Below are 144,179 nucleotides of genomic sequence, written 5' to 3'. Positions count from 1 at the left end.
GGACGATCATTTTTGCCTTGCTTTATATCAAAGTCGGAATAAAATCCAGAAGGCGGAATGTTTTCAGGTTCCTTGGCATTTGCAGAGACCAATGATTCGGAGGTGCCGGAATTTTCGATGTTTACTGTAATAGGGAGGTCGGAATAGAATATACGCTCTGTCATTGAACTGGTAATTTGGTCAATTCTCTTTTCAGGATCTAAATTCTGAAATTTTATGTATAACGCATGGTTTAGTAGATTTTCCGTTTTAGCAATTATCAAACTTGTTTTTGAACTTACTTTAAATTTGCTGAGTCCTGAAGTACTCGGGAGTGCAAATTGCGCAGAGTCGGTTGAGCATATCGGTAACTCGATTGGCAGATCGGTATTTTCCATTGCATTGTTTTCTATAAATGAATAAAATAATTCTTACCGAATATAACTTTTCAATGTAATATTCAACGTATGTCAAACACTTGAAACCTATTCAGCTTTGAACACACGGTAGATACAACAAGGTAGGCTAATCCCACGTGTCAACAACGTTTTTCCATCAAAACGTGTGGTCATTCCTATCGTCGAGCGTGAGGCCTTGAGGATAGTAAAGGAGAGCAGGCCTTGCTTTCTTTTGCACTCGTTCGAGTTTGCGATAGGAATGACGTCACTGCCAAATGTCATTTTTCGGAGTATAATACCTTGCTTCTTTTTACCGTGCTTTGAACACTAAACAAACACAAAACATAAACTCTAAAATAACAAGAAATCGAACTAGCAACCATACATTTATGATAATTTTCTACCTCGGTCGTAGTGCGTCTGAAATGTGGCTACGCTGACGTTGTGAGCAGGCTTGAGAACTGTGATCACAATTTGCCACAGTTCATCGATTCTGCCAGTCAACCAAAACACAAAGCAGAAGCAGCATCAATACCATCAGGTGTTGCGCTGCCAACGGTTCACACACTGCTTGACTGTTTTTGTCTCTCCACTATGACCGTTTTCGGGCAGCCATCTCGAGGTGAATGATTGAGAAAAGTGTAAAATAATTCAATCGCTAATATTTCGCTTGTGTTTTCAACTAATTGATATCTATTAGCGTTAACAGCAAGAGCACAATCATTCCGTTGCGATACATATAAACAAGTTCAATTTCATGCTGCCTTTATCGAGCAAAAATGCAAAACCCCGAAAACCGGAAAAATCGTGTCACCACTGTGCTCGAGTCATTTCGCATTCAGGTTTGAAAAAACGTTGCGAAGAAGAAGATTACAGTTTTGAAGAGCCGTGACATTTTTTTGTTTTGAACGGTCATGGTTTGCTTCGGATTTTGATGGTCGTGTAGAAAAATGTGAATGTCGAGGTGGTAAATGTTTGCTACAGTACATTTCTCATCCCTGGTTGTGAGTGTACTGTCTGAAACCCGGCTCATATTGTGATAGTAGTACGCAATCAAAATGATCGAACATTTTTAGGTGTGCCTGCATGGTGTGCAGTTGTGAAGTTGTTAATTTATAAGTTGCGCTGTTCTTTTGATTTATAATACAGCGAGCTAGATAGTTTAGCGTTTCTCAAATTTCCATTCCAGTTGGGGAAGCAAGAAATGAGTGTTGTGATGAAGGAAGGGGCCTTCCTTAGTCGAGTGGTTAGAGTCCGCGGCTACAAAGCAAAGCCATGCTGAAGGTGTCTGGGTTCGATTCCCGGTCGGTCCAAGATCTTTTCGTAATGGGAATATTCTTGACTCCCCTGGGCAAAGAGTATCATCGTATCTGCCACACGAAATACCAATGCGAAAATGGCAACTTTGGCAAAGCAAGCTCTCAGGTAATAACTGTGGAAGTGCTCATAAGAACACTAAGCTGAGAAGCAGGCTTTGTCCCTGTGAGGACGTAATGCCAAGAAGAAGAATAAGATCAAGGAATATTTCAAATTAGCGCTTTGAACGTTTTTTGAACGGTGAAAAAATAGCATAAAAATTATCATGTTCCGGGTTGAGGGGGTGGTACAAAAGAGTGTGTGTCGTAGAAGCAATCGGCAAGCTATAGTGGGGGTGTGAATGTGTAATCATCGTCATTGACTCAATTCATGACAAACTTTTCAACCTTAATGTGGTCCCGAAGGAGGCGAAGCCGCCAAATACACCAGAACTTCGTCCAATAGAAAAGTTTTGGGCGATAATGAAGAAAAAGTTGAAGAAAAGCGGAAAAACATTCAAAACCGATGAAGCTTTGAAGAAAAACTGGGAGTAATTGTATAAGAAAGATGAAAGCTTCGCCTAAGATCTCATGAGCAGTGTTAAGAGAAATACAGGTATGTTCCGTTTTTATCAACACGATCGGCAATTTTCAGTTGACAAAAACGGAACCGTGACAGAAACGGAATAATTATTTTAGACTAGACTAGCTATCAATTACTGAGAATATCATGGAGTGAAATGTTTAATTTTTTGAATTTGGCAATGATATAAACACATTATTTTTTGCTTGCGAACTCGTGGTTCGAAAAATCGCCCCAAAATATATGTTGAAATGCAATAGATGTCTACAGTTGACAACCGCTCTTCGTGCGCGACAGACGTACAGTTTAACGCTCTCGATTATATAGCTTCCCGTATTTCTTGTTGCGAAAGAATCCTGCATCGATGCAAGATGGCTTCGCACAGGAAAAACACACTAGTTGTTGATTTTAGTGTTTTGCCCAAACGACCTATCTTGGAACAAGTGGAGGAGTTCCTTAGAGATATTATTAAACTCGATTTAGCTGATGTGAAGAACATTCAGCTGCATAACATCAAAAACTGCGTCTTCATCGAAATGAACGACGCAGGTGTAGCACCCCGACTGCAGCAGCAACACCACCTACGGCACTTTTTTGAGTATCAAGGAGTAAGATACTTCATACCAGTGTACGTCGATGGTCCTACAACCACCGTAAGAATCCACGATCTACCACCTCAAATGTGCAACAATGTCATCTCCAATCATCTGCAGCAGTACGGGAAGGTTATTTCGATACAAAATGAGGTTTGGAAGAATTACTACTCGGGCATACCGAACGGGGTAAGAGTTGTTCGAATGAAAGTGGAGAAACAAATACCTTCGTACATCGTTGTGAACAACCATGGTACATATGTTAGCTGTCCCAACAAAAGCGATCAGTCGACAGCAATCGACGCCGAAAAGCTGAAACAAAAAGCCCCATCCAACTCGATCAAACAGAAAAGGAATTGCGATAAGCAACGTGATACAGTGGACACACCAGCGCAAGCGACTCCAGCCGAGACTGACAACGACGACGACGAAGACGACAATCATAACGAAAGTAACAACAATAACGACAAGGCATGTGAGAACGAAACAGCGACGGACTATGATTCTACGAAGCGGCGGTTGTCAACCGAATCGAACGGAACGAGAGAAGAAAATATAGCGAAGCGATCATGCAATCAGGAAACCATAAAAACCGATCAAGAATGGAAAGTGATAACCAGATCAAAGAAGAAAACGAATTATTAGTTTTGAATATTGTACATTACATTGAAATAAAAGTCAGTTTACATGACACGACACGAATGCACCTCTGGTGTAAAGTGTCGCTAAACTAAAAAAAAAAAAAAAAAAAAATAGATGTCTAAATACTCACAGGCCTAACCATGCCTCAATGCAGTGTCATTTTTGCTGTTAGGAGATTCATATTTTTCATTGGCATATACTCTCATTTTCATTTCAAGTCATATATTAGTTTGGGAAACACCTCACTAAACTATGTAAAGCCTTCATTGGCAGCGCAGCGACGTGTTTTTAGTCTGGGTAAGTCAATCGAAGCCGAAAGCCTATTGTTTCGAGATTTGAATAAATATTGAAAAGCCCTCCGGATACGCCGTCGTCGTCTTCGACTGGCAAGCGGAAATCCTTCACACTCCCGGCCATCTTCATCAAGGCATAGTTTTTTTTGTCCCCCCATTCTTCCCACCATCCAATCTCGTCTCACTTTGCGCCCCTTCTCACCGGAACCGACAAGTCTTATCCCTTAATCAAAGGCGACAATATCCCACGCGTTCGGGAAACTGAGCCCGTCCAAATCTCCCCAAGATCGATTTCGATTTAAGTGCGAGATTTGGCCAACCTCCACCCCGAAGGCGACCACCGAAGAAAAAAAAATGTGTCGGATGGGAGCACAGGGGGAGGAGGGACGACTCGCTGAGCTGTTGATTGGTCTTTTCTCAAACGCGAAACTGTAAGGCGCCAGCCAAACCAAAGACGATGATGACGCAACGAGGCGTTATTAGAGCAAATTTATGGTAATTATTATCTTAAGAACAAGTTTTTGATTATCAAACAAGTTTTCAGGACAGCTGTGTTGTATGCTGTAAAAATATGGACTAGCTGTTGTAATACCAGGAAGAAAGCTCAGCAGAGGATTCAAAATAAAATTTTAAAAATGATTCTGTCGCTTCCTTCCTGGTATAGTAATAATGAGTTACATAGAAAATCCAATGTTGACATATTGGAACAAATGTCGAGTAAAATGATAATTAATTTTGGACAAAATAATATAGGATATATAAAAAAACTTAATAATCTGTTACCGTATTCTAGTCAATATTAGGGCACGAGAAGATCATTGAGGACAGACTTATTTTGGCAATGATTGACCGAAATCACTCCTGTGTGGCGACGGAGGAAGATTGGGTTCGATTCGTTCGTTCATTATCCGGCGCTCGGTGCTGGGAAATTTTATCGGACGAATTTACTGTGACACGCCTTGCGTACGTTCGATGGCGACGATGACGCGCCTAAAGGGTGGGGTGGTCTTCTCCAGTGGGTTCTTGACTGAGTTGAGAAGTAAAACAATGGCATGACGGCGAAAAGACGCGCACAGGTTCTCAGAGCCAGGGATGAGAAAAGTACTGGAGCAAACATTTACCGCCTCTACATTTACATCTTTCTACACCATCATCAAAATCCAAAGCAAACCATGACCGTTCAAAACAAAAAAATGTCACGGCTCTTCAAAACTGTAATCTTCTTCTTCCTAACGTTTTTCAATCCCGAATGCGAAATGACTCGAGCACAGTGGTGACACAATTTTTGCGGTTTTCGGGGTTTTGCATTTTTGCTCGATAAAGGCAGCATGAAATTGAACTTGTTTATATGTATCGCAACGGAATGAGTGTGCTCTTTCTGTTAGAGCTAATAGATTTTAATTAATTGAAAACACAAGCGAAATATTAGCGATTGAATGATTTAACACTTTTTTCAATCATCCACCTTGGAATGGCTGCCCGAAAACGGTCATAGTGGAGAGACAAAAACAGTCAAGCAGTGTGTGAACCGTTGGCAGCGCAATGCCTGATGGTATTGATGCTGCTGCTGCTTCGTATTTTGGTTGACTGGCAGAATCGAAGAACTGTGGTAAATAGTGGTCACAGTTCTCAAGCCTGCTCAGAGCCGAAGCCGAAGTCGCGAGTTCAATCAAATTTAGTTTTGCATTAAGCATTTCCCGGATTTGGGGTTGAATTATTCAATTTTGGCTTTGGTGGATTGGTTAATTTAAAAATTTGATTCTGAGGCGGCTTTGAGGTTCAACGAGTTTATGGAAAGCCAGATTAATCCTTTGATGTGGGGATGCAAATAATGAGATTGAAAAGCTAGATGGGGTAAGAGGGAGCACATTTGTTTTAAAACGGTCCTAATCCCGATAAAGAGGAGGTCTTGCCTCAGTTATCACAATACATACAGTGCTGTTCTGAATAATAGCAGCGCATGTCGATTTTCATATAAAATGTTCAACTTTGACATGCTGTAGTTTTGTTCCCTTTCAAGCAATCGAGTTGAAATTTTCTCCACAGAACTACAAATATGCCCAATTTTGTAAACACAAAATTTCAAAATTTTCTAAGCCCCTGCCGGAAAGTGAGATACTAGGTGAAATTGTTCGAAAAAATAGCAGTTTTAAAAATTTGAATTTCGGCTTGTCATTATAGTTTTAAATTGTATATCACTTACCATTGGAACAATCTCCTCCTACTTATCATACCTACACCTAAACCGAAAATGTTTAAAATATTTGTAGAAGAAAAATTTTAAAATGAAAAACTGCTATTTTTTCGAAAAATTTCACCTAGTGTCTCACTTTTCGGCAGGGACTCAGAAAAAATTGAAATTTTGTAGTTACAAAATTGATCATATTTGTAGTTCTGTGGAGAAAATTTTAGCTCGATTGCTTGAAAGGGAACAAATCCATACAATTTTTATCCGAATGTTTCAATTTTATTTAAAATTTGTCTATTCGTTAATGAAAACTAATTATTTTATATTGAATTTTAAAACTTTTCTCAGTTTAATATATAGAAAACTGCCGAACTTTCTAGCAAAACACTGTCAAAATTATCAAACGATCAAAAAGATACTCGGTAGTTCATACATTTTCTTGATTTTACTAGCAGAGTTCAGGAAACAATATTCTATCAAACATATCTGAAATTCTACCGGATATTCAATGTTTCCATATTTTGCTGTACAGTTTTCCATTATTTTTAATAGATATTTATAATTTTGTATTAATATTCTTTTTTTTTTGTTCCAATATTACAATATATAATAAGAAATTAGCGTGTTGACTCAAATCTACAGAATTTTAAATATTTCAATTTTTACTAAGACCTTTGAATTTACCATATTTTTTAAATATTATCATAAATATTTCATAAATTTATCATAAATGCAATTATATTTTCCTCGATCCATAAATTAATCGCCCAGATGAATAGATTATCAAGGTTGTTGGGGAGAACTTGCAGCTCGGACGGAAATGAACAATCCTGATAGCGAGTCCGTTAGAAACAGCTTCAAGCTAGAATTTTTATTTTGCATGTTAGTTTTAGACAAATTCATAGTTAGTTTCTCCGTACTAGATTCAATCTGTGATAGTAGTTCATAGGTTTAGAGCAATGAATTTCTAATTTAAGATAGAGATATATATATATACTACTACCTAAAATATAAAATAGTTTCATATCATAATATCCCTGTTGGAAATCTCATCGGATTTGGTTTTTAAATTTAGAATGATTAATGTAAAAATCTTAGAGAGAGGAGACAGCTCACTGACAACTGGCTTGTTTTCTTGGCTTCTTTGATTTCTTCTCATGTTTGGGTTGTGCGGTTCAGAGACCACAAACTGGGTCAAAACCATTTTCACATTACATTTGTTATCAAGAAGATCATAAAATCACAAAATTTCAATAGCTTTTCATATTGCCTTTGAAATGTTGTGATTTTATGATTTTAATATCTCGGCGTCCCAAACACAGACCATCTTGCTTTCCGGCTTTCCGAAGCACTGGCTGTGAAATCATTATTTTTTTTGTAACAAAATAAAAAAAAAACTCGAAAATGTTCCGGACGGGAAATGAACTCTCGCGTTATCGATAAGGCTTGTTACCAATTAGAAAGCTTTCACTGCATGTTAGCGATGTGCTAAAACTGAAACACTCGTGTCTGCCTGAGCGGCTGAGAGATGATTGCACAGAAGTTCAGTAAATACATCGCTGTCACCGAGCTATAATGAACAAAACCTGAAGCTCCTTAACACAAAAGTAAATTTGGACAAGTTGAGATGTAAAATTATGAAAAATACTGGAATCGTTCTGGTGGGCTTCGATCCCACGACTCCCAATACGCTAGAATGGGCACGTAAACCAACAACGCCGCAGATCGGGTAACGATTCTGCAGCGCCGTCGGCCAACCTGAAAACAAAGTCCGTCACGACCCCACATTCTACTACACAACTATACATCTTCTTCGATTCTCTTAGATACCCAATTCGGTTCTTCTAAGCAAGCCTATGAACAGGGGATTTTTTTTTATTTCCGTGCAAAGTGGGCCGAAGGGTCTCAGATATTCATGAAACTTTTTCCACAGGCAGGGCTCATCAATATATGAATAAAAAAATAGAGAAAAAATCAGGGTCGTTTTTTTCCCGAAAAACTCAGTTGGAATTTTTTTGTTTTCTTCTGACACTACTTACTTTGAAAAATCATAACTCAAGAACGAATCATCGTAGAAACAAAGTTTTTTTTTATGAAAATGAAAGCAAATTTTCTCAGGAATACAAAAAAAATATTAAAGAAAAGCCGTAAAAACTATGCTTCACTCGTGGAAAATTTTCAAAAAAATATTTTTGAGAAGATAATATCATAAACTTTAATTGCTGAAATTTTTGAAATGGTTTTTTTTTCGTTTCTGAGTTATGGCCAATTTTGTAAAAAATGTGCAAATGTGCCATTTTGAGCCTTTTCTTTGAAAAATCATAACTCAAGAAAGAAACATCGTAGAAACAAAGTTTTTTTTTATGAAAATGAAAGCAAATTTTCTCAGGAATACAAAAATAAATATTAACTGGAAACAGTTTTCCACAAAATTTTCCACCGTTGAGAAAATTCGTAAAGAAAAGCCGGAAAAACTTTGTTCCAATTGGTGGAAAACTTTCAAGAATATATTTTTGAGAAGGTAATTTCATAAGCTTTTATTCCATTTCAAAAAATCTCAAAGTTTTGAGAAAATTTGATTTTGATATGTCAAAAAAAATGTTTCTGTGATGCTTTTATCTTCAGTTATGATTTTCGAACGAAAAGACTTGTACGAGAAATCTGGGAATTTTTCACAAAACTATGACCAAATTTGAAATTTATAAAATTCTGTTCTCAAAATATTTCTTTGAAAATCTTACACGAGTTGGAACATAGTTTTCCCGGTTTTTCTTTTCGAATTTTCTCAACTGTGGAAAATGTTGTGGAAAACTTTTTACAGTTAATATTTTCTTCTATTGCTTAGAAAATTTGCTTTCATTTTCATAAAAAAAAACTTTTTTTTCTACGATGCTTCTTTCTTGAGCTATGATTTTTCAAAGAAAATGCTCAAAATGGCACATTTGCACATTTTTTACAAAATTGGCCATAACTCAAAAACGAAAAAAAAAATACTGTTTCAAAAATTTCTGCGATTAAAGCTTATAAAACAACCTTCTCAAAAATATTTTATTGAAAATTTTCCACGAGTGGAGCATAGTTTTTCCGGCTTTTCTTTACGAATTTTCTCAACGGTGAAAAATTTTGTGGAAAACTGTTTCCAGTTAATTTTTTTTTATTCCTGAGAAAATTTGCTTTTATTTTCATAAAAAAAAACTTTGTTTCTATGATGCTTCTTTCATGAGTTATGATTTTTCAAAGTAAGTAGTGTCAGGGGAAAACAAAAAATTTCCAACTGAGTTTTCAGGGAAAATAGGCGACCCTGAATTCTTCTCAATTTTTTTTTATTCATATATTGATGATCATCAATCGAGCCCTGCCTGTGGAAAAAGTTTAATGAAAATCTGAGACCTTTCGGCCCAAACCCGTACGGAAATAAAAAAAAATCCCCAACAACAATGAGAGATTTTATTTTTAGCGTCGCACTGTTGCCTTGTTTCCACCATACTACTCATAAGTCAACGTTGGTTCAATAAGATGGTTAGTTACTACGGGTCAGGTTTAAATAAAGTCTAGCGATTTTTAAGAATTTTACCATTTTGTCAAATGATTGTGGCACTTATTAAACACAATGTACTTGCCCTTACAACATCGTAATATTTTGATAAAGATATTCATAACTAGTTAAGATCAAACAAAACACAAAAGTAGGGTCAGTGCTGGCTAGATAAGAATTGATTTTCTCAAATCAAAAACTTCAATCTAGAAGGTTATTTTATCGGACAAAATTTTTACATACAACAGATTGTTTATCAATGTATCAAGAATGCTAATACCTCATCAAAATAATAATATTTGATAATAAAGCTGAAATATACACGATTGCAACGAACATCTTCTCGGTGAGAATCCAACTCACGGAAGGGCCTGCTACGTTAATTGATCCTCCCTTTTTTTTTATTTTCTCATATCATCATGATGCAAGTTTAAATTTACGAAACTTGTTTCTTTAGCCTAAACGAAAAAGGTACTGAAGAAAAAAAAAACATTCTGAACTATTTTTGTTTAAGGTGTTTTGAGACGTTTACTGGACTTTAGTAAATCCCACATAGATCTAAAAAAGAGCAATCAAACGATGGATCTTTTCCCCTACTGTCCAATTTAGATCAGAGACTTCGTTTATCTTGGTTGGATGAATGAATTTTCATTTTGAAATGATGAATTTAAGTAGACAGTGAGTGAAAACTGCATTACAATACAATGTTTTGTACATTTCCCATTTTACGGTTAAACATACACCCAGACACAATTATTTTGGTACAAAACACTGCGTCTGCGCCACTTTTTATATTCTATTTGGCTTATTCCATCCTCTAAATCATAGTTTCCCAAACTGTGGGTCGTGACCCCCAGGGGGGGCGTGAGCCAATCTTTGGTGAGTCGCAAGAAAAAATCTGGTTTGACGTTGTTCGTCACACAGCCATTTATTCATTTAAAAAATCAGGCCTAAGATCAGTTGAAACTAAACCAAAATTCTTGAAATATACTTTTTCAACATGCTGGAGATGATGACTACTTTACCAAATTTATTGAGAAAATTTGACGGTTTTTCTTATCGTATTCGAATAGTTTTGCAAAAAATAATGATGTTTTTAACAATAACGTTGCTGTACATGGAATTGCGATAGATTTTTAGAAATGCACACCATTTATTTTCTATTGATATTACAGCGAAGGTTTGCTTAATGCTGCAAAACTCAAATATTGAAGATTCATTCGATAAATTCAACCAAAAATGGGTAAATGCTCAATGAATTTTAGCCACCACTCCTGATAAATAATAAAAAAAAAAATCTTGGTCCGTCAGTTCTATGGAGTAACATTTGCATAAAGAATCCAAATATGACCGATTTCTCAAGCATTTTTAAGGGTAATAGTCTCTCCATCCTAAAGAAGCCGCCCGTTCCTTGTTTCATCTTGAGGTGAAACATCTCGGAATCCAAAGATGGCCGGCACAATGGCCGACTTGTGCCCCTACTCACGTTTTCAAAGGCACTAAACTGGAGAAATAGTAGGCAATCGTTTCTGATCTTCTTATTTTAAGCTTTCTGCTAGTTCACAAAGTCAATATAAAAAGAACACTGCAGTTGGATGTTTTCTTCGCAAGATTTGTGCCTTTGAAGTTTCAGTGCTATCTTAGAAGTTGATTCCAAACTGTTTCACCTTAAGAATGGTTGATATTATTATTACTATGGTATTTGAATACTTTTCTCTGAAGTACATGAATGTTTTGATTCTCAAAATTTGATACGGATAATGATGAAAAATTATATATGTTGCAATTATAATATTTGAATTTATATATTGGTTGATGTATAAGAGTAGAAATGCAAAAAACAAAACTTCCTAAACTTTCAATGTTGGAAACATTAAGAGTTATGTAACGTTTAACCCCCTGCGATTGAATCCCATTGTCAAGGTCAAGCAAACGTTACAAAAAAGTTTGTACGGATAAACTTATTTCTTTAAGATCCCTGCTGGGTCGTGAAGAATACGAATGATGATCAGGTGGGTCGTGCCCCTGAAAAGTTTGGGAACCTGTGCTCTAAATGTTGAATAAAGTTTCAGAGTCAGGTCTCCGGTAAATTAAGTGCTAATCAGAGTAGGCACTTTGCGTTGCGAGTTCACTCTGGTCATCTTTGACGATTGGCAATCCCGAGATGACGGGTTCGGGTCCTAGTCCGCTTAATGATCTTCCAATAGAAGATTTTGTTTTCGGCGTCCTCCAAAATGTGCAATAGATTGATGCAAATTTTGAAGGTTTTGCTCCTCTATACTTAAACGGTGTCAATTATGATGAAAATCATCCTCCTAAAATTTGAAATGATTTGGAAGAAATGTGCAAGCAAACAAACTCTTGTCATGCGAAATTTTCCCACAACCAGCCACAACCTTGCCGAAGACCATATTTTGAAGGGAAGTAAGGATAATTTCTTATGATTGATAACAAAGTCTAAATCATACTGAGATGATCATTCAATTGTTTTCTGAGCAACGCTGTTGAAAATATCTTGACCAAATGGGTGAGTTTATAATCTACAGAGACTTTTGCTCGAAATGCGATTGAAGGAAAAAAATTTCCAGTTTCAGAAAAAAATTCGTTACAAAATCGGCGATTGTTTTTGTTTTCAAGTACATAGTCTGCATGCATAAGCAGTAGACCTGTTCATATTTGAAAAAATGTCTGGAAATCTACCGGTCAAGCAGAATTCCGAATTATCATGCTTAGAACAATGTGTGGTCAAATTTTCAGCTCATTTGATAAAGTATTCAATATGCTTCAAGTTGAAAATGTGTTTTTGAGCTTATATCAAGGTTTGAAAAATCATAACTAGCATTTGGAAAATCAAAACCACTTGCTTTTACCACTACTTGAAAGCTAATTCTATTCTGTTAAGGTTTGTCGAACACGCTAATATGATCAAATCGAGTTTTAACATTGTTTGATCGAGATTTGTTTTCCGCAGTACCCTGAAATCACAGTTTTTTGAATATATATGGTACAAAAAACACACATTGACATTATTTTTTCAGACCATAGTCAACAGGAATAGAACATTGTAAAGCTATGACTTCATTAACCATTAACAGCTTACATGTTACCTAAGGCAATAAATTACAAAAAATGCCCAAAGATCGAGCACTGCATCGCAACCTGATGATTGTTAAATCACGCATGACACATGTACTGACGAATGAATGAATTGAACAAGTTACCATTGCTTTTTCTTTCCGATTGATGATTGTTTTGATCGCATTTCATTAACGATTCAGAACGATTTGAAAACAATCATCATCAACGACTGAGAAAAAACAGTGCTAACGTGTTCATTTTTTACATTCCACAAAGCTTACGATGGTGCTCTTTGCTCCCCCACAGCGGATTCACATATGTGCTTCCTAAGTTACTATTTTTTACAATTTATTTTCGTAAGATAACTTGTAACTTTCAACGGGATTGAGTTATAGATATGTGTAGTCATCATGTTCTGGAAGATAAAAATCCTAAATTTTCATACAGGTATGTTTTTTTAGAGAGAACACTTCCTAAAAATAGTGATTTTCAAGAACCTCGAAGTACAAACCTCAACCAAACTATGTTAAAACTTGCTCCAATCTTAAAATCATGTTCGACAAAAGTTCGTAGAATTGAATCAACTACTGTGTAGAGGTATTTCCAATAATTTTTGGTGTTCCGTTCGGTAGTTATGATTTTTTATAGCTTGGAATTATCCTAAAAATACATAATTGATTTGAAGCACACCTAATTTTTCTCCAAATTGATTGAAATTTTGACCAGAAGTTCATTTTAACATGAAAAATCTAAATATTGCTTGACTGGTTGATATCCCGACATTCTTGAAAATATGAATAGGTCTAATAAGCAGTCTCAGGTCCTCGGCGTGAGAGGCGAGAGATTCTAGCCAGGTCCACCCCAACGGTATTTTAGAAATACACATATTATTTTCGTTGTTGGTTCAGTTCAATTCAAATTGACCCTGTTTTAAAAGTGCTTGTTTGTTAAATAATATCTCGTATTTGAACATGTTTGTAAACTTACGTAGAACAAACTACAAAATTTCTTAAATGAGCAAAAATAAGTTCTCTCTGGTACTACATGAATCGTTATCAGTGATAAACCATATATATGAATCTCTCGTTTGACATAAATTTGAATATGTAATAAAAAACTATAAACTAACAATTTTTACCCCTCCTTCCGGCTTATTTTTTTTAACACAAAAGAATAGTCAAATCGTGATAAATTTTTTATTTTTTGATATTTTTGCATTATTTTTCCACAAGCTCTCAAAAACCCCTTCTATTTCTGGAATCTGTTTCAATATTGAGCATTGGTCATGAGTTTTGAAAATATTCCAATGTTCCTTGGGGGACCGACTCTCTCCATATAAAATTTCTTTGGCAGCCATTTTTTCTCTCTAGTCAGTGAATCAAAAAAATTTAATGTCAGCTCTACATTGTCAGGTACCAAGGAGCTTTCCTGTTAAAAAAAAATATCATACAAATTGTTTGCGTGTTCTTTGAGAAACCTTAAAATTATGATATGATGTTTTTTTGAAGATTTCTTTTATACGAACAGGGCGGTGCAAGAAACATAAATGTTCAGAACTCAGAAACGGTTGCAAAAACTTGAGGTTTATTTAGGTGGGTTATTGCTACGCGTCGGTACCCCAATTAATTTCGGAATATTTCCAAATCCAGTTCAAGGAGTCAATGATCAAAATCGTCACAAATTCTAAATCAATCAAAATCAACACACGTTCAAAGGAAGGATTTTTTGAGCACTTGGTACCGCCATTGGTTTGACCACATTTAATCTGAACACTCTTTGATTTGTACCCCGCTAATTTGCACGTCGTTCAGCTTTAAAATGGTACAAACGTCATTTAGCTCATAGTACGGAGTAAAGTGAAATGGAACGTTATGAAACGGAACGCAGAATCAAAACAAAACAGTGAAAAGGGTAACCAGAAACACAGTTCTAGGGTGACTAGATGTTTAATTTAAATTAAAATGAACCCCGATGGTTTGCATGAGGTACCGTTCACATAAGCGGGGGTGCACGGTACAAAAATATTGAAAAACAAAACAAAATTGCTTCCTAAGTATGTGTGATTAAAAATCATGCTGCTAGTAAAGAGGTCAAATCAAATTATCAAATTTTAAATTATTATTCTTATATTATAAAATTTTCAGAAGAATTACAGCTCCCCCCCCCTGAATGATTTTCTGGGTACGCCACTGTTACTGACACTTAAGACCTCAGTGAAGTACAACTCATCGAAAAGCATGTAAAATAAATTATTCTGTATTACTCCTACACGTCATCGACCCTTCAAAATACTTGACTTTCGAGTGGTGAGTGAAGATTTTGATTCTGTAACATAATTAGTTTTAAATAAATAAAAAAGTGTGGGCTTTTCATGATTCTCATTCTGGATTGTTGGTCCTCTTGATGCTCTTGTAAATCGGAGTAAAAATCATGAGATTTCTACCATCATACCAAACATGCGTTTGAACTTCTGAATATGCATATCCCCCATATGTCCAAAAATAACCCCAATGAATAACGAAGGTTAAACCACCCCTGACAAGGCTGAAAATTGCACAGAACACTATTTCTATCGTGAGTTTTGTCAGGAAGAAATGGGAGATTGAACTTTCTGGAAATTGATCCGCCCTAATATCCCACAGTGCAGCCATTTACAATGTCTTTCACACATTCAGCTCTGGGCAGTATGTTATTAATGCACTTCTTTAGCTATGACCAGCAGCGAATAACTTTTTGATTAAAAATTTACTTCTCTTAATCTAACTTTAGTGGCAAACTGCGCCTGAGGGGGGCTTTTCGGGTTGGCTCGCACTAGAGGGCCAATTTGAAGAGCCTTTGCCTTAGCGAAGCAAACTTTTCAGACTCGGGAGATTTATTTCAAAGTTGGACCTCGCTAGTTGCAACTTTTAGGGCGCCATTTCTTTTTTTTCGTAGGTACAATTTTCAAGAGTGTGAGTTTGGTGCGCTTCAGCGAGCTGGGGCGTCTTTGTTTCAACGTCGAGTGCCGCCACGTGATGCAGCAGAGGCCACATTTTAATGGAACCTTTTTAGTGCGGTTCGGCTCTATTCCGGGGTGACGGGCTCGCCAGGATGGATGTATGAAACTGTATGTGGTTTTCAAATAAAACTTTTGCCTACGAGCCATTCGGAACGCATGAAGAGGGTGCTTTTCTTTTTTAATTAAAAAGAAAAGAGTTGTGCAAGCCGACCGAAAGTTATTGGGCTTTGGACAAAAGTTTTCCCTCGTTTTCCGATTCTAAGTATTGCATTTACTATTCGCAAGGCTTTCGCATGATTCCTCCGATTTTTTCTTGCCCGAAAAAATTAATTTCACACGCCATTAATCCTGCCGGAAATTCGCCAAAGCCCACCAAACCAATTCCGGTCCGTGTCAGTGTCTGGTCAGATCTGAGCTCTCGTTGCAGGCGCCAGTACCGGGAAAACTAGTTTAAGAGCCAAACCCAGTTTGCCCACACTCGAACTCGGGTAACACCATTTGAATCTGTTACATTCATCTAGACACACAAAAGCCATCCCTAATCTTACCCTTCCGGAGGGGAGCGAGGTTTATTACCACCCAGTGCGTCTCCGAAGAATCGTTTTTCTCTCGCAATGCGGCACTAACCGGTGTCGTAGCTGGGGGTTTCGGGGACCGGTTCGGAGTCAATTTTGGAGTCTTCCCGAAATGTACATTTCAATAAATGTTGGTCAGTTTTCAAACATTATAAGTACAAAGTGAGGTTATAGTCGAATATTAAAAATTTATAACGCTTTAGCATGTTTGACATTCTTACAAACAATCTGTTATACGATCGTTATTCGATTAATTTTTAAAGAGTTCGTCACTTATCAGTCGTTTCAAATCAAATCAATATAGGCCTTTTCATGTGACAGGCCCGTCCATGCATTTGTTTACATCGGTGGAGGACTGGTGCAAACACGATACTGTCATTTCCATAGAAGAACTGACAAAGAGCTTCCCGATCAGCTGATTTTGAACGTCTTGTGAATAGGCCTATTGAAGCACAATGACCACAATGACAGTTCTATTATGAAGATGACAGTTTCGACAGTTTTACTCGTCAGCGTCATTCGTATCCGTCCGTTCGATCGCCGTAGAAGCGACCAAGCGTGGGCAAAAAACTAAGTCAAGCCTCAAATCAAGCACGAAATATACCTATATTAGTGCTTGATGGTGAGTGGGAGCGAAAACCTCCTGTCTGACACAATAAACAAAAAATTTTCTAACAATTAAACGACGACGGAACAACCAGTAGATTATGCCTAGTGCGCTTGAGCCTTCCAACCAGTAGATTAGCTAGCCAGCATCACGTTTTACGCCACATGACGATTTGCCATTCGGAATCGCAGGGAAGACGCCATTTCTCTGGACTGTGACATAAGGATTTGTTCAGAGCAAGAGGCCTTCCGAAGGAAGTATATAGAAAATCCTCTCTAAGTAGAGCACTGACTAATTCTGCCTCAGGGCTATTTATTTGCAGATTTTCATCTTCTTTTGCGGGCTTTCCAGATCTTCCTTTTCTGGGCGGAAGCGTCAACCCTCTCAGCTCGTCGTTCTGATGATCCTGGCAACGGTGAGCGGAATCGATTGGTAAGACGAGGGCATGGTGGCCATAAGTAAGGCTCTCAAGCCGGATCGGCAAAGTAAACCTCGTGGGCTAAAAGGTGTTCCGATCGATAAGGCTGGTTTCGCTTGAAGGTCAAAGATGTGGAAGAACGACGAAGAGTCCCATAAGCAGTCGGAAAGTCCAGTTCCTGGTTGGAAGCAGCCACGATGATCGAGGATTGGTCAGCTGATGAACAGTGCGTTGGCAAGGAGCAGCATGGGCGACGTCCTAAGAAAAAACGTGCTAGATTTTAAGGAGAACCTTGGCAATAGTCACCATGATTATTAGCCCCTAAGGAAAGTCGAAGACGCCATCTATCTGAATGGTCAGACTACTGAGATATCTGCCAAACAAAAAATTCATGTTCACTAGCGCTGCCTGGCGACAAAATATCGATTCTCATGGCTCAAATAATGTTAGCTCTTAAGCTACTAAACAACTTTCGGCAAAGCCATCTCTCTAAGTGGTCTGGCTCATGAGATGTTCGCAAAACAAAAGTTTCATGATGACTAGCGCTGTCAGGTGGCAAAATTTTGAATCAACTGGCTCAAACTAGTGTTATTTGCGATAGAACAAATGTAAGAAATAAAAATGTCAACTGGATGCAGCTGACCACGGAGATTCATCATTGTTTCAGACGACATTCATTTTACAGTTTTTGTGTTTCTCGATGTTGGTTCTACCACTCGTGCTGTTATGAGAGGTTACCGCAGCGAATGAGAGCACAAAAATCATTTGACTGCTAACTATGGAAGGTGGTAGGTCATTTGGCATAAAGTCGTTTGATGTAAAGCTGTTTGGCAAAGTCGTTTGGCATAATTGTCATTTGGCATTAAGTCGTTTGGCATAATGGTCGTTTGGCATAATAGTCGTTTGGCATAATGAGTCTGGAACCAAGGATTTTTAAAGATGACATTCGTGTTTATGTTTCTATTGAAGCTTTCTGAAGACATCAGGCTTGTTTTGGAGTCAATTGATACAAAACGACACTTTCAAAAATCATATGCTCTTGAATAAACTAAAGCATATTAGAAAAGTTATACTTTATCCAGAAATTACCCTTCTTTTAGATAATAATTCCTCGTTTGAGTTTCGCTATTGGAATAAATTTTTGCATTGAAGATTTTGATATATTTATCACAAATTTACCCTTTATTCAAACGTTCTATTATTTTCCAATTATGATGTTACCATAATTATAGGTATAAAAATTGTTGATTTGATATTTAAATAAATTTTACCTTCTTTTATTCAAAGGCTGTTCTTTGGAGCTATATTTTATATATTTTTTTGTTTCCAACTGACAAAAGGGCGTCAAACGATAACATTGATCTGATCAGCGAAAAAAGAAATCTATTACTGCAGTTACTTCGATGGGTTGTGCTATTTTTCCCCGGAAGTCATTTCTCTGAAAGCCATTTCCCCGAATGCCAGTTCTTCGAATATTCCGTTTCCTCAATTAATCCACTTCCCCGAAAAGTTTTAAGCACTCATAATTGTCGTAACTTCATACATGTCAGGGTGCTAAACGAACTGTCCTTTAGCCTGGGACACGGTTATATGAAAAATTTAGATTCTCGCTCCAGTCCACTTTTTGGATTGCATTTAGGTCCCATAACAACTGTGCAAAATTTCAGCTCGATCGGAAAAACTATATTTTAGCGCCAGCCGTTCAAAGTTTGTATGGGATTTACTATGGAAAAACTTACTTTTGCAAAGAAAAATCGCCAGAGGTCGCCCATTGATCTTTATAAAAATTCTGAACGCAGATCTCGATAGGTATTTCTACGATGAACAACATTGTCGAAGACTGCAAAGCAATCCGATGCTTGTGAAAAAAGTTATTAAGCATATACTATTCGGAAATTTTGCCCGATTTTGTTATTATTGTTATTCGTTTACGTGTTAATCAACGTCCCGTTGCAAATAGGATTTCATTGAATAACTTTTTTTACAAGTGTCGGATTGTTTCGCGGTCTTCGGCAATATTCTTCATCGTAAAAATACCTATCGAGGTCTGTGTTCAGAATTTTTATAGAGATCAATGGGCGACCTCTGGCGATTTTTCTTGGCAAAAGTAAGTTTTCCCATAGTAAATCCCATACAAACTTTGATCGGCTGGCGCTAAAATATAGTGTCTCCGATCGAGCTGAAATTTTGCACAGTTGTTATGACTGGAGCGAGAATCTAAATTTTGTCCCACACTACTGTCCATCTAATATGCACCCTTCTTTATTTAATTGGTGGTTCTTTTGAGTTTACCGACCTCAGCATTTTTGCTAACATGTGTATAGCCGAGAATAACAGAAAACCTCCTTCTTTTGATTGCTTATCGTTCTTTCCCCTTCACTATCCAGCCACTTAAGACTGTTACAGCACCTATTTAAACTGTACCACTTTTCGGGGAAACTGGGTTTAACGCAACTTCTGATGTATTTTCGTTTTATTATCCCGCAATAATTTTTGGCGTCCAATCTTCTATTGGTTCAATCATAACTTTTTCCTTCTTTTAAAAATAGGCTGTTCTTTATATATATACTGTTTTAAATATTATTATTTAATAAAGCTAAATGTTAACCATATTTATATTTTGCTGTTTTATAAATTCTTGCAAGACGTGCTGTTATAATGATAATTTCTTTAGAACCTGCCAATATTCAACATATTGTTTATTGCAAATGCTTGATCTCCTTTCGAGATATGCTGGAAAAAATATCATTTCAATCACAAATTTTCCCTTCTATCGATAACAGACACTTCCAAAATTAAGTTTAAATCAAATATTTTCTTTTAAAAATGTGTTGTTCATTTGAACTATGCTGTGAGAAGATTTTTTTTTTTTGCGTTAGAGCCTTAAGCATTTTAAACGAGAAACAATCTTTTTTGCATTATGCTGCATTAATAGATCTTTCAATTAGAGCCTTCAGTATTTTGCATATAAATTATCCCTTCTTTTATCAAGTAATTTTCATCAAGTGTTACGTCCAATCTGGGACAGAGCATGATCTGCAGCGAAATATTCTATGAGGGTTCCCTTTATTAATAATTGCGAACTTTCTCTGCCAATTAGCTATTTTCAAATATGTATATCGCAACAAGCTCAAAGATACTCTGTGTTATGGGATGTAGAGAAAATTATTATTCTAAAAAGAAATTCCACCAGACACGTCACGAGTTATATTTAGTAATGCTCTCTAATGTCACAAAATTTTTTGACATTCATAGATTGGAAAATCTCTGAACGAACACCACGCTTATTGAGAACCTACCAAATTTTGCTATTGCCTCGGTGGTGTTGATCTCAGTAAAAGCTTCAAAAATGCTGATATTCATTCCAAGCCAATCATTATGCCAAACGACCATTATGCCAAACGGGGTACAATCCTATGGAAGCAAAACGAAAGTCGAGAGAAATGTCGAATGTTTACAACACTGGCTCAATCAATGATAGCCTTTGGCTTTGACAAATTTTTTCCCAAGACCCCACCTTTCTATGTGGTCAGGATCGTAAGATATCTGCAAAGCAAAAGCTTCATGCGCACCAACGCCGTCTGGTGGTGTACTTCCATATCTGAATGATTACTGAATGAACAACTCTAACCAACCTTACAAATCATCAGATTCCAGAGGTATCATATGTTACATTCTTATCTCTCAAAGTTCAAACAGTGAAAGTTGTAAAAAGCGCCACTACCGGCCAAGTGCTCAACTAAAGGAATGATTCTCAATGCCTAATGCTTAATCTGTACATAACAGGTAGAAACTTCGCTTAAGACTGTTCTATACCATCTTGAGGCAACAACACCCCGAATTTGACGAAGTCCCATAAGCTCTAGGTTTGCTATGATGCTCAACTGTGTCTTATAGGAGTGTGCGTTATAGGAATGGGTTCAAAAGGAGAACCGACTGTAACTGAATGTTCAGCGATAAATAACATTAGCTGTTTCATCGCACTCCAAAATTCAAGCCATCTTGAGTGTAACTGAAATATTTCATGGGCTTGTGTCCAACATTCGCCAATAGGCTTTTTCATATGACAGTTCCGTCTATGCATTTGTCGGTGGAGGACAGGTGCTAACACGGGACTGTCATCTCCATAGAAGAACTGTCAAAGAACTTCCCGATCAGCTGATTTGAAACGTCTTGTAAATATGCCAATATTGCATGCTTTCTTGCATCTTGAATGTCAAATTACAAACTAGAATGCTCTGTTTACACACAACAAAACCATGTAAACGGAGCCGTTTTGCTTCCAATAAACAGGAGAAGTTTTGCGTTCAATTATTAGAAATTTTTTGGCAATATGGGATATAATAGCCGTGTTTATTGGATTTATTGTTGAAAAATCCATTAGAAATGGCTTTACATATATGATTGACACTAGTGTTACGCGACGTGGAAATTTAAAAGTATGAACATTCTTATATGTTTTGCTCATTTTCAACTTGAATGATGTCAAACCGTTTGAATGTGAATTTTCATGTGTTTACACACCCATTTTCACAGTTATTCCAAATCCGAAAATCGACCTTCGATTTTATGACAAACTAGTCGTCCCGGCAAACTTTGTCACGTGTAAGTTTGATAGAAAATAATTTAATTGTAAAATTATGAATGATTTCAAGCCAAATGTTACCAATATATAAAATGTCTTAAATAAAATCGAAAATTTGTCTTAAGAATAAGCTTTTGATCTTCAAACAAATTTTCAGGCTAGCAATGCTGTATGCTGTACCAATATGGACTAGCTGTTAATACAAGGAACCCAGTGAACCACGTATCGTATAAGAATGTGCATCCAAAATCACATATTCATGCGTCCAAAATCAGAATCGCGCAAGATGCCAAATAAGGCGTTATCAATGTTAATACAAGTTGTATATAAATACCCAATACGATTCATAAACGACAATCTGTATTGACAACAAAACATGTCGTAAATAGTGCAACATAGAATCGCGTTATGTTATATAAACTGACAGATCATATATCAATCCAGAGAGCATCGTATGAAATCGCAATAACTTCGCAAAAATTGCCACCCAAACTTTGTATCTGCTGACGATGGGCCTCAAAGAACAACAAAGTATATGTCGCTCTACATGAAACATGTATTAATATTGGCAAATAATCACCCGTCTAATGTGTAACCCTTAGTGGTACAGTGGTAAGGTGTCCGATTCCTGATCCAGAAGTCCCGCGTTCGAGACTCGTTGGAAACTTTTTTTTTTATTTTCATCCAAATTTTGTGGCATCGTATATCTGATCACAGAAAGTCTGAAAAAGTCGTGCCAAGTACGCATATAGCCTCCACTTTGGTAGGTATATAGCCTTTTCATGCATTCTATACGATTGAATTGGTTCATATAGAATGATGTATAACAAAAGTTATACCAACCACGATGTTGATTGGGATGAAAGATCTGCAGAGCATTCAAAATAAAAATTTGAAAATGTCAGCTCCCCTCTTCTATTACCACGATTAATGCGTTTTATATTTAAATTATGTTAATTATCACCTGTAAAAACTTTGAACAGCTACGTCAAATGAAATGTAATATGTTGTTGACAAAATGTTAATGAAAGCTTAATTTATTTTTACCAAATTAGGATGATAGTGTTACCTAATACATAACTCCTAGATATCAATAAAAAATGTAATGTTTGGAATGATACTAAGAAAGCAAAAAAAAAATAATGAGTAACTTTAGGATCCCCAGAAACTTGGGGCCCGGTGCGTACCGAATCTCCCCTTGCTACACTACTGACACAAACGGCCGGACTGCGGAAGACGACGAAGGCAAACGGTTTTCTGCTCGAATGAAGAAGTTCAATAAAACATTCACTTAATAGAAACGGCATCGAAAAGCAAATCTGCGCGAGATTCGTTTCGGCCTTCCGGTCGTGTCCTGGTCCTGGGTGGCATCAGCATCCGGTCGGCTTGGAAGTTTGGCGGAGGAAAAGTTTCTCTGTGCGCAAACCATTGGCAAAGTCATAAAGTCGTGTCATCCATACAAAACAGTAGCTTTGGACAAGCTTTTCACTGTCCAATCGCAGCATTGACAACTGGAGCAAGTTGTTGCTGAAAGTGGATCAGATGATGGATTGGTGTTGAGGATCAATCAGTAGAAGGGTTCGGCAATAGGTTATTATCTAAATTTTGTCAACACAAACTATTTTTTTGCGTAGCAGTTAAGAATTGTCACAGGTAAGCAACTACAGTATGCTGCAAGTATCAGGATAATTCGACGCAAAGCTTTTCGTGGAGGCTTGTCTGTATATCTACATTATAACAACAGTAGATATTGATTTCTTAATATGTTACATTTATGATATAATTTTGATATGCTTTGCCAATCGGGTAGCTACTTAGGTAAGAGTTCATATATCATGTTGCATCAATGGAAAACATCAGTATTATGTACGGCATCCATCACCCAAAGTGACTTATCATACAAACATCATTAGCTGCGACCGATCCGGCTTTCATCGAGTCACTTTACGTAACAAATGGATTCGAATTAACACAACGGAAACGCATTAATCAAAAACACCTCAATTCACGGACAGTCATTGCTCCGGGATCCATTCCAAACAAGTCGTCCATTTCGCACAACAACCCAAATCCAGAGAAAAAAAAAACCGGCCGGAGATAACCCGCGAACCAAACCAAATGAACCGGAATCGACAGTGCCAATGGCCGGGCAACAATAGAATCTCCCTCAACCCTCGGCTTCTACCCGGGATAAGTGTATATTAATCATGACTGGACCTCAGTGTCATTGTTTGAATCCCTCTTTTCAGAATCCACCAACGAAGTGGTCGCTCACTCACTCACGTCGAATCAGATCATCCATTTGCGCCACGGTGCTCCCCAGACCGTTATTATCAGATATAATTCTAATGAAATTAACCTTTGGTAGAGTATTCGAAACTACCCTATATATGATATGCATATCTTAACATGTAAACATGTATAACTGGGTTTGATATATTTTGATAGAATTGAAACGGTTGTAAGTCATTTGGTATGAAGTCGTTTGGCATAATGAGTCTGAAACCAAGAATTTCTTAAGATGGCATTCGTTTCTACGTTTCTATTGAATCTTTCTGATGATACCAGGCTGGTTTTGGAGTCAATTGATATAAAATGACACTTTATTCAACAATTATTTGCTCTTGAATAAACTGTAGCAAATTAGGAAAGTTATTGCCAATAGTATCTTATTATTTATCCAGATATTATCTCCTTCTTTCAAATATTACTTCTTTTGAGTTGCACTTTTGGAATAAATTTTTGCACTGAAGATTTTGCTATTGTATATGAAGATATGATGTACAGGTATGTTCCGTTTTTATCACGTTCCGATTTCGTCAACAAATTATTCCGTTTTTATCAATACACAAAAAATATTTTTTCTTCATTTTCAAAATGTTTAGAATATAAACTTAATACTTATTTTGAAGCAAACTAAGTGCTTTTCAGATATGAATTTTCGACATTATGTCAATATTGAGCACTTACGATACACGGTAGGTGTCAAGTTATATACGTTTCAACAATCCTTCTTATACACTAATTGGAGTTTTCAAACTAAGCATGGTCTGTAGGACAAGATTTATCAATGCTACAACAATCGATAGTTTTTCTGGCCACGTCCTTGCAACAACTGGAATTAGTGATTAGTTGAATACGTACCTAAGAGAGTTGCAGAGACCTCTCCTTTTTCTTATATAACAAGGCATCAAAGAATTTCTATGTAAATTTGATTGGCATAGGGGCTGTCAATTAGTTACGTAAGACAATTTTGGCGGTTTTTCGACCCTCCTTCCCCTATGGTATGACTTTTTCTATGAAAATAAAAAATAATTGGTATGACACGTCAGTTATCTCAAACCCCCCTTCCCTCATAGTCCTTTACGTGATCCCATATACGTTCAGTTCTTTTTATAAGAGATGCACTTGGGAAAGAACTCAAGAGTGTGTGGGCAACGGCAAGAGGCATGATCGAGTTTATTCTATTTTTGATAAGACTGTCGACCCCGTCATATTTTGGAAATTATCTTCTATTTCTCAAACTCAAACTAGATAGCATTGCACATATTAAAGCAAACAGCTATTGATTAGATCCTGTTCCCAGGGGTAGGGGGAGAGGTCCGGCAAAACTAAGCAACTATAGAAAATTTTGCTATCTCAATATAATAAGTTTGCATCGAGAATGAGGATAAACGACTGAAATGGCTGACAATTTGTGAAACTGTTGATAATGGACGTTCCCACGTCATGTTCGTTGCTATCCCAAATTTGCTGGGATCTTGATCTTTGAGTAGACATTAACCCGTTCCCCACATGGATACTAAAAGGTTTATTAGTAGTTTTATACCATCAGCCATACGCTTATTTATAAAACTTTACAAAAGAATTTCTTATCAAAAAGTTCAAATTTGATGATGCTTGTTCCAGAGTTTGTACACTTTTGTGTTTTTGATTAACTTTTATATAAATATAAAATGGGGACAGCATAAGCAGAAGGTCATGGGTTCAATCCCAGGCTTGTCCCTTTCTTCGTACTTTGTAGTTGTATCTTTCACTTGCCTCTATCTACCACTCTTAATATATCATATGTAACCGTTTGGTTACAAATTGTTGATTTTTGTTTTTGTTATATATGTTGAATATCGGACCCTTCACGTTTCTTGTGCAAATACAGCAGAAATACCACAGTAGTGAAAGGGTCCTGTACCGCTGTGAATGTTTTCCGTTGCTACTAATGCTGCAGAATGGCAGAAGAAATGGCTAAAGGTAGAAAATATGTAGAATGACGGAATATGGGAATTCTTGAAGAGAACGGCCATTGCCAAGAATTGGCCTCTTTTACTATCAGGCGTCCGTGTGCTGTAGATGTGTTTTATATAGTTAAAAAGTGCAGTGGTTCAATACCGATAATCCCCCCCCCCAGCCCTTAGCAGGAGCTAAGTGGGCGTAAGGGAACAAACCGAGCTCAGGTAACAAAATACCCTGCACTATTACGAGCAAACAGATTGCAATTGTTCCTGTCCAATAGGACCTCTTGTGTCTTTGTTTCGGACCTTGAATAGGTTCCGTCGTCCAGCACACGGCTCGGCTTGAGAAGCCATTAGGCTTCCGGGCCTAAACGCTAAGGACCTTGTCCTCTAGGAGGACCAAAATCACGGGCCGTAGGCCCTAAACGTCAAGGAGATTCCCCTTCTCGGCCGTCCAAGGTGGCCATGCCACGGCCGGCCGATTACGTCCATGAGGGAAGACGCCTGTGAACCCCACCGTCCAGCAACGCCCGCTGGCCCGTCAACGGATTGAAGAACCATCTGTACAACCACCCGCTTCGCCATTCCGGCGAGAGTTCCGGCCGCACAGCAGGATTGAGTCGCTGTGTCGGCCATTCGTTATCAACATCAGAAGGCAGCGGTATGTACCGATAAGAATAGGTCACATTTAACCAATTTACACTAATTTGCAAAATACAGAACAACACGCACACACCACAATTAGGAATATTATAATAAATTCATAAGAAAAGTGAAAGTTCCGTTTTGTTAGTTTTTGTATTCGCGAAAAGCCCTTGCTTACCCAGTAGCTAGCCGACCCTGGGATTGCCGGAGAGTCTCTTGTGTCCTGAGCCGGCCTGGCACTGTAGCATTTCCCGCTTAGTTTCACTTAAGAGTGGTAGATAGAACGGTTACACATAGTTGATCTATCACAGTTCATAGCATTTGCTAGAACCCGAGACGGACAAAAAAACGTTTCCCTACGCTTCCATTCTTCTATCACTATAGCTCCTTTCCTTACGCCTGATACATAGGCAGTCTGGTAACCAAACAGCAACCCCCTCTGCCATAAAAGTGAGGTATTCACCCTTCACCCTTTCCGCATGAACTGGTGTAGATGCAGTGGTATATACGGTCTAAAGTAGGAGCCGGTGAATGCATCATCAACTCCTTCCCCTTCCCCTCATTGGTCTGCATTTTGACGTGGCAGGCACCATTGTTGCCTAAAAATAGGAGATCACCAGCACTTATACACTGAGGGTGTCTGTTATTTCCAAGCAGTCATCTGGTTGGTTCCTTGTGTAAATGCAGCTGATCTGGCGATACTGGAGTTGCAACCACGGGCGGCCAATCAAGCTCAAGCTCAAGCTCAAGCTATATAAATGTAAAATGGGATGGTGTTTGTCTGTCACGAAATGCCTTCAGAACGGACTAATAGACTTACAGGATTATTTCATTGTTGCTTTGGTCAAGTGTTCCGACGGAGGAAACGATTTGGAAAATTATCTGGAATAACTACAAAAACAAATGAAAACTAATCTGCGTTTTGTATGGGAGATTGCAGGCCATTTCCAACAGCCTGCATGGGACCACTAGTATTTACTATTATTTTAACTTAACAAAAACGCGAACTTTAGGTTAGTTTATTGCCAGCCTATTCGTGATCTAACATGAAGATAAAAGGCGCTGGAGTTGTACTACATTAGCGATAAGTGCATTTCTGTCGAAGTTGATAGTAACAACTTTAGAAGTAAGATCACCACAATCATTTTACTGATAAGATTTTGGCAATTCAAAGTACAGAAAACAGTAAATATGCATTTCAGTTTGAAAAACTTTCGCAACATAACTCCACATTTAATCGCCGATCGGGTGTGGCCAAAAATGCAAAAAATGTACCTTGGCAAAAAATCTCGCAGTTGATAACTGTGAAGTGGAATAAGAGCACTAAGATGAGAAGAAGACTTTTTCTCAGTTGAGATGTAATGCCATAAAGAAAAAGCAGAAGGATGAGGATGACCAGGAGTTGTTTCTCTTTTAATCTTTCATGAAAGAAAAACAATAATCAGCTTGACCCACATCCTTGTAGTTTTTTTTACAAATATGACGCACCTTTTGATGCAAAGGACATTTATGTGATTATCGTATTAATATTCTTTGTTACAATAATTGAAATTTTAACCAAGAAAACTAAAACTTTGAATGATTTATTACAAAATCATATTGATTGATAGGAGCTTTCATTACCAACCTATAAGCAACCTATATGCTCCTAACAGCTGCTAATCATCAATACTGTGCATTTATATGATGAAAATGTGTATTATCCTGACAAAATTGCAATTTTCTTTTCAGGATTGTAAACTATTTTGCTAAAGAAAATTATTCCGTTTTTATCACGGTTCCGTTTTTGTCAACTGAAAATTGCCGATCATGTTGATAAAAACGGAACATACCTGTATATATATTTGATATTTGATATATGATTGATCTGCTCAAGTTATGAGCGAAAATGGAAATCGATTACTGCAGTTACTGCGATGGGTTATTATTATAGCACTTATTTAATCTGCACCACTTTCCGGGGAAACTGGTCATTCAGGGAAATGGCATTCAGGAAACCGACATTCGGGGAAAAGTAGCACAATCACTTCGACGAGTCGCAATTTTTTATGTCTTTTCGTTTTATTTTGCCGTAATTATTAATAATGTCCTATTGGTTTAATCATTAACTTTTCCTTCTTTTAAAAATAGGCAGTTCTTTATATTTATACTGTTTCAAATTGTAATATTTAGTAAAACTAAATGTTTACCATTTTTATATTTTGCTGTTTTATTTATTCTTGCAAGACGTGCTGTTTGAATGATAATTACTTTGGAACCTGCAAATTTTCAACATCACTTTTTTTCAAGCACATTTTCTTCTTTCGAGATATGCAAGCAAAAATATTATTTTGATTACAAATTTTCCCTTTTTTCGATGATAGACGGTGTTTTTGATGTACACTTCCAAAACAAAAAAATATATATATATATATATATGGAATCGTTCAAAAGTTTTGCCACAAATATTCTCTTTTTAAAATGTGTTGTTTATTTGAGTTATGCTGTGAGAATTTTTTTTTTGGTTAGAGCCTTAAACATTTTAAACGAAAAATAATCTGCGCGCGTATAAAGGTTATTTTTGCATTATGCAGCAATAACTGATCTTTGGATTAGAGCTTTCAATATTTCGCAAATAAATTTTTCCTTCTTTTACCAAGTAACTTTCATCAAGTGTTACGTTCAAACTGGGACAGAGCTTGAGCTGCAGCGAAATATTCTATGAGCTTTGTTTTATTAATAACTGCTTACTTTCTTTGCCAATTTGCTATTTTCAAATATGTATATCGCAACAAGCTCAAAGATACTCTATATTCTGGGATGTAAGGAAAATTTTTATTCCGAAAAGATCTTCCACCAGACCCGTCACGAGTTTTATTTAGTTATGCTCTTTAATGTCACAACAATTTTTGACATTCATAGCTTCTCTGAACGGACTCCACGCTTGTTAAGAAACTACTAAAAATGTTTGCTGTGGGTTCGGTGGTGTTGATCTCGGTAAAATCCTAAAAAATGCCAATATTCATTCTAATTCATTCTCTTTTGATTTCTACTTTTTGAGAATTGAAACGGTTTAGTTTCCTTCAAATCTATAGTCGGTTCTTGCGGACATTAAGTCCGAGTGGTCACATCCGGTATATTTTAAACGGTACAAAACTCTTCACTTATAATGTTGAATATCCGATCTAAATGATTTATGCGTGAATGAGTGATTGCATTTCAAATAAATGAAGCTAACTTGACGTGTCCCAAAAAATAGCCCTTTTTACCCGACTTGACCCAGTGACCCACCGGAATAACTCCAGGCACAGGAATATTTCCGACTTCCTCTGGCCACTTCTAGAAACTAGACATGGCACACGTGTATACTGACAAAAAATCATTTGAATCCGTTAAGTATTCACTGCGTGGTGAGGGTTTTACTATTTTTGCTTTCACGCAGGCCTATACGGGTTAATTTAACAACATCCTGCATCAAGTTTGCAGCAATCTATGTTCGATACAATTTTCTTATCATAGCAATATAAGCAGATATAATTTTGATATTTACCTATGCTGAATATTTTGTCAAAAATAATGCACACGAATGGATTTAAGGCTGGATCATTTCATGTGCATTGTTAATGATTAAATTTGCAGAGCAAAATCATGTGAATACCTACAAAAATAACAATAATTTTTTGATATAATATACAATTTTATTTTGTCTTTTCAATGCCGTCAAAAGATATTTTTTATGTTTACCCCAATCAGAGATATTCTCAATCAAAGTAGTGTTTTTGAGAGTAAAACAACAATAACTCCCAAACGGAAGGAGATAGAGAGTTGCTTCATTCACCAAATTACGCATTTTTCAAAGCTCTAAAAGTGTTTCGTAGATTACTTTGATGAGAAATTTAAATTGAAAACTCTAGAGCTAGAAAACCAGTTTTGTTCGGACCACCCTATGTCGCCGTAGGAGAAAAGCTCTAAATCGGTCAATTTAAGAGATACAAAAAACTTTGTTTGGCAAAGTTGCTTGAAATTGAATGGTCTACAACTTTGCTGAAGCATGTATAATATATTTTCTACAAATAAAAAAGTTAGTTACACAATTTCTATGAAAATGTAGTCCACCCTAATTTTCAATAACACCAAACAAAGGACCTTACTAGTACAAACAACTTTGTAGAAGACCGTTTTTGTCTAATGTTTTATTCTAAAGCTCAAAATGCATCTTTCCGCGTAAAACTGATTCCTGGACTTCACTCAAATGCACTCAGCTCGAATATTTATTTGCAGAGTCGTGAAGAACAACATTTAAATTGATCTCTGGTTTTGTAATTAAAAAGTAATCACAATGAAGTGTTAAGTGGAAAATACAACTCCACATACGACAAACAGCATGTACTGAAAAACTTGAGTTTTTTTTAGGATTCCGCTCAACGAGCAACAGAAAAACCGGGGAATTTATTTTTTTCGTTCGCCGCCCGACTGAGAATTGACCGAATTTCCACCGATGGAGGGAGATTACACTCCCATTACATTACATGTAACAAGAAAGGGGTTAATTCACAAATTACAAGTCCTAAAGAGCTATTATTTCGTTATTGTAGCACCGCCACCAAACCGGATCGCGCCAGTGAGAATCGCGACGCGCCTCAACTCGCATCATTTTGAAATCAGATTTTTAGTGAGGCGCTGCTTTCTTACGATTTTTATGAACACAGCGCACTATGCTGCGATGCTCGGGGCAAGAGAAAACATTAATTTTTAATAAATGTTGGTCTTGATTTCTACCGGATACATAATACATTATCGTATTATACCGCAACTTAAATCGTATCATTAAAAAAAATCCTCACGATAACAACACTCCTCTCGCACCGAAACGTGTTTGTCAATTTTGCTCGATAGGTAGACGATTTGGCAGTTCAATAGGTTGACTTGGTTTCAGTTTTCGCGCAACTCTCCATTCATAGACTCTGACGCACCGTATTGTTTTTTGCTGGCTTTTTTGTGCCCGTTTCAAAACGCACTTTTAATGGTAGTTCTACTAACCGTAGCAACTAAAAAATCTGATCCAATGATTGAATCACTATAGTTATTCTCACGCCGTGCTTCTGGAAGCAAAAAACCACTTGTATTCATCGATTTGTGCTCGAAAAACAACACCGGAACGCGAATTCACTGAGCCAACATTAATTATGAATGGGATGCGCAGCTCTCGTTGATTGGAAGTGATGTCAGATTTAATGAATGGAATTGCAATTTTTGGATATTCATACGCTTGTTGATACTTGTTTTGAAATTGTAGAATACGTGGTTGAGTATTCTACAATTTCAAAACACTCACTCATTGTGCACACCTTTGTCACAAGTGTTGCAAAACATTTTTATGCCTGAGAAAAACAATATGGGACGCAACTTAACAGCAAAAATGAATATAAGATCATGCACTACAATTGACCGTACATTTGAATACTGATGGCAACTTTTTCCATTCGTGAGAAGCGAGAGAAGAGAGGAGAAAGCTGCCAAAAATTGTCAACAGAGCACGCATGGTGTGAAAAATGCTTATAATTTTAGCCAAAAAATATGTTTCCACTACAAAATAAAACAAATTGCGATTTGATCTTTTATGAAAGTGTTGATGAATTCATAATATAATACCTTTGTATGGAACGTGTTCAAGTTATAACGCATACAACCTTTTGTGGATAGATCATGATGATTTATTTTTGACCGGCGTACATAACATTGTGCTCGGTCTTGTTGAGTGGCACGAGAATTGCTTTTGTGGGTGGTTCGAGTGGGTGGCAACATTATGTTTATGTACTCAATGGTCTTTCACCTTAATGGACATTTTTACTGATAACAACAGCCTGAGGGGCACCGTGGCACACCATGTTCTTTGTGGGTGCTTCTCAATAAGAGACAACCCAACAAAACACTTCTCACACATCGCCGGATGATGATAGCAGCAAACAAGAAATCCACCGGCAGCCGCCAGTTGAAAGGGATGTGAAAAATTGAATCCTCTTCATTATCACACACTGACCAAGAAATTACCATTCCTTGGGCAGCTTGTTTTCTTTCCAAGAAGGGGAAATTCTACCTGACACAACTTCTTTTCATTTTCCGGATGAGCAATGGTTTTATGCATAGAGCTATCTGGAAAACTCAAAACAGAGTCCATTGACGGAAGAAAAAGGCCGGATTCAGTTCAGAAATAGAAATAGCTTCATATTCGTGCATTTGATCTTGGGAGAATAAGTCATTTTTTACCATTCGTTATCCGTTTTTTTTTCGAAACATGCCTTGAACGGGGAGAGGATATCTTTTTACGTAAAGGGAAGAAAAAGAAACGGATACAAGCAATACGTAGATGTTCTGTATAGCACCAACTTTTGGATTTGTGCTTTATGCGATTCGACCCCAGAACAACAAACAGGTAATCCCTCTAATGCAAAATGGTATATTACCTACCTGCCTGAATATGAGTTTATTTATATTCCTTTTTCAGGAGATTGAGCCGTCATTTATTGAAGGCTGAATTCTGTTCTATTGATATGTACATTAGAAGTAGTGCTCTATTTCATGACTGAAGGCTTGTTGAAAATTCACATCAATCATATTCTTATGTTTGAAGAAAGAATGTTAGCAATAATTCATTCAGTTTAAGAGAGCTTTACATATATATTACATATATTTTTAACAACAAGAATTTATGTTTGCACAAAAAAATAGCTCAATAGCTATTTTAAAATTTGTTTTTATTTAAGCCCACTGAAGCCTTCTGAAAGAATAATTGAAATAGCTGCAGTTCTAATTATAGACGGAATTCATGAATAGATATTTTGATATTTTTTCCTTGGAAAGTTGAACTCACTTCAGGGGAATTTTCCAAAAAATCAGTGGAGAATTTTCTGGAGAACTCTACTAGTTGCATCATTGTTTTCTTTTTTTGATGTTCTATTCTCGCCTTCATAGAATAGTGTTGAATTTGTGTACTGGTAATTTGTTAATGCGAATGCTAATTTCGTAAATATTCATTTAATGAATTCTTGAGTATTTCTTGTAGCAAGGATACTGGAGTGAAACCACAGGAATTTTTGCGAAAACTTTCAGAGTATCGTGTGGAGAAACTCTTAAAGAAATCCATACACAATTCGTTCCTAATAAGATCGCTAGAGCAATAAATGACTGCATTTCCTAAGGATTTAGAGGAATGAACATATAACAAAACACGGTTGAGGACAAAATAAATCTTTATATTCTAAAATTTTACAACTCGTTCATTAGATTATTTAGTTGCTAAATTAAACTTCGGAAAGCAGCATGATATGTATAAATGCACGCAAAAATTGAGAGCTACTGGTGATTTCACTTATATGTATGGCACTAACCGTTGCAAACCAATTCGTGTTTTTGTGTTATATATTGGTCGTTAATTCATAGACTGATAACTTTCGGACTGTGTTTTGCACTATTCGACCCATATTAGTGGAGTTTTGTGATATTCTGCCCTGAAAGTGCTGTGTTATTGAAAAGTGTTAATCGCGAATCAGTAAAGATCTCTTCCATCAACCCACGCCCATTTTTCTGCGAACAGCGACATCTTGTGGTGATTACTACAAATTAATTTTTGCACGCAAGTTTGCACGGCATTCCGCAGCCGTTGTGGATATTCAACAGAGCGTTTATGATTATTCATAAATTGAATCATGATTACTGATTAATGAATATGATTAATCAAAAATGTTAATCATTAATCATACGCCTATGAAAGACCCTTAAGTGTTTCTTGCATGTAATTCGGTGCCTTTCCTCAGTTGTAGCATCAAATTTTTACCTAGCACTTTTTTTTATTCATTCATAAGATTTTTGCATACTGTGTATGAAAATCCGAAAATTAGCATCAAATTTTCGAGATCGAAAAATAGCTCTTTTCCCCTAGTAAGTAATTCTCTCAACAGCTCTCTCGCTGGTTTTGTTCATGTTCGATGTTAGCAATCTAACATCGCCTGCAGATATCCATTGATTGTAACAAAGCGGTTTAGTTAATCTTGATTAAACTTCGATGATTATTAACGATAAACCATGCTGAAAGTTTTTCAATATGATTTTTTTTCTTCAATAATGAGTAAAGCCAATCATTTTAATGTTTATGGTCTTTCGTTGCATACGTCAAGGCGTGTAAGCAGCATCCATTCATTACGTAGCGTTAAAATTTTAAAATGTTTGTTCAAGTCGTGCCGTATGAGCTTAGCACCTTAAACAATATTTACCTACAATATGCCCTTTAAGCCAAACTTCGAATTTTCAAGTTCAAGTTTTAAGATCTAGAGAACCTGACAACCGTTCGCGTTGAAAATTTGATGGATTTGTTGCATTCTGGTGACGATAAAACGATCAAAATTTCAGCACAGTGCTCTGTTTGGTTTTCTAGACACGTGCTCTTTAATTTTCGAGTTGTGGCTTTGGTTTATAATCATCTTATGTACATCTTAATGCTGAATTTCAGATAACTTGGCCGGCAAAAGCCGCAAGTGCCTAGGTAAATCATCAAGATGCCCAAGTAGTAGAGTTCTCTAAAGCAACAAGTTTAACCCTCTAATACCCAACCCCGCCTTTAGACGGGGTACACTTTGGAATTTTGTGTATTTTTTCGTAGCTCGGAAATCAAAATGATTTTATTTTTGGCTTATACCTTGACTCATAATACGCATATAAGAAAAGTTTTTTATGACTTTTGAAACTTTTTTGTATTTTTATAAATTGTTTGAAAAATTGCATTCTTATGTAACCTACAAATGCCTGGGCTTCATTTAACGTGAATATAAAAAATTGTACCTTTTATATTTTTCTACGATTAACCTATCACAAAAGAAGAGCCTGGTGGTATTAAAATCATTTCAAACCTGTTTTCCGTTAGTTACACGGAAAATAAAATACGCTCCGAAAAAAAATTAAAAATTTCATATTTTTAAAAATACCGTAACAATTTAAATTTTTATTATTGCCAAAAATCATCAACTAGAAAAGGTTTCAAGAAAAAATGGAAAAAGCTAGGGATGTTCAAAAATAAAAATTATAAAAATCAAAAACCAAAATTTAAAAATTTGCGAATAAAAATAAATAAATGCCCAAAACGTGTTTAGAACGATTTTAGATAACGAAAAATAATACTTAAATCGAAAATAAAAATTTGGGTATTAGAGGGTTAAGGTATGGAACAAGGCCACACATGTAGAAGCACATACATAGAGCTCACTCACAATTTTAATAATACCGAAAATTATCATTTTTAACATCCACCCACCCTCTCGTAATGCTTTTTGTATGGATATTCTACACATTTTATAAGGCTGTAACAGCTTGCTCGGCCTTCCTTAGCCGAATGGTTAGAGTCAGCGGCTACAAAGCAAAGCCATGCTGAAGGTGTCTGGGTTCGATTCCCGGTCGGTCCAGGATCTTTTCGTAATGGAAATTTCCTCAACTTCCCTGGGCATAGAGTATAATCGTACCTGCCACACGATATACGAATGCGAAAATGGCAACTTTGGCAAAGAAAGCTCTCAGTCAATAACTGTGGAAGTGCTCATAAGAACACTACGCTGAGAAGCAGGCTCTCTCCCAGTGAGGACGTTAATGCCAAGAAGAAGAAGCTTGCTCGTTATTAAAATCGTAAATGAGTCCTTATTCAAAAATTTGTCGATTATATAACTACAGTCGACTCTCCACATCTCGATGTTCTACATCTCGATATCTCTCCCTATGTCGATGAATGCTTCGTTCCCTTCATTCTGCATACGATTTCTCTCTCCATATCTCGATATCGTCCTTATCTCGATATCTCCTTATCTCGATGTGTTCCTGTTGATTTGTTGTTCCCAATTTTCTCTCCATATGTCGATATGAACATTATCTAAGGTTACTAGATCAGATTTAAGCAATTCAGAACAATTTGGAAACTCGAAATGAAGTTTGTTTGTTTATTATTTTCCTAGTTACGAAGTGATTTTCAATCTAGTGTTCATTAAATTAGTGTTCTTTGTCTCGATCTCTCCCTATCTCGATGGTCCCTTCGATATCGAGATGTGAAGAGGCGACTGTAGTGACATATTAAAAGCTTTTATAAATAAAGGCTTGTTTTCAAGATTAGTTGTGGTATTCAACAATTACAGAAGAGTGCTAAACCGGCTAAACCAATCTGTAATTACTTATCTCAGAGTAGAAAGATGATCTTAGAAGACTACCAATAAGTAATTAAACTCTGATTCAAAACGTCGAGTAAAAAAAGTTAAAGAAAAGTCCAAAAAATATTAGCCCTGACAGTGTGAGCACGAAAATTCAAAAAAATTATTTCGAAATCTTGCTAAGAAAAGAGTGAAACATTGTTAAGAAATATGGTGTAGCATAGTAGAAATTAAATCATTCATGTTTAAAAGATATTTGTTCGAAATTGCGATGCCTCATGACAATATCATTAACATAACTACTTTCTATGACTATGCCTCATGACAATATCATTAACATAACTACTTTCTATGACTTATTTTGGAGGTTGGTTTGTAGATTACAACTTGAAGATGTTCGTCGTAAACGATTTTCCCGGCGATCTTCTCAAATTCCCGGGTTTTCCCGTCTTTCTCCCGATGGATTCAAATTCCCGTCTTTTTCCCATTTTTTCCGTTTTTCCCGGTTCCGTGGCCACCCTGGATTAAATGCCTTAAAGTATGCAACAAACGGGTTATTTTACATAATGGTGAATTTTATTCTTGACTAGTGGTCCCGGCAAACTTCGTCTTGCCATCAAGTAGGCTGTTGGAAAACGATTTGAATCACCCCATACAAAATGACAGTTCCGTTGATTCTCGTTTTTTCGACTTTTCTGGTGAATATCCTTGGATTTTGATACACACAAACACGTCGGAACACTTGTTGAACGAAGCGGAGGAAGAATCATTCAAATCCGTTGACCCATTCGTAAGCCATTTCGTGACATACAGACATCATTCCATTTTTATTTATATAGATTACAAATAACTCTGATATCAAAATCTTTTGAACTTAGTTAAAGCAAATGATTCACATTTTCTAAACACAAACCGTTTTTATTGAAATCGAGAAGGACAAAAATACCTTGAAAACATTGTTTGAACAACATATGTTTAAATTTTTTTTCATAAAGATTCCATTAGGAAGTTCCTACCAAATGTTCAAACTGATTTCGCCCAAAATTTTTCCAAGAATTCTTTCGAAAAATTTAGTATATAATCCTTCAATGATACCATTGAGAATTAATTTAATTATTGGTTTGCAAAATGTATGTAGCTCAATATGAACACAATAAAGACAATTTACACCGTATTCAGTCTAAGACCGCACAGACTGAACGATCACTAACATTAGGCAACGGACATCACGAAACACCCAGTAGTCCAGTGATGGACTTTCCGTTTGACGGAAAGTTTCCAGCAACTAGTTTTGTTTACCAATATGTTGGCTAATTTCTGGAAACTGAAAAGCCTCAACAACACAGCATGCTATTCAATAAGTTATTCAATAACGCTTGAAACATCCGTTTATAATTATAAAGGAATTCATGATTTTGACGTGTCACAAGTACGTTTCACAAAACCATATTGGCCACTGATTCCTGGAAACTGGTTCTTGAACCAGAGCAATTATTCTCGATTAGTGTTTAAAGCAGTGATTAATTTGTCATAACGAAGTTCAAAAGATTTTTATATACATAGGATTGTATGGTGAAAATGAGTATTATTAAAATTATCTTGTCTTTGTGTATAATCTATTGGTTGTATACTTCAAGCCGTTTAGTGCATATTGTTGGCATTAAATCATTAGTTAATGAATGATCAATCATTAAACAAAGATTGATCATAAAAAAAATAATCAAAAGACTTGAGATGCCCTAAACGCTTTTAGGTATCAAACTCTTGAAAATTTATTGGTTTCAAATAGCTCTCAGCATGATTTTTCGTTTAGTCATCAATTTTTTTATCAATTAACTTAACGCTAAGTTGCAAAACAATAAAACTTGATAAATGGTTATGTAATACCTTTTAAGACTTGATATGAAAGTAGCTAACAAATCTTAGGGGGGCTACTCCAGCACTCCTCGCAATTAAATATGGAAATATCGTTGTTTTGGAATCGATAACCGCAATACTAAAATCAAGCAGCAATTCTGAATTTGCGGAATTTCGTTAAAAAACGACTGGAATACATTATTTTGAAATTGAAAATTTTGATAAAATTTGACATCAGGCACGTAAGGATAATCATAATCATTATCACAAATCATTCTGAGTTTAATCATTAATCATAATCATTTATTATCTCAAATAAAAATTTAATCAATAATCATAATCATTGATCATACTTAGGCTGAATCATCACTCACAATCATTAATCATGACTTCAAAAAAAAAGTCATTGATCATAATCATAAATCACGATAAAATTGAATGAAATCATTAATCACTTAATCAATCATTGTGATCTGTTAATCATTAACGCTCTGATGTTCAACAACCATCACACGCAATACGATAGTCTGCTTCTCCAACACCGAACGTACGTAACTAATGGCGTTTGCTCACATCCCATACGCGTGGACGCAGAAATGGCACAAATATACGGAAAATGTGCTGAAACAATTACTGGACTTGATCTGGTTATCTGTCGTGGTTACTGCTGATCTGCATTCCACATGAATTGCACAACTGTGATTCGCGCTTTGCGGTCGTATTTCACGTCGCACAAAAATAATTTATTCTGGATGTGTGATAAATGTGCGAAATTGTTCGAAAACTCACATTTTCGAGCAATCTAAAGGCTAATTTTCATCACTATAGAATTCGGAGCTGCGAAGTCATCCTTGCTACTTTTCCCAAACATTCCACAAAATTTAAACAATTTCTAATTCTGTACTTTCCTTTCGGCTCAATCCGATGCACGGTAGCGCTTTCCTTTACAGTGCAAAAAAAAAAAGAGCGAAATCCCAATTCTGAGAAAATCCCACGCATTACGCATTTGTTATCCGCAATATCCGTCCAACCCAGCAGGCAGCCCAATTCCAGTGAAGGACCGTCATTTCGTACAGCTCACCATCGACGGCACCACCGGGATTCAACAGTAGTGGCTAGCAGCGTAGCAGACAACAGAAGCAGCAGGAGCAGCTTTACGTTTGATGAGTGTTAAGTAGCCGTCTCTTCCCCCCCAGCCGAGGCGAAGCATTATTCTTCCTTCATTCAATCTCGCTGTTGCTTTTTGTTTGCATTTCAGCTCATAACACCAACATCGGACCTGCTTGGGAAAAAGCGGAGGCGTGCACGCCACGCAATGACTCTGCTTCGTCCTCTCGCTGGGCAAACATCTCAAGAAGACGGACAACCGACGGTTAGATGCTGGATGGGGTGTTAGAGTAAAGTGGGGCTAAAGTTTCTGTATGAGATTTCAACCTCAATTCAAAACAGATGTTTTAGGTAAATGCAGGTAGGGTAAATGATGGCTTCGGCACCCTGAGGGTATTTTCGGCAGCACTAACTTACCGTCCTTGTTTAAATTTATCTACGGAACAAGAGTTAACTTCAATGTACTCAACATATTCCTTGAACTAAAATCTTCCATGTGAATCACATCTTTCACAAAAATATTATATAACATGGGTTTTATCATTAAATGAAATAAATGCTTACGAAATTATCGTCATTCGTGAGCTGCCGAACAAAACAACACAAGAATAGCTTACAAAAACTCACCACTTTAAAAGGTGCAATTCTCCGCTCCAAAGCCAATTTTTTCACAAATGCTACGCACCCATCACTTCTGCACTATTGAACTTTTGATTTGTATATAAAGCACTCGAAAATACTTATGCTTTAAATCACAAATTGAAATTAATGCACTTTGATTTCCTCGGCAATCACTTTTTATTACTGGACTAGGTTGCCAGAACACCATATTCAATTGCGGTGTATTTATTATTCACGATTTAAATTCACCGAAAAAATCGAACACAACTAATTAATTTATTGGAATTAGGCAACAAAGCATGCATTGGTAACAATTGAGCCTTTTAATGCTTTCTTATTAGAAGATTGTAGTGCATAATCTTCAATATACTGAGATACCTATAAAATATACGTCTTTTAATAGTTGAACTATTTTGGCAACACTCTTGTTGTTCTACAGGCAATCAGAGGATGATGTTTTTGTGTCAAGTCATAAGTGAATTGATTTGCAAAAGGCCTATTCTGATTTTCTCATACACTGAGAATAATAGGAATGCAAATACATTTTACTGGCAAAGTTTGAATTTTGATCCGAATGAGCCGATCGAACAATATTCATAAACCAAAAAAAAAATCGGAATCGGATTTTTCCTTTAAATTGGAGACGTAAAATTTGCCCAAATTAAATATAGGAAACCCCTATGAAAATTCGCCACAAGAAAAAGGATTGAAATTCATAAATTTACATTATAAAACCAAATTTGAAAACAAACATATTTCACGGCAACCTCAGGCAGGCATCAAAATTATCAGATAGACGATGATACTATCATCTATCAGATAGACAACTGATACTACCAGTTCAGCCAGATGATACTATCACTTCTTGTCTATCCTGATAGTATCACTGAGAGAATGGTTTCTATCAGAGATAGAGGATGGAGTGATAGTATCCCTAACCCAAAAAATTCTAATGATGATACTATCAGTACATCTCTCAAATAACAATGATAGAGGTTCTATCTTTATCAATTGATAATATTATAGAATAAAAATTGTTGGACGATGGTTATAGAAAATTATTTAAATTCCATATTTAGCAATCCAAGGTGGCGGCTTCAGGAGTGTAAGAATTGTTGGAAACCCATGCAATATGGGTATTTTCGAAACAGGCACGATGAGGATATGACGAAAATTGATGAACGACGCCATTTTGAAATCCAAGATGGTGGCCTCTGGTTTGGTAAAATCATTTAAAACTCATGCAATACAGGTATGTTCCGTTTTTGTCACGTTCCGATTTCTTTCACAATTTATTCTTTTTTATCAACACAAATATATTGAAAATTTTTATTTTTTGGAATGTTCAGAAAGTAAACTACAGACTTATTTTGAAGCAAGCCATGTGTTTTTCAAATACCTCAGGGTTGAATTTTCGACATTATGGTAGTATTTATCACTTGTAACCTTGGGTTATAATTCCTATACAGGTCGGACTCCATTATCCGGAGTATCAATTTTTTTTTCACTCCGGATAATCGAATCACTAAACTGCCCATAACTGCATGTTTGTCACATACGAAATTTTTGACAATTTCGAGTTAATACCGGGGAGAGTCATCAAATGACGAATACTTCCGATCAACTTACTGAAATCTGTGAGATTGTTCTAGATAAATCGATAAAAATACCAAGTTGTTTTGTCACATTGGCAATCGTAACCGCATAATAGTCACATTGAGATTATATATGAGCGTTAAAACTCTCAAACCATTCATATTGTATATTGCGATAATAATTTATCTCAAAATTATGCATAAAAAATTAAAAATAAGAATATCAAAAAACTAATTCCGGACAAGTCTAAAATTCCGGATAATCGAATCCCGGATAATCGAGTCTCCGGATAATCGAGTCCGACCTGTACCATTCAATGAGGGGTGCTTCTTCTCGTCTGCTATCCAAACAGTCCCAGAATGTTCAAGCTTGACTGAGGCTGCTAGACAAGATCGATACATCTTTCTACAGTCGAGACTAATTGTTCTGGCCAGGTCCTAGCAGGGATTGTAATTAAAGTCATACCTCGATATAACGTAACCTCTTTATAACGTAACTCAATATAACATGAACAAAAACATGATTTATGATTTCCGTCATCCCCTCATCGTGCCCGTTCCGGAAATACCCATATTACATGGGTTTTCAATGATTTTACCAAACCGGAGCCCGCCATCTTGGATTTCCAAATGGCGTCGGACATCGATTGCCGTCATCCCCTCGTCGTGCCCGTTCCGATAATATCCATGAGAACATACCTTGAGTTATTTTTATTGACTTTTTCCCATTATGCGCAAGATTTTGGTTTCAGTATTTGTATCAATGATATGTAAGATAGGGATAGCTATAGAATTTTGCAAATAGTATATTTTTCCCCAAAGATAGATGATAAAGATATGCTTGATCCATCAGTGATGAAAAAATGCTGATAGTATCTCCATCCGTCTAGCAATTGGTAGATATAATATAGTTTATCTTCTATTCATCATTTTTCAAGAAGTGATAGTATCCCTATCACTACCCATAGTGATAGTATCATTTGATAGTATCAAAAGATAGTCGTGATAATGGTAAATGAGAGGGATAAATTTGAAGCCTGTTACCTGGAATCGAACCAAGAACCTTGTGATCGATAGGCTCGTGCGCACTCCCCTCGTCTATCGATGCCTTGATGTGGGGTGATGCTAAAACGATACATAAAGCTTTCGTATTGCAATAATCGTTCCATCTTTCTTAAAGCAAAATGTATGAATTTCTATAGTTCAGATCGCCGCGTATAAAATTGATACGCAATAAGAACAAATCAAGAGAGTCGTGCTCAACCATTCCCCCCTCCGCAACGGTCTTAGTATGAAAAAAATAAATTTTGTGTATAGCCACAACGTTTGAGCCTACTCCCATCCCCCTAGAGCGTTACGTAATTTATGGACGGCGCCTTAGGCTGCACAAATTTAGTGGCGATGTGTATTCAATATGACTCTCAGCTATTCTATTAATAACTGCAATGCTGTTCTCAGTGTAGTCTGTATTTTTCTGCATTGGCCCTTTCAACAAGTAGCACATAATGAGTGACGTTCAATTTCAGGCATTGTCAACAAATACGAAAAGTTACCAATACATAACCTAGTTTTTGTACAATTTTGGATTGCCGAAGAGAACAATTTTGTTGCCGACAATAGTAATTGCATTGCCGATAAAAGAATAAGTGTCTCGTGAGTTTGGTGAGGAAAAATAGATGATTTAGAGAACAAAATAGTGTTTTGTGCATTATAAATAATAAATGAAGTGTGCTCAAGTGTAGTTCAGGTGTCTCCTGATAATTTTTGTGTTTTGTTGTTGTGTATGATTGCCTTCTTGAAAGCTCAGCTGCTTAGGCTGCCGACAATACGTAAGTTCCCCTACTTTGACTACACCAAAAAATCTTTGATTTACATTCCGCATATTATTAGCTTCAATCAGGTAAAATCAATTGCTATGTATTGTTATTGTTATGTATTGTTTAACGATAAATCCTACAAACACTGAAAATTAAATCATAAATAATGCACATTAAATGAGCGAGCCATCTATTCTTTCATGTACATTAGTTTTGGTACAATATTCAGTGTACAATCGTGTAAACCGAGCATTCTCGTTTGCAATTTCACTTTCAAGATGCAAGAAAGCAATAAAACATGAAATGTTTCAGTTTCATTCAATCAGCTTATATTATTTATCGTTAAATATTCAGTTATAACTTATACACGACATAACAGTTTACGTGCACTATAAATTTAAGATTTTCATGCTATTTTTTTTTGTGTGTTCACCAAGTTCGAACTTTTGCCCCACGTTACTCTACTGTTGGGGTGCAAATGGAAATCCGTAAGCTTCTCGGTCGCTTATTTATGCATAACATAGGGCGGTTATAAGTGGAAGCAGATCTCTTCCTGCCCTGTCCGAAATGGGGGCGACCAACGGGACGATGAGAAGGAGCTTCCTTTCTGTGGTGCTCGCAAGCAGGATTACCGAAGTGACATGGAGACGACGACGATGATGGTGTTCTAGGAATGCCCGATAGCTGGCAATGAGAATGATGACGATGACGAGCATCAGCTACAAGTCGGAGAGGTTCTTTTTTTTCTCCCCTAGGAGGGTTACCCAATGGGTGCAGGGTTTCTGTCCATGGCTTCCAAGAACAAAAGAAGAGGTTTTCCTCCGAAGAGAGCGTTGTAAAATGCGGGTGATGGGCAGTGGGATGGAGAAATTAGCGCCCGACGGATTCAGTGAATTCAAAAAAAAGTGAAACGTGTTCTTGTTGTCAGCTAATAAATCATGATTAGCTAAACAGATTAAATGATTTACGCGAAAGTGTCCCAGAGAATCCGAACTGATTTTAATCAAATTTTGAGGGCAATTCCTTCGTAGACGATGGAAGTCATTCTCGAAAGGACCATTTCTGTTTAGGGCTCAAGAATCTATCATTCAATTATTGCTTCAGTTTTGAACAACACAACAGGCTTTAAAACTGCCACTACACGTGGCAAGAATGGAAGAAAGGACGTTTCTCCGGAATGCGAACTTTCTTCCAAGGGTGAAATGAATATTGTTGATAATTGTATCGAAATGAGCAATCAGTTCGATGCTCTAGACAAATTTTCCGAATACCAAATCGAAGCAGACTCTAGCCCAGGCTCTTTGATTCAAGTGAGGAAACAAAGAGTGCCGCCTATCGTGGTCAGTTGTACCGAATTTGGGGGGATTTAAGCAGGAGATCTTGAACTCCATTAGGGGAATCAAGGTCTCCTTTCAAATCGCAAAGAAAGGAGGCTGTCGCGTTTTGCCGGAAACTCTTAAAGATCGTGATCTTCTTCTCAAACATCTTGAAGAGAAGAAGCACATTTTTTTACTAATGACGACAAAGCTGAACGTTTGTTCAAAGTCGTCTTGAAAGGTCTCTCAAGTGACTATAAGTCACCTGGATAGATCAAAAATGGAATCAATGATTTACTTGGATTTTCTCCAGTCCAAGTAATTATTATGAATAAGAGAACCCAATCTGGCATTGTTCGGCAAGGGCTTTCTCAAGAATATTATTCAGTTAACTTTAACAAAAAAGATCTAAATAATATTGAAGCTTTAGAAAAAGCTAGACTTATGTTCGATGTCCGTGTGACATGGGAACATTTCCAGAAACCTGGAGGAAACTACCAGAACCCCACTCAGTGCCGTCGGTGCCAAAAGTGGGGTCATGGTACAAACAATTGTCGCATGGATGCTAAATGTATGATTTGCAGAGGTTCTTCTCACGCCAAGGACGTCTGTCCAGTGAAGGAAGATACCACCAAGTTTATATGCTCAAATTGCGGGAACAATTATAAGTCCAATTTTTGAGGCTCGTGCCAGGCAAATGAAAGATAATATTCGTTACAATAACGGTCGTTTTCGGAATTTGCCTGGTATAGTATCGAAATACTCATTTTTCAGTTAACGATCGCTTGATTAGGAATCATACCCATCAGGAAGATCATAATCATGCTCATTCCAAAACTAAGGGTATGCGATATGAGTATTTACCGTGGCGATACGAAACGAAACGATATGCAAAATTTTCAAAACAGTTCGTAGCGAAACGAAACGAATAATTGAAATATTCCTCAAAAACCGATACGAAATTCAAATCCTCACGAAATGTTTCGAAACGAAATGATATATTTCTGCAAATTCCGTGAAATTTGTTTTTGTAGTGATAATTTCTGTATAAACACACGTAGGGTGAATTCTTATATTTTTGACAGCTTCATTCAATGTGTCAGGCTCAAAGTATGTTTATTATATTACGTGCATCTTACTACTAAAATTTAGTCGATGACTTTAGTCCCATGACGAAGAGAACTAAACTGCCGAAAATACGCTAGTTCTCCTATCTGCAATAAACATCCAGCTTTTTTCTCAATTACCGTGTGGTTCGTTGCGAGAGCAAAAACATCTTGTGAAAATTGTGATTGTTTTAATTTTAATTTTAATTTCATATAACTATGAAAAATTCAAACGAAGAAAAAAATTGCAAAATAATATGTACTGTTTCAGCCAAACGCACAATGTTTGGCGCTGCGCAAAATCAGTGGCGTAAACGGTATTTAGCCAAACCATGCTGAGGGTGACTGGTTTGAAACCCGATCCAGTTTGGGAGTTTTTCGTGTTGGAAAAATTTCTGACTTTCAAGGACAAACCAACTGATTATGCCTGGTTTGATAAAAGCCCGTTTACAAATTTCATTACGCTCAAGGAGATGGTTACGAAAGGAAGTTTGTGTACAAAATCTTCCGGAAACACAAAATCAGAAAGCAACGCCAATATGTTACAACATTCTTCTTCTTTCTGGCGTTACGTCCCCACTGGGACAAAGCCTGCTTCTCAGCTTATTCACTGAGAACTTACTATGCCAATGACCATTTTTGCATGTGTATATCGTGTGGCAGGTACGATGATACTCTATGCCCTGGGAAGTCGAGAAAATTTCCAACCCGAAAAGATCCTCGACCGGTGGGATTCGAACCCACGACCCTCAGCTTGGTCATGCTGAATAGCTGCGCGTTTACCGCTACGGCTATCTGGGCCCAATGTTACAACATTAGAACCAATTAAAGAAGAAACGAGAAGAGTCAGCCTGCCATTTTACTCTAAAGTAACTAATCCCATTGGAACATCATTCTTAAACTCTTGATCCGTCTTAAAAACGTGAGGAGAAGGCAATTTCAACGCACTCGCGATCCTGTTATGAAAATTATATGGCAGGATTTGCAGAAAGAAATCAAGAAACGTTTTGCTCAATTAAGAAACAAAAATTTTGAAAATAAAATTTCTCAATTGAACTCTGGCTCTAAGCCCTTTTGGAAATTATCTAAAATCTTGAAAAAACCTCAGAAGCCAATACCGGCATTGAAAGAGGAAAACAAATTACTACTAATAACGAAAAAGCTCAAAAACTTGCTATGCAGTTTGAAAGTGCGCACAATTTTAATTTAGGACTTACTTGTCCAATTGAAAATCAAGTTACTCAGGAGTTCGAAAATATTCTCAATCAAGAAAACGTTTTCGAAATTCCTGGGAGACTGATTTGGAAGAAGTGAGAACTATTATTAAAAAATTAAAAAATATGAAAGCTCCTGACGATGATGGAATTTTCTACATCCCCATCAAGAATCTTCCAGAAAGTAGCTTATCATTTTTAGTTGATATATTCAACAAATGGTTTCAATTAGCATATTTTCCTGACAAATTGAAAATGCTAAAGTTGTTCCAATTTTAAAACCCGACAAAAATTCTGCAGAAGCTTCTAGCTATCGTCCAATCAGTTTGCTTTCCTCCATCAGTAAACTTTTTGAAAAGGTTATTTTGAACAGAATGATGGCCCACATCAATGAAAATTCAATTTTTGCCAATGAACAGTTCAGATACCGCCATGGACATACGACAACTCATCAACTTTTACGTGTAACAAATTTGATCCGTTCCAACAAATCTGAAGGCTATTCTACTGGTCTTGCTCTTCTAGACATAGAAAAAGCATTCGACAGAGTTTGGCATGAAAGTTTCATTGTAAAATTAAAAAAACTTGAATTCTCCAACATACATTGTTAGAAAATTCAAAGTTATCTGTCAAATCGTACACTTCAGGTTAATTATCGGAACTCCAGATCTGAAAGACTTCCTGTAAGAGCTGGTGTTCTTCAAGGCAGCTTTTTGGGACCAATATTATACAATATTTTCACATCTGACTTACCTGAGTTACCTCAGGGATGTCAAAATTCCTTGTTTGCGGATGACACAGGCCTCTTCGCCAAAGGACGAAGTCTGCGTGTCATCTGTAGTCGATTGCAAAAAAGTTTGGATAATTTTTCTTCATACTTGCAAAAATGGAAGATTTCTCCTAATGCTTCCAAAACTCAACTAATAATATTCCCACATAAACAAAAAGCTCTTTATTTGAAACCTTCAAGTAGACATGTTGTCACACGGAGAAGAATCCATGTAGTTTGAAATAACCAAAATTTTGGTTGAAATTCAAGCTAAAGTTTTAGTTGTTTTTACCTGATTTTTGTTAAACTTAATTGAAGTTTTTTGTTGAAACTAATTGTTTTCTTGGGTATTTTTAAGCTAAAGTATATGCTTGATTCTAATCTGATTTTTGTTGTTGTTAACTAAAATTTTTGTAGTTTCTAACAAATTTGTGCATTGTTTCTACCATTCTTTGGGTAGTTGAAAATCACCACTCAGCAGCGGTTTTACGAGTATATCTGGAGGTGAAGAGCCAGCCATTTTGAATACATTATTGTGGATACTCGTGAAGATTTGTTCGACAGTAAATTTTAATCAGGTAAAACTATTTCTTACAAGTAATCAGTGAGAACTTCGATAAATATTTTTCCCTTTCTTCCACCTAGCTAGCCGAACGGTGTTTTGAAGATTCTTTAGAGTTCTGGAGGATTCCATTACAGTGCTACCGTGGATATCGACATGACTGGATTCCCTCCATTTTAGAGGTATTTATAGCTGTAATAATTCACGTTATGTTTGCTAATTTTTGTTGAACTTGTTGCAGATAAAGTTTGAACAATCGAAAAACTTTCAACATGCTTTTTCATCGATGCAACAGGATTGTTTTACCGCAAATAGCTGCAATGGAAGACAAACAATCGCAATCGGAATTTTCGTCAGCAAATCCAAGCATTTATTTATATTTTTGTCATTCGTATTGTTATTTGTAAGCTAATCTTCCAATAATAAAGTACGTATGAACACAGCATAGAGACTTTCAAGTAATAATAAGAAAATAATAAGAAAATATAAGCAAACAACCAATTATTCGTTTGTTTCAAACAACGCATCAGTTTATTTCAAAATGTATTTTGTTTATTTCAAACCAGTCCATCTGGTTTGAAACAACCTAGATAATTGGTTGATTTGCAGCTGTCAAATGAAACAACCAATATTATGGTTGTTTGAAACTAGCTTTTTGTTGTTTTCAACTTTCTTGCTGTTTTGAAAACAACATTCACACTTAAACAGACTTTATGAGTTCGGTAAATGAAATTACCGAAAAAGATCGGTGATTAAAAAAATTACAGATGTTTCGGTATATTCCGGCTTGATTACTGAAATCTGCGAAAAAAATTACGGAATTTCGGTGAATTGATTCAAGATTAACGATATCGGTGAAAATATTTACCGATAAATCGTTTAACAAGCTCAAGTGCTGACTTCGGTGAAATATTCTGCTGAACTGTCGGTAATGAATACCGTAGTCGGTAAATCCGCCATAATGGTATTTTCAATCGACTCTTGTACATAAACCGCGATCTATTATGTTGACCCGTTACATTCCGTTTGTTTTTGGGGAATGTTCTTTAATCTCTGCTTGGAAGATTGAGAGGTGACTTTACAGGTTAGTTATTTATTTTTTGGCTCACATCATGCTTTGTAAGGGATCTGCACTTACATATTTGTTGTTATAGGAATGAAAAGAGCACGACGAATATGAACCCTTCAATGTACGCCTGGAGTCTGCAGCGTTTCGAAATGGTACAGAGCATGTCGAGAGAGGGAACGTGCCCGCCAATTAAATGATTTGTGTTATAAAGGAGATTATGTGTGCATCAAAATAAATGTTTGTTTTAAAAATAATCGTATGCATTGATTTATTACATTGCAAAATTATCTGCAATTTCGCTTCCTCAATCCAAAATAACCGATGATTCGGTAAATACCATTACAGAGTAGAAGCGGAACTTCGGTAACCACTACCGATCCACCGGTAATTTTGACAGCTCATCCGTCGGGTTCAAATTACAGTCCTTTCGGTAATTTTTTCGTTTACCGATCGGATTACCGACCGTTCAGCTGTTGAGATTTCGGTAAACGAACTACCGACGTCGGTGATTTTTTCTAACTGTGTTGAATCTTAGTTTGTTTCAAATAACCGAAGTGGTAAATTCAAACTAATAATTTGTTTGGGCGAAATTCAACCTAAAATTTAGTTTGAAATCAACCGAAAATTGGTTGGAATTACTATTTTTTTTCTCCGTGCACGATGAGAGGGGTTCCAATAAATTGGTCAGATGAAGTTAAGTATCTAGGGCTCATGCTAGATAATAATTTAACTTTCAAAAATCACATTGAGGGCATTCAAGCCAAATGTAATAAATATGTAAAATGTCTCTATCCCCTTATTAATAGAAAATCAAAACTTTGTCTTAAGGCGACACGGGAGACCGTGTTATTTTCCCTATCTTTTGTCTCACTCTAACAATCATCATAAAAATTTTGTGGAAGCAAATCTCGAGTTTTAGTGATCCGATGGAGCTGAAAATTTATTGGATTGTGCACTACATATATAGAATCATAGTGATACATTTTTCACGTCGATGTATGGAGTGGTTCTTGGGATTTGCTTATTCAAATGGATAGGGTGATTATGATGACGTCCCGTGCGGCCTTAAGAACAAGCTTTTGATATTCAAACAAATTTTCAGGCCAGCCATGTTGTATGCTGTACCAATATGGACTAGCTGTTGTAATACCAGGAAGAAAGCTCTGCAATAAAATGGAATAAAATTTTGAAAATGATTCTGTGGCTTCCTCCCTGGTATAGTACCAATGAGTTACATAGAATATCCAATGTTGAAACATTGGAACAAATGTCAAATAAAATAATGAATAATTTCAAGCAAAAATCGTTACAATCTACTATTGCCACGATTAATGTGTTATATGTTTAGGTTAAGTTAGGTTAAGTATATTAAAAACTTTTTTTTTCTCTTATAAGCAGGTGAAATCAACTCACCTGTAAAAATTCTGAATTGCTACGGCAAATGAAATGTAATATGTTGTTAACAAAATGTTAATAAAATCTTAGATTTGTGTTACCAAATTAGGATGATAGTGTTGTATAATAACACAGAACACCTAGATATAAGAAATAATGAATGTAATGTTTGAAATGATACTTATAAAGATAAAAATTAAAAAAATTAGAACATCATTGCAACGACAAGGTGTACAAGTTGTACATAAAAGTGAAAACGCGCTTCGAGACAATCTATGCAACCTGAAGGACAAAGATCCTTCCGACGATCAGTCGGGTATCTACCAGATTCCATGCCAGTACTGCTCTGCGGTCTATATAGGACAAACCCGGCGTAAGATAAAAATAAGGTTAATAAAACACAGGAAAGCTGTGGTTTGCAATAGGACAAATGAATCGAGCGTAGCGGTTCATGCATCAAACTGTAACCAGAACATTAACTGGCAAGGTGCGAAGGTAATAAAAGCGGTAAGGAAAGTTTCGCAACTAAATGCATGGGAGTCCATGTTTATCAACAAGCCTGAAGAGCCATTGATGAATGAAAACGACCCTCCGATCACGTCGTGCCTCTTCAACATAGCAGACATCACAATACATTGAAGCATCTCTTCATTTTGGTCGTATACGATCAACGTACGAAATCATCGCAGTCAGTCGGACATTGTCTTGTAGATGGGCTACATCGCACCCGAAACCGGTCGACAAAAGGTAAAATTTTTAAAACTTTTTTGACGATTGTAAGAACGATTTGTGTTAAGTCTTGTCTCACGTCGCGTCTTGTATGTGCCCTACAATGTATGTATTTAAAAATCATGCAGTGGTGATGTTATCTCATTAACTACCATTAAACATGAGATAATGGTTTTCAATTTCAAGCAAATGGGCCATATGTATGCTTTGTGCCTTGAGAGAATGTGAATAGGAGTAAATGTGAAATCGATAAGTGCCATTAGGAAAACTGGGAATCAGGCTCTGTTCCAGTTATAACATAACGCCAGAAAGAAGAAGATAAAGATAATTGCTGTACTATTTATTGCTGTGTGCGTTTGAAATGCAAATATCAAATGCGGAAACACCGAACGCGATATGATTTAAAAAAAAAAAACTACACGTTAATGCTTCCAGTGCACATTGGTCCCAAAGCCATATCTAGGAAGACAAAAATGATTGCGCATAAACCGTCAATTTTAGATGTATGGTGTCTTCGGCAAAGTTTCTCCATATTTTTCAGACATTGTTTTCAGAGATGTGAAATTAGGGTGGCCCACATGGTTTACGAGATCAGCACATAAACTTTTTTTCTGACGCATTTAGGACTACATAATGTTCTACAATGTTTTAGAACAACCAATTTGGAGCAACTTTGCCGAAGAACCCAAATTTCTATCTCTTATGGTTCGCGAGTTATGATTTTTTTTAAACAAAAAAGTTAGGGTGGTATTGAAAAATCAATTTTTTCTTGATAACTTTTTATACGATAATTTTTCGCAAAAACTTTATTCCGAGCACTTTTAGAACTTTTGAATGCGCAACTTTTTGCCGAAGAAACTATTATTATATCTCTTATGGTTACGAAGTTATCATAAATTTTCTTCGAAAAAATGGTTGTTTTCAAATGCCGATATCTCCGAAAGGCGCAAACGGATTTTCAATCTTTTGTCGGCATTACAAAGATTATTTATTTCTCTATTTATGGTGAAAAAACTGTGAGGACGTTTTTTGTTTGAAAAGATTGACAAAATTTTGAAAATAATATGTTTTTAACCGAAAATTGTCTATAACATGAAAAATATTCGAGATAGCTCTTTGGTGCCTTCAGCAAAAATGTGCACAATTGAAAGTTCTGATAGTGCTTCATACAAGGTATTCATAAAAAATCAACGCTTACACATATATTCACCATAAACCGAATTTTATATGGTAAAGAAAGCGAAAAAAGAGATATTTGCTAGAACAATCAAAATAACTGTATGTACGTCGTTTATAATTGAATATACATGTATTGATATCGATCACAGTAAGCGGAATCTAAGGAGTTGAAAAAAGGAAAATTATTTGCTGAAGCAGTTTTCAAGTGATCAAGGCCCACCTTCTGGTTCGTTACCTTAGACAGATATTTGGTATTTATATCTGGCTCTTGTTCAAAATTCATGCATTCTTCAACAGGCGAATGCTGCCCTGACTAATTCGTTGTGGCAGATTTATTGGATTTGATTGAATTGAATGGGATAAGTTGGATGCCCAGATAGAATAATTACAGATACTTCTATATTTCTATGGGAGGATATCACGGGAAGTAAGGTTTTGGTAATTTGAAGGAATTCTTCAAAGTATACGTTTTGTTATCATTTGGGGTTGATAATATATTAAACGGAACCGGTATTTAACGCATGACCTTCTGCTTAGTAAGCCGAAGCGGTAGCAATTTATAACCAACCACGGCATAGGTTAGCTGGACAAACATTATGTCGCGTGAAATAACAAGACACCGTTTATGGATTAATGTTCTATGGATCACTGTTAAAACTGCTTCAGCAACTAACTTTCCCTAACTCCAAACATTTCGCTTACTGTGATCGATCTTATTTCATTACATATATTTTCAATTTTAAATGACTTTACATACAGTTATTCCGGTTGTTCCAGAAAATATCTCTTTTTTTAGCTTTCTTTACCATATAAAATTCGGTTTATGGTGAATATATCTCAAAGCAATGATTTTTTATGAATACTTTGTATGAAGCACTTTCAAAACTTTCAATTTTGCACATTTTTGCTGAAGGCACCAAAGAGCTATCTCGAATATTTTTCTAGTTATGGACAATTTTTGGTTGAAAAACATATCATTTTCAAAATTTTGTCAATCTTTTCAAACAAAACACGTCCTCACAGTTTTTTCACCATAAACAGAGAAAAAAATAATCTTTGTAATGGCGACAAAAGATTGAAAATCCGTTTGCGCATTTCGGAGATATCAGCATTTGAAAGTAACAATTTTTTCGAAGAAAATTTCTGATAACTTCGTAACCATAAGAGATAGAACAGTAGTTCGGCAAAAAGTTGCGTAATCAAAAGTTCTAAAAGTGCTCGGAATAAAGTTTTTGCGAGAAATTATCCTATAAAAAGTTATCAAGAAAAAACTGATTTTTCAGAACCACCCTAACTTTTTTGTTTAAAAAAAATCATAACTCGCGAACCATAAGAGATAGAAATTTGAGTTCTTCTGCAAAGTTGCTCCAAATCGGTTGTTCTAAAACATTGTAGAACATTGTGTAATCCTAAATGCGTCAGCAAAAAAGTTTATGTGCTGATCTCGTAAACCATGTGGGCCACCCTAATTTCACATCTCTGAAAAAAAATGTCTGAAAAATATGGAGAAACTTTGCCGAAGACACCATACATCTAAAATTGACGGTTTAGGCGCAATCATTTTTGTCTTCCTAGATATGGCTTTGGGACCAATGTGCAGTGGGCTATTTGCCCTTTGAAGGAAGCACCACACTAGACAACGGACTAGCATGCAACGCCCAGAGGCACAGTCAGAAAACATTCCTCTCGAAAAGTTATCGGCCTGAGGCGGGAATCGAATCCACACTCCTTAGCACGATGCGGCTAAATGCCTCGGTGACACTAACCGCACGGCTACGAAGCCCACAAGGAAGGCGAAGTCAAAGATTGATTTTCTTTGCTAGGTTGGCGGTGATATATATCATGGTTGCTAAGTAGCCTTTGATTACTTTGTGTTACCGCATTTGAAGTCCTGTTATGCTAGATTTGCATCTCAAACGCAAACAGCAATACTAAAGCATAATATGACATTAGGTTTAAAAGAATCTATGAATTATAATTATATGTACTAATTTTAATCAATGGTGATAAATTTGAAACGACAGCAAGACTAACAAATTGCTAGAGATATTGCTAAACGACCTTAACAAGGATTCCCTGGTCGGGTTTAATTAGGAGTTCTTAATAAATTACTTGGAAAAATCCCTGAAGAAAATGTGCATTGATTCTTCGAGGAAATACTCTATGACTGGAAGAATATATGGTAAATCTAGGGGAAAGATATTGTAAAGAGTAATCAAAGTGGAAATTACTAGAAATATTTACGATGGTTTTCTTGAGCAAAAACTGGAGCAATAATCGTATTCAAAAATCTGTGAAAGAATTTTGATTTTTTTGAGAATTGAATTTTTGGGAAGTTTTGAGATTATTTCATTTTAAGATTCTTGGTTGAAAAACTGACTACAAAATCAAATAATCAATCATGTTTGAGCCTCGGAAGTATTTTAAAAATTATTTGAAATTTATGAAAAAAGTTCTGAACCTGGACACATGGCATTGAAGAAGTACATATAAGATTGAATAAATCCATGTTCGTTCGAACAATCCGTCACTCAATGAGCGAAATTTTATGTTTTAAAAACATCAATCAAAATCAATAGAAACTTATGAAACTTTGATGACGGTACCCCGTACTGGAAAGGTGCCTTGTGGTATTTTGCATCCGATACTTGTAATAATAAGTCATAAATATTAAACAACCAGAAAAATGTTTTATTTTTATAGGGCACCATACCGAAATTATGTCACGCTATAAGAGGGGGAGGCGTGAATAAACCTAGCTTTATTTTTTCTATATAAAATGACATACGCATCTTCCTCGATTAAGGTGAAAATTAATGGCATACTTTAAAATTTCAAGAGCACAACTCTAAATAATCAGTGGCTTGTCGTACCTTATCCATTTATATCGCGATTTGGTGAGACGTGAATATTAGGGTGCCAATGGAATGTATGGGAAAAATTTGGCATCGAATTTCAAAAAATGGTAGTGCTCAAAAGTTTTGTCTCCTCGAAAAAAGTCCCCATGCAAAATTTGAGCTCAATCGGCCTTCGTTAAGTGGACCCCCAAAGCGGTCAAAGTTTGGCTTTTTTGACCCATGAAAAATCTCCCAAGTGTACATAAAATTTCCGAAATCAAAAAAATTTTTTTTTGATGCCAGATGTCTTAAAAATGCATGAAACGTCAAGATCTGGTGTTACTTGAAAAAAAAAAAAAAAAAAAAATTTCTGCAAAAATCGACCTTTTGGGACTTAGTAATTTTTTGAGTTGGGGGAGTGAATTGAATTTGAAATGAACGATTTGAATTCAATTGCTGAGAAATTCAAAGCAATAGTATTGAAACATATCCTCTATCATTGTTGGCCACTGAAAGCATTTTATATGTGATATTTCATTAGGGTGGTTCATTTACTTTCCATTAGGGTGGTCCTTTTTGTTAAAAAAAATAAAAATAAAAAATTGAATTTTAATTGAATATTGAAGACAATAGTACTGGAACATCTTTCACATTATCGTTAGCCATTTTCCACATTTAATATGTGGTATTTTATTAGGTTGGTTCACTTATTTTCCATTAGGGTGGGCCTTTCTGTCGAAAAATCATCATTTGAAAGGGATACTAAAAACAATAGTATTTTATCACCTCTTTCATCATCGTAGGCCATTGTCTTCATTTTTGTTTAGAGAGGCTTTAAATTCCTCTGAATTCATGCGCCTCTAGTTCCATTGGATATGCGACATCATCGTAGGACACGGTTAACATATTTCATTAGGGAGTTTCTCTCATTTTTCATTAGGGTGCATCATTTTTCGTATAGTTTGAAACCATGATTTCTCGCAAAAGTCTCGTCCACTTTCCTTAATTATGATGTCATTGTAAAAAAATTCAACCTTAATATCTACAGACCGAAAGATTATGGTGTGGAATACTACATAATATTTGCGTAATGTTCGACGAAAAATGTAAAGGTAACTTAGTTAACAACAAAAGAGTTTTCTAGAAAGCCTCTAATTGTTAGAAAGGTCCTTTTGAAAAGTTTTGCATGATTTTCATTCGGAATGCATCACTTCACTAAGCTGAACCAGTTCGGAGTTCTCGTCTCATACAAAATCCGCTTGCTCCTTCGTGATTTTAGATGCACTCATCTCAGAGATCAAACATTGAGCCTCAGTGACCTTTCCAATTCAGTTTTGCACCATCTGTGCAAGCTCAGATAAAAAAAAAATCAGAGTGATTGGTGAGAAGGCTCCAAACTGTAACCACGGGGCCCTTAAGATGGGGAACTGTTAGATTTTGAAATGGTTGTAGTAGCTATAAGGTAAGCAACGAAAGGGAGAGGAAAGGAATTGTGATATTAAAAAAAATATCATGTTGGTTGTTTTTGGTACATTACATCGCATATATTTCCTAAATTACATCTGATTTGTTTGGACTTTTATACAGGAACTCTGAAAATATTCTTGGAGAAATTCCCAGAGGAACTCTTAAGGAATTCCTGGAGGAATGTTTAAAGGAACACCGAAGGAATTCCTGGAAAAACTCAAAAATTATTCCTGGAGAAACTCCGAAGGAAGCCCTGGAGAGACTCCGAAGTAAATCTTGAAGGAATTCCGAAGAAGTTCTTGAGGGTATGCTCGGAGTAACTCTGGAGGAATTCGCATTACCAACCATAGGAGACTTTCAGATTCTTACCTTATCCCACTAACCTAATTAATATCCTTCCCGTAACAACTGTAGAGATGCAGAAGATATTCGGTCCAAAGTAACAATGGTTGTCTAACTCTCAATCTTTCCCTTCCCCGATGGCCGTAAGGACGTGGCCGTCGCCGATTTTTAAAATTTGAGCTATCGATATGTGCATGTGGCCAACCACGGAGTAGCAACCACGAATAGTATAGTCACAGACAAACAGACGTCACACTCTCACTGCTGTCCATCGACAAACTTTTTAACGTTCGATTCGAATATATGGTAGGTGGTCAATCGACCACCCGCAGCGCTCGCGTCGTTTTTGTTCGTGTTTGACGTTTACACACTACCGCCACCTGTTGGTCCATCGGCCACCTACAGTGTTTTTAGCATTGGGCGTACATGTTTTCGCGACTATGATTTTGATCACGATTTGTTCTAAGTGTTACGTCTGTTTCTCTGTGGTATAGTCATTTGTGTTCATGATCAACATTGAGGACTCATGCATCGCGAGAATATTGCAAAAAACCTTTTTTATTAATTTGTGTAGGCGATATACTACATGGGAATAGAAGGGTGTATTTTGTCGTTTTTGTTCGAAATAAACTCGAAATTTTGCAAAATTCCGTTTTATTCCGTTTGTTTTCAATTTTCCGCGGAGATATTTTTACAATTTGACGAAACGAAACGAAATCGTAGAATAAAAATTCCGCTTGTATGAGTTCCGTGAAATTCCGCGAAATTTCGTTTCGAAGCGTGTTTGACGGAATCATTCGGTATTTCGCATACCCTTAATCTACTCACGGTAAATCCTTTGCCGATATCGTAGCAGGTAATTTGAACTCCTCCCCTATTCGTACTATAAGTACCCATTCTACTTGTTTCAAATCAAATGGACAAAACCCTGCTGCCACAGGTAACATCTACTCCGCCTTCCGTTTCTAACGGATAACCATCAAATATACCCTCTTCAAGTGATTTGTCTGACTCTGATTTTATTTTTCTAACTGAACAATTAAATCATCATAAGATGCAATGTTCAAAGCCACCACTATGACTGAAGCAGTCCAAGTTGATGTAAAATTTACGAATAAAATTGTTATTGGATTACGTTTTTCTAATGGATCCAATAAATAATAATGCTCGTTCCTTGAATGGTAAAGAGTACGAGCTGTTTATTTTTTTAACAGCTAAAAACGTGCATAAAGCAAATATTACTGAAACCTATTTAAAATCCGAATCCAAACTTTAAAAAGATCCTAACTTTTTATCGTAATAATCGACTTGATGGGGCATGTGGGGGAATTGCAATCATCATTCATAGGCGTATAAAAATCAACTGTTTTCGTCATTTGAAACTAAAATTTTTGAAACTTTAGGTATTTCAGTTAAAACACAACTTGGTAAATATACTTTCATAGCTGCCTATTTGCCTTTTCAATGCTCTGGACAGCAAATGTGAATATGTGAATTTAAATCCGTGATTATAGACGACGATCTTAAATTCTTGATCCGTCGTAAAAACGTAAGGAGAAGGCAATTTCAACGCACTCGCGATCCTGCTATGAAAATTATATGGCAGGATTTGCAGAAAGAAATCAAGAAACGTTTTGCACAATTAAGAAACAAAAAAATTGAAAATAAGATTTCTCAATTGGACCCTGGCTCTAAGCCCTTTTGGAAATTATCTAAAATCTTGAAAAAACCTCAGAAGCCAATACCGGCATTGAAAGAGGAAAACAAATTATTACTAACTAATTGCGAAAAAGCTCAAACACTTGCATTGCTGTTTGAAAGTGCGCACAATTTTAATTTAGAACTCATCAATCAAGTTATTCAAGACTTCGAAAATATTCTCAATCAAGAGAACGTTTTCGAAAATGCCTGGGAGACTGATTTGTAAGAAGTGAGAACTATTATTAAAACACCTGAATTTTCCTACACACATTGTTAGAATAATCCAAAGTCATCTGTCAATTCGTAAACTTCAGGTTAATTATCAGATTTCCAAGGATTTAAGACTTCCTATAAGAGCTGGTGTTACTGCTGGTGTTTGGGCCTAGGTTACACAATATTTTTACATCTAACTCATGGATGTCAAACATCTTTGTTTGCGGATGACACAGGCCTCTCCGTCAAAGGATGAAGCCTGTGTGTCATTAGTAGAAGATTACATAAAAGTTTGTATATTATTTCTGCATGCTGAAAAATATGGAATATTTCTCCTAATGTTTCCAAAACATAACTTTTAATATTCTCACATAAACCAAAAGCACTTTATTTGAATCTTTCAATTAGACATGTTGTCACGTTGAGAGAGGTTCCAATAAATTGGTCAGATGAAGTTAAGTATCTAGGGATCATGCTAGATAAGAATTTAACTTTCAAAAATTACATCGAGGGCCTCCAAGCCAAATGTAACAAATACCATGACCCCACAGTTATGGATCAAATAGTGTGGAGTCCAACCTATAAAATTCAATAAAACGACATGGAAAACGTAAAATTGTAATTTAAAAGCACGAATCGAATCGTTTCAAATTGGAACTTCGGTTAGTAAACTGTTTTGAGTGTAATATTTACATAGGATTGCATAAAAATTAAAAATTGTGTCGGTTCCTGAAAACCATATTATGGATCAATTTTCATATTATGGATCAAATTGTGACATATTACGGATCAGTGCGCAAAATCAAGAGATTTTTAACTCAATGCATCTGTATTGCATGGTATGGCGAAATTTGACAATGTGTCATATATTACTGCAAAACATAACAGTGTTAGAGCTGGAAACAAGGGTAAAATGCCCTTTTTATAGACCAATCCAGTTGCCTGCGTAGTAGTGCAATGTTGACAAAATTTTCTTTGTTTGCTGTGAGAACTGTCACAACATTGCTTTTGTTTGCTGTGAGAATCCAAATATAAACAGAATTGCTGCAAAACAACCACTTCCTTGTTGGCCTGCTGTTGACCGAAATCTCAATAACGTCAAACAAACATCGATACGTTTTCATTCTGAGGAAATCGACTTGTGTAAGATTGATTGTGCGTTGGTGTTCGTGGCAGTTTACTTGGGGACCTCTATTGTGATACTGCATTGTAGTAACTGAGACATGAACTGTTTTCGCTCCACACCAAGTTTTCCACCCATTTTTGTCTGCTAAAATATGAAATTTACACACCTTGATGTTTTATCAGTTTTATCTTTAGTGCTATTGTCTGAAAATGTTGAATCCAATGCATAAAATAGCAGAAATCTACATTCTTTGCAAGTGATCCATAACCGTGGTAAACAATCATTTCCTGGACCATATTATGGATCACTAGTTAGAAGTGCTAATATTCGGTATTTTGAATAAAAATTCAAGTCAAATGTTTTCCAAAGATGAATTCATACTAAATCGAAGCGAACGAGCATAAAACATGTTATCACATTTGAATTTTACCACCTGTGGGAGCTTATGAATGCTGACGGCACTTCTTACAGAAAACGACCATATAATGATAGCTGTGTGATACCAACTAAACATTTGTCATATACACCGTTATTTAGTGGTTGAATGTTGTGCTTAACATTGCAAATGGTAGAAGACAAATAGTATAACATGCGAAAAATGTGTTTTGCGTCAACGTTTATGTTTTGAGCGAGTTATACGATGTTGAACGCCGAAGTGATCCGTCACTGTGGGTGATCCGTAACTGTGTGAGCATGGTATGTACAATGTCTCTATCCACTTATTAATAGAAAATCAAAACTTTGTCTCAATAACAAGCTGTTGTAATACCAGGGAGAAAGCTCTGCAGAGGCTTCAACATTAAATTTTGAAAATGATTCTGAAGATCCTTCCGGGGTAATGTTCTAATGAGTTGCATAGAATATCCATTGTTGACTCATTGAAACAAATGTTGAATAACATTATTTAATTTTTTAGGCAAAAATTGTTGCAATCTTAAATTGCCACGATAAATGCGTTATATGTTGAGGTTGCGTTGGGTTAGGTTACGCGTCCATATCTACGGACCCTCGTTGCTATTATAGGTCACTTATTTGAAATGTATTCTAAAAATATCGTTATTCGAATAATTCCTCAAGACATATGCTTATTTTTATGCAGAACACACGCAATTTGCAAACAAATCTCAATCCAAAAAGAAACTGTCACTGAACCAAGTCAACATTCGATTAAAATTCCCAATCACTGGCTGTTGCCAGCAAAAACGTCGACGACGACGATGATGATGTAAATCGAACCAAAAACCGAACCCAATCCGTCCGATTCCGTATTCCGGTCCCGTTCCGGTTGTCATTTCATCTACGTTTTCCACATATTTTCTCTTTCCCTGCCAGCAAAACGGCTTCTCACTGCTTCCACTCCAATCACGATTATTTATGTCTTTGAAAGCAATTCCAAATCACGGCGCAGAATGTGTGTACTCTGTTGCTTGCCGTAAGTTCTGTCGCTGAACGTCCGTATAGTTTTTTCCGGCCATAGATGGGGAAGGGTAAGAGGACCTCCGTCGTGCGCTATTTGGGTACCGCCTCAATCTGTCTGCGAAGGAAGGTCCAAGCCCTGCAACATCGGAAGACATATTCAGCGAATCGAGGCGTGTAGCGAAAAGACATCATTCCAGAATTATAGATTGGAGGACCGGAGGCTTATCTGGGGCTTTAGCAGTCAGCGTGAGTATGTTTGTGTGTGTCTGTTGGAGTGAAGATACGGATACGCTGGCTGCCGCAGTTATATCCAGTAGTCACGGCCTAAATCACTGCCGAAAGGCTGCCGAGGAAGATGTTCAGGCGAGTTTGGGTGTTCTGCTATCTTGGAGGAATGTTACTGTTCTTATAGCTTCTTAGGAGCAGCGATGCCAGATCTTTCTGGCATTTTTATATTAAGAAGGGCAATACCAGTTGAATAGGTTTCAGGTTTGTTGTAACAAATCAAATTCGATGCTCGTGAAAGTTGATGCGCGGTCGAATATCCAAGTCTGAATTCGCATTTTTAATTGGTAATAATTGAATTTTCGTTGATGTGAACTATCATTCTGTTCAAAACAACACTACCAAAAAGTGTGTGGTGATAGAGGAAGGTAAGCTTATTGGACGATAGCTAGAAGTTTTCATGAAAATTTATCGCTGACGAATTTGAACTTTTGAACAGTCCAAATAGAGCTCCAAGAAATCTTCCAGAAATTGCTTGAGTGAAACCTCCAGAGATTTCTATAAGAATTCCTCTCGATATAAAAATGAAAATATTGAGGAAACTCTTCAAAAGATTTCTCCAGGGATTCCTTCGTAGGTTCCTCCAGGGGCTTTACAAGAAAATCCTACTGGATTATCTCTGCAGTAATGTATTCAGCGATTTCTCATGGGATTCAATTATAGCTTTTATCGGGCATTGCTCAAGAGAAAACTTTGGATCGCTACCAAATTTTTTGAATTCCTCTAAGGCTCCAGACATAACTTCAGAAATTGCTACAGGAGTTCTGCTAGAATTTCGTCCATGAATTCCTCCCCGAGTAACGCACATATTACTATTGAGCCATATCAACTGATATAATATCAGATATGTCCATACAACAGTCAATCTGCCTCAATTATAACATGTGTGCTTCTTATGTCCAAGGATTATTCCAAGGATTCTTCTAAAAATTTCGCAAGGTGTTCCTACACGAATACCTCCAGTGATTCCTCCATGTCAGGAAGGTTAGGTGACAAAACGTCGAAAGACAAAACATTAAATTCCAAAACATCGAATGCCAATAGGACAAGTCGTCGAAAGGAGAAAAATGAAAGGAAAAGAGAATTACCGTAATCCGGGGTATCATTGATCAGCGGGGTAACATTGATCGGAATGACTCACCTCATCAAAAGTTTGTATTATCATTTATTGATGAAACATTTTCAAATCATGAACGGGGCTTCTGTTTCTTATATTCATAAGCTAATAAATGTTAATATTTTTGTGAAAATTGCGTTTACCTTATGCGTGATTTTGTCAACTTTTCGAAATAATTATTTTAATTGTTAAAGATGACACTACCGAAGATTCATGTCTCACATGAGTTCTGCAAACGATATAAGCAAGCAAAATGTGGTTCTTACTAAAAATGACATCGCCGAAAACGATTGCGTTGTCAAAACTTTTATAAGTATGCTCAATTAGGCAACATTACTGAATTACTGTTAGCAATGTAAAATTCCCATAGGAAATTGCCTACCTTTAGGCGTACTCCGCGGTTCGAGGTGCTTTTAATTTTAAAATAACTTAAAAAGTAAATGACTTGTAAGCGTTTGGTCTTCATATTCGGCTTCAGGGGCCATGATTTAAGTAAGTAACGATATTTTCAGTATTACCGAACGTTGTTTATATAGGTGATCAATGTTACCCCATATCAACTAAATCAAAAAATCGCCTAAAACATTTTTTTTTAACATGCTTAAATCTTTCAATAAAGAAAATACAGTATATGGTCTCGAGCTATGGGTGGCAGTACTTGTTTTAAAAATATAAAACTTGCAATATTTGCATTTTCAAACGAAATATTGAAGAAACATTCAGAAAAATGATCAATGTTACCCCGGATTACGGTACTTGGAAGAATGATTTTCTTCGGAAGAATAAATAATAATAAATAATTAACTATATGTCTAACGATATTCAACCGACCCCAATAAAATATATCTTCTTCTTCTTTCTGGCGTTACGTCCCAACTGGAACAGAGCCTGCTTCTCAGCTTAGTGTTCTTATGAGCACTTCCACAGTTATTAACTGAGAGCTTACTGTGCCAATGACCATTTTTGCATGCGTATATCGTGTGGCAGGTACGAAGATACTCTATGCCCTGGGAATCGAGAAAATTTCCTTTACGGAAAGATCTTCGACCAGCGGGATTCGAACCCATGACCCTCAGCATGGTCATGCTGAATAGCTGCGCGTTTACCGCTACGGCTATCTGGGCCCCCCATAAAATATATCTGGAAAACAAATTCAAAAAGGTTTTTGAAATTTGCTGCTTTCGACGCTTTGTGCCTTTCAACGTTTTGGTTTCGACATTTTGGAATTTGACGATTTGTCATTAGACATTTTGTCCTTAAATCCTCCTGGGATTCCTTCATCAATTTCTATAAGGATTCTCATGGGAACTGTTGGGCCTTCCTTTGCCGAATGGTTAGAGTCCACGGCTACAAAGCAAAGCCATGCTGAAGGAGTCTGGGTTCGATTCCCGGTCGGTCCAGGATCTTTTCGTAATGGAAATTTCCTTGTCTTCCCTGGACATAGAGTATCATTGTACCTGCCACACGATATACGAATGCGAAAATGGCAACTTTGGCAAAGAAAGCTCTCAGTTAATAACTGTGGAAGTGCTCATAAGAAAACTGAGCTGAGAAGCAGGCTCTGTTCCAGTGAGAACGTAATGCCAAAATGAAGAAGATGGGAACTGCTTCAAAGATTCCTCTTGGAACTTTTCCAGGGGTTGTTCCAGAGTTTCTTCAAGCGATTTCTCCTAATATTTCTGTACAGATTTTTTCAAAGGCTCTTCCAAGAATTTATCTAGGAACATCTTTGCAGGGATTCTTGCAGAGAAGTCTACAAAGTTTTCTTCAACTGATCAACTATTGGTCTCATTGAATTATCTTTTAAAGACAATCTCTTCAAGGATTTCTCTATATATTTCTACAGTGGTTTACCCATGATTTCCTCCAAGTATACATTCAATGATATCCTCAAGTAGTCTTCTCGAGTTCCTCCAGGAGGAGGAGAGGAAGAGGAGAGATCGCTACCAGGAATTCATCTAGAGATTTCACCAGGAATTTCTTTAGGGATTCTTCTAAAAATTATTTGATGAATTCAATTGTGTTCTCTATGAATTTTCCTAGCGATACATCCAAAATTGCTTCAATAATAACTGAAAGAATTTGTCTAGGTAATCCTTCAGGGAAACTCCCAGATATTTCTCAAAAGATTCGTTTTGGTCCTTCAAAAATTCCCCGGAGATTCCTAGGAATATCCCAAGAATTTCATTAAAAAACTTTCAACGGGGATCTCTACAGGGCAGGGTTTTTAATTTTCGTATTAATGATGCAATCTGCGATTTTTCACACGTATGGAGAATGCTGTTTCGTTTCCTCACGTGAACATCTGTTTTTCGCTCATACTTATTTTACCTAGAGTTATGATGGAGGATTACCGAAAATTATTCCACCATATTTTCGCTCACCAACTTCTCCCGAGAATTATCACTATGTGGATAAACAAAAACTGGTACCAGCAAAGGGATTTGAGCCTTGAACATTGCTTAAAACAACCGCGATGCGTGCACGCTAACCATGCTAAGATTTTCCCAAAAAGTTCTTCAAGAAAAAGTCCTTGGAGGCATTTCTAGTACAATTCATGGAAGAATCTATGAGGGTATTCTCAGAGTAATCTCTGATTAAACTCCTATTGTAATCCATGGGGGAATCTCTGGATAAATATCCAAGGGAAATCTTGGAGGAAACCCCAGACCCCAGAAGAATTTTTGGAGACTCATAACAAATCTCTGGGGAGATTTTAGGAGAATTCCTGGAAGATTATCAGTACTCCCTTTAATAGTCAAGTTGCCTCAATTATAACATGTGTGTTAATTATGTACAATGATTAATCCAGGGATATCTACAGGGAAATCTCCGCAGGGATTCCTCCACAGATTTTGCAAGGCGTTCCTGCACCAATTAATCCAATGATTGGTTCATGGATTCTTACATGCAAATATTTGCTGGGATTCCTACATCAATCTTTCTGACGATCCCTTTGGGAATGTCTCCCAGGATTTCTCCTGGATTTTTTTTCAGGAATTTTTCTAGAATTTTTCTAGAATTTGCTCCAGTGATTTTTCCAGCATTTTTTCTTTATAATTATCGGGTAACTCAATCGGGAGCACCACAGAGACTCCCTGATTCAAAACCTCAGGGTCGGCACGCTCACCAATAAAACTCGCGGCCAGGATGTTCTCACACTTAGTTTAGTCTACCACAGAAGTTCTTGAAACACTTTATTAACTGCCTAGCTTCACTCACACTTTCTTAATCTAATCTAACCTTAGCGGGCCCCTTCTTCTTCTCCACCACCTTACTGCTACCGGATCTCTGCTACGATGGCTTCTCTGACGTAGATCGGTGCAGAGCTCTACCTCGACGACGATGCAGCACGACGATGTCTTCTGGGCTTAAGGGCTTGGGGTATAGGCCTTGTAGATCCACTGCGTGTCCTGGTCCTGCCGATATGGTAACGGATCGGCCTTCGGCGGGTTCGTTGCCGGAATGTTGCCCAGAATCCTTCACTTTTAACTTTTTAGTATAGCCTTTAAGGCTCAAGAATCCATCATTCAATCATCAGTAATCATCAATAATTAAAAACCAGTTTTTTCGTTCAAATTTCAATCAATCCTTATGAAAATCTATCATCGTATTTCAGATAGCAAGTGTAATGCAATAATAGATTTTCTTGAGCATTGCTTCGATTTTGAGCAAAAAAAAAAATTGTTTTGAAAATTTGCCAAACAATGACGGTTATTTTCCTCTTAACTGTTGACTGTTTCAGACGTCGAGCTCTGGGCAAGTGAAGGAATTAAGGAGTCGTCGACTGTCTCCCTGACCTCGTTGCTCGGACATTGCCCTCTTCATGAACTCAACTACCCCATTACGCCACCCCTCAAGGCTACCAGAAGATGGTAACCAAGCCCTCTGGTGGTAGGTTTTATCACTGCGGAGGGTAGGATGCTGCGTAGAGTAGTCTAGGGTGGTGGAGTATAACTAAGGCTGCTCGGGAGTTTGAACGGTGGAAACATAACGAAGAACAAGTTTTCCTGACATTTCACAACTTAAATTCTACGAAACGCTAAACACGAATTTCCCGGTGACTCTCACGACATAAAATAACCAATACTTACAACTTCTTGAAAGATCCCTCCAGAAATTCTTCCAGAAGCTCTTCCATGGATTTCTATAGGAAAATCTTTACAGGTATTCCTACAGATATGTCTCCATGGTTTTCTTCAGAAACTCCTCCAGGATTTACACTGGAACAATCTCTCCACATATTCCTCCAGTGATTTATTCAGCAATTTCTCTATGGTTACCTCCAAGTTTACATTCAAGGATAACTTCAAGTAGTCCTCTCGAGATTCCTCCAGGAATTGTTCCGGAGATTCCTTCAGGAATTCGATCAGATATCGCTCCAGCAAATTTACCAGGTATTCCACTAGAGATTCCACCAAGAATTTCTCCAGGCACTCTACACGAAATCTCTTCAGTAAATCAAGTGTTTTCTCCATGAATTTTGCTAGCGATACCTCCAAGAAAATCGCTACATGAATAGCAGTGACAATTTCTCCTGGAAAACTCCTAGAAATTTCTCCAAAGATTCGTTTTGGGCCTCCAGAAATTCATCCGGGGATTCCTTCATGAATTTCTTTAAATATTCCTTCAGAGATTCCCCTATCCCCTTACCCAAATTTTCCTCCCCAAATTTCTCCAAGGATTTTCCAGAGATTTCTTCATAAATTTATTCATAGAATCCTCCAAGAAATATTCCAGGGATTTCGTTACAAAATCTTCTACAGGGATTTCTCTAAGGATTCCTCCTGCAAAATCTAGACAGTGATTCTTCCAGGAAATCCAAGGGTAGCTACCCGAATTTTTCGAGGGGTGCCTTCAAGCATTCCTCCAGAAATTCCCCGAGAGATTCCTTCAGAAAGTACTCAACTAATCTTTCAGAGCATCCTACAGATATTCTTTCAAAGATTCCTTAAGGGATTCCTCCAGGAAAATCTCTACAGGGATTCGTCTAGAGATTTCACCAGCAATTTCTTAAAAAAATTCTAACGAATACTTTATAATAACGTCTACATGTGTTCCTCTAAACATATTCCAGGGATTTCTTCCGGAATTTCTCCATCGATTTCCTCCGCCATCCCTAGGATCCTGCAATAATTTCTCCAGATATTTTACCAGGGATGCCTTAATTGATTCTCCCAGGAATTTCTTCATGAATTCAAACAGGGATTTCTCCATAATTTTCCGCCAAGGATCAATCCATGAATGTAGGAATTTTCCCAAAAAGTTCTTCAAGAACAGAAAAGAGAACCTCAGAAGAATTTTTGAACGTCCATAACAAATCTCTGAAGAGATTTTGGGAGAATCTCTAGAAGATCATCAAGAAAAATCCTTGGAGTAACTAATGTAGCAATTAGAGGTTTCCTTGAAAAAAAAAATGCTGGAGGAAACTCTTGAGAAATCCCTAGAGAAACTTATGAAGTAATTTCTTGTGGAATTCCTGGAGGAATTCCAGGAGGAATTCCCACGAAAAAAAAAACTGGAGGAATTTCTTTTTAAATTCCAGAACACCACTTATACCTCGTTCTGCGTTTTTTTCAGCTGGTGAAAATTAGTTTCGGTGGATGGTGCTATGCCACGTTCAAATGTTCTGTGGAATCATGTTTTCCGATGTGATTTCTTTTTTTCGAAGATTATATCTGAAGATGATTTGAGCTTGAGCTTGAGCTTGATTGGCCGCCCGTGGATGCTACTCCAGTATCGCCAGATCAGCTGCACTTACACAAGGAACCAACCGAATGACTGCTTGGGATTAACAGGCACCCCTCAGTGTATAAGTGATGGTGATCTTCTATTTTTAGGCTATAATGGCGCCTGCCACGTCAGAATGCAGACCAATGTGTGGAAGGGGGAGGAAATGATGTTGCACTTATACAGGCATGGCAGAGAGGTTTGCGCTTTTGTGGTTAGAAGACTGCCTACCCAAGTAACATTTTTGGTTTTTTCGTTTACTACAAACTGTTGTTACCACCATATCGTTAAAACTCTTTTTAGAACTTATTAGTCTTAATTACCTTAATAAAACTCTGATAAAACTTCGTTAAGCCCGGAAAGGCCCACACTACAGGAGGTTGTTAAGACTATACCTTAAAACCGTTTCAAAACTTCTTAGTTTTGTATCACATGAATACATTTACCCTTGTAGTATACCGTAAAATGGGGTGAAGTTGATCACTTTTGAGCGATTCTGTTCTATAATTCCTAGTAGGACGCATGTATTCTCATCCAAATATTTTTAAAACCTGTACTGGTTGGATGTTTATCAAATTTCAGAAACGAAAGTCTTACGAATTGTTATCATAATAAGAAAAATATTTTTTTGAAATCAAAAAGTGGAATTTTTGATTCCGGGGTGAAGTTGATCAATTACTGTGACATGTTTCCTAAAATAAAGAGACATGCTAATTACTAAATTTGGGATCACTGATCCCGAATCAAGTCTCGAAAATCTTACAAGTTGTTGATAAATCGGTCAATTTTAGAATTGAATGTTGTGAAATCCAGAATACTCCAAATAAAACGCCTAAAGGTATGCAATTTTCTTTGAAATTGACAACTCGCTCACAAAAAGAACATTTTTATCTCTGAAAATGATTTTTTATCCTCAAAGCAAATATAAAACTGGGTTCACAGAACATATATGGAATGTACAAAACAGTTTATTTAAATGGTGTCATTACATAGCCTTGGCAATAGACGAATGTTTGGGGTAGAACCCTTTAACAGTTCATCGAACATTTCCTTAAAAATCTGTTTTTCCATGGCATAACTATATTGAACGACGAACCGAATTCAGAAACATCAAGAGCAGCTATCAGGTAATACGATATGACACAACTTGTGATAATTGAAAACGGATAATAGCTCTCTTGGCAGTTCATACATGTGGGTACGGGAATGATCAACTTCTCCCCACTGATCAACTACACCCCGAATTACGGTACTTTAAAACATTCATAAGAGCTATTGTATAGCCTTATTGAGCTAATCTAGCGGTATTGAATCTTTTAGGATATCCTAATACATGAAATAAAACCAATGTTAAGAGCTTATGATTGAACAAACATCAACCAAAAAGTTGTTTATAAACCATAACCTTTTTTAATATTGAAACCATCATGATGTCTGCCGACTCATTATAATCAATTATAAAAATTTTTTTTTTCATGGCAGAAAACTTCCTTACGATCGCGTGAAATTCCTGCCAATAAAAATTTACTGGTGAAATGACATAATTTTTTTCGATTTACAGCAACGCGCCACAATAACGAAATCAAAATTCGCTAACTCCATTCCATTTTCAGAATGATTTCATGCTCATCTCAATCATATATCGAAATTTCCCCCGCATATTGTAATTATCAACCCGAAACAGCGACAATAAAAATGGATCCCATACAGTTAAATCTTGCTGGTCTTGTCTGGGATGGATTAAGATCAATTGTTGGTTATTCAGAGCAATGTAATCATTCATAAGCGCTTTTGATCTTAAGAATCCATGCGCAAAATCCTTCACTGGCTAAAATATTCTTAAATTATACTATTTGTTCTGCACAAAGACAAATAGGTTTTTTGGGAGCCTTGGCTCGAACCTAATGCACTCAGAAAAGCTAGTGCTGTCAAAAAGGTAAACAAATCAGATGATTCGATTTTGTGATGCAATTCAATTTACAAAATTCATGCCGTTATGTATCTAACTACGTGTTTATTTGAATGCATTGTTATGATAAAGCTAGTCGTGGGTGATCAGTTGTACTTATGCAGAAAACGGTAAGTAATAAGCGCCTAAAAATGAAAGCTTTTTCGTGTAGCTCAGCTGTTATGTGTAGCATAGTTGTCCCAGTGGAACGGGAAGTTAAGGCAAGCATGAGAAAATATGCTATATACGGTAGTCAGATAATTCTACGAGAGGAATATTTGCCATTTCTATGTTTGCGTTTTGATTAACTCATAATTCACTACATGATTATCATTATCAACATAATGATATTGATAACCACACGCTGACTGCATTCCAATAACATGCATCAGACAGTTGAGATTTAAGAAGGCTTTAACATGGTTTAGTGCAGTCTTAGAAGTTTTATCTATGCATTTATAAGACAAGCAAGATGGGGTTTTAAGTATAGGTTTTAATAGACACTACGCAGCTCCTTCAAAATACAATTAATTATCAACAAATGTGGCCAGCAAACAAGTTTTAACGGGAGCTCTCATAGATATCTACAAAGTATTTTAAAGTGGGTTTTACTGAAAAGAACGTTTAGCACTTTGCAATGCTTTATTAAATCTGTTAGGAATGAATACATCTCTAATAAAACCTTCATAAATAACATCTAAGATCAAAAAGCACTGAGATTGTTACTTGGGTATGTATCAGGCGTAAGGAAAGGCATGCGCGTGGAAGAATGGAAGCGTTAGGGAAGCGGTTTTTTTGTCCGTCTCTGGTTCTAGCGTTTGCTATGAATAGTTTGAGTGTGATAGATTCAGAATGGAAGATAGAAGCAAGTGAGAGATATACAACTACAAAGTACGAGGGAAGGGACGGGCCTAGGATTGAACCCATGACCTTCTGCTTATGAAGCAGAAGCGGTAGCCATCAGACCACCAACCCCGTCTATATCTGAAGATGATTTCTCGCGAAACTTTTCTAAAGGACCTATCTAACATTGAGAGGCTCTCTTTGTTTACTTTCTCTTTGATCAATAACTGAGTCACATTAACCTATTCTGTTGAGTTTTTTGTATGAAACGCTAGTCAAGGAAATCGCCTTTTGATCTTCAGTGAAAAACTTCCCAAAAGCTTTAGTATTCCACTGTTATAATCGAAAGAGAACGAGAGAGGAGAGAATCTCTCATTTGTACATAGGTCCTTTAGTAATGTTCAGCGAGATTTGTAGAGTTTCTTTTTTAGTGTTCCAGCAATTGAATTGGTGTCGCGCAACTCGTTTTATCATCTCCTGTGTATGTTAAGCATGTCCATTCAAAAATTTAATAATTCGGGATGGATTATGAACTGCAGTTTTTTGTCAATTTTTCGTGCGGTGCTTGCATTTTGATGGGCACTTTTTAGCTACGGCTCACGCTATTGTTCGTTACAAGAGGAGCAACGGATTGCAGAGGAGTTTCAAAAAAGAAATTTCTCACGAAACATTACTAAAGGACCTATGTACAAATGAGAGGCTCTCCTTGTTTACTTTCTCTTTGATCAATAACTGAGTCACATTAACCTCTTCTGTTGCGTTTTTTGTATGAAACGCTAGTCATGGAAACTGTCTTTCGATCTGTAGTGAAAAACTTCCCAAAAGCTTTAGTATTCCACTGTTATAATCGAAAGAGAGCGAGAGAGGAGAGAATCTCTCATTTGTACATAGATCCTTTAGTAATGTTTCGCGAGATTTGGTGAGTTTGTACTGATCAGCAGCGCAGGATCACAATGCGAAAATATTAACCATTTGTGGATCAGAACGTCTACCAAACGTATCCTATGGCACTACCCTTTCCATCAACATTCCACAACATCTCGTAACACCTATGAAAGGTCGTAGAGTTCTCTGCATCTTTCTTAAGTAGGTGTTCAATCAATCTTCCTTTCCCATTCCCCAGCTTTCGCAAGGACGTGGCCAGGACAGCTCTCGATTATTGGGGGATGCGTCAATCTTGTCTAAGAGTTAGAGGTTAGTACCAAATCTCTGACTTTGGTAACGGACGGGAAGGAGGCAACCCTCATACAATGGTCTAGGACTGTACCACCTACGAATTTGTGCGAAATGTTTAATGCTAATGCTAAATTCCTGAAATTAGAAAACTGAAATAATTTCTAGAGGAAATCCTGGCAGTATCCTTGAATTTGTGAAAAAATCGCCAGATAATTATCTGGAGTAAGAATTTCCCTAGTGTAATCCTCTGAGTAATTCCTGGAAAATAATTTCGAGACATTTCTGCATGGAGCCCTGTATTTTCTGCAGAAATTCTGGGGAATACATTGAAGCAAGCCTAGATTGTGCAAACATTATTTTATGTAAAAATCGGTTAAGAGATTCTTGATAAATTAGAAACTTATTTTGAGTTATTCCTAAAACTGCTAAAAGAGTGTATGAAAAACTGCCTCCTAGAAGAAACTGTTACGGAAACCTTGAGTAATTTGTTAGTAATCATTGAACGTATCTTAAAAAACTCGGTAACTCTCAACTTTATCGGGAGCACACGCATACTCGCCGATGTGCTGAAGGTCCGCGGACTCGACAACGTAGCGTTGCAGATGTGTTGGAAGGGATCAATGGTGTGAACGTTTAGAAGTAACAGTTTTTATTGTTATGGGTGATATGCAGATGCGCGTGATCGGGTGGTGGCCGATCAATGAGAGAATGTGAAAGTTGAGGCTCAAAGGCCGGTTCTTCAACTTCAGCATCATGAACGTGCACAGCCCACACTCCGGAAGCACTGATGATGATAAAGACGCTTTTCACGCGCAGCTCGAACGTGAGTACGAAAGTTGCCCAAGCAACGTCGTCGAAATCATCGTAGGAGATCTGAACGTTCAGGTTGGCCAGGAGGAGGAGTTCAGACCGACTATTGGAAAGTTTAGCGTTCACCGGCTTATGAAAGAAAACGGCTTCAACTAATTGATTTCACCGCCTCCAAGTATATGGCCATTCGTAGCACCTACGATGCAGCTGAGAGTAACGTCGAGTAACGTCAGGTACGTGGGACAGAGACGGAACGTTAGGTTCTACGAGGAATGTAGACAGATTCTGCAGCGCGGTTATGCTTGAGCAAGGGACCCGGCAGAACGAGGAACGTTATAGCCAGAAATGGTAACAGCAAACCCGCCTCTTTCGGGAGAAAAAACGCCGCCTGGAGGAGACGAAATGCGAGGATATGGAAGAGCTGTGCCGGTCTCAAGAAACACGGAAGTTCTACAAGAAGCTCAACACCAGACGCAATGGCTTCGTGCCGCGAGCCGAGATATGCAGGGATAAGAGAGAAGCATCTTATTGCACGACCGTTAGGTGATTGAAAAGTATAAGCAGCACTTAGATGGACACCAGAATGGCGCTGACAGCGCAGGTGATAAAGGAGACAACGGAGGAAATGCCTTCGTCAGTACTGCGGACGATGGAAACCAACCAGCCCCAACTTTGAGGGAGGTTAAGGATGCAATTCACCAGCTCAAGAACAATAAAGCTGCTGGTGAGGATGGTATTGGAGCTGAACTCATAACGACCGGCTAATAGGCACTAAATGTCTACCTTCTAATTGTCACCTGTAGTTAACGAGTTCGTGGGAAGTTATCAAGCCGGCTTTGTTGAAGGCAGATTAACAACGGACCAGATCTTTACTGTACGGCAAATCCTCCAAAAATGTCGTGAATACCAGGTTCCAATGCATCACATTTTCATCGATTTCAAGGCGGCATACGATAGTATCGACCGCGTAAAGCTATGGAAATTCATGGACGAGAACAGCTTTCCCGGGAAGCTCTCGAGACTGATAAGAGCAACGATGGAAGATGTGCAAAATTGTGTGAATGTTTCAGGCAAACACTCCAGTTCGTTTGGATCACACCGGGGACAACGATCCTTCTCATTAATAAGCATCCCCCCAATAATCTTCATGGAGATGCAGAGGAAAACAAGATCTCCGTATAGCAAAGGTTATACACTAATATTCCTTCCTCCAATTCCACCTGACTGCGAGGACGTTACCGGTGCCGTTTTTGACTCTGTATAAATAGAGGCACTGAATTATGCACACTGAAGAAAATTATGACCAATCTCAGCTGAACTTCTAAATGATAATTTGTGTATCTCCAAGATAAGCTAAGCTATATAAGCAAAGTTCATCCCAACCAAAAGTAGATCGGTTCTGGGTTTTGTGCTGTGCATGCGGGAACAAGAATCACAGTAAAAAACAGCCATTCATCAGATCTTTCCAGCGAGCTCGAGACGAAGGCTTCAGGCCGGAAATGTCCCAAGATCACGTCGGAAATCTTTCTCGCTGGACTCGGCGATTCTTTTGCCATTCGAAAGTCCCGCAAAAGGACATTTATGTGACATTTCGGGCGACGCGCGGAGATATACCAACAGTTGCTTAGTATTCATCGCATGTAGTGCCGCATGATATGGTAATAACTGTTTTAATTGGATGATTTTGCACTGAGGTTTCCGCTGAAAATCGGATCATCGTGGCGAAATGTTGATTGAGTCAGTCCAAAGCAATGACGATTTTCAAATATGCTCATTTTAAACTACCCATCGCTCGAGCAAAAAACTTCAGTAAGTAGCAATGATCGCAATATGTTGCGAAATCGGTCGATTCTTCCCCCTCGCGCGGAAAAATTGAGCCATAAATACGCACCGAAGAATCAATTTTAAAAGATAAAACCAAATAAAAATAAAGAAATAAACATCACCTCCCGCGCTCAGTGCGCCCCCAGAAGCCCGAGAGCAAGCTGTACCAGTCACGCGGACGCGGGTTGCCCACTTTATACGTGCCGGGGATAGACTTTGACGATTGCGACGAGGTGGTCACCCCCGATTCGCGAAAAGTCGTTTTCCAATGAAAGGAATTCGATGGGTGCAGATAGGGAGATAGGGAAGTAAGTTTGGACGCAGAGTTTATGATGCTTGGAAGCGTTTTAAAAACCAAAAGGGGGTTGAGATATGAAAAGCGAAGAATAAAAAAGTGCAATATATTCTTTTTGTGAGGATGGTGGCCGCAGTGTGATTCCAACTGAGAAAGAACCTTGTGCGGGGTTAGGGTTACTAAAATTGTACAATTATGATTTTTGATAAATACGTAAGTCAGATATCAGAAAAGGTGCATTCTGTATTGCAAAATAATGGTACTTTTTATTGAGAACTTCAACAGTTATTAACTGGGAGCCACAGACAAACAGACGTAACAATTAGAACAATTATCAATTTTAATAATAGTCACGCGAAAATTTACGCCCAATGTTTAAAATATTGTGTTTGGCCAACCGGGAACTAGGTGACGGTTGTGCGCAAATGTCAATCTCGATCAAAGCGATGTGAGTGCCACGAGTAAGCCGTTGGCCAATAACTACCAAATACTTAAGTACTAGTACGATGAAAACAATTGGAATGTGACGTCTGTTTGATTGTGTGATAGCTATCTTTGCCAATGTTTTTATTTTCGCATTTATAATGTTGGAAGTTATAATACGCCTCCCCTTAAGGAAAAAAACCCTTAGTGATCTTATTTGAAGGGATAGGTAACCTTGTATTATGAATCCTCAGTTTTTTAAAATTTAGCAACTTTTAACTTCAACCAAGCTACCCGAAGTCGCAACTGATTACGCGCAAAGCCTTGAAGTAGCGTTGCCGGAAGAAGGAGAGCTCACCGAAGCCCCTCTTGAGGACTGCTGGAGTAGTCTCAAAGCAGCCATAAGCAACGCAGCGGAAGGTGCCATTGGGTTCGTGGAAGCAAATCGACGGAACGGTTGGTTCGACGAGGAGTGTTAGACGGTTTTGGACGAGAAGAATGCAGCGCGGGCGATGATGCTGCAGCAAGGCACCCGTCAAAACGTGGAACAATACAAACAGAAGCGAAGACAGCAAACCCATCTATTCCGGGATGAAAAGCGCCGCCTGGAAGAGTTGGAGTGCGAAGAGATGGAGCAGCTCAAGTTTTCAAGAAACACGAAAGTTCTACAAGAAACTAAATGCATCCCGCAAAGGCTTTGTGCCGCGAGCCGAAATGTGCCGGGATAAGGATAGAGGTATCTTCACGGACGAACGTGAGGTGATTGAAAGGTGGAAGCAGCACTATGATGAACACCTAAACGGCGCAGAGGAGGAAGATCAAGACAGCAGGAGGAATGGCTTCATCAGTACGGCGGATGAGGGAGACGTGCCAACTCCCACAATAGGTGAAGTAAAGGATGCTATCAAACAGCTCAAGAACAACAAAGCAGCTGGAAAGGATGGTATTGGAGCGGAACTTATTAAAATGGGCCCGGACAGGTTGGCCACTTGTCTGCACCGATTGATAGCCAGGATCTGGGATACAGAACAGCTACCGGAGGAGTGGAAGGAGGGAATAATATACCCAATATACAAAAAGGGTGACAAGTTAGAATGTGAGAGCTATCGAGCGATCACCATTCTTAACGCAGCCTATAAAGAGCTTTCCCAGATCATCTTCCGCCGTCTATCGCCACTGGCAAGCAGATTTGTGGGAAGTTATCAAGCCGGTTTTGTGGACGGGCGATCGACGACAGACCAAATCTTTATGTTGCGGCAGATCCTCCAAAAGTGTCGCGAATAGTCCCTACACACCACCTATTCATCGATTTCAAAGCGGCTTATGATACCATCGACCGCGAAGAGCTATGGAAGATTATGGACGAGAACGGTTTTCCCGGGAAACTGACTAGACTGATCAAAGCAACGATGGATAGTGTACAGTGCTGTGTGAATATATCGGGTGCATTATCGGACCCGTTTGAAACACGCAAAGGACTTCGGCAAGGCGATGGTCTTTCCTGCCTCCTGTTCAATATTGCGCTAGAAGGTGTTATGAAACGGGCGGGCTTCAACATGCGGGGCACGATCTTCAATAAATCCAGCCAGTTCATTTGTTTCGCTGACGATGTGGACATTGTCGGAAAAACGTTCCAGGTGGTTGCTGAACAGTATACCAAGCTTAAACGTGAAGCAGATCGGGTTGGATTGAAGGTAAATACGTCGAAGACGCAATATCTGCTGGCTGGAGGAACCGAGCGCGATAGAGCTCGCATAGGCAGACGCGTGACGATCGACGGGGATGAGTTCGAGGTGGTGGACGAATTTGTCTACCTCGGATCATTGACAACGTCGGATAACTGCAGCAGAGAAATCCGAAGACGTATCATTGCCGGAAGTCGTGCTTACTACGGACTCCACAAGACCTTGCGGTCTGGTAAACTTCACTTCCGTACTAAGTGTACCATGTACAAGACGCTAATAAGACCGGTAGTCCTCTACGGGCATGAGACGTGGACAATGCTCGAAGAGGACCTGCAAGCGCTAGGAGTTTTTGAACGACGTGTGCTTGGGACGATCTTCGGCGGAGTATGTGAGAACGGCGTATGGAGGAGAAGAATGAACCACGAGCTTGTGCAACTCTACGGTGAACCCAGTATCACGAAAAAAAGCTGGAAGGGTACGATGGGCGGGACACATTGTGAGAATGCCGGACAACAATCCCGCAAAAATGGTGTTCAACTTAAATCCGGCCGATACAAGACGAAGGGGACCGCAACGAGCTAGGTGGTTTGACCAAGTGGAGCAGGATCTTGGAAGTGTGGGGCGATCGAGGAATTGGAGGTTAGCAGCCATGGACCGAGTTAGTTGGCGTAACATTGTGGCGCAGGTGATGTCTTGAAGGACGTAGAGCCAGCAAAAGTAAAGTAAGTAACTTCAACCAAGCCCGGCTATGGTAACCCTACGACTAGTCCCTCATTCAAAGACATCCGCCAAGGGTGTGTTTGATTACTCCCGAAAGAAGGAAACAAAAATATAATGTCGGAAACGAGTCTTGTCGTTGGTCCTCAGTTCTTTTGAGCAGTGGACGGATTTGGTGGTGGGCGAATCGGAGGGGACGGGGAGCGTAATGGCCAAATAAAAGGATGGATTTTAATGGGTGGCATCATTGAGTGTGGAAACAGCAAAGCGCATCGGAATAAGGTGTTGAGCCAATCGCGCTATACTCGTAAAATGCAGGTTATTGTCAACAGATTGGAACGATGGTCGACGCCGTGGTCTTCGTTCCGGTCCAAGTGGATGGAATCAATTTTGATTTTTTTTTGCGTTTTTTGAAGGTGATATCTTTACGATTTCTCAGAGCAATAAAAGTAATGTGGCAGTTGCATATCGATTTTGCTATAATGTGGAAGAATTGTCGTGATCGAAAATTGCTCAAACCGAAAGTGACGTTCGGCGTGGGAATACGGATGAAGAGCAGAATTTGTACACGGTCATAGATAAACATTCCCCAAAGTGCAATTTTTCCTCATATGAACCCGAAAGATAAAGTTTTCTTCGTTTGCTCTGGCATTTATTGCCACTAGGGGAGTAAATACCTCTTTCGAGTTGGAAAGTGTTTGTTTTTTATTCTTTCCCAGAAAAATCTGAGCGTATCTCATGTCAGTTGCTGTTGGTTCAGACGTACAGAAAAATTCCACCAATGCATTCGATTGATTGAGTTGTGGTTGGACGTCTGACCTGCAGAATGAGGTTTATGCTGCAGAGTTTGAAAGTTTTTGTTGTCTGTCGAAACTATCCATGACGAGTAGAAGAATGATGTCGTTTCTGTGCTATAAATAACCAAACGGTGGTATTGCAAAAGTTTAATTTTATTTTTAAGGGTGAACGGCAAGCTTTGATTTCAAGCAACTTTTAGGTGGAGGCAGCATTTTTTTATCAGGTAAATTTACGGATATTTATATTATCATTTCATTTTTGTCATGATTTTCATTGGAATTCAAAAATTGCCAAATTTATTTTGGTAAAATCAGTACTTCATTGATCTCTATCAGTATATGTAATCGATTTTTTATGAAATAAAATTTAACATTTCATTAAATTAGTTTTAATATAAAAAAATGAAAATGACACATTGGGGCGAAATTGATCACTATATAATAAAGCATATTTCAGAACGTAAAATTTCCCTATCTACTAAATTTGGGTCTCCTGAATCAGAAAATGATGTCAAAAATCTTACAACTCGTGTATATCATAATTTTATTGCAAAATTAAACTTTGTAAATCTGCATAATACGCCTAAATTTATGCAATTTCCATTGAAACAAGCACTTTATTCAACAAAAAACGGTTTACGAGTAAAAAAAACTAATCTTGTAATGCTGAACGATTGCAAAAATGAGTTCATTAGTTCACACTGAAGCTAACACAACATTTTTAACACTCAAAGTTTACATGCAGGCTTAACACCAGCAGATTGTTTAGTGCCGGTATTTCTAACAGTATTGCTAACACCTTCAAAAACTGTGAATATTTCTATGCAAAACTTACCTTAATAAAAATGAAATAGTTTAAAACCATCATTAGACATCTATAAACTAGAAAACATGAAATGTCTGTGATGGAAACGATGTATTAAGCATCCTTGAAAGGAAATGCTATTTGTTACCGACCCGGTCAAATTCACCCCAGTGATCAATTTGCCCCCGGATTACGGTACGACTTTTATGGTGATGTTTGAGGTTATGGCTTTCAGTCTTAAATAAAGCTCAAAAACGGATTTTTGCTTACATCCGACACGTTTCGGACACATGTATTGTACCTTTTTCAAGGATCTGTGGACAATGATACATTATTTCGTGTTATGTGTTGATTATGTTGGATGTACTCACTAGCTGTGTTCCGTTTTATCGTTTGCCCACAGCATAGGCAACATTTGTCCAACAGCATAAAACGAATTCCCCGTTCGGGTACTATACGGGAGTAGAAATCCGAAATCGATCCGGGTCGCAGAACTGAAAACGCAGTTGTCTGTTTTGGCGCCACTTTTACTCTTGTTGTGTCGATTCTGTTTTGTCGTAACCGGAACTTCAATCCGGACTAATTCGCCGGAACAAATTTCTACTTTTTAGCGATGCCGACGGACAGAGGGCGATGCCACTCGCTTACTCATTCGTCGGACATCAGAACTGGTGACTCAGCCGGCTGCAGTGAGGGGACTCTTACAAACCTCACTGCTGCTGCTACTGCTCCGTTTAACATCTGTCGATCAACTGCCCGATTCTCGAACTGTCGGTTGGTTCTATGCAATGTGAGAGTACACGAAAAAAAACAGTTTACCTAATTTTTGAGTTGACTTTACCCAAAATTAAGTATATCGATTATTCTCTCAACCCAAAATCTCTCGGTTTTCTCTCTCTTCCGCACCAATGTTGTCAAAAATAGAGAGAGCTGCACCTACCTAATGGGGGTAGTTTGGCCCAATAAGCCAAATTTGGGTAAATTTATTATTCTCAAGCATGGGTTGAATGAACTCAATTTTGCGTTGAATCAAACCAAATTTAAGTAAATTTTTCTAATGGCTTTAAAGGCAAAGTACCTAATGGAGACCTTGAAAGTTTAGCCAAATTTGGGTTATTGGGCTCAACTACGGTTTTGCGTTGAAACAACTCAGATTTGAGTAGATCCGCGTTGCCGTGTATGCAATGTTCGACGTCGTTTTCGTTCCTTCAATGTGTTGGTGATGAGAATGTAACATTTTACTCACACATTGATGACTAGCATTAGGCACTCTTATAAACTAACGTCGTTGAGCTTTTAGTCATTTTAATTTATATTATGTTACTTCTATTACCACAACTATGTACAGTTTCTTAAAACACAAGTTTGCGATGAGAAAACCAGTGCAATTCATACTTGTTCCTATCGAATAAATTTCGCAACTTCAATTCCCAACGACCTACTCGAGCATCGCCTTACCCTGCAAAAATTTTCTCACCGTTTACACTCTTTCACCGTCACGTATCACATCACAAAATATCACTCATAAAGTTTCTTTCTCGACTCGAGTGAAGTGACTCAAATGGAGGATTTACACGGCGAATCACTTCACTCGAGTCGAGAATTGTCACCTCGCTATACGAGACCGACAATTCTCACCTCACGCCTCTCGTAGAATAAATCCAAATCTGTTTTTGAAAATGAACCACTCACGACTATTAACACCCACCATCTTTAAAAACAAGCCTGATGACTTGTTCTCATAGCCTGCCAACAAATTTGATGATCATGTTAATTTACGGTCTCATAAACTGAAAACTAACTCGTGTTATAGAGTTTATTAGATAGGTATACCTGTATTTAAAATCATGGCGTTCATTTTACATGATAATGTAAAATTAAGTTATAAGATATCGAGATTTTGTAATATGTCTATAGAAGCATAAATTTCAGTCATATTTGGGAGTGGATCGTAAAAAATTAAATGTAATAGGATTTACGTCACCCGTAAACCTCATAACTTTTTGGAGTGTAGAACGGAAAGTTATCTCTAAATGAAATATTAAAGAAAATCATCTTTTTTTTTAAGTTCTAAATATAGTTCATAGACTACTTTGATTAGATATTAGAATGGAAAACTCTGGAATTAGAAAGCAAGATTTCTATGGATACACACTCCGAAAAAATCATGCGATTCTACGTCTTTTGGATGCACATAAAAGAAGCAAGCCAAATGACGTGAATTTGTGTCACGTTTTAAATACGATGGTGTCTGATTCGGAAAATGTCAATCATAGCGTCATCGTTATTATGTCCTTCATCATGTAAAAATACATTTTTCTTTTAATACATCTTTCAGAACCCATTTTTACGTCATTTCATCACTTACATCATGTGTCATTTAGTCATTTTGTGAATTACGTCCGAAGTGATTTTCATTATTTATAAGAGTGTAACACTATGCGAACGTAGGAAAAAAGCTATAAAACGGTTAATTTGCGTGTTACAAAGAATCATATTTGGAAAAGTTTTTTTTTTGAATGTACAATTTTGCTAAAGCGTTTATATCATAACTTCTACAAATAAGATAGTTGGCCACTTCAGTTCTATGATTATTTAGAGCACTCTAATTTTGAATAACACCGAACAAATGGTCTAACTAATACAAACAACATTGTAAAAGACAGTTTTCATTCCTATGCTCTTTACATCTTTGCATCTTTACGCGTGTATCTGCTTTCTGAACCACTGTACAGTGTAAGATTGTCTCAAGTAGTGTTTTGTTATAATTCGTGGTTACGTCGTGATTCCGAAATATCAATGTTATACCGAAAAGTGGATTTGTTTCAGAGTGGAATCTAAGTTTGATTACTCTTCTGAATTACGGTTGTTTGAAAAAGTATTCTAGAATTTGCATCCACTGCGAGAAGCGTGAGTGAAAGACAAACACAAAAAATACGAAAACGCACATCTACGAATTGGATATCGTGCATCTTACGACTATTTCGTAAAGTCACTGAATCGCGAAATTCTGTCAAGTACAAATAGTTCGCACAATGAATGAAAATAGCGTTATATGTACGAAATCTTGGTTTACGAAATGGATTTTGGATAAAATACGAAGAGATGTTTTCAGTGTAGATATGATTTTCCAGTGTGTTTTCTGAAAAATGTCACAACTTTAAGTAAAAATTTTGTATACAAAATTCAAAAAATGTTTTTGGAAAAATACATACGAAGTAAGAATAACTCTTTGCTTTTTGAATTCAATTGGACGTGTAATCACAGAGATATGGACTGAAAATTTTGCATGTTTTTAAGGGGGTGAACCCAAACTTATGCACGGGAGTGTATATGGTCATTGTTAGCGTTAGCGTAGTTACGGTATACTTCGTAAATTGGATACTAGCAACATTCATGTTTCTCTTTGATGATCCTGACTGCTTTCAGAAACAAGGCCGGGGAATAAACCTTGATCCAATCTTGAACAAGAATATCAAAAGCATGAATATCGCTATCCCGGCCACGCCCATCTTTACCGTAATTTGGGATAGGGAAAGGAAATGTTGATGTAGCACTTACTTAATAAGAGGTCACCGACTCGGCAACGCCCTCATAAGTGCTACGGAGTTGGAGGTTGGGATAGGCATATGGTCATGATTTGCCTGGAAAGCTGGCGATAGACCGAGGGCATATGTTGTTTAAGTTTTTTAGGATTAATCTTTTGAATGCTGGCAATCAAAAGAGAAGACAATTGTTTTATTTATTGTTTACATTATTTCGTTTCGAATAATTATATAAACTGGTTCTGTTGATGTAGAGTAAGCTCTAAATATCTGATCAGTAATAATTTGAAAGCAAATAAAAGGTTGACGTGTAACTAAACCAAAGAACGAAATATGTATTGTAGTACGTGAATCGAAAAGTCTTCTGCTCTGCGATTCTTATAGCGAACCGATCCTTTGTGGAACTATTGAAGTTTCAAAACTGGGAGAACAAATGAAATAAAAAAACAACCTGCTGTGCGTAAAACCTCTTTTTCCGAAACAAAATATAAGAAAAAAAAAACAAATTTGCTCTTCACGTGTAAATAAAAAAAAAAACCTTTCAAACAGAAACAATGTGAAAACCGTAGCAAATTCTAAACGTATTTTGTTCCAAACGCGGTCTACCCGTTTATGCGTGACCCCGTACCGACGATAGCCAAATTAACAAATACTACAAACGATTTGCTCGCGTAGCAGTTATTACGATTTACCTAAGCTCTTTTAAACAAAATTTAGAGAGTATCATGGAACAAACTCACCGGATCCCCAAATCGGGTACCGTTTTGATTCATATTACGGACACTTAAGGCCTCAGTGAAGTTTAACTCACAAAAAAGCATGTAAAATAAATCATTCTGTATGATTCCTCCGCGTTATCGAACCTTCAAACCCCTTAACTTTCTAATGGTGAGTGAAGATTTCGATTCCGAAACATGAATAATTTTAAATAAATAGAAATGTGTGGACTTTACATGATTCTTATTCCGGACGCTTCCTAACTTTCGCTTCATAATCCGGACACTTCGATTCGAATTCCGGACAGGTTAAACAAATCACAAATAGAAAAGTCAAATCATCAAATGAAATTGTAAAACCACTAGAGAGACGCCTAAGCAAGTTGGGCATTATAAATTTTCATAGATATCTATGGAAAATGCTTGTTAAAACAAGCCTTGAAAGTGAGAACTTTTGAACGGCAAAAATTGAAACATTTCGTGTGAAATGTTTCCCATACAAAGTAGAGTGTCCGGAATTAAAAGCTGTCCGTAATATGAATCAAAAATTTTTTTTTGAAAAAATCGACCTTTGGGACTTTGGGGGAGTGAATTGAATTTGAAATAAACGATTTGAATTCAATTGCTGATAAATTCAAGGCAATAGTATTGAAACATATCCTATATCATTGTTGGCCACTGAAAGCATATTTTATGTGATATTTCATTAGGGTGGTTCATTTACTTTCCATTAGGGTGGTCCTTTTAGTTAAAAAATGTATAAAAATAAAAAATTGAATTTTAATTGAATATTGAAGACAATAGTATTGGAACATCTCTCACATTATCGTAAGCCATTTTCTACATTTAACATGTGGTATTTCATTAGGGTAGTTCACTTATTTTCCATTAGGATGGGCCTTTCTGTCGAAAAATCATAATTTGAATGGGATATTAAAAACAATAGTATGTTATCACCTCTTTCATCATCGTAGGGCATTTCCTACATTAGATTCGTGATATTTTATTAGGGTGGCTCACTTATTTTCCATTGGTGTTTGCCGAAAATTAAAAAAAAATCAAGAAATTTTGAATTTGATCCTTTTAGTATTTTAACACCTCTTTTATAATCGTAGGCCATTGTCTTCATTTTTGTTTAGAGAGGCTTTAAATTCCTCTGAATTCATGCGCCTCTAGTTCCATTTGATATGCGACATCATCGTAGGACACTGTTAACATATTTCATTAGGGAGTTTCTCTCATTTTCCATTAGGGTGCATCATTTTTCGTACAGTTTGAAACCATGATCTCGAAAAGTCTCGTCCACTTTCCTCAATTATGGTGTCATTGTAAAATTCCGAAGGAAATTCCAGAGGATATTCCGAAGGAAATTCCAGAGAAAATTCCGAAAGAAATACCGAAGGAAATTCCAGAGGAAACGAAAATTATAGAGGTACTTCCGGAGAAAATTCCGAAATAATTTCAAAGCTTCAAAAGAAATTCCAAATGAAATTCCGAATCAAATTTAGAATGAAGCTTCAAAAGGAATTCCGAAGGAAACTCCAGAAGAAATTCCGAAGCAAATTGTAGTAAAGTAAATTTCGACGAAAAAAACGTAGAAAATTTCGAATCAAATCCTGAAGGTAGCTCCAATAGAAATTCCAAACGAATTCTAAAGCAAATCCCGAAAAAAATTCCAAAGAAAATTCAAAAAGAAATTCCATAAAAATAAATCCGAATGAATTTTTGAAGGATGTTCCGAAGCAAATTCAAGCAGTTTTCATTCGGACGAAAATTGCGCAGAAAACTCCAAATGAAATTCCGACGCCAGCTCTAAAAGAAATTGCAAAGGAAATTCCATAAGAAATTTCAAGGGAACTTCCGAATTCCAAAGGCAATTCCAGAAGAAATTCCGAAAGAAATTCCAAAGGAAACGCCGAAGAAAGTTTTGAAGAACTGAAGAAGGAAATTCCGAAAGTAATTCCAAAGAAATCCAAAATAACTTCCTGAAGTAACTTACTGAAAGAAATTCATGAAGAAATTCCAAAGGAAATTCTGAAGTAAATGAGATATGAAGTTCCGAAGAATACAAAGGAATTTTAAAGGATACTCCTAAGAAAATTCCGAAAAAACAATTCGAAGGAAATTCCAAAGTAAATTCCGAGAAAATTTAACGGAAATACTGATGAATATTACGTAAAACAGTCCAAAGAAAAATTCCGTAAAAAAATCCAATCCAAACTTCTACATAAAATTCCGAAATCTCCATAGGAAATTCCAAAGGTTATTTCAAAGGAAATTCCGAAGAAACTCTATAACAAATTTGGAAGTAAACTTCAAACGAAATTCCGAAAGAAATTTCAAAGAGAATTTTGAAGGAAGTAATAAAGGAATTCCAAAGGGAAATCTGAAGAAAATTTGATAAGTAGCCTCAAAGAAAACTGCAAAGGAATTTTAAAGGATACTCCTAAGGAAATTTCGACGGAAATTCCAAAGTTAATTCCGAAAGAAACTAAAAAAAAATCCAACGCAATTTCCGAAACAAATTTCTGAGGAAATTCTGACGAAAATTGCGTAGAAAATTCCAAAGGAAATTCCGAAAAAAATCCAAAGGAAATTCCGAAGAAAATTCCAAAGGAAATTCCAAAAACTCCATAGGAAATCCCATAAAAAAATTCGAAACAAATTCCGAATGAAATTCAAAAAGGTAATTTCGAAGAAAAAATCACAGCTCCAAAAGAAATTCCAAAGGAAACTTCGATGGAAACTTTTAAAATATAAGGGAAATCCCGAAAAAAAAAAAATTAAAAAAAAAACTGAATAAAATTCTTAAAGAAATTCTGAAGCACATTCCAAAGGACATTCCGACGACAATTCTGAAAGATATCCAAAGCATATTCAAAAGGGAATTTCTAAGGAAATTCCAAAAAAAAAAAATCCAAAGCAAATCCCGAAGCAAATTGCAATGAAATAAGGAAGTTTAAAGGAAATTTCGTAGAAAATTTCTAAGGAATTTTCTATGAAATATCCAAAGCAAATTTGTAAGGAAATTGTCAAGAAAACTCTGTAGAAATTCCAAAGAAAATTGTAAAGGAAATTTCTAAGAATATTCCGCACTAAATTTCAAAGGTCCAAAAGAAATCCCAAATGAAATTCCAAAGAAAGCTCCAAGGAAAATTTCGAAGGAAATTCCAAAGTTAATTCCAATGCTTCGAAAAAAATTCCAAATAATATTTCGAATACAATTCTGAAGGAAGCTCCAAAGATAATTACACAGGAAATTCCGAAACAAACTCTGGAAGAAATTCGGAAGGAAACTCCAAAGAAAATTCCAAAGCAAATTTAGAAGGATACTCAAAAAGAAACTCCGAAGTAAATTTCGAAGAAAATTCCAATGAAAAGTTCAGAATGAAATTCCAAAGGACACTTCATTTCGAAGGAAATACCACAGAAAATTCAAAAGGGCACTTCTAAAGATACCGAAGAAAATTCCACAGGATATTCCGAAGCAAATTTAGGATAAATTTCCAATTTTGATGAAAATTCCGTAGAAAATTTCAAAGCAAATTTCGTAGAAAAGTCCAACAAAACATTTTAAAAGGAATTTCCAAGGAAATTCCGATTAAAATTCCAAAGTAAACTCCAAAGAAAACTTTCCAAAAAAAAAAAATTTTCCAAATAACACCAGATCTCGACGTTTCATGCATTTCTAAGACATCTGGCATCAAAAAAAAAAAAAAAAATTCGATTTCGGAAATTTCATGTACACCCCCCCCCCCCTCTTTGGAGATTTTTCATGGGTCAAAAAAGCCAAACTTTGACCGCTTTGGGGGTCCACTTAATGAAGTCCGATTGAGCTCGAATTTTGCATGGGGACTTTTTTCGAGGAAACAAAACTTTTGAGCACTACCATTTTTTGAAATTCGATGGCAAAATTTTTCCCATACATTCCATTGGCACCCTACTGTATATTGTCATTGTCTATGAAAACGCGAACATTGAATCACTTTTACAGAATATACATCACATAAACGTACAAACTTTAAGTTACGCTAGTCATGATTTTTTATTCTAGAATATACGAGCGATTTTTTTTACGTATATGTATTATGTTAATGAACTATTTAAAGAAATTGAATGAAATCCAATCTCGATTGTAGAAGTCCTATAAGCATAGGGGGAGATCCCCCAGTACCGGACACTTAAGCCACTAAATTCATAATTCGAAAACTATTGATTTTGTGGGCTCGTGTTACCCATTTATGATAAATATTATCATATTTATTGTGTACAAAAATAAATTTGAAAATATAAATATGAATTTTGACAATGCATTTTGATGATGTATTTTAGCACCAAATTGATCGATCTTGAAAGGTGGCACCCAATACCGGACACGATCTGGAAATGCCTCGAATTCTGTAAATTTGAACATAATTGAATGTGAACACTATAGGAATAGTTTATAATTACCAATTCAATGCATTTGCAACATTTACAAGAATAATTTGAGTCTTTCTTAGTTTGCAAGATGCCTATCAAAAACCTCTTCCATATATTATGAGAAATAGCACATTTTACGATGTTGTTCTGAATGTTCATTCTTCTTAATTTTATTGCATGTTTGATACCATGATCGACGGAACCCATGAAAAATGAAAGTTTTTTGAGACTCTGACGCAATAATTACAAAGATATCATATAACAAATCAAGCTGTCCGAAACTGAGGGACAGGAGGTGCTTAACGAAAATTGTAATTTGTCCATATTTAGTTCAATTATGGTACAAAATACATTCATACTATCAAATAAGGATTATGTTCGATCATGCTTGCGTGATCCAAAGTATTTTTTTCGTATTCAAAATAATTACTAAATAGGCTCAAAATTAAGAGAATACGTCAATTTTTTATAGATTTTCAAACCTTTCTACTTTTTTAAAAAGGCATGCATATTTCAAGGATGTGTTATTCTACGCAAACATTAGTCTACATAAAAGCTTTCTTTTCTACTAATACACCATCTTGATTGGACCACGATTTCTCAATCTTTCGACTTTGTCCGGTATTGGGTGCTGTCCGGCACTGGGGGATCTCCCCCTACATTTGAAAGAAATCTGTTTTAAAATATAGTTAAGGTCACTAAATCCTTTCTCCATTGTCATCAACACTTAATCATATGAAAGACATTTGTAATCCACCATGTAACAGACATTCCATTACTCACATTGCTCAGTGTCGCAATTCTCCCACCAGAGGGGACCATCTTGCGGCTGTCGTACTTTCTCGCCGGCACGCATTACAGCCAGCGGAAACACATAACCCTTCTATTCGCACGCCACGCTAGCAGGTCCATAATGTGCTAAACATGTAATCTGTCAAAGTCTCGTCTGATAATCACGTACTTCCCGTCTGTTCTGTTGCTGCACGCAAACGACCGATTGTCCCCGCCCAGAACAGCGCCGCACCAGCTCATCCCCCGAGCTCGTATGCCTCAAAGGGTTGTGAAAACTTCCATTCCCATGCCCATCGCTCCGTCGTCATCGTCATCGTCGTCGTCATCGATGGTGGTGGTCCTCAATGTCTGCCAGGCTCGCGACGACGACGACGAATGCGGCAAACGCTCGCTCGCCATTCGTGCAACCATCGTGTGTCATCCATTAACGCATTGGGACAAGGAGCAGGACGTCGTTGACGATGCCGACGAAGGGAATCCTTTAAATGCGAAAGCAAACATAACTGTCACCTACCATTTCCTGTTTTTGTGCCATGCTCCATGTTCCACGCACGACGGTCGTCTATGGCGGGGATGATGACGGTTTTCCCGCGTGACGTGTGCGTTTATTTATATGTGTATGGATGCTTGACATGTGGATTATAGTGGTCCAATTTGGGTACGAACCGTTATCCCCTGGCGACTAATCGTTGCTTCCAAGCATTTCGTTTCGCACTTTCGCGAATCTTGGACAGTCAAAAACTACATGTTGCGGTGTCTCCTCGATATTTGGGCAATCTGGGCAGTGTGGTGACATTGCGTACCCATATCTATGAAGACATTTTCTGAAACGTCCTGATTGAACTGTATCAGATAAAAATTCACCTCCCCATGCTTCTTATTCATCCACGACGACAGGTTTGGGATAAGCCGGTGGGTCCATCTTCTTTTCTTCACGTAGTCCCACTCGTGCTGCCACATTGCCATAGATCCGACTCTGGCCATCTTCCGTACGTTTCTGCAGTCTCTTCGTTGGCAGTACTCGATATCCTCCGCCAATGTGATACACATGGGAATCATACCGGCTATAACGCACACACCATCTGACGATATAGTTCTATACGCACTCACAACTCGCACTGTCGTCATTTGATACGTTCTGTTCAGTTTTCCGCGGTTTCGCTTTACTTCAGTGCCTTGCCACAAGCTGGAACTCCAAACCTCAGTACCAATGACGAGATATTAGCTAGCAGACGCCTTGTACTGCTGCATGGACCGCCTAAGGTTGGCATGATTCTCTCTTTCGCATTTATTACCTTCTTGGACTTTACGTATGCGTATTTAACGTGGATGTTAAAATTCAACCTATCGTCGATCATTAATCCCAGGTGCTTCAATACGCGCTTCTGTGCAATTACATGCTGCCAACGTTGACCTCCATCTGTTGTTGAACCGCCTTGCAGTTGCTGACTCTGTTTTGTGGTGAGCTATCTACAGTTTGACTCCGCTCACCCAGCCCTCGATTGCGTCAATTGTTTCTATCACCGACATCTCCACTTCTTCCAGCATCTCGTTCATCACCGCTAGTAACACATGATCCGTAAAACCAACAATCTACACTTTCCCTCGGCAGCCGCAGTGTCCATCCCATCGTACAAACCGTTCCAAAGAGTTAGACCGAGAATGAGAGGGACGTCCGCTGATACTTGCATTGACTTCGGCCCTTCAGGATCTTCCACAGATAGTCAGGGGCCTGCATTCTGTGCAGTGATATGGTGATGGCTATAGAATGCGTTTTCACATCCATTGTAACCGCGGCGCAGTAACGATCTCCGCTTCGTTTCTGCTTCAACGCTTTCTCAGCACACCCGAGTACTGTTCAAACCGCATTTTCGACAACCCGTGATCACTCTTCGTACACTTCATCAGCCTGTTGAGGATGATTACTTCCATGAGTTTTCAGAGCGTATACAGCAGACAAACGGGCCTAAACGAGGCTGTATCTTTCAGTGGTTTCCTTGGCTTTGGCAGCAGTATCAGCTTCTGGATTATTCCTTGAATGTTACCTTCGTCAAGACACTTCTGCAACACCTTCCTGAACAAGTCCGAATATGCCAGGATGGCAGGTTTGATCGCCATGTTCGGTATACCGTCTGGACAAGGGACTTTCTTCAATGTTAGGCGTTTCGCCGCTTTACAAGCTCGTCGTTAGACACTTGCCGTTCCTCGGCGATTGCTTCTGCGTCTTCACCGTACGGCGTTAGTGGTCAGGATGTTGGATCGTGTTTCGGGAAGAGAACATCCACGATCACCTTCAGCGTGTCTGGGCACATCTCAGCTGGCGCAGAAGAGCCCTTGATATTCGCCAAAACGACTCGATACGCATTACCCTACGGATTATTATCTGCATCTCGACACAGTTCCTTGTAGCAATTGGATTTACTAAGCTTGATCTCCCGTTTGAGTGCGGTCCTAGCTTCTCGAAAACCCTTCGCTCCCTTCTCTTCATTTGCGTCCCTGCTCTCTAAGCCCGTCTTCTTGCTCTGAGACAAGCAGTGCTAAGCGTGCTGAGCCTATCATTCCACCAGTAAGCTGGTCGCCGTCTGTTCCTCGGCTCCAGTTTTCGCGGCTTAGTTGCATCACAAGCCGATACCATCCTATGTGTTAGAGCGGTGGTGTCGATATCATCGTTATCACCGTCCTGACAAAGTGCCTCAACGAATAGTTCCTCATTAAAGGTTTCCGTCTTCTACTGCCGCTCGCTAGTTTCCATTGTTGGTGGAGGGTTCCGTTGACCGATGCGATAGCGAATCGCTAGATGGTCGCTATGGGTGTACCTCTCACAAACACTCTAAATCATATTGGTCGACAATGCAGGATTACAAAAGATAATGTCAATGATGGATTCCCTTCCTTTTCTTCAAAATGTGCTAACGGAGCCTTGCGGCCCATTGCAAGCGCCGGCTCGGTGTCCGAAGCGGCTCTCAATCGGCTTTTCAACCGTCCAATCGATACTTTGCCTACCTCCAAAACAAACATCATACCTTGTTCGCAGCGGCCACTGGCAGACGAATCATCGTTGTCTTCCTCAATCGGATCGCTATTTGCACGTCACTTAAATTACACTGTGACTTAAATGCACCACTCAGCTGTTCTTCCGATGTAATTTCGTCCAGATCCTTGCAAACAAGTACCTTCAACTCAAAGAGCATCTCACCTTTCTGGGTACGTCTGGCTCTGACCACGTTTTCGCCAAGATCCTTTAACATCGGTCTTCCCTTACGCTTTTGAGAAGCGTTGCGTACGTCGTAACATCGTTAGCCTTGACAAGTATGGCGTCCCTCTTCGGCGGTATCGGTCGAGGTGAAGGCTTTTCTTTCTATTTCTGCTCCATTTTTCGTACCTCTGTCCGCTTCTGCTGGTTATTTTTTCTTCCTCCAGTCAATGACTTTTCTCCACTCGTTCTCCCATGCAGTGGCGTTGATGCTATCAGTGTCTCGCATCTCGCTTGGAGTGGTGTCCACAGGATGCTGCTGTCGCATCTGCTTCTTGGATTTACCTGGCGAGGTTCTGACTCTCTTCGGAGCTGTTGTTACAGCTGTACGTACTTTTGTTACTAGTGTTGTAACTGTTGCGCCCGGCTTTTATACTGCTCTCATCGTTGGTGGAGACCTCAGTAAACCACTTCTTGCGAACAGATTCGCCATATTTACTGCGTTGTTGTTTTTATCTCCTGTAATGCTGTGGGATCGCCCCTTCAAACCGCTATCTCTACCCGTGATAAGTCCCCGTCGGTGATGAAGCATCTCCACACAGGCTGAGTTATCTCAGAGTTCAGAGGTCTGGTTGTTTTTTTCTCTCATTCTCCCGTGGAGTGGCGTTCATTCTTTCAGCATCTCTCCTGGAGTGGTGTCCACATGATGCCAGCTGTCGCGGCTGTTTCTTGGGTCCACCTGGTCTCCCATCTACTGGCGAGATTCTAGCTTGTTTTGAAGTCATGGAAATTGGTGTGTTTTCCACCCCCGCTGGCTTCTCTTTTGTCCGCTTGTCCGATGTTACAGCGAGAGCAGCTTTAGCCATCCCCAAAGCGTACTCTGCCGTATCGTACTCTTTTAACGGCGATGCCAGGGCCTTTTGCTTCATCTTCTTATGGACGTTGCTCTTATTGTCCACGTTATTGCGGAGTTCCTCCGCAAGGCACTTCACCACTACTACCTTCGACTTTTGTGGAACTACGTTCAATCCACAGCATTTTGTAAATAAATCTTTTACGGGTAGATCAAACTATAATTAAATTAAAGTGTTTGTGTCTGAAGGAGTACAGATTTAAAATCATGCAATTTTTTGGCTAATACCACTTACAATTTTAGTTTGCCTTTGTCCACGTTGGCTTTCCTGTCCCAAGCGATTAGCTATGTCTTTTTCACAATCTTCTATTGAATTTCAGAAATATGTGTTAAATGTTCACACTAAAATGATTACAACTTATATTTCTTCTAGTTCATTTATTTTCGGTATTTTTATATCATTCAGTCTGTGCTGATGGTCTAATCAGAAGATCTGCTTTCGTGTAACTCCCAAATGCGTTGCGTACTAAAGAAGTAACGGACACTGTGTTTCCAGTTTCGTTCCTTATGAAAATCGGACTTTTACTGATGACAGTTCTACGACATCTGTCATCTCCCCTTCTCTTTCTTTCTCACTCCTCGCTGTCAACTGTCACGTCCCACCGGGGCGGAAATGCTGCCAGAACATTCCCCGGCCCGAAACACTGTCCCAGAAGCCACATCCGGCTCAGGGTTACCATCCTGTACTTCCATTCTGACCAGCTTCACTGTCTTCGCCAGACTTGATGGCGTCCTCCACTATTCCACGGACCAAGCACTTCTGGTTGGCCCTTCGACTACGTAGACCATATCTCCTGCACGTAACGGTCTTGCTTCGCCGAACCATTTCGTCCTCTGATTCGACAAAATCACATACTCCTTTATCAACGGTTCCCACATCACGCTAGCCAATTGCTGCGAACGCTGGAATGCGTCCCGCAAGGCCATCGCTGGATTGGGAGGTGGTAGCGCCACGCATCACTGGTTCGGTGAAGCACCCCTGGTTTGGAGTGCGCGCTTCTGCTCCATCGGACTGCTGCAACACGGACGTCATCGGACGGGAGTTAATGATGTCCTCCGCTTCAACGATGGTCGTCAGTAGAATCTTATTGGTCGACCGCCTTCCATCGTCAAACGTCCGGAGCAGCTCTTTCACTGAGCGGACCAACCGCTCCCAGACGCCATCCATGTGTGGAGTGGCCGGAAGGTTGAACATCCACGTCGTTCTCGCGTTCGTTAATAGGTCTGCGCAGACATCTCTGATGCCATGCACAGCCTTATCTACTTCCTTTCTGGCTCCTCGCAGATTCGACCCATTGTCCGAGAAGAACTCGATCGGCCAACCCCGACGGCCGATGAACAGGTGTATCGCGATCAAACATTACCGCATCACACACAGGATTTTGGAAAGACATCGACTTCCATTGTACTTGCTCAGGTAGACTCCACAGAGTTTCTGCCTCTCGACTTCTGGTAGCCGCTTTGCGATGTTCATTCGACTGAATTCTCGCAGTTCCGAATCAGATGATCAGTCCGCTTGCAAATCCAACAAGACCGGCTAGCCTCCTCGCTACGAGTAACTTCGCTTCGCTTCGAGTCAAACTCGTGCACATGCACGAACTCCTTCTTCCGATTGTTCTCCTTTCCAGGCCGCATGGGGTCGTTCATCGACAGTGTGGTGAATTCGGCAACTCTGGAGACGTCAGAAACTATTTCAGTCGTGAAGTCTGTGAACATCGTCAGCGGACTGTCCACTCTGCCCTGTTTTACCGGACCCAATCCAGCTTGTAACTTGGCGGCAGTTTGTCGACTGATTCCTGCATCAGCTTCGGATGATTCCGGTAGTCATTCGGTCGGACGCCAATCGCTCCAACCTATCGTAAACTCCACTACATCTCGAGCTTCGACTAACGCTTCGCCCCGGCCCGTCGCCGGCTTTATTGCTATGACGGCTGCTTCTCACTCGTTCATCTGACGAATCGCTGCTTTCGCCTTCTTCGCTTGATTCCGACTCGGTGTCGACCTCTTCCCGCACTTTCTTCATCAGCTTCGTTTTGACAACTCTCTTTGACTTGATATTCGCTCGCGGCGGATCACCTTTAGGATACGCTACTCGAAAATCGATGGCTGACGGCATTTTGACAACTTCCTCTTGCACGTCCAACCACTCGTACACTTTCTGCGTCGGATTGTCTGACAATGCTCCACCAACATCACCATCTTGGTTCTCCAACGCATTGACCTTACTAACGCTGCTAGTCAACTGCTTCCGGATTGCATCTCGCTTTTTGAGAAAATATCTTCCCGCAGCCAGTTGAGCATCTAGCTTCTCTTGCTCGTGCTGCAACTGCTGCTGCTCCATCTTGCGTTTAACCTGGAGTTCCTGCTCACGCATTATTATTTATTTGGCTTTACATCAAAAAGCCATGATAAAACCTCGCCAACAATATTTCGCCAATTCACTCGGTTCATGACCGCTACTCTCCATCCTCGACTGTGACCCACGCTCTCCAGGTCCTGGTGCACATGATAATCCACCTAACACGCTGCGTCCCACGCCTTCTTGTTCCGACAGAAATCATAGCGAACACCATCTTTACAGGGCTGTTGTCCGGCCCAGCGTATCCTTGCAGCTTTAGCTACCTTCACGATATTGGGTTCGCCGTAGAGTTGAGCGAGCTCAGGATTCATCCTTCTCTGCCACACGCCGTTCTCCTGCACGCCGCCGAAGATCGTCCTTAGCACTCGGCGTTCGCTAACCCCAAGAGTTTGCAAGTCTTCTTTGAGCATAATCCACGTTTCATGCCCATAGAGGACTACCGGTCTTATGAGCGTTTTGTGCATCGTGTATTTGGTGCGGGGTTGAATCTTTCTTGACCACAGTTTCTACTGGAGCCCATAGTAGGCACGGCTTCCACTGATGATGCGCCTTCATATATCCCGACAAACATTGTTGTCAGCCGTCAACAAGGATCCGAGGTAGACGAACTCGTCCACCACCTCGAAGGTATCCCCGTCTATCGTGACACTGCTTCCTAGGCGGGCCCTGTTGCGCTCAGTTTCACTAACCAGTACTTTGTTTTCGATGCATTCACCACTAGCCCGACTCTTGTTGCTTCGCGTTTAAGGCGGGTGAATAAATCTGCCACCGTTTCAATTTTTTTCCCAATAATATCTATGTCGTACGCGAAGCAAACAAATTGTCCGGATTTCGTGAAAATCGTGCCTCGACTGTTAAGGCCGGCTCTCCGTATGACACCTTCAAGTGCAATATTGAACAACAGGCACGAAAGTTCATCGCTTGTCGTAGTCCCCGTCGAGACTCGTTCGAATTGGAGTGTTCGCCCGAGATCTTCACGCAGTGTTGCGCACCGTTCATCGTTGCTCTAATCAATCTTGTGAGCTTCCCGGGAAAGCTGTTCTCGTCCATGATCTTCCATAGCTCTACACGGTCAATACTGTCATATGCCGCCTTGAAATCGATGAACAAATGTTGCTTAGCGACCTGGTACTCACGGTATTTCTGGAGGATTTACCGCATGGATCTGGTCATTGTCGAGCAGCCGTCGATGAAACTTGCTTGATAACTTCCCACGAACTCGTTTGCTATAGCTTATAGCCCTTTTTGTAGATAGGGCATATAATGCCTTGCTTCCACTCCTCCGGTAGCTGTTCCGTTTCCCAGATTCTTACTATCAGCCGATGCAGACAAGTGGTCAACTTGTCCCTGTTCATCTTGATGAGCTCGGCTCCTATACCAGTCTTGCCAGCGGCCTTCTTGTTCTTGAGCTGTTGAATGGCATACTTAACTTCCCTCATCGTGGGAGCTGGTCGGTTTCCCTTGTTCGCTGTGCTGACGTAGTCATCGCCTTCGCTGCCCTGACATTCTGTGCCTGTGTTCTCTGCGCCATTCAGGTGTTCATCGTAGTGCTGCTTCCGCCTTTAGATCACCTCGCGTCCGTCCGTCAAAATGCTCTCATCATTATCCCGGCACATCTCAGCTCACGGCACGAAGCCTTTGCTTCCGCCATCTGCTTCGCGAAGGTCTTCTCCTGGGCTAGTTGATCCTCTTACAACTGCTTCTCAATTGGACCAATGTCGGAACCAACTCCCTGATCGAACCCTCCATCGCTTCTCTTGCCGGACTTTTTACTCCTTTGCTTTCCGGTTGCACCAGGAACTTTTAGCTGCTGAACACTACTTGGGACACATCGTGGGCAAAGCCAGTCACTATTGACAATACCAGCGCACGAAAAATGGGCCTAGTGTTTACATTTCCCACATTGGACCCAGTCAACGCCCTTGGACATTGATTCCGACATCGAGCAGAACGAACACTGCTTGTCTATGGAAGGTGAGGAAGCCATCTCAAAGAATCCGATTTAAATTTGATTTTTTTTTTTCGAATCAAAAACAAATCGTAATGAAAACAATGTAAATCAACATTTTTACGGGTAGATTAAACTACACAGTACCAAAAAATAATGTGATTTACGTCTTTTGGGATGCACATAAAAGAAGCGAGCCGAATGACGTAAATTTGTGTCGAATTTCAAATACGTTAGTGTCTGATTCGGGAAATGTCAATCACAGTTCCGTCGTTTTCGTGTCCTTTAACATGTAAAATTACATTTTTTGTTCAATACATCTTCAAGGACACGTTTTTGTGTCGTTTAATCACTTACATCATGTGTCATTCAGTCGAATCCAGAATTACGTCCACAGTAATTTTCATTATTTTTAAGAGTGTATAATTAAATCAAAAGGCAAAAACGCAATGATAATGGAACGGCAACGGAAAGCGGAACCAGCATGAATTGCACCAACTCGACTGAGCTGTCAACGAATGAAAGTGAACCAACACTACGTCGAGAAGCATGTTGTTCATGCTGGCGAACCGGTTCCGCTTTCCGTTGCCGTTCCGCTATCATTGCGTTTGGGCCTTTAGTTGAAACTGAACAACAAATGGCGAAAAAAGAAGCAGAGCAAGCAGCGAGAATTGAGAAAAAGTATTGAACGCAGAAAACATTTTATGTATGAAGAAGTTATTGAATATCCTTTAATATTTAGAGTTCAAAACATGACAGAACATATAGTCACAGAGAAACAGACGTACCACTTAGATCAAATCGCGGTCAAAATCATAGTCGAGGAAACATGTACGCCCAATGCTTAAATCGTTATGTTTGGCCGATGGACCAACAGATGGCGATAGTGTGTAAACGTCAAACGCGAATAAAAACGATGCGAGCGCTGCGGGTGGTGGATTGACCAACTACAATATATTTAAATCGACCGTTAAAAAGGTGGTCGATGGACAATGATGAGAGTGTGACGTCTGTTTGTCTGTGATATAGTCATTACGCGAAATGTTGCATTAGCAAATATTGCCAACCGATAGTGATTCGGAAAAGGTCAACGGGAAAAACATTTTCCGATTACTTTTTCCACGGCGAACGATGATATTGGCGATATTCAATTGTCAAAGTCACGTGATATTCATGACATTTAACAGCCCTGTTTGTGAGTTCACTTGTTATGCTTATAGATTCAAAGATATGTTCTCTACAAATCTATTGGCTGACCTGGCACATCAAGAGAAATAAGCATTTAGCTGGCATAGTTCCGCACAACCTATGCCAGGCAAGTTATTTTGAATGCACTCTGTAATGTAGGTAGTTCCGAGAATTCTGTTCACGTAGAATTAATTCTATTTAGCTAAGTATTTCCGTTTTTGGATCACTCTACTGTGGACTATTGGGGCTACCAATCTCGTGTTGAAGCGTGTAGCGTTTTCTTTGTGAGCCAACGCAGTTCTTATATTTTCCCCAAATTGCTCTTCATTGTTTGGCCACAGACGACAGCCCGGCAAGAAGAGGAGAGTGCGAGAACCATTAGACGTGGGAGGAAGGAAAGCGAAGAATGCAAACTAAACACATTCAGAAATTCGCACTACCTTGTGAGTGACACAACTATAACAACTCGCACGGTACCCAAGCAGCACATATTGTTACAAGTAGCTTACAGCAACGGCTTCTTAACATATTCAAAAGTTACAATATGATACATTTGCAACATGGAAAAATACTGCTATGTAACCGAAAAAGCGCAAAAAGTCGAGCCTTATGTAACTTGTTTGTTCGTTACATAAGAAGTTTACGAGCGACTGCTATGTAATTGATTGATTACGCATGGGTTTTCCTGCGACAAAATAAATGAAACGGCGGTGAAGTTGTTGTTACTTTCTGACAGTTTTGGAACCGAACAACCATTTTAGAATTTAATGTCAATAAAAGTAATACGTATGATTTTCGAACGCGTAATTATTCACAAGTACATATTGAATTTAACATGCCGATTTGAATTTGTGGTGAAATCAATCATTTAACTTGCTCAAAATTGACGCGCTCATAAAATAGATAAAAATGTTATATTGAATAACACATGCTACCTGGATTGTTGAGATATTATTCCATTAGAACTGATACAAAAAATGGAAATTGGCACTGTTACTTAAATTAGCAGTGTTTTTGATTTTAATTTAATTGTTTGTGAAGATTGTGATTCCAAAATCACGTTGATTCGTGTCCCGCAGTTGGATTTTCCGGGTTGCCTATCATAATCGCCATTTAATTTCATCTTGCTGCAGAAACACTTCCGAATAACTGTTTGAGGACAGCCAATCTTAAAATGATGAAAACTATTGAAAAGCTGTTAGAGAGGCTGCATATTGTAAATTCAACAATTTTAATTATTCACTGGAAAAATATCTATGGAAACAATAACTAGTCATAAAATAGTAAAGTTCTTATATCAAAATTCACAATACGTATGAAATTTTTTGACATGTAGTGTTGACCACTGTCAGCAAGTTACTCGTGTGTTACACATTAGTTACCCTGAAAGCTTATGTTATTTTTGAAACTGATGTGTAACTATACTGAAACTGCTAATAAATTACACAGCTGTCAATAGGGGAAGGGATATTAAAATGAACACCTAAACGATATCGTCTTGCTTTTAATGGGAAAAAACGATGAATTTGCGATAAACCATCAAATTATGTGCAAAAATCCTCTAAGCCAATTGACTGGAACCTTACAAAAGTATGAAAATTAAATGCTCCGTCCAAGAAAGCGCAAATCGCATGATCGATTTCTCTTCATCGATGCTCTATTCTGTGAATAAAGGTGACAAGATGCGGGTTTGTTGACAATTTTTCACTACAAGACGCTAGGAAGTAATGCAATCTTGCGTCCTGAGGTGAAACAACGAATTGAATTTAGAAATTGATCAATTTGTGCCAATATTAGAGACTGAGGGTAATATGCCCATGATAAGGAAAATAGCTATTTAGATGTGAAAAACATGCTATTTTTATTATAATCGGATATACAAATAAGTTCTTTATCAAATAGTAGAAGCAACATCCATCCATTTGAGTATTTCTAGAATTAATAAATCAATCAAAAAAATGCGTGCTTATGGGTCATCCATAAACCACGTAGTCATGTATTGGGGGAGGGGAGAGATTCTGGCCAATGACCACGATCCATACAAATTGTAAATTTTGTGTATGGACAAATGACTACTAGGGGGAAGGTGGGTCTAAAATTGGGAAGAAATAATCACGTTGTTAATGGTAGCCCCTTGTGCATTTCTGTGCTGTCACTTCATTAGGGCCTAAGTAACATGAGTGATTTCTCTTCATCGATTCTTCATATATAATGCATACCTACAGGCGTTTGTTCTGATGTTATTGCTCAATATTAGATACATGCTGAAAAAATTACATTTGTAAGGTTCTAATTTGCGCGTTACTTCAGCGTGGCATTACGTTTGGTTGAATTTGAATGCAACAGCTGTTTTGGTAAGTTATGAAATAGGGTGGTGAGGGTTTTTGCCCCTACGAGTTGATTAAAGTTTAGGTCCTTCGATGAGTTTTTTCAAATTTAACGTATTTATTGCACGTAATACAAACTATGACAGTGAATAAGTGGACCCTGTGGGAGTTGAAATCCCAGAACATTTTTGATTTTTTTTATCACAATCCTAAAAAAACACCTATGAATGATTATAATCCCTTCGAAAACAGTTCTGAAGGTTTCTGCATTGACAACATTTCATTACGATATTCACCTCATTGAAAAACCTCAACATCTCCGTGCCTAAAATTACATCAGTTTCAATTTCTGAACGTGGTTCTGACTTCAATTTATCTCCGTATTAACAAAAACACTCTTATTTATGCTCTAAATCATCCGTGCGTAATAAAAATTATTGAAATTTGTTGTTCATGCGTAACAAGTTCGGTGTTCATTTACCATCCTGTTCATTTTTTCACCCCTTCCCCTATGACATATGGTAAACAAACTTCATGCTGTTTCACACATGTGACTAAGCAATCTGTATGTAACCTAGCGTATTATTTGTTTCTTTGCAACCACAGATTCAATTTCAATGTAACTTATTCATTTTGACAGCTCTAGGTTAAGTTACATGCAAGTAAAAATGCAACACCTATGTAATGTAAACAAAGCGTAAGTTACAATGTAATAGTTTAATAACCAATCATCAATAAGATATGCTACAAATTATCTGAAATGCAACGGTAATGTAATTTGTTTTATTTTTCTAAAATATTGCATTTGTTACCAGTGCTACTTGGGTATACGTCAAGTCATGGATGTTGGCACTGCTAGAATTACCGCTGAAGTTTTCCTTGCAACTGGTGATTTCTTTGATTGACATTTGTGAATTTGAAAACGTTACTCATTCCTTGTTCTCAGTTTAGTGAAACTTTTTTCCCTCAGTGCCCGAAATCACACGCATCACAGATTTGCCGGAAGTAAACCATTTCTGATTCGAGTCATGTGCTTGGGCTAGATGTTGTTTGTTGTAACAGCCAGCCGTGGCTCCCAAGCTTCCAGCAAACCGTTCGTACTCGTCGTCGTCGCAGTCGTCCTTCCCTTATAGCTGACTGTGTAAAGTTCATGGGTGAAAATGAGACCGAAAGTCATCGAGCCGTGTGCTTCGGCTGGTTGGTGGTTTACCCTTCGCCCATAAAGGTTGTTGCCTTCGCCGCAACACAGCAGAAGAGAGGCCACGTTGTATGTGCCTTGTTTCACTAAATAGGTCACTCCGTTCTGCCGCAGTGCCACGTATCACATCTTACCGCCGCCGCAGCGTCGATTCGCTGTCAGTTAGACGGTTAGTTGCTTAGGACTTAGGAGGACGGCTAAAGGCCATCACACGAGATCCCACACCAGCAGCGTGCGTCATCGTGCTAACCGGAGAAGTTTGGTAATAAACGCCAGTTCAATCGATTTCTAATGACACCTGTCAGAGTGAAGTGGTTCCATTCATAGCGATGAGGTGGATTTACTTGATGGAGAGAGGGGTGGAAATGTTTGAGTTTCCGATGGGGGAACGGTGAATGCTGTGTTTCTCGTTAGGGCGTGATTGAAATAAATATTCATCAATCAATTGAGCCTGTGTGAAGGAGAGGTGTTCAGTAATATTGCAGATTTCATCCCAAGTAGGACCGTCCCAAAAGTGTGCACATGATTTCAAAGTATGATAGCAATTCAAGATTACGACGAATCCCGATGGTGTCTTCGGTGCACTTATTCCTTGTAGTTCAAGGAACAAGTGCAACAAACACGTCAAGATGATCCAATGCAAACGTGCACTTTTAACACACTTTTTCTGCACTGTACAACTTGTGTGAGGTACACAATAATACACCAAGAGATATTCGTGGTGCAAGGTCTGAAACCTTTTCATGTGATGGGTTGATGAATCAACAACGTAATGCCACAATACACGATCATCTCTCCTTGTGGGAATTCTGGGATTCTATTTTGATGCCAACCTTCAAAATTCTCGTAAAAACCTTTGAAATTCCGTAAATTTCCAATACCGTTGTGATATCAAAACTTTAATTCTAGTATAAACCTTTCAAATGTCGGTGAATATCTAATGGATTCCGATAATAGTTCTTGTGATTTTCAAAAGAATCTATATCATTTCTGGTGCCCTGGTGTTTCAAAGAGGATCCTCATTTAAATATGTCCATCTAGATGTCAGAATTGCTACCAAATCGAATTGATTACAAAATTTCAACGAATCAAATGATATACAATATGTTCGTAAGAAACTCAGCCATCTCATTGGATGCCTAAGATTTCTTGACGGGATTCCAAAAAATATTTCTAGAGACTCAATTTCCAGTTTCGAAAAATCCTTTTCCAATCCAACCACTCTTGTAAGAACTGATTTTTAATTCTAGGAATTCCAGGGATATTACTAAGTCTCCACTACTAAGAATCCCATAAATATATCATAGGAAGTCAACATGTTAAGAAATCGTACAAGAAGCACCAAAATCTCAGTAGTGGAATCTAAAAAATGCTAGGAATTGTATGATTCCTTATTTGATTGCTGTAAATTCAAAAAAAAAAAAAAAAATCATTGAATACTAATTTCTAGCTAAAATTTCAAAATTCGTTAAACACACGATGACAGAAAACCACGAACCATTGTTGTATAATCGTCATGAAATCATCCAAATGAAGGGAATTCCAGATTTATCGCAAATTTACACTACAAACTGTTTTTCTCGCGTAATTGTTTAGAGCCCATGCTCGATTACGCTATGTATCGTGGGCCTCGTGGCCGTGCGGTTAGTGTCAACCAGAAGTCGCATAGCAGGATTCAAACAAAGTCGTTTATTTGTATAAACTGCATCACTCCCGCACTACATGGTGGATGAAATCGTTTGATCGATGAGTTTCCTCGCATAAAACGCTTTTTTATGAGTTCATATGTACATTCCGTTTCGTCCAGTATACTTTTACAAAGTGGGTGGTAAATGACTGGACAATGCGTACCATTGGTACTTCGCGTACCTGCAGGTATAAAATAGACCCCATTTGTGGTCCTTAGCCTCTTGTCCAGTAACTCCTATCCCTACCTCCCCGTGGTGCCGCCTGGGATACGAGTAACCGTAGGGAAGATCGGGTAACCAACCCTGGTGGAACCTTGGTCGTATGCTGACAGGGAAGGGGGGCTCCTCTCTTCTGAGGGTGTAGCTTATCAGAGCGTCTGTTCTCCATGTTAGGGGCGGCTCAAAACAGCGTCTGTTCTCCATGTTAGGAGCGGCTGATCATCGTCCTAGTGCCAGCGTGGGACTCTAAACAGTGCTGTGCACGATGATCCTCCGGCGAGACAGGGGGTTGGTGCAGGCCTTACAAGCCGGCCGTAAAAATCATCAGTACAGGAAGCATACAATGTAAATTCGGACCGGAACAATCGGCATAGACCCAAGCATCGAAAACGGACTAACGATTGGAAACTCGGATCATGGAACTGTAAGTCTCTCAATTTCTTGGGAAGTACCCGCATTCTTTCCGAATTATTGAGGGTCCGCAAGTTCGACATCGTAGCGCTGCAGGAGGTTTTCTGGAAAGGGTCGACGGTACATACGTATAAGGATGGTTATACCATCTACCAGAGCTGCGGCAATAGACATGAGCTGGGCACAGCTTTTATCGTGATGGGCGAAATGCAGAGGCGCCTGATTGGGTGGTGGCCAATCGACAACAGAATGTGCAAGTTGAGGATCAAAGGCCGTTTCTTCAATATCAGCATAATCAACGTGCACAGCCCTCACCTAGCAAGTGACGATGACGATAAGGACGCTTTCTACGCGCAGCTGGAACGTGAATACGACGGCTGCCCAAGCCATGATGTCAAAATCGTTATCGGAGATCTCAACGCTCAGGTTGGCCAGGAGGAGGAATTTAGACCGATTATAGGGAAGTTCAGCGCTCACCAGCTTACGAACGAAAACGGCCTTAGACTGATTGATTTCGCCGCCTCCAAAAACATGGCCATACGTAGTACCTACTTCCAGTACAGCCTCCCGTATCGGTACACCTGGAGATCACCCCAACAGACTGAATCACAAATCGACCACGTTTTGATTGATGGAAGGCACTTCTCGGACATTATCGACGTCAGAACCTATCGCGGCGCAAACATCGATTCGGACCACTACCTTGTGACGGTTAAAGTGCGCCAACGACTCTCCGTTGTGAACAACATTCGGTACCGACGCCCGCCCCGGTACAATCTGGAGCGACTCAAGCAACCCGAAGTCGCAACTGAATACGCGCAAAGCCTTGAGGCAGCGTTGCCGGAAGAGGGAGAGCTCACCGAAGCCCCTCTTGAGGACTGCTGGAGTAGTCTCAAAGCAGCCATAAACAACGCAGCGGAAGGTGCCATTGGGTTCGTGGAAGCAAATCGACGGAACGGTTGGTTCGACGAGGGGTGTCAGACGGTTTTGGACGAGAAGAATGCAGCAGAGTGTCGTATTTCTCATGTATACCTGAATGAGCTAGTGTGCCATGCGATATTCCATATCGCAGCTCACAGATTATGTGAGACACGAGATGCAGATACGTACAAAATATATCCTAGTGAGCGAGTCTCATGAGACATCTCGTGAGGCTCGTCACATGCGCATACTAGGAGTACTTTCATGCAGTTATGTTTGCCTAGTACAATGACCCCACGGAAGCATACGAATTCGGTCTATGCCTATGCTTCTTCGGTGGCCAGCCCAAGTTTTTCAATTCAGATTCTAGAATCTTAACCGCGTTGAATCACGTCAGTCCTTTGAAAGTGCCTACGGGCAGTTTGATCCATAGTTTAATCCCTTTTCCTTGCTTCTGAAACCTTCTCCTGCGAGGCTCAAATGCACTGTCACATTGAGATTTTCTCATGAGACGGCGCATGAGCCAGTGCAGATGTGATCGTTCGAGCTAGTACATTGCTACATGAGATCTAAAAAAATGTGTCTCACCATAGCACGTGCTCAAGCGCGCGGTTATTTTTGTGCGCTCATGGCAAGCTGATCTCAAGCTCTTGATGTGAAGCGTGTATACATGATGTCTGGAATGCAGCGCGGGCGATGATGCTGCAGCAAGGCACCCGTAAAAACGTGGAACAATACAAACAGAAGCGAAGACAGCAAACCCATCTATTCCGGGATAAAAAGCGCCGCCTGGAAGAGTTGGAGTGCGAAGAGATGGAGCAGTTGTATCGTTCTCAAGAAACACGTAAGTTCTACAAGAAACTAATTGCATCCCGCAAAGGCTTTGTGCCGCGAGCCGAAATGTGCCGGGATAAGGATGGTGGTATCTTGACGGACGAACGTGAGGTGATTGAAAGGTGGAAGCAGCACTACGATGAACACCTAAACGGCGCAGAGGAGGAAGACCAAGACAGCAGGAGGAATGGCTTCATCAGTACGGCGGATGAGGGAGACGTGCCAACTCCCACAATAGGTGAAGTTAAGGATGCTATCAAACAGCTCAAGAACAACAAAGCAGCTGGAAAGGATGGTATTGGAGCGGAACTTATTAAAATGGGCCCGGACAGGTTGGCCACTTGTCTGCACCGATTGATAGCCAGGATCTGGGATACAGAACAGCTACCGGAGGAGTGGAAGGAGGGAATAATATACCCAATATACAAAAAGAGTGACAAGTTAGAATGTGAGAACTATCGAGCGATCACCATTCTTAATGCAGCCTATAAAGTGCTTTCCCAGATCATCTTCCGCCGTCTATCGCCACTGGCAAGCAGATTTGTGGGAAGTTATCAAGCCGGATTTGTGGACGGGCGATCGACGACAGACCAAATCTTTATGTTGCAGCAGATCCTCCAAAAGTTTCGCGAATATCAAGTCCCTACGCACCACCTATTCATCGATTTCAAAGCGGCCAATGATACCATCGACCGCGAAGAGCTATGGAAGATTATGGACGAGAACGGTTTTCCCGGGAAACTGACTAGACTGATCAAAGCTACGATGAATAGTGTACAGTGCTGTGTGAAGATATCGGGTGCTTTATCGGACCCGTTTGAAACACGCAAAGGACTTCGACAAGGCGATGGTCTTTCCTGCCTCCTGTTCAATATTGCGCTAGAAGGTGTTATGAAACGGGCGGGCTTCAACATGCGGGGCACGATTTTCAATAAATCCAGCCAGTTCATTTGTTTCGCTGACGACGTGGACATTGTCGGAAGAACGTTCCAGGTGGTTGCTGAACAGTATACCAGGCTGAAACGTGAAGCAGATCGGGTTGGATTGAAGGTAAATACGTCGAAGACGAAATATCTGCTGGCTGGAGGAACCGAGCGCGATAGAGCTCGCATAGGCAGACGCGTGACGATCGACGGGGATGAGTTCGAGGTGGTGGACGAATTCGTCTACCTCGGATCATTGATAACGTCGGATAACAACTGCAGCAGAGAAATTCGAAGACGTATCATCGCCGGAAGTCGTGCTTACTATGGACTCCACAAGACCTTGCGGTCTGGTAAACTTCACTTCCGTACTAAGTGTACCATGTACAAGACGCTAATAAGACCGGTAGTCCTCTACGGGTATGAGACGTGGACAATGCTCGAAGAGGACCTGCAAGCGCTAGGAGTTTTTGAACGACGTGTGCTTAGGACGATCTTCGGCGGAGTATGTGAGAACGGCGTATGGAGGAGAAGAATGAACCACGAGCTTGCGCAACTCTACGGTGAACCCAGTATCACGAAAGTCGCCAAAGCTGGAACGAGCTAGGTGGTTTGACCAAGTGAAGCAGGATCTTGGAAGTGTGGGGCGATCGAGGAATTGGAGGTTAGCAGCCATGGACCGAGTTAGTTGGCGTAACATTGTGGCGCAGGTCATGTCTTGAAGGACGTAGCGCCAGCAAAAGTAAAGTAAGTACTTTTACAAAGTAAGTCGAATTAATCCATAGCAGCTGTCAAATAAACTTTGTTATCATAAATTAAGTCGCATAAGAGTACATACTAATTCGCAAGAAAATCTGCATACTCGCATGTTGTGTTTCATCATATAAAATATGTACGTATATCGCCTCCACTTTAGCACGTATAAGGCACTTTCGCGACATCTTATACGTGAAACTTTGCACATATAAGCGTCGCATAACGCAAAAGGTGATTTGGTTATACGTACATTCTGGTTGTCTGGGCATTTAATCGCACCATGTCATGGGGTGTGGGTTCGATTCCCGTTCCAGCCATTGGAACTTTTCGTCAGTAATGGTTCTAGGTTGTGCCACTAGAGCACGCTTGTTCGGTTTCTAGTGTTAAGTTACAGTATGTACAGCTTAATGGCTAAAGACGGTGTCCATGTCTTAAAAAAATGTACATGTTAGTAATATTATTTCACATGATTTGTAGTACAAATATGCTTACAAATATGCCGACAAACATGCTGAAAAAATTTGGCACTCCCTTTATGTGCATGATTTCACGCTGCATTTAACATTGATATTTCTTTCAGTGCAGCACCGCACTGTGTTTTATTTTCTCGATTCCATGCGCTTTTTGAATAGCGCCCAAACCATCGATTTTAGCGACATAGTTTGTTCGGAGAAGTTTCTTGGTATATTAAAGCGCAACTTTTGACGAAAAAAGTTTTGTGATCAATCCACCTAGCAGTGAGATAGAAAAACTATTTTTTCAAAACATTTAGATAGACATATGGTGTCTTCAGCAAAGTTGTAGAATTGACTATTTGAAACAACTTTGTCCAAGACACGATTTTTCTGTCTCTTATACTTTTTGAGATATATGCCGTTGTATGTGAATGGCCCCTAAAAATCATATTTTTAATCATAACTTTTTTACAAGATTTTTAACATTTCTTGTGTTTTCTACAAAGTTGTTTGTCATGAAAAAACCCGTGTTTTTGCTGAACATATCATCGCCCTATCTTTTGAAGTAACAAAGTTATTCATGAATTACTCTTTTTTCAAGGGGTAGTTTAGGCCTCTATAACTGGCTTCGGCGCAAAATGGCGCAGACAACTCTTACAAATCATGAAAGTACCATATCTTCTCTTTCGGCAGTTGATAAAAACTTTTGTCTATAAGCGTCTTTGCATGAGTTTTTACTATCAAACATATAAGCCTTATTAAAACGAATTCGACTGATAATTCTTTTACTTTAGGAGATAGAGAGGTGCAATGTTCAGCAAAAACACGTGTTTTAAGATCTTCAGCAACTTTGTACAAGACATAAAAAATGTTAAAAATCTTGTAAATGAGTTACGATTTTTTTAACATAAGGTACATAAATTTGTATGAAAAAACTCATTTAAAATCATTTTTGTTCATAATTTTTTACTTAAATTTTTAACATTTTTCATGTCTTTCATGTCATAATTATTTGTTTGATACCGTCGATGGGGGTGACAATGGGTCTGGGGGGTGAGATTGGGTCAAAACAGAAAAATATGATTTATGAAATATTTCAGCTAATAACGGTGATATTACTAAAATAAATAATTCATATGCTAGGGAACATACTATTACACATAATTCATCACAATATACATTTTAAGAAATAGTAGTTAACTATATCAATAAACTTGTATGTTGAAATTAGATAAAATTTACAACATTAAATTTCTCCTGTGCAAAGTATCACGCATGTTCTTTAACCTCTTCCGTTATATAAGTAGAAGGTTTAAAGTCTTTCCATTACACTTCACACGTATTTTCCGGAATGTATTTGATTTTTCAACAAAAATTTTATTTTTTTCGGTACGGTGTCTAAAACATCAAAAATGGGGGTAAGATTGGGTCAAGCAAGAACGACAGTAAATGAAATTGCAAGTCCACTTTTTGACATTTTACGGTGCCGGTAGTTCTCTTTTTCATCAAGATGTGTTTATTCTTTCTAAATACAGCATCTCTGAAACATCAAACTAGTCTACTTGAGGATTCCGTACATTGAATAACAATGCAACGCATTTTGACAACTTCACAATCCAGCAACTGTGTTTCGTGCGCAGTAACATCGTAAAATTTTATCAAATGGATTGTTTTTTTTTTAATTTAATTATTTATCAGTGTTTTCATATTATAGAAACATCTTCTGGAAGTACAAATGAGTTGGAACACTGAAATATCGTGATTATGACATCAACATCTGCCTGAAATGTATTGATCATGGAATGTCGCTCCGAAATTTAACTATTTGCGAAGAATTAAAATATTCACTGTTTCAGTACACCTTTGGGGAAACTGAATAGTCTATTATGAATCAGAGTTTATGTCGACTCTCACAGTGACGAACCCTTCATAGTTTGTTGAAAAATTATATTTACGTCTCATCGTTGTAACGATTAAAGGTGCAGTCATACATATTTTATAGATTAAAAATAGTAGCATGAAACGAGCTCACCAATTGATCCGTCATCCGTGAGCAGCTACAATCCACTTTCAGCTTCACTCGTTTGCTCGGCTATATAAAAGCACTCAGAGAAAATAGGCGCGTGACCCGAGAGGGAAAACAACTGAAGGCTTTCTTGACGCACTGCCCAGGAGCAAGCGTCAAGGTCGAAAGATCAAAAAGAACTAATCGAAAGCGGCACTTTTTCATTTTCACTCGATCGACGCGCGACATGTTTGATCCTGCCCTCATCGCCCGTCGGAGCAGGCGTCAAGGTCGAAGGATCAAACACAACTAACCACATCAATGTTTGCGGGATGCTTAGCTTAGAAAAAAACAGTTCCTTTGATTGTATTGTTTTCGCTGCTCTGTGAGCAAATGTTATTCAGTCAACAGGAATTGTGCTTACGTGTTTGAGAATTTTGATGGCGAACAATGAATTTGAATGGAAATTATTATATTTCATCATGCTGTAGGGATGGAGGAAGATGTCCGTAGATCAAAATATTCTAGTAAACCATTTTATAATAGCGTTGATATGTTGTATTTTAATCACTCACTATATCACAGTGAGCCGTAAGTTGTTAGACGAATCTGGAAACTGATTGCGACAGATATGTAAACGATATGACGAATTGAGAATACGGCAAGATGTAATTTCATTGCTTTGCACACTGGGCCAGGAGCATAATTTAGCCATACAAAACCTCTAGCGGTTTAGGGGTGCATTTTATCGGGTTGGTGCCTGAGGAGACTTGTTTTGGATTTATTTGTTCTTTATTTTGATGGAGTTAGTTGTAAATTTCACCGCATAGGTGGCGCTGCGATGTTTATTTTTTATTTTGCGTCCAATAGCTTTCACGTTTTCGGCAAAGTTTTAGAACGAGTAATATTACAACAAGTTGTCGAAGACACAGGAGTTCTAGGACTCCAAAAAACCGTCGTGCGAATTGGGAATACACGGAGTGTTCAACAATAGGCGACGTTTTAAGCCGTTCAGCATTAGGCGGATTGCCCTAGTAGCATGTACTTTGTCTTGGACGCGTTCACCACCAGTACAACTTTTGCGTTTGTCCTATGATGATGTGCGTAAAACGCGTCTTTATCATCATCAGTTTTCGAAGTGAGGGCTGTGGTCGGAGATGAAGTACCGGCCTTTAATCCTTCATTTGCACATTCTCTCGGCCATCTCCCGATCACTCGCCTCTGCATATCACTCACCACTTTGGAAGCTGCTGTGTTGTTGCAGCCCTGGTAAATGGTACGGTTACCTCTAAACTTTCACATCATTGTATCCCTTCCAACACACTTCCTGCAACGCTACGATGCCGAATCCACGGTCCTTCAGCACGTCGGCGAGTATGCGTGTGCTCCCGATGAAGTTGAGAGATTCACAGTATCACGTACCGAGCTTCCAATCACTAGTCCCTTTACGTCGCTGTGGTTTTCGCCTACTGCCCCGGTTCGTATTCTCTCGTTGATTATGCATTGTTTGTTTTTTTTTTACGGCTGGCTTGATGGGCCTGATAACAACCTCCAAGATTTCCGTAGGACCAATTCCCTCTATATGCTCGGAGGACTTTGGTGCACAGTTTAGCTCGGAGTCCTTCTCTGGCAGTTGGCCGATGATCAGCCGCCCCTTACTTTAAGTATAGACGCTGTCGTGAGCCGCTCCTAACATGGAGCACAGACGATCAGTTTGCAGAAGCGAACCCGCACGTCCCTATCAGCATACGACAAAAGTTTATAGCGGAGTTGGTTACAGGATTTTCCCTAAGGTTGCTCCTAACCCGTTCAGTACCACGAGGAGGTAGGAATAGGAGTTGCTGGGCAGGAGGCTAAGTACCACACAAAGGGGTATTTTTTATACCTTCAGGTACGCGAGATGATTATACAATTTTCGACACACTTTTTAAATTCCGAAACAAACGTCTTGTGTTGAACGTGTCGAAATTTTAACATGTTATCATAATAACAAGCTGTTTCAACCGTGAGAAGTTTTAAGTGGTGTTTAGTCAAAAATACATATACCTGTGAATGATTATGATGTTATCGGTCTTGGCAGTCTAACCCCAGCAACACACATGTTATAATTGTGTATTATCAACTGATATATGACTAAAATTAGTCATATATAAGATGATAATACACAATTATAACATGTGTGTTGCTCGGGAAATAGCAGCTAAAATAATCTTACATCTACATCCGACGGTTTCAGTTACATATTTTACCTTGAAAAGTTACAATATATTACCGAAATCGTCAGATGTAAATACAAGATTAGTTTACGATAACATCACAGTTCCGACTCAAACTACAGTTGTTGTTTCCATCTACGAACACATGATTTCTATTATTATTTACTTTACTGACAGGAAATAATAAGCACGCTGTATATGGACACCTGAAACTGGTGCATAAAAATCGTCTTGCCTTCAACTTCTTCTTCCTTTAAATCTGCAGTGAATATATGAATGATTCGATTTCAACACTGCATTTCCTGCAGATCCGTTTACTTTCGTATTACTTCTTGGGAACTGGGGGTAATATGCCCATAGGGGGCAAAACGCGCCACCCTCGATTTGGACGAACGATGTGTTTTAGAACGCATTTTATCACTCTCTATCATAGAAAATGGATAACAGTGCTTCTAATAATACATTTTTATGTGATTTTTTTTCAAGAAAATCGTTAAAAACTTATAAAAACGTTTTTCGCTGTTTTCGTTGCAATTTTGTGCGATTTCCAAGGTAATTTTTTAGGTCGATAAATAATCAAATTTTGGAAACTATCGCCGAGAATCAACTTGGGCACTGTCGTAGTTTGTATTACATGCAAAAATATGTTAAATTTGTCCTAAAAAAATTTATCGAATGACCTAAATTTTAATCAATTCTGGGGGCAAAACGCCCACTCCTATTTCATAACATCAAATCAGCCGTTTGAATTTAAATTCTACCAAACGTAATACCAGCGTTGCCAACCTTCCAGATTTGTCTGGATATTCCAGATATTTGAGGCCCCATTTTACAAAAATCTGGAAGATCCAGATAAAATTTTAAATGAATTTGTAAGGTTTTGTAAATAATTTGTAAGGTTCTCCATGTACGACATAAACGATCCAGACTTTTCCAGACAAATTTTCAAAATCTTCCAGATTTTTGAAAAATTTACTTGGCATCCCTGCGTAATACCACGTTGAAGTTACGCACAAATTGGAACCTTACAAATGCACATTTTTTGCATCAAAATGTACCGTAAAACGGGGTAACTTTGATAGTTTTTTCGAAGAAAACTTGAATATTTTTGCATGCTGTTTCAAAGATTTACAATTTATATTTTTAAAACAAGTACTGGCATCCTAGCTATCGATTACAGTCGATAAATTGGCAAACGATTCATTTTGAATGGATATATAATTTTTCATATAATCGAAAGTTGGTTTTCTGTTTTGGGGTAACTTTGATAATGGAGTATGATTCGAACAAAATTGAATGAATAAAGAACATTTGTAGGGCATTGCATACCTCTAGGCGTTTAACGTTATATGGAAATTTCTGACTTAGATTACAAAAATGGTCCCAGTTTGTGAATGTGCTTTTCGCTAAGAGATTTGAGACCGTATTCAAGTTCTATGATAACTAGGCTATCAAAGATAAGTGGCCAATTATTCAAAACTACATCAAATAGTGATCGTAGAGCAGATTGTTTGTAAGCGTTTTGAAAATGCTAAAATTGTGTAATTTTTTTAAATTCGAATAAAAAGCCTAAAATGTTCTTGATTAAAATGAAAACCGCTCTTACATGAAAGGGCATACTAATATTCTTTAGTTTTGCATTCGTTTTGCTTAACTGATTAACAGAAATTATGATATTTCATTTAGTATGCGGTGGGTTACGCACTATCAAAGTTACCCGCATTATCAAAGTTACCCCGTTTTACGGTATACAATTATTGAACAATAACATCCAAACAAACGCCCGGATGTGTGCAGCATATAGGTAAATGTAAGCATGATTGCGTATGTACGTTTACAGCACAAGCGGGGCGTTTTACCCCGCAAAACAATACATATGCAGTTAAGCAAGCATTTTTTGAAAATTGATTTATAAACCCCAAAAGAGCTAAAATTTCACTATTTCATAGAAAACATGTTTGTTTATCAGACCATAACTAAAAAGGAGCGTAAAATAATGTTTTTCACATCTGAAATAGCTGCTTTCCTTAACGTGGGCATATTACCCCCAGTCCCCCTACTTCTTTTTTGAATACCGATTTTCCTTTCCATTTTCTCTGCTATTGCTCAAACATACCTGCCGTCTGTATCTTCGCCCGGTTATCGGATACATGTGGGTGGGATCCATTCTGTTCGAAACCGCAAAGATAAAGACGTTGGTGCTAAGTACAAATATACATATTTTATGAGTTTAATTTGAAACAGTAACACACCCCCTTTCGTTCGACCTGTCAAGACTGGTAAAATATTAATTCTGCAGTTTCTTCGGTTTTTCCTTTCGAGAACTCCCATCTGCACTGGGAATCTGCAAGGTGTGAATCGGTAATTCGACAGGTGATTCAACATAGGAAAGTATTTCCAGTTGAAAAAGGTTCTCTTTTTCGCCGACATCTACCAGTTGAGCAGAATCGATTTTCATTGGTTTGAATTTCAGAGATTTATTGCAACGATGTCCCGGCACCCGGTTGAGCGAGTATATGGGAATGCCGGTTGCACATGGTGCCTTAGCAGCGCTAATAGTGCAATGTCGTATTTCTCAACTCGCCACCAATTGACCACGGAGTTAATGCCCGTCCCAACAACCGGATTTCATGTTGTACACACCTTTATTTACGAACCATGCTTAATAGATTATTTACATTAGTTTATTGAATACCATTTTCGCTGTTATCCCCATCGTTAATTGTTTGTACTAGATTCCTGTTCCCCGGACGCGTGTCCCTTCATACTATGCTGGGGAGTCATTGAAACCATGTTTTGGGAAATCCAACAACCGACACCGGTTATCCGAGAGCTCCCTCCCCTCCGACAACGTCGATGCAAATGCTTTAACCTTCAAACGCAGCGTTAAAGCCGCACCCCAACTGGTTCTCTATGCGATGGAATGGTGCTTAGTCGTTGGTACAGTTGTAGTTGAGCAAGTTCGGTTGTATAGCTAGATACCTGTTATGGGTTTTGGAGGTTTCGTAGTTTTTAGCAACAGGACACCTACTGCTATGCCAGCTCCCGACTCAGGATTGGCCCATCTACAAGAGGAAAACAAGGGGAATACTCGGTTTGTGTTTTATTATTTGTTGATAATTTACAATCATGGTTTGCCGGTTCTGGTTTCCCGAAAATTGTCGACAATAAATTTTCTATTACCACAATGGAAGCACGTGGTTTGAGAGGCATGGGCATGGGCAATGCAACTGCAGAGAGTGCGTCCGTTACGAGGGAGGTATTGGTTGCAGTTATATGGATGTTTATTTTTATGCAGCGATGCAAGGTGACGCCGTTTTATCCAAAGACAACATATTTGTAATGTGTGCTTTATCTTCGATATTTTTTTATTAGTGTCATCCCAAACATTACATTCATTTCACAGGACAACCCACTTTTGGCACCGACGGCACTGTTTGGGGTTATGGAAATTTCCTTCAGGTTTCTGGAAATGTTCCCATGTCACACGGACATCGAACATAAGTTTTGCTTTTTCTAATAAGGGTATGCGAAATACCGAATGATTCCGTCAAATACGCTTCGAAACGAAATTCCGCGGAATTCCACGGAACTCGCACAGGCGAAATTTGTATTTTGCTACTTCGTTTCGTTTCGCTAAATTGTTAAAATATTTCTACGGAAAATTGAAAACAAACGGAATAAAACGGAATTTCGCGAAGTTCGAGTTTAATTTCGAACAAAAGAAGGCAAAGCGTTCGCTTCTACTATAAGTTACAGTAAAAAATGGGTCCGTATTATGGATTAGAACACTATAACAGCAAATTATCTGCGAGGCAAACGAATGGTGTGCTAGTGAAAGCATACGTTTTGGCGTTTCTTTAGGAATCGTCTTATCTTAGATTCATAACTGTGGTATGGGTTTCAATGCCCCACAAATATGAATAAATGCTTCTAGGCTTCCAGGTATGACATTTTATTTCCTACGAATGGAACAAATGTGTTTAAGCATGTTATTGTTGATTGCGATGCTGTATAGATTTATGGTTCGCGTAGGTAAAATGGGTTCTGCGTAATTGCTACTCTATTTGAAGAGATATTCTCCGTTTAATCCAACTTTGACCCATATCTGTGTGCTATCCATAACTGTGGGATGACTGTAGTATTGTCTGGTCCGCAGGATATGATAAACTGCACTGCCGTTGTGAAGTTACCAAAAACGCCCATTTGCCCTAAATTTCTCGCGGCGAAAAGCCCAGGAAAGGAACAACTGCGTTTGAAAAACTACTGCAATGTTATCTTCCATAAGAATGAAGAGAGCAAAACCACGGTTTCCTCCGGGGAACATCGCGTGTCCTTTTGAGCAAATCCGTTAATATATCGCAAAAATTGTTTGTATACAAATGTCAAAAAAGCTGCGGAGCGTGAGTCCCTGATGTTCTGGATTTGCTCAGGTGGTGCAGATTATTGATGCGCGCATTAGATCTCTCTCTTGCTTTCCTGCTATGACGTCACTTTTAACTCTGCATAAGAACAGCGGGAGAATAGAAGAGAAAACTAATAGCACGCATCAATGAGCAAAGGCTCTCCCAAATCAATGCGATGTTTTCCGCGATGGCGACGAAAAATCGCCGCGATTTCGTTGTTGTGTCATAAAACTCGCTGTCGCCGTAAAAAATCGCGTTGATTTGGGTCATCCAAAGCCACACCTTAAATCTTCAAGAGCACAAATCTAAAGAACCAGACCCCCATTCAAGCTGAAAACTCTATCGATTGGATACTCGATGGCCAATCGATCAAGTGTTCAGCTTGAACCGCTGTCGGGTTCGTTAGATTTGTGCTCTTGAAATTCTGAGGTATGCCTTCGATTTATATTCACCTGAAACAAGGAAGATGCATACATTATTTTATATCGAAAAATGAATCTAGGTTTAAAACGGGGTATCTTTGATAATGCGGGAAACTTTGATAGTGCTTTACCCATCACATACTACACCAAATATCATGATTTCTGTTAATCGGTTAAGCGAAACGAATGCAGAATTAAAGGCTATTATTATGACACTTCATGTAAGAGCTGTTTACATTTGAATCGAGAGCATTTAAGGCTTTACACACTTAAACAGACTTTATGAGTTCGGTAAACGAAATCACCGAAACCGATCAGTAATTCACAAAAATTGACCAGCTTTTGACAGTGCGTCACGAACAAAATTACTGAATTTCGGTAAGCTGTGATAAAAAATTACCGAACATTTTGTAAATCTACGATATCACCGAAGTCTGTGAAATATTTCACTGACAATTCGGTAATCAATGAGTTAGGCTACCGACAGCTCAGTAATCTAGCCCGTTCGAAACGTCAAAACAAACCTTTAGCTATTTACTTATGGAGTTCGAATTTTGATTTTTCCTTACATTTTAGTAGAACAATTATTTTAAAGATTTATTGCGGATGATGATATAAAGTTAAGGTAAATAAAGCAAATTATTTAGATTATATTGAGTATACAATTTTAAATCGTTTACAGCTTATGTTCACGTCCGTCTGCAGCCTTTCCACTGCTCCTTTTCCAGCACCACACAGAAGATTCTACGTTACAGTTTCATTTGGTTGAGTTCGACGCATGCAGCATGGACATGTCCCCAATAATTGCCAAGCCTAGTGGCAATAGTTAATTACTACTGTTAATAAAGTGTAGAGGAAGAATCCTATATTTTTGTTTTTTTTTATGCTAAAAACAATCTTCCGGGAAAAAAGCGCCGGTCCGAAGTTACAGATTTTCGGTAAATAATTACCGATCGCTCAGTAATTTTGACAAATACCATCCGGAAAGCAAATTACGGACCGTTCGGTAATCTTTTCATTTACCGAACTGATTACCGATCGTTCAGCTGTTGAGATTTCGGTAAATAAATTACCGACGTCGGTGATTTGTTCTAAGTGTGTATATACGAATATTAAAAATTGATTCGATTTTAGCATTTTTGAAACGTTTCAAACAATCTGCTCTACGATGACTATTTGATGTAGTTTTGAATATTTGGTCACTTATCTTTGACAGCCTAGTTATTATAGAACTTGAATATGGTCTCAAATCTCTTAGCGAAAACCATTTTCACAAACTGGGACCATTTTTGTAATCTAAGTCAGAAATTTCCATATAACGTTAAACGCCTAGAGGTATGCAATGCCCTACAAATGTTACGTAACTCATTCAATTTTGTTCGATTTATACTCCACTATCAAAGTTACCCCAAAACAGAAACCCAACTTTTGATTGTATGAAAAATTATAAGTCCATTCAAAATTAACCTTTTGGCAATCTATCAATTGCAATCGATAGCTAGGATGCCAGTACTTGTTTTAAAATATAAACTATAATTCTTTTAAAGGGCATGCATAAATATTCAAGTTTTCTGCGAAAAAACTAACAAAGTTACCCCATTTTACGGTAGGTCCATTTCACCAGTATTTGCTCTACAAAACAATAGAAATACCTTCAGTATTTTCTACAAGGTTTACTCGAAATGTTTGCTTTCATCCAGATTTGATCCCTCCAAGAATTAATTCACAGTTTATGCAAGGCTTTTCCAGAACATGTATTAGAATCTTCTAAATTAACCCCAACAGGCAATCCTGGTTAAGTTGCTGCCGCAATACCTCTTGAAGTTTATTACTTTTGCAGTTCTTTTAAATTTATCTTGATTGATTTCTTGATTCCAAAACATATCTGTTGATGGATTCTTTAAAATTTAATTTAATTTAATACTCCAGCAAATACTAAAGCAAATATTCCAGTGAATCCTCTGTTCTACTTTTTTTTTTTTTTCAATTTCTTTATTAGTATCATTCCAAACATTACATTCATTATTTCTTATATCTAGGTGTTCTGTGTTATTAGACAACACTATCATCCTAATTTGGTAAAACAAATCTAAGATTTTATTAACGTTTTGTTAACAACATATTACATTTCATTTGCCGTAGCAGTTCAGATTTTTTACAGGTGAGTTGATTTCACCTGCTTATAAGAGAAAAAAAAAAGTTTTTAATATACTTAACCTAACTTAACCTAAACATATAACGCATTAATCGTGGCAATAGAAGATTGTAACGATTTTTGCCTGAAATTATTGATTATTTTATTTGACATTTGTTCCAATGTTTCAACATTGGATATCCTATGTAACTCATTGGTACTATACCAGGGAGGAAGCCTCAGAATCATTTTCAAAATTTTATTTTGAATTCTCTGCAGAGCTTTCTTCCTGGTATTACAACAGCTAGTCCATATTGGTACAGCATACAACATGGCTGGCCTGAAAATTTGTTTGAATATCAAAAGCTTGTTCTTAAGACAAAGTTTTGATTTTCTATTAATAAGGGGATAGAGACATTTTACATATTTGTTACATTTGGCTTGAATGCCCTCAATGTGATTTTTGAAAGTTAAATTCTTATCTAGCATGAGTCCTAGATACTTAACTTCATCTGACCAATTTATTGGAACCCCTCTCATCGTGACAACATGTCTACTTGAAGGTTTCAAATAAAGAGCTTTTGGTTTATGTGGGAATAATATTAGTTGAGTTTTGGAAGCATTAGGAGAAATCTTCCATTTTTGCAAGTATGAAGAAAAAATATCCAAACTTTTTTGCAATCGACTACAGATGACACGCAGGCTTCGTCCTTTGGCGGAGAGGCCTGTGTCATCCGCAAACAAAGATTTTTGACATCCCTGAGGTAACTCAGGTAAGTCAGATGTGAAAATATTGTATAATATTGGTCCCAAAATGCTGCCTTGGGGAACACCAGCTCTTACAGGAAGTCTTTCAGATCTGGAGTTCTGATAATTAACCTGAAGTGTACGATTTGACAGATAACTTTGAATTATTCTAACAATGTATGTTGGAAAATTAAAATTTTTCAATTTTACAATCAAACCTTCATGCCAAACACTGTCGAATGCTTTTTCTATGTCTAGAAGAGCAAGACCAGTAGAGTAGCCTTCAGATTTGTTGGAACGGATCAAATTTGTTACACGTAAAAGTTGATGAGTGGTCGAATGTCCATTGCGGAATCCGAACTGTTCATTGGCAAAAATTGAATTCTCGTTGATGTGGGCCATCATTCTGTTCAAAATAACCTTTTCAAAAAGTTTACTGATGGAGGAAAGCAAACTGATTGGACGATAGCTAGAAGCTTCTGCAGGATTTTTGTCTGGTTTTAAAATTGGAACAACCTTAGCATTTTTCCATTTGTCAGGAAAATATGTTAATTGAAAACATTTGTTAAATATATCAACTAAAAATGATAAGCTACTTTCTGGAAGTTTCTTGATGAGGATGTAGAAAATTCCATCATCGCCAGGAGCTTTCATATTTTTGAATTTTTTAATAATAGTTCTCACTTCTTCCAAATCAGTCTCCCAGGCATTTTCGAAAACGTTCTCTTGATTGAGAATATTTTCGAACTCCTGAGTAACTTCATTTTCAATTGGACTAGTAAGTCCTAAATTAAAATTGTGCGCACTTTCAAACTGCATAGCAAGTTTTTGAGCTTTTTCGCAATTAGTTAGTAATAATTTGTTTACCTCTTTCAATGCCGGTATAGGCTTCTGAGGTTTTTTCAAGATTTTAGATAATTTCCAAAAGGGCTTAGAGCCGGGGTCCAATTGAGAAATTTTATTTTCAAAATTTTTGTTTCTTAAATCTGCAAAACGTTTCTTGATTTCTTTCTGCAAATCTTGCCATATAATTTTCATAGCAGGATCACGAGTGCGTTGAAATTGCCTTCTCCTCACGTTTTTAAGACGGATCAAGAGTTTAAGATCATCGTCTATAATCACGGATTCAAATTTTACTTCACATTTTGGAATTGCAATGGTCCTGACTTCAACAATGGAATTTGTTAAAGTTTCAAGAGCATTGATAATACCAAGTTTAGTTTCTAAAGAAATGTTAACATCAAGATTAGAGTCAACATACGTTTCATATATATTCCAGTCGGCTCGTAAATAATTGAAAGTGGAGCTGATAGGATTGAGAATCGCTTCATGATATATTTGAAATGTAACAGGGACATGATCAGAATCAAAATCAGCATGAGTAACTAATTGGCTACAAAGATGACTAGAGTCGGTTAAGACCAAGTCAATCGTAGATGGATTTCTAGAAGAGGAAAAACATGTAGGACTATCAGGGTATTGAATTGAGAAATATCCTGAAGAGCACTCATCAAATAAAATTCTGCCGTTGGAATTACTTTGAGAATTATTCCATGACCGATGTTTGGCATTGAAGTCACCAATGACAAAAATTTTTGACTTATTGCGAGTTAATTTTCGCAAGTCAGTTTGAAGCCAATTAACTTGCTGTCCAGAGCATTGAAAAGGCAAATAGGCAGCTATGAAAGTATATTTACCAAACTGTGTTTCAACAGAAACACCTAAAGTTTCAAAAACTTAAGTTTCAAATGACGAAAACAGTTGATGTTTTATACGCCTATGAATGATGATTGCAACTCCCCCACATGCCCCATCAAGTCGATCATTACGATAAACAAAAAAGTTAGGATCTTTTTTAAATTTGGATCCAGGTTTTAAATAAGTTTCGGTAATAACTGCTATATGCACGTTATTAGCTGTAAGAAAATTAAACAGCTCGTCCTCTTTACCATTCAGAGAACGAGCATTCCAATTTAAAATATTTAAATTATTATTTGGATCTATTAGAAAAACGTAATCCAATAACAATTTTATTTGTAAATTTTACACCTACTTGGACTGCTTCAGTCATAGTGGTGGCTTTGAACATTGCATTAATCATTAGATTCAATTGTTCAGTTAGAAAATTAAAATCAGAGGCAGACATATCATCTGATGATTTCCCATTGGAATTTTCGGTAGACGAAGAAGCGGGGTAGGAGTTACCTGTGGCGGTAGGGTTTTTTCCATTTGATTTGAAACAAGTAGAATGGGTACTCATGGAACGAACAGGGGAAGAGTTCAAATTACCTGCTACGATATCGGCAAAGGATTTACCGTGGGTAGATACATTCGAAATTGAAAGATTCGAACGGCTACCCGACGGATTAAAATTTGTTTGTGAATGAGCATGATTATGATCTTCCTGGTGGGTATGATTCGTAATCAAGCGATCGTTAACTGAAAAATGAGCATTGTTCGATACTCTACCAGGCAAATTCCGGAAACGACCGTTATCGTAACGGATATTATCCTTCATCTGGTTGGCACGAGCCTCAACGACTCTTTTGCGTGAAATGCATTCCCAAAAGTTAGCTTTGTGAGGGCCCTTGCAATTGGCGCATTGAAATTTTCTGGTATCTTCTTTCACAGGACAGTCGTCCTTAGCGTGAGAAGAACCTCCGCAAATCATGCATTTAGCATCCATGCGACAATTTTTTGTACCATGACCCCACTTTTGGCACCGACGGCACTGAGTGGGGTTCTGGTAATTTCCTCCAGGTTTCTGGAAATTTTCCCACGTCACACGGACATCGAACATAAGTTTAGCTTTTTCTAACGCTTTAATATTATTTAGTTCTTTTTTGTTAAAGTGAACTAAATAATATTCTTGAGAAAGCCCTTTCCGAACAATGCCAGATTGGGTTCTCTTTTTCATAATGATTACTTGGACTGGGGAAAATCCAAGTAAATCATTTATTCCATTTTTGATCTCTTCAGGTGACTTATAGTCACTTGAGAGACCTTTCAAGACGACTTTGAACAAACGTTCAGTTTTGTCGTCATAAGTAAAAAATTTGTGCTTCTTCTCTTCAAGATATCTGAGAAGAAGTTCGCGATCTTTAAGAGTTTCCGGCAAAACGCGACAGTCTCCTTTCTTTGCGATTTGGAAGGAAACCTTGATTCCCCTAATGGAGTTCAAGATCTCCTGCCTAAATCCCCCAAATTCGGAACAACTGACCACGATAGGCGGCACTCTTTGCTTCCTCACTTGAATCAAAGAGCCTGGGCTAGAGGCTGCTTCGATTTGGTGTTCGGAAAATTTGTCTAGAGCATCGAACTGATTGCTCATTTCAATACAATTATTCATTTCACCCTTGGAAGAAACTTCGCATTCCGGGGAAGCGTCCTTTCTTCCATTCTTGCCACGTGTAGTGACAGTTTTAAAACCCACTTTTTTGGAAGGAAGTAGTGAATTCAGAGATTCACCCTTCCTTTTGTTAGTTGTTGATACCATGTTTAGTTAATAAACGAGAAAGACGTGACCTTCGAGAGGTTTTTTCCCTAGACGGTGTCCAAGAAGGATTACCACCGCTAGCTTTCGCCAACGGGTCCAACGAAAAATCGAAGGCACGGGTCCAAACAAGGATCGTAAAGGGATCAATAGTAGAAAAAATAGTACTTAAAAGTACTGTTTAAGTAGCACTGAAAAGTACCGTTTTTAATTTTAGCACTGAAAAGTACTGTTTGTGTAGCACTGAAAAGTACTGTTTTATTGCTTTAGGTAGTTTTTAAGAAAACTTCCAAGAGCAGAGAGAATTCGTGTACGCACAGCACGAAGGTACGATGCGCACTGAATCTCTGTTCTACTTATTTTTCTTCTTCTTTCTGGCGTTATGTTCCAACTGGGACAGAGTCTGCTTCTCAGTTTAGTGTTTTCATAATCACTTATCGACTTGTGTCCCCAATCACATTCATTCAAGCATAAAGTACAGCAAAAAAATGAATATAATTATTCCATGTTTTACACATGTACACTCCCGTGCATAAGTGCATTTTTACATGTACACTCCCGTGCATAAGTTTGGGTTCATCCCCTAAAAAACATGCAAAAGTGTTCAGTCCATATCTCTGTGATTACACGTCCAATTCAAACTCTTTAAGCCGCATTCGAAAGGCATAGAGTTATTCTTACTTCGTATGTGTTTTTCCAAAAACATTCTTTGAACTTTGTATACTAAATTTGTACTCAAAGTTATGACATTTTCAAAAAAACACACTGAAAAATCATATCTAATTTCCACAGCATTGGATCTACAAAAATTTTAAAACAAGATGTCTTTAGAATCGTAATCTTATATTCTTTAAAGAGTACTCATGAAATTTTTGCGTAAAAATCTGAAAAGTATTCAAAATCAATGAAACAGTCAGTCAAGTCATCGTGCAAAAGTTTGGGTTCACCTAAACTTACTTAAATCTGTGAAATCTCAAACCAATCATGTACGCGCAATTATTTGCGCTAAAAAAAGCTTCAAATCATTAAAATTGGTTGAAAAATGGCAGAGATATTGACCAAAATGATGTGCGTGCGGCTCAGGTGAACCCAAACTTTTGCACGATTTGCATCATACTGAGGGGTGAACCCAAACTTTTGCACGATGGCTTGACTCACTGTTTCATTGATTTTGAAAACTTTCCAGATTTTTCCGCCTTAATTTCGTGGGGTCTTTTCAAAGAATATAAGATTACGATTCTAAAGACACTTTAATATAAAATTTTGGTCGACTCAATGCTGAGGAAATTAGATATGATTTTTCAGTGTGTTTTTTGAAAAATGTCACAACTTTAAGTATAAATTTAGAATACAAAATTATAAAAATGTTTTTGGAAAAATACATACGAAGTAAGAATAACTCTTTGCCTTTTGAATGCGACTTAGAGAGTTTCAATTGGACGTGTAATCACAGAGATATTGACAGAACACTTTTGTATGTTTTTCGGGGGGTGAATCCAAACTTTTGCACGGGAGTGTATATTAGCATAACATCACATCCACATGATTAAAAAAATTGTAGAGTAAAGTGGGGCAAAAGTTCGAGTGGGGTAAAAGTTTCTTTTTAAGATTTCTGGCTCAATTCAAAACAAATCTTATAAATGTCATGGTGGTTCGAATGCTATTCAAGTAAGAGACTTTCAATCCAAATATCATAAAAATCGATTGAGATTTGGAAAAGTTATGGCTATTTGTAGTTTTTCGACGTGAATATTGTAATTTTTGGTCAAACTTTCGTTTCATGGAACCAATTGAAGATAGAATCTTTTTCAATGTTTTATGTAAGGGCGTTTCTAGGCCTATCATAAGGTGGTTTTGAGGTGTATTAGTTTTTGCATAAATGCTTGAAAACAATTTTTGGCCCATAGTGGGGCAAAAGTTCGACCCATGTATAAAATCACGGAAAAATTGCAAATTGCCTTAAATCCACATATTATCTTCAAATTTAGTTAAATTTGTCTGATCGTGTGAAAACTGCCACCAAAATTTTACATTTCCACTTAGTTTTGCGAAAAACTGCTATTTTCGAGTATATTACAATCAACCCGGTTTTGGGCAATTTTTTGATGAAAATTTAGTGTGTATTTTTCGTTAAACTTATGTTTACGGCTGGTGTAAAGTATGTCTGTCATAAAAGGATCGATATTTTGTGTTTTAGCCAGCGAACTTTTGCCCCATACTAGATTCGAACTCTTGCCCCACCGGTGGGGCAAAAGTTCGAATAAGACAATCAATTTTGAAACTGTTATAACTAAAAATGGGTAAATATTTTGACACAAGTTTGTTCAGCAAAATTATAGCCAATATGTTGAAGGTTCACTGTATGGTATTTGTTTTGTTTTAACTGCTATTGTTTTCCTGCAATCTTTGATTATACCACTAAGGTCGAACTTTTGCCCCACCTTACTCTAAGGCATTTCTAAAAATCAAATTAATTTTGGGCTCCTCTCAATATTTTTGAGATTGTTTTAAATGTTTGTAATTGCTTTTCGACCCATTTCTTAGTTGTAACATTTGAATTAAACCCACTCATTGCCTTGTGTGAATGTCAGATATGTTGAAATGAAACCTTATAAAGTTATTAAGAAGATTTCAAACAAACAGAAAAGAGTCTTACCAAAACATGTAAGGATTCCACTAAGCAACACTAAGGTTTCCATATGGTAGAGGATTTAAAAAGACGTTTATTTATGCCTATTGTCAAATTGCCAGCTTTTGACAAGAAAAAAAAACTTAAACGTGTATTCCGCGAAACAAATTCCAAAATTTCGTTTTGTTTCGAAAAATTCCGTGAGACATTTGATTTCGTATCGAGTTACACGAAACATTTTTAAATTTCGTTTCGTTTCGTCATTATCAGCGCAAGATATTCCGCGTATCGTTTCGTTTCGTATCGACATGGAAAAAATCCATATCGCATACCCTTACCGTCGACTCCGTTCCACGTACCCGACGTTGCTCTCCACTGCATTGGTGCTGTTCTCCAGCAGTACTCAAGAGGAGCTTCATCCAGTTCACCCTTTTCCGGTAATGCAGCCTCGAGGTGCTGCTCGTACGCAGTTGCGACATGCATTTGCTTAAGCTGCTTTAGGTCACACTGGGACGGCCGCCGGTATCGTACGTTGTTAACGACGGAGAGTTTTGGGCGCAGTTTAACCATCACCAGATAGTGATCAGAGTCGATGTTAGCGCCCCGATAGGTCCTGACGTCGATAATATCGGAGAAGTGCCGTTCATCAATCAGAACGTGGACGATTTGTGATTCTGTCTCCTGTGGTGATCTCCAGGTATATCGGTATGAATGGCTACGACTGGCCATATTCTTGGAGGCGGCGAAATCAATTAGTCGTAAGCAGTTTTCGTTCGTCAGCCGGTGGGCGCTGAACTTTCCAATAGTTGGTCCGAATTCCTCCTTCTGGCACACCTGAGCGTTTAGATCTCCTATGATGATTTATACATCGTGGCTTGGGGAGTTGCCGTACTCGCGTACGAGCAGTGCGTCTTTATCTTCATCAGTGCTTCCGGAGTGATGGCTGTTTACGTTCATTTTGCTGAAGTTGAAGAACCGGCCTTTGAGCCTCAACTTGTACATTCTCTCATTGATCGGCCATCACCCAATCACGCGCCTCAGCATATCACCCATCTCTATAAAAGCTGTTCAAAGCTCGTGTGTGTTGTCGCAGCTCTGGCAGATGGTTACATCTAAACGTTCGCACTTTTGATCCCTTCCAACACACTTCCTGCAACGCTACGATGCCGAATCCGCGGTCCTTCAGCACATCGGGGAGTATGCGTGTGCTCCCGATGAAGTTGAGAAATTTACTGTCCCACGTACCGAGCTTCCAATCGCCAGTCCTTTTACGTCACTGTGGTCTTCGCCGATTGTCCTGTTTCGTATTATCCCGTTGATTATTTGTTGCTTGATTTTTTACGGCTGGCTTGCAGGGCCTGACACCAAACCCCTAGATTTCCGGAGGACCATTCCTCCTAAATGTTCGGAGGGCTATAGTGCACAGTTTAGCTTAGGGTCCTTCTCTGGCTTTCGGACGATGATCAGCCGCCCCTGACATGGGGAACAGACGCTGTTGTGCGCCGCTCCTAACATGGAGTATAAACGCTCCAGGTTTGAGAAAGCAAACCACCCCCCCCCCATCCCTGTCAGCATATGACAAAAGTTCCCGCCGAGGTTGATTACCCGATCTTGCCTAAGGCTACTCGTACTCCGGCCAGTACCACGAGGAAGTAGGGAAAGGTGAAATATAAAATAAAAGAAATATATTAGAAACTCTGCACAAAATTCCATATGAAATTAAGAAGGAAATTCCGTAGGAAATTTTCAAGATAATTTTGTAGATATTCCGAAGAAAATTCATAAGGAAATTCCGATTATTCAAATCCAGAGGAATTTACGATTCCAGAGGAAATTCCAGAGGAAATTCAGAAGGAAATTCCAGAGGAAATGAAAATTATAGAGGAACTTCCGAAAAAAAATTCCAAAAGGAACGCCAAAGAAAATTCCGTAGAAAATTGCGATTATGAATTATATTAGAAACTCTGCACAAATTTCAGAAGGAAATTCCTTATAAAATTGGAAAGAAATTCCTCATAAAATTGCAAAGAAAATTCCAAATGATATTCCGAATTTAATCCTAAGGGAAATTCAGAGGGGGCTGCAAAAGAAATTCCAAAGCGCACTCCAAAGTTATTCCAAAGGATAATCCGAAGAAAACTTGGAAGGGGCCTTTTTTAAGAAATTCCAAAATAAATTCCTATGAAAATTTCAAAAGAAATTCCGAAGGAAGTTCCACAAGAAATTCCATAGAAATTTCCGAATGAAATTCCAAAGTCAATTCCAAAGGAAACTCCGAAGGAAAGTCCAAGTGGGATTAAAAAAAAAATCCGTAAGAAATTCCAAAGAAACTCCTAAGGAAAATCCAAAAAAAATTTCGAGGGAAATTTTTAAGATAATGCTGTAGATATTCCGAAGAAAATTCAAAAGAAAATTCCGAAATAATTTCAAAGCTTCATAAGAAATTCCAAATGAATTTCCGAATCAAATTAAGCATGAAGCTCCAAAAGGAATTCCGAAAGAAACTCCAGAAGAAATTCCGAAGCAAATTGCAAAGTAAATTTCGACGAAAATAACGTAGAAAATTCCAAATCAATTCCCGAAGGTAGCTTCCAAAGAAATTCCAAACGAAATTCCAAAGCAAATCCCGAAAGAAATTCCAAAGCAAATTCAAAAGGAAATTCCATAAAAATAAATCCGAATGGATTTTTGAAGGATATTCCGAAGCAAATTCCAAAGAAAACTTGGACGAAAATTGCGCAGAAAATTCCAAATGAAATTCCGAAGCCAGCTCTAAAAGAAATTGCAAAGGAAATTCCATAAGAAATTTCAAAGGAACTTCCGAAGCGAATTCCAAAGGAAATTCCGAAGGCAATTCCAGAAGAGATTCCGAAGGAAATTCCAAAGGAAACGCTGAAGAAAATTTTGAAGAACTGAAGAAGGAAATTCCGAAAGTAATTCCAAAGAAATCCAAAATAAATTCCTGAAGCAGCTAACTGAAAGAAATTCATGAAGAAATTCCAAAGGAAATTCTGAAGTAAATGAGAAATGAAGTTCCGAAGAATACAAAGGAATTTTAAAGGATACTCCTAAGAAAATTCCGAAAAAAACAATTCGAAAAGTTCAAAGGAAAATTCCGTAAAAATTCCAATCAAAACTTCTAAATAAATTCCGAAATCTCCATAGGAAATTCCAAAGGTTATTCCAAAGGAAATCCCGAGGAAACTCTATAACAAATTTGGAAGTAAACTTCAAACGAAATTCCGAAAGAAATTTCAAAGAGAATTTTGAAGGAATTATTATTTATTTAGTGAACATCTACACAGATAACACTGAATCAACAATTTCACGCCACAATACTCGGTTCGTGGCCGCATCTCTCCATCCTCGGTTCTGCCCGACGCTCGCCAAATCGATACGCACTTGATCCGCCCACCTAGCTCGCTGCGCTCCACGCCTTCTTGTACCAACCGGATCCGAATACCATCTTTGCAGGGTTGCTGTCCGGCATTCTTGCAACATGCCCTGCCCATCGTATCCTTCCAGCTTTGGCCACCTTCTGGATACTGGGTTCGCCGTAGAGTTGGGTGAGCTCGTGGTTCATCCTTCGCCGCCACACACCGTTCTCCTGCACACCGCCGAAGATCGTCCTAAGCACCCGACGTTCGAAGACTCCAAGTGCTTGCAGGTCCTTCTCGAGCATCGTCCACGTTTCATGCCCGTAGAGGACTACCGGCCTTATGAGCGTTTTGTACATGGTACATTTGGTGCGGGCGTGAATCTTTTTTGACCGCAGCTTCTTCTGGAGGCCATAGTAGGCTCGACTTGCACTGATGATGCGCCTCCGTATTTCACGGCTAACGTTATTGTCAGCCGTAAGCAAGGATCCAAGGTAGACGAACTCGTCGACCACCTCGAACGTATCCCCGTCTATCGTAACACTGCTACCTAGGCAAGACCTGTCGCGCTCGGCCCCACCACCTAGCATGTACTTTGTCTTGGCCGCATTCACCACCAGTCCAACTTTTGCTGCCTCGCGTTTCAGGCGGGTGTACAGGTCTGCCACCTTTTCAAATATTCGGCCGACGATGTCCATATCATCCGCGAAGCAAACAAATTGACTGGATCTCGTAAAAATCGTACCCCGGCTGTTAAGCCCGGCTCTCCGCATAACACCTTCTAGTGCAATATTGAACAACAGGCACGAAAGTCCATCACCTTGTCGTAGTCCCCGGTGGGATCCAAACGAACTGGAGTGTTCGCCTGAAACCTTCACACAATTTTGCACACCTTCCATCGTCGCTCTTATCAGTCTCGTGAGCTTCCCGGGAAAGCTGTTCTCGTCCATGATTTTCCATAGCTCTACGCGGTCGATACTGTCGTATGCCGCCTTGAAATCAATGAAAAGGTGATGCGTTGGGACCTGGTATTCACGACATTTTTGGAGGATTTGCCGTACAGTAAAGATCTGGTCCGTTGTCGATCGGCCGTCAACGAAGCCGGCTTGATAACTTCCCACGAACTCGTTTACTACGGGTGACAGACGATGGAAGATGATCTGGGATAATACTTTGTAGGCCACATTTAGAATGGTGATCGCTCGATAGTTCTCACAATCTAACTTGTCGCCTTTCTTGTAGATAGGGCAGATTACCCCTTCTTTCCACTCCTCCGGTAGCTGTTCTGTTTCCCAGATTGTGCCTATCAGCCGGTGCAGACAAATGGCCAGCCTTTCCGGACCCATCTTTATGAGTTCAGCTCCGATACCATCCTTACCAGCAGCTTTATTGTTCTTGAGCTGGTGAATGGCATCCTTAACCTCCCTCAAAGTGGGGGCTGGTTGGTTTCCATCTTCCGCAGTACTGACGTAGGCATTTCCTCCGTTGTCCCGTCCTTCATTACCTGTACTCTCAGCACCATTCAGGTGCTCGTCGAAGTGCTGCTTCCACCTTTCGATCATCTCACGCTCGTTCGTCAGAATGCTCCCAACCTTATCCCTGCACATCTCGGTTCGCGGCACGAAGCCGTTGCGGGATGCGTTGAGCTTCTGATAGAACCTACGCGTTTCCTGAGACCGGCAGAGCTGTTCCATCTCCTCGCACTCCGTCTCCTCCAGGCGGCGTTTTTTCTCCCGAAAGAGGCGGGTCTGCTGTTGCCGTTTCCGTTTATAGCGTTCCACGTTCTGCCGGGTCCCTTGCTGCAGCATGACCGCCCGCGCTGCATTCTTCTCCTTCAAAACCTCCTGGCACTCCTTGTCGAACCAATCGTTCCGTCGACTCCGTCCCACGTACCCGACGTTGCTCTCAGCTGCATCGTTGATGGCTGCTGTTGGTTTGGCTTTGGGGTTGGTAAATGGCTGGTAAATGCTGACAGGGAAGGGGGGGTTTGCTTTTGCTTTTGCTTCTGCAAACCTTGAGCGTCTGTACTCCATGTTAGGAGCGGCTCACAACAGCGTCTGTTCCCAATTTCAGGGGCGGCTGATCACCGTCCGAGTACCAGAGAAGGACTCTAAGCTAAACTGCGCACTATGGTCCTCCGAATATTTAGGGGGAAAGGTCCTCCGGAAATCTAGGGGGTTGGTGTCAGGCCCTGCAAGCCAGCTGTAATAAAATCAAGCAACGAATAATCAACGAGAGAATACGAACCGGGACAATCGGCGAAGACCCCAGCGACGTAAAGGGACTAGCGATTGGAAGCTCGGTAAGTGGAACTGTAAATCTCTCAACTTCATCGGGAGCACACGCATACTCGCCGACGTTCTGAAGGACCGTGGATTCGGCATCGTAGCGTTGCAGGAAGTGTGTTGGAAGGGATCAGTGGTGCGAACGTTTAGAGGTAACCATACCATCTACCAGAGCTGCGGCAATACACATGAGCTGGGAACAGCTTTTATAGTGATGGGTGATATGCTGAGGCGCGTGATCGGGTGGTGGCCGATCAATGAGAGAATGTGCAAGTTGAGGATCAAAGGCCGGTTCTTCAACTTCAGCATAATAAACGTGCACAGCCCTCATTCCGGAAGCACTGATGATGATAAAGACGCTTTTTTCGCGCAGCTTGAACGCGAGTACGACAGTTGCCCAAGCCACGACGTCAAAATCATCATAGGAGATCTAAACGCTCAGGTTGGCCGAATTCAGACCGACGATTGGAAAGTTCAGCGCCCACCGGCTGACAAACGAAAACGGCCTACGACTAATTGATTTTGCCGCCTCCAAGAATTTGGCCATTCGTAGCACCTACTTCCAGCACAGCCTTCCGTACCGATACACCTGGAGATCACCACAGCAGACAGAACCGCAAATCGACCACGTTCTGATTGATGGTCGGCACTTCTCCGACATTATCGACGTCAGGACCTATCGTGGCGCTAACATCGACTCTGACCACTATCTGGTGATGGTCAGATTGCGCCCAAAACTCTCCGTCGTTAACAACGTACGGCACCGACGGCCGCCCCGGTATGACCTAGCAACCGGATGTCGCAGCGGCATACGCGCAGCAACTCGAGGCTGCATTACCGGAAGAGGGTGAGCTGGACGAAGCCCCTCTTGAGGACTGCTGGAGAACAGTAAAAGCAGCCATCAATTTTGAAGGAAGTAATAAAGGAATTCCAAAGGAAATTCTGAAGAAAATTTGACAAGTAGCCTCAAAGAAAACTGCAATGGAATTTTAAAGGACACTCCTTAAGAAATTTTGACGGAAATTCCAAAGTTAATCCCGAAGGAAACTAATAAAAATCCTACGGAATTTGCGAAGCAAATTTCAGAGGAAATTCTGACGAAAACTGCGTAGAAAATTCCGAAAAAAATCCAAAGGAAATTCCGAAGAAAATTCCGTGGAAAATTCCAATGAAAAATTCCAACGGAAATTCCGAAAATTCCATAGGAAATTCCATAAAAAAAATTCAAAGCAAATTCCGAATGATATTCAAAAAGGAATTTGTAAGGAAATTTCGAAGAAAAAATCACAGCTCCAAAAGAAATTCCAAAGGAAACTTCGATGGAAACTTTCAAAATATAAGGGAAATCCAAAAAAAAAAAAAAAAAAAATTAAAAAAAAAAGAACTGAATAAAATTCTAAAAGAAATTCTGAAGCACATTCCAAAGGATATTCCGACGACAATTCTGAAAAATATCCAAAGCATATTCAAAAGGGAATTTCTAAGGAAATTCCAAAGAAAATTCCAAATCAGATCCCGAAGCAAATTCCAATGAAAAAAGGAAGTTAAAAGGATATTTCGTAGAAAATTTCCAAGAAATTTCCTATGGAATATCCAAAGCAAATTTGTAAGGAAATTCTCATTTTTTTTTAAACTCTGTAGAAATTCCAAAGAAAATTGTAAAGGAAATTTCTAAGAATATTCCGAACTAAATTTCAAAGGTCCAAAAGAAATCCCTAATGAAATATGTTAACAGTGTCCTACAATGATTTTTTTTCTTTAATCATTTATTTGAAAGGCTCATTCGCAATAAAGCATAACGGAGCCGGTATCCTTACAAATCGATAACAAAATATCAAAGTTTACAACCTTGTGCAATCAATAAAATTCATTAATTCTTCTCTCATCCTCTTCTATGTACTGCTTTCTCAGTTCTGCATCCTCGATCCAAGAGTACGATATTCGTCTCACTCGTGGTCGCTCGGGGGAAACATCAGATACGATCGTAACGCTGCTATCGCTTGTGGTGGATGCTGACGATGTGGGTTTTTTGGTTGTTTGGATGTGTCTGTGTCCGAATCGACTGACCGTTGGCGTTTTGTTTCTCCTTTACTGGGTTTTGTTGCTGTTGCTTTATCGGTGGCGGCCGCTGGCTTCGACAGTGGTGGCCATTGTTCATCAGTGCTTGGTATCTCGTTCTGCTGTTGTTTGGATGCTGGTTGTATCGGCTGATGGTGTTGAAGCGGTGGGCTGGTACGGATCGTTTGGACTGCAGTTTTAGTAATGACTTCTGAGCACCGTACTTTTGGGTGCGATTTACCACCGCAGTTTTTACAGGTGCGAACTTGTTGAAAGTGGGAAATAGAAGTGACTTCTTCTCCTATAGTTACGTATGACGGAATCGGCTTCTTAAATTGCATTCGCACCACACGTACACCGTTGTTGAGGCCTGGAAAATAATGTTTCCAGTCCTCATTCCGAATGCTGAACACATTACCATACTGACTCATATGATTAATGATAGCAAGGTTGTAAGTTTCTTCCGGGAGGTCATTGACACGCACATCCACAGCAGTGCTATCGACGTAAATCGGAAGCGGGATTTTTCGTCTTATCCCGTTGCACTCCATGAAATGCTTCAAGTGATGCTTCCTCACTATTCATCGTGAGATACACAACATTTTTCACATTATGCAGTTGCAAACTTTTCACTGTAGACATATCTACTTTGAGATCCTCATCGAGAAACTTCTTTATGTCCGGAATGCTTGGCCGATTTGGGAGAATAGATGTATCCAGCACGATACATTTTTTTCTCGACACCGGCATGACTGCGAGATGAAAAAAGAAACGGGTGGAGCAAAACAACAACGCACATCTGGTCTGAGTAACAGATGGATAGCAACTGTATCCTACAATGATGTCGCATATCAAATGGAACTAGAGGCGCATGAATTCAGAGGAATTTAAAGGCTCTCTAAACAAAAATGAAGACAAAGGCCTACGATTATAAAAGAGGTGTTAAAATACTATTGTGCTAAAAAAAGGATCAAATTCAAAATTTTTTTAAAATTTCGGCAAACACCAATGGAAAATAAGTGAGCTACCTTAATAAAATATCACGAATCTAATGAAGGAAATGCCCTACGATGATAAAAGAGGTGATGAAATACTATTGTTTTTAATATCCTATTCAAATTATGATTTTTCGACAGAAAGGCCCACCCTAATGGAAAATAAGTAAACCACCCTAATAAAATACCACATATTAAATGTAGAAAATGGCTTACGATAATGTGAGAGATGGTCCAATACTATTGTCTTCAATATTCAATTAAAATTCTATTTTTTATTTTTTTTTATTTTTCAACAAAAAACCAGGAAAGTAAATGAACCACCCTAATGAAATATCACATATAATATGCTTTCAGTGGCCAACAATGATATAGGATATGTTTCAATACTATTGCCTTGAATTTCTCAGCAATTGAATTCAAATCGTTCATTTAAAATTTAATTCACTCCCCCAACTCAAAACCCAAAAAGTCGATTTTTTCAAAAAAAAAAAAAAAAAAAAATCCAAATTACACCAGATCTCGACGTTTCATGCATTTCTAAGACATCTGGCATAAAAAAAAATCGATTTCGGAAATTTCATGTACCTTGGGATATTTTTCATGGGTCAAAAAAGCCAAACTTTGACCGCTTTGGGGGTCCACTTAATGAAGACCGATTGAGCTCAAATTTTGCATGGGGACTTTTTTCGAGAAGACAAAACTTTTGAGCACTATTATTTTTTGAAATTCGATGGCAAAATTTTTCCCATACATTCCATTGGCACCCTTATGTATAGATCCAGTTTTTGCTCATGTACGATCAATGGGATAAAATTATAAAATTTGTGTGTTGACAGCACAGGTTAAAAACTTCCGGATTCCTTGTTAGTGATTCAATTTGTTGGGAAATCGCGCGTATCGCTAGAAATATGGTTCCAAATGATTATGCCAATGAAAAATAGTTCAATAATCGATTGATTTCTCCCTAAATTTTTGGGTTTAAAAATGGAATTTTGGACGTAAACATTTTCAGTGACATTTCTTTCATTCTTCCCCAGCGACCTCTATGACGCATTATATTTGCTTATGGGGTCTATTTTATTCCTGCAGGTAAGCGAGGTACCAATGGTACGCCATGCCCAGTAGTGTGGGACAAAATATAAATTCTCACTCCAGTCCACTTTTTGGATTGCATTTGGGTCTCATAACAACTGTGCAAAGTTTCAGCTCAATCGAAGAAACTATAGAGAGTCGTATCCTATTCTTGGCACTTTTGATTCACTTCGGCAGTGGGTTTTTTTTAAAGCTATCGAGCTAATTTTTGGTCACAATATGCGTATTATTGAAGTGTTTCTCATTGCAAATTTTAAGACAATTCGTCCGAAAAATCCCTTCATGTCAAAGTGAATCATGGAAGTGCCCAAGTAGCTCTGCACCCTATATTAGCGCCAGCCGTTCAAAGTTTGTATAGGATTTACTATGGGAAAACTTACTTTTGCAAAGAAAATTCGCCATAAGTCGCCCATTTACCTCTATAAAAATTCTGAACACTGTCCTCGATAGGTATTTTTACGATGAAGATTATTGCCGAAGACCGCGGAACAATCCGACACGTATGAAAAAAGTTATTCGATGAAAACTGATTGGGAAGGTGATGTTGATTAACACGTAAAGGAATAACATTAATAACAAAGTTGGGCAAAATTTCCGAATTGTCAATGCTTAATAACTTTTTTTACAATCATCGGATTGCTTTGCGGTCTTCGACAAGGTTTATCGTAAAAATACTTATCAAGGAAAGTGATCAGTTTTCTATAGAGGTCAGTGCGCGACCTCTGAAGATTTTTCTTTGCAAAAGTAAGTTTTACCATAGCTGAAATTTCGCACAACTGTTATTGGGCCAAGATGGCACCAAGAAAAGGATTGGAGCGAGAATTTATATTTTTCATATAACCGTGTCCCAGTCCCAATGTGCATATCGTGTGGCAGGCACAATGCTATGCCCTGGGAATTCGAGAAAATAACCTACACGAATAGATCCTCGACAAGCGGGATTCGAACCCACGACCCTTCGCATGATTATGCTGAATTGCCGATAAATTGAAATTTATCACTACGACAATCTGCACTCTAAATCATGAAATTTAAAACTTCATTCCCATAATTCCGCAAAATTTTCCATCCTTCTAACTGAACCCATTAAACAAACCATTTTAAAACGCCTCAATTGCGGACCGCTTGTTTTCGCCAAGTAAACAACAGTGAGTAGCACTCGTTATGCGTATGTCTGACTGAGTATGTGTCTCCCACCTCCCCCCATCGGCCCATATTTGCTTTCCGCTGAAAAAGCATATTTGCTTCCTAATATTTGCCCAGCTGAGCGCGATTCCCAATTGCTGCCTAACTGTCTGGTTCTGGTTGGTTGGTTTCGTTGGATGGTCGATTCGAAAATCAACCAGCGGCGGCCCCATTCGTGGGTGATGGCAATGACGTCTGGTAACGTGTGTATGCTTCCGCCGCTCTACCCATGGCTTCAAAATTGCACTTCGTCACTTTCGCGCGAAGATCTACGATTTGTGGGTGATTTTCCTTTCGTCGATGATTCCTTCAGAAATTTTCTAAAGGATGGTAAGCTTTCAGAATAATTTGACACTATTGTTCTAGTCATTTGAATTTTTTCTCGTACTCTTACCTAATTCGTAAATCTTCTGTATCGAAATTGCATCGAAAAGATCAGAACTGTTTGAAGTTCTTGATTATTTTGAATTTTTTCGATTATTCTATATTTTTGACGGCCGATGTGGAATCGAATTTGGGAGTCCCCAAATTAAGAGATGACTCAATAGGTTGATTTGTGATTAAAATAATTCAATTTGTGGGCAATTCTTGTTAGAATTGTTAAAGGGCTGTCCATTAATAAGACACAATCTGAAAATGGCTCTATTTCTGTAAATTTGTGTATCATCAAATGTTTCTACTCCAAAAATAGTATTGTCTTTGCGAATTTAATGCAATTGCAACATTTACAAGAACAATTTGAGTTTAATTTAACAAGATTTTTAATTTTATTTTTTTTATGTACTTGTTTAAAATTATATTTTAGATACACGATTCTGACTTTGACTACAAAACTGGCTCTAATTTGTAAAAACGCTTTTTGCAAGAGTTTTGGGACATTGGATTTTTGTTTGTAAAAGTTTTAGAATAGTTAAAATCTATTCAATTTGTTGTATTAGAATCATCTATTCAATTTGTTGTATTAGAAATGTTCTTTATTCTAACGAAAAGAGCTCAAACATATAATTGTGTTCTTTAGATCCGTTTTGATAAACTGATTAACCCGTATTATCGAAGATAGCCCGTTTAAGGTACATTCTAAACAACGTGCATTTGAAATTTAAAAAAAAGTTTGTTTCTGATGACCATTCCATATAACAAAATACCTCGATAAGATTGGTGAATCCCTTACCATTAATTCATCCGGGCTATGCATGGATGAATTTCAATACAAAACTGGGCAGGAGCGTCAGCAAACAGCAGCACAAATTTTATCTTGCCAAGTTTGACACGGGATGTGTGAAAATGCGGGCTTTCGTTAAATATACATTCCCGGATTTTGACGCCCTTCAAGCGAATCATAGAAAGCGCGCGAAATACGCAGCCGCCCCACGACGCAGCAGACTACAAGCCGGAATGTAAATGTATTATTCAGCAAAGGGAGGCCCACACTCGCAACTCACAGTAGGGCTGAACGCTAATGCCGGGCAGAGGAATACTGGATGGGAAGGGTCCACGGGGGAGCATGTCGTCTAATTATTATGCAAACAGTGAGAGACGTGAGCAGTTTCAAATAAATAATGCAATCATGTGTGCTCAATCAAAGAAAGACGAGTGCATAGAGGAGTTAGAAAGGCGTTTGGGATCGGGAAGCAAAATCTCGTATTTTTGCCAAGTTGGTCTAATATTAGAACTCTATAACTAATATCCATTCCCAGGGCCGCATTTGGGGGGGGGGGGGGGGGTCCAAGGGGGCCATGGCCCCCGGGCCCCCACATTTTAGGGGCACCACATACTTTACTTCACAATAAAATTGTGACTCGATTATCCGGAGTATCGATTTTTTTTTCACTCCGGATAATCGAATTACTAAGAAAAAAATTGATATCTCTGACAAAAGAACATTAATATTATCTCTTTTCGTTATTTTATTTATATGATGCGGTGGCGTAGCCAGAAATTTTTTCTAGGAACAGTAGGGGTCTTTACGAGAAAAAAAAATTGACCAGCATACACAAAACACACTTTTTCAAACCTCCCTTTTCTTCAATACGTTCTAAACTGCAAAACCATTCATATTGCCAAATTATCTCAGATTTATGCATAAAAATTGAAAAACAAGAACATCAAATTTCGGATAATCGAGTCTAAAATTCCGGATAATCGAATCCCGGATAATCGAGTCCCCGGATAATCGAGTCTCCGGAGAATCGAGTCCAAACTGTAATAGCACTTTTTAAACACAACTTGAAATCAATAAGCAACACCAACTCTACAAAATTAAGAATGTGAAAACTTCGAGGGTGTTCCATAATGTCTTGATGCAATCTTGAGTTACCAATATGGAATTTTTATTTACCTTACCAAGTATATTGAAGGCTTTTTAAGACCATTTATAGCATTGCAGATTAATATAAAAGTCAGCATTCTACTGTCATTGAAAAAACATGCGCGTTCCAAATTCAAACACCGGTGCATTCCAAGTTTTAAAATTTTATGACTCAAAAATATCTCGAGGTTTCGTTTTGTTTCTGTGCTCACAAAAAGAACATTTATGAGGCTACGGACGGGCCTTGTGAGGGTTAGACCCGGGTCACGCTGAGGACCCGGGATCGTTTCTAATCCCCAATTTAGTCACTTATGATCTTAAGATTAAAGTGACGACTTCCCTCATCTTATTAATAAAAGTAATTGAAACCCGAATTTAATACTGTACTATTTAATTCCACTAGAGTTTGTATCCTTTGACAAGACAAAAATGATACAAATTCTATGTAATATTTATTTAAGTACTAATTTCGGTTTTCATTTTTAGTGCATTTCTAATGCAGTTCTAAACTGTTTGGTTTGCGCTTCTCGGCGAATGGTCTTTTGTGTTTTCGAATTAATATCGATGCACCGTGTTGAAGAAAAAAAGGCGCGCACTGGAGTGTTGTTCTTGTTGTTGCATTATGTTCGCTACAGTTTTCAGTGTGAACTCGACCGTCTTGTGAGACACATCTAATTAATAAATTATCGTAGCTTCTTTCGTGCGTAGGTGTTTTATTCTTTCGATTGTGAAATCCCTCGCTGAGTTTGTTGTAAACCAACACAAACTGATTATTGGTAATAAGAACACCTTGACCAAAGACGTTCTTGAGGAAACTATCTTTGAGTCCATTTTACAGCACTTAAAAAGATTTCCTAAAAAAGCCCCCCCAAATTTCTGGCCCCGGGGCCCCCACATTTGTAAATCCGGCCCTGCCATTCCTGTCCACATTGGCCGGTTTCCATATCAAAGTTGGGCAAAATCTTTCTTCAAGATTTTCAAAGAGTTAAACATGTCATGTTTTGTCAATTTTAGTGAAGTCACCCCACAGTTAAGAATCAACTAAGGGTCATTTTTCAGGATAAAATTTGATTACAAATCATACTGATGTTGTATGAATCAAAATAACCTTACTGGCGATACAGAATATAGTTGTTTTCGAGAATATACAGCAAAACTCGTGGTTATTATATTTAAGTATCTATTTCTATAGAAATTTCGAACGTTGTCCATCCCACAGATGTAGATCAGTGGAGTCGGAGAATCAAATCGACCCGAAGTTAGATTATCATGAGTTTTAGACTCGATTATCTGGAATATTTTTTTGTTATTCTTGTTTTTCAGTTTTTATGCATAAATTTGAGAAAATTCAGTATTGCAATAAACAATATGAATGGTTTTTATGTATATGCTGGTCAAAGTTTTATTTTTCTTCTTAAGTCCTCTAATGTTATTAGAAATAATTTCTGGCTACGCCACTGCATGATAAACATAAAACAACGAAAAAATATAATATTCAAGTTCTTCTATCGCAGATTTTTTTTTCTTTTGGTGATTCGATTATCCGAAGTGAAAAAAACTAGATACTCTGGATAATAGAGTCCGAACTGTATAATGAAGCACATGCTACATACGTTACTGAAATGCATTGCGTAATAAACCATCACGCAACTAAAATGCGTTGCATAATGAGTCATTTTTACGGCTGCTTGGGCACGTCAGGAGTTAATTATCAATATTAACCTCCTTTTCCCGAGCAGCCTAGATAGCCGCGTAGTGTCGGTAGCGGTTGTTTCAACTGGCTAAGAATTAACACTACGGACTGCCTGTTCCGGTGGTAAAAGTCCACCTCACAGGTGACATGATGGTGTGATGCGTACCGTGCCTAGGAATGAATGGTTAGGGGGGTAAATAAAACCTAACCGCTAACGGAGCCTGTGGGGTACCAGGGCACCCTCCACAGTATTGAGTCCTTCCTGTGCTACCCGGAGCAATGGTGCAGGTGACCTTGTGTTTCTCCGAGATAATCTGCTGCCCTTCTTCAGTCTCTATCCTGAGGCTTAATAAGGGTGGGATTATGAATATGTTGACATTTAATTTAAATTATCACCTATATGGATTCGCATTATGCGTTTTACACAGTGTATTCTGTGCTCTTTCGCCTTTGGCGACTTTAAATAGATACCGATCTGGTTTTTTCGTTGCTGGTCTTTTTCGTGCTGAGATTGCAAAAGGTTAATCCTGCCTAGTTTGGGTAGTGGCTACGGTTAGGTTAGCGCAGATCAATCTTCAGCATAAAAGAACAGCAACGATCAATCTTTGCAGACTCATGCAAAATGGTGCAGCCCAAGTGGCGCTAGTTCAAGAACCCTACTTTCGTAGAGGAAACTTCTATCTAGGTAACCTTATGGACCCAGTTTTTGCTACTTTCAGCAAACTTGAAATGGCAAACTCGCGCTCCATGCCCCGCGCATGCGTGCTCGTAAATAAAGCAATCGTTGCTACACTCATTTCTGAGTTAACGACCAGAGATGTATGTGCTGTCACAATTGATGTTTCTGTTGGTGACCTCAACAGGAAATACGTCTATTGTTCGGTATATTTACCACATGATGAACCATCCCCAACGGATGACTTCAAACGAGTTGTCGTACACTGCGTAACAAAAGGCCTTCCGCCGATTGTGGGCAGTGATGCCAATGCTCATCACATCATCTGGGGCAGCTCTGATATCTATTTGAGAGGCTCCAGTCTGATGGAATACTTAAGAAGTACAGACCTTGGATTACTTAACATAGGCAATCGCCCAACCTTCATGGTTTCTAATAGAGAAGAAGTGTTAGACATAACGCTCTGCTCGAATAGAATCAGTCACGAGTTGACGAATTGGCATGTATCAGATGAGGAATCATTATCTGATCATCGCTACATCTTCTTTGAACATTCAAATGTAACTGCACAGACTTTGCGTTTTAGGAATCCCCGATCAACAAACTGGGAACTCTATATTGAATTGGTTGCGACCAAATTTCATGGATATTCTCTGTCCATTGAAAATCCAAGTGATCTGGATGATGCCGTTGATACTACAACATCCTACATTATGGAAGCTTTTGAAGAAGCATGTCCTCTGCGGTCTGTAAAGACTACAAGAGGGACCCCATGGTGGAATTCCGATCTGACTAGACTCAGGAAACAATGTAGAAGGAGTTGGAACAGACGCCGTTCAGCTGGATCAGAGTCGTTCAAGTCGGCTCGCAAGGCTTACAAGAAGGCTCTTCGTTCTGTTGAACGATCCGGCTGGAAAAACCTTTGTACAAATGTTTCCAGTTTGAGTCAA

This window comes from Aedes aegypti, chromosome 2 (assembly GCF_002204515.2).
Source record: "Aedes aegypti strain LVP_AGWG chromosome 2, AaegL5.0 Primary Assembly, whole genome shotgun sequence".
NCBI lineage: Eukaryota > Metazoa > Arthropoda > Insecta > Diptera > Culicidae > Aedes > Aedes aegypti.
This window is presented reverse-complemented; position numbering follows the sequence as displayed.